Source organism: Haliotis rufescens, unplaced genomic scaffold (assembly GCF_023055435.1).
Source record: "Haliotis rufescens isolate VD_foot unplaced genomic scaffold, xgHalRufe1.0.p SCAF_2, whole genome shotgun sequence".
NCBI lineage: Eukaryota > Metazoa > Mollusca > Gastropoda > Lepetellida > Haliotidae > Haliotis > Haliotis rufescens.
Window position 1 is genome coordinate 33,201,859 of NW_025963890.1, and position 125,267 is coordinate 33,327,125.

Below are 125,267 nucleotides of genomic sequence, written 5' to 3' on the forward strand. Positions count from 1 at the left end.
GGGAAGTGGGCATGGGGAAGTGGGCATGGGGAAGTGGGCATGGGGAAGAGGGCATGGGGAAGTGGGCATGGGGAAGAGGGCATGGGGAAGTGGGCATGGGGAAGAGGGCATGGGGAAGTGGGCAAGGGGAAGAGGGCATGGGGAAGTGGGCATGGGGAAGAGGGCATGGGGAAGTGGGCATGGGGAAGTGGGCATGGGGAAGAGGGCATGGGGAAGAGGGCATGGGGAAGAGGGCATGGGGAAGTGGGCATGGGGAAGTGGGCATGGGGAAGAGGGCATGGGGAAGAGGGCATGGGGAAGAGGGCATGGGGAAGAGGGCATGGGGAAGTGGGCATGGGGAAGTGGGCATGGGGAAGAGGGCATGGGGAAGTGGGCATGGGGAAGTGGGCATGGGGAAGTGGGCATGGGGAAGAGGGCATGGGGAAGTGGGCATGGGGAAGTGGGCATGGGGAAGAGGGCATGGGGAAGAGGGCATGGGGAAGTGGGCATGGGGAAGAGGGCATGGGGAAGACGGGTGGGGGCACTGGTGATGTTCGCTGGGGCTTCTGTCTTGTCACGGGTGATTGATTGTGTGTGTGAGGTGGGCGGCAACTGGAATGAAAAAAGCATCATGGACCGATTGATATTTCTAATACAATTGTAAAAGACTTATTATATGTCGCCAGGACATGGAAACCTGAGTCAACTGAGCAATGTTTTTCACTGTGACAAGTCAGTAAAACAAGCAGGGATCTGATACCTTTGGAAAATAAACAAACTTGAGGAACCTGCACTGACCTAGTGATCGGTAAATACTGGCGGTTGACCTTTGTCTCTCTACACAGATCTACCGTGATCTACAGACATGGACTGCATCGCGTCTGTCTGTCTGTCTGTCTGTCTCTCTCTGTGTATGTGTGTGTGTCTCTCTCTCTCTCTCTCTCTCTCTGTGTGACAATCGATACAATCCATTCTTTAAGCTCATCGATAGTCGTGGTTCGACCTTGATCACTCCATTCTTTTTAGTCGCCTCGCAAATGTTACTGGGGTCCTGTTCTTACCCAGCATCCCTCGAATACCTCTAAACATTCGTCTCTCTACACAGAAACTGCACCACCGTGATCTTAAGACATGGTTTGCATCGCAACCGTCTCTCTCTCTCTCCCCCCTCTCTCTCTCTGTGTGCAATACACAACTATATGACGAGAGCCTGTGACAATCGAGACAATCGAGACGACCGTCCTTGTGCTACGATACCTTTGTGAAACGGGACCTGGTGATGATAAGGAGGCAACATGGATGAGACAGTGAGCGAAGTTCCCGCAAGTCCCTCTGCATGGATTGATCTCTTAGCGGGTTGTGGCCTCGACTATGGCCCTTGTTCAGCACCGTACACTTGCTCGTTTGTATCACACTGATGTGTATTCTATAATGTGAGCACTGGCAAGCGGTGACATCACTGAAATACGTTTAAAGGAGGAAAGCTGTTTCTTTGAAACCTTTGCTGATGTTCCGAGATAAGTTTTCTACTGAGTTACGTTTGATTGCTAAAAACATAGCAATATGCATCTGTTACATGCTCATGAACCTGTCTGGGAAGGGTATTGGTGTTTCTTATACGTGTTTTATATTGAGACGATTGTCACCATACATCATTGTGGACAGATAAACATCAATCATATGCTGCCGATACTATATTAGAGTCACACGCGAAGTGTAAACCACAATGTCTTCAGTTGTCAAATAGAATAAATGACAATCTACTCTCCGTTATGCCTGTCACATTGCCGATAAGCCACAAGCTGTAACCATTGTATGTAGTTGTCCACAAGCTGTAACCATTGTATGTAGTTGTCCACAAGCTGTAACCATTGTATGTAGTTATACACAAGCTATAACCATTGTATGTAGTTGTCCACAAGCTGTAACCATTGTATGCAGTTGTACACAAGCTATAACCATTGTATGTAGTTGTCCACAAGCTGTAACCATTGTATGTAGTTGTACACAAGCTGTAACCATTGTATGTAGTTGTACACAAGCTGTAACCATTGTCTGTTGTTGTACACAAGCTGTAACCATTGTCTGTAGTTGTACACAAGCTGTAACCATTGTATGTAGTTGTACACAAGCTGCAACCATTGTATGTAGTTGTCCACAAGCTGTAACCATTGTATGTAGTTGTACACAAGCTGTAACCATTGTATGTAGTTGTACACAAGCTGTAACCATTGTATGTAGTTGTACACAATCTGTAACCATTGTCTGTAGTTGTAACCACTCTATGTAGTTGTCCACAAGCTGTAACCATTGTATGTAGTTGTCCACAAGCTGTAACCATTGTATGTAGTTGTACACAAGCTGTAACCATTGTATGTAGTTGTCCACAAGCTGTGACCATTGTCTGTAGTTGTAACCACTCTATGTAGTTGTTCACAAGCTGTAACGATTGTATGTAGTTGTCCACAAGCTGTGACCATTGTCTGTAGTTGTAACCACTCTATGCAGTTGTCCACAAGCTGTGACCATTGTCTGTAGTTGTAACCACTCTATGTAGTTGTCCACAAGCTGTAACCACTCTATGTAGTTGTCCACAAGCTGTAACCATTGTATGTAGTTTTACACAAGCTGTAACCATTGTATGTAGTTTTCCACAAGCTGTGACCATTGTCTGTAGTTGTAACCACTCTATGTAGTTGTCCACAAGCTGTAACCACTCTATGTAGTTGTCCACAAGCTGTAACCATTGTATGTAGTTGTCCACAAGCTATAACCATTGTATGTAGTTGTCCACAAGCTGTAACCATTGTATGCAGTTGTACACAAGCTGTAACCATTGTCTGTAGTTGTCCACAAGCTGTAACCATTGTATGTAGTTGTCCACAAGCTGTAACCATTTTTTTGGAGTTGTCCACAAGCTGGAACCATTGTATGTAGTTGTACACAAGCTGTAACCATTGTCTGTAGTTGTCCACAAGCTATAACCATTGTCTGTAGTTGTACACAAGCTGTAACCATTGTCTGTAGTTGTAACCACTCTATGTAGTTGTCCACAAGCTGTAACCATTGTATGTAGTTGTCCACAAGCTGTAACCATTGTATGCAGTTGTACACAAGCTGCAACCATTGTATGTAGTTGTCCACAAGCTGTAACCATTGTATGTAGTTGTACACAAGCTGTGACCATTGTCTGTAGTTGTCTACAAGCTGCAACCATTGTATGTAGTTGTCCACAAGCTGCAACCATTGTATGTATTTGTCCACACGCTGTAACCATCGTATGTAGTTGTACACAAGCTGTAACCATTGTATGTAGTTGTCCACAAGCTGTAACCATTGTCTGTAGTTGTCCACAAGCTGCAACCATTGTCTGTAGTTGTCCTCGGGCTGTAGCCATTGTCTGTAGTTGTCCTCGGGCTGTAGCCATTGTCTGTAGTTGTAACCACTCTATGTAGTTGTCTACAAGCTGCAACCATTGTATGTAGTTGTCCACAAGCTGTGACCATTGTCTGTATTTGTCTACAAGCTGCAACCATTGTATGTAGTTGTCCATAAGCTGCAACCATTGTATGTATTTGTCCACAAGCTGTAACCATTGTCTGTAGTTGTCCACAAGCTGCAACCATTGTCTGTAGTTGTCCTCAGGCTGTAGGCATTGTCTGTAGTTGTAACCATTGTCTGCCGTTGTCCACAAGCTGCAACCATTGTGTGTCGTTGTCCAAAAGCTGCAACCATTGTCTGTAGTTGTCCACAAGCTGTATCCATTGTCTGTCGTTGTCCAAAAGCTGCAACCATTGTCTGTAGTTGTCAACAAGCCGTTCGCTCTTTTTATTGTCAGTGACTAAGCAACATTTGTAACCCACCAGAAGAAAAGGTACCTTATGGGTGCTAGGATACAATTGCGCCTTGACGTCATAAAGACTTTTGACGGCAACTTACTTCAGTGAAGATCGTCATGTGTCATGTCATATATATCTCGGAAAATATATGAATTGAAGCTTGTGAATTGTGTTTTTGCGTTCCGAAGATGGTGTATTTTTCAAATATAATGAAAAGTCAAACTGTGATTTTTCACCCATTATGTTCCTTATCTCGTGGTTGGTCACATGTTACTAAAGGTCACATGATCGTGGCCAAAATAGACCATCATGTAAGGCAGTTGACACCACACCGGCAGCATCGAGCAGATCCCCATCTTATATGTATCCTCACACGAGTTCAGTCATCCACAGCACATAACTCGCTGTAATCCCCCTAAATGTTTTCCCAACATCGTATTCTTCGGTCTTTACAATTGACTACCACGTAAGGAGGTTTATTCAATAATGTATATCTAGCGAGCCGCCCTGCAAGTAGGCCGCACGCGCCCACGTTGTTTCCTGGTCTACTGCCGTATATACATTGGAGGCAATGTCCAGAGAGATAGCAATCCACTCAAGTAACTATTACCTTACTCCCGCAGGCTATTTGCATCATTAGGCGGCAGAGATACTATATATATTGTCACTTAGCACGCAAATCCTTCTGCGAGCTAGGACAAGGCAAAATACTAGCTCTAATGAACATAAAAGCACAGCCTTCTTTAAGAGAAACTCATAAGCGGGCTTCACAAAGTTGCCCCACCAGATAATACGATGCATCACGCTATATGTTGTGCTTCAGTATCATCAATCGCACTGGCAGCTGGGTAGATATAAATCCCATCTCCTACCAGACCTGTAATCTCTCACACCAGTTCAGCGGGAGGAGGTTGACGCTGGCGCATCACAAGAACATGGAAGACACAGCTTCACGGGGCAAATGAATGCTAGGTTGATACCTGGGTCACCTTCAGAACAAACAGTGTCCTGAAATCACAGACTTAAATGGAAAATAACTGAAGCCTGTAAATGAATGAATGCCAGATCACAGACAGATGTTGCTGCTGCTACTGATAATGATGATGTTGGTCATGCAAGTAAACTATCAGATAATGATGTCTTTGTTGGTAAAACAGCTGAAAATGGCGATCTTGATACAGCACCAGGTACTTGTGTGATAAAATACTTGCTGTTTCCCCTGTACATTACACAACTCTAAGGGTGCACCACGTGGGACACGATGTGTCTTGTTGTATTCACGTTTGAGAGGGTAAGCTGTGAATATACAAATAACAGTGTCAGCTGATGCTATCATTTTATTTTTACAATATCAGATTATTATCATTGCAGCTTTGTTATCCTCCATCCCGTCTACTCATCTACTAGTAAAGACTAACCATCGTGAGTTCCATGTGTGATTGGTTAGAATTTCATCCTCCATGTAACAAATATATTTTTAGAAACGAACAGAGACGGTACCTAAGCATGATATGTCTATGTATACAATGAATGTATTCAGTTATCAAGACAGCAGCTTAAATGAGAAAGCTCTTCCCTAACAACAGAGTGTCTTCATCATTTCATGACTCGTGTTGTCGATTCGATAAATCAATTCCATAAACCCCGATAAATATGCAACAGGGGTCACCTAGCAGCAACTTCTTAAGCTCCGTATGGAATGTCTGCTTGCTAAATGGTCTATTAACTAACTTTCCTAATAAGTATATGATGGGCTTGCCCACTGTTTGGGTGTCTCTGTAGATATGGTTGCAACTCATTTCTTTGTCACTCATTTCTCTCATTCTTCTGTATTTCATTTTGTCGTAGAAAAAATGACTTGTCAGTAATATAAATATGAGCTTTAATTTTCCGAACAGTATTTCATTTTTTCCCGAAACATATAAAGTGTTGATATTATGGGGTCAAAACTCGCCCTTACTTATACTTTGTACTTTGTCCTGCCTTGATGTACCGAACCAGACCTTGTGTTTTAATGTATGTGTTGAGCGCGAGTGTCCCGGACCCCGAGTGGGTTAGAGTCCGTGAGCACGAGGTCCATTAAAATGAATTAATCAGCATGTTCGTTGAGGGATGACAGGTTACTGTGACCGGTGTCTGGACAATGTCAAAGCATTCAGTTTTACACAGGCACTGGTTGCAGCATACAAGCGAGTGGCCAACACAGGTAAGTTTGTACAAACTAGCAGTAATTCACCCAGGCCAGTGTGTGTACAAACTAGCAGTAATTCACCCAGGCCAGCGTGTGTACAAACTAGCAGTAATTCACCCAGGCCAGTGTGTGTACAAACTAGCAGTAATTCACCCAGGTCAGTGTGTACAAACTAGCAATAATTCACCCAGGCCAGTGTGTGTGTGTGTGCAAACTAGCAGTAATTCACCCGGGTCAGTGTGTACAAACTAGCAGTAATTCACCCAGGTCAGTGTGTACAAACTAGCAGTAATTCACCCAGGTCAGTGTGTACAAACTAGCAGTAATTCACCCAGGCTAGTGTGTGTACAAACTAGCAGTAATTCACCCAGGTCAGTGTGTACAAACTAGCAGTAATTCATCAAGGTCAGTGTGTGTACAAACTAGCAGTATTTCACCCAGGTCAGTGTGTACAAACTAGCAGTAATTCACCCGGGTCAGTGTGTACAAACTAGCAGTAATTCACCCAGGTCAGTGTGTACAAACTAGCAGTAATTCACCCAGGCCAGCGTGTGTACAAACTAGCAGTAATTCACCCAGGCCAGTGTGTGTACAAACTAGCAGTAATTCACCCAGGTCAGTGTGTACAAACTAGCAATAAAACACCCAGGCCAGTGTGTGTGTGTGTGCAAACTAGCAGTAATTCACCCGGGTCAGTGTGTACAAACTAGCAGTAATTCACCCAGGCTAGTGTGTGTACAAACTAGCAGTAATTCACCCAGGTCAGTGTGTACAAACTAGCAGTAATTCATCAAGGTCAGTGTGTGTACAAACTAGCAGTAATTCACCCAGGTCAGTGTGTACAAACTAGCAGTAATTCACCCGGGTCAGTGTGTACAAACTAGCAGTAATTCACCAAGGCCAGTGTGTGTACAAACTAGCAGTAATTCACCCAGGTCAGTGTGTACAAACTAGCAGTAATTCACCCAGGCCAGTGTGTGTGTGTGTGCAAACTAGCAGTAATTCACCCGGGTCAATGTGTACAAACTAGCAGTAATTCATCCAGGTCAGTGTGTACAAACTAGCAGTAATTCATCAAGGTCAGTGTGTGCAAACTAGCAGTAATTCACCCGGGTCAGTGTGTACAAACTAGCAGTAATTCACCCAGGTCAGTGTGTGCAAACTAGCAGTAATTCATCCAGGTCAGTGTGTGTACAAACTAGCAGTAATTCATCCAGGTCAGTGTGTTTAAACTAGCAGTCATTCATCCAGATCTGTGTGTGTAAACTAGCTGTAATTCATGCAGGTCAGCGTGTTCAAACTAGCAGTAATTCATTCAGATCTGTGTGTGTAAACTAGCAGTCATTCATCCAGATATGTGTGTGTAAACTATCTGTAATTCATGCAGGTCAGCGTGTTCAAACTAGCAGTAATTCATTCAGATCTGTGTGTGTAAACTAGCTGTAATTCATGCAGGTCAGCGTGTTCAAACTAGCAGTAATCTATTCAGATCTGTGTGTGTAAACTAGCTGTAATTCATGCAGGTCAGCGTGTTCAAACTAGCAGTAATTCATTCAGATCTGTGTGTGTAAACTAGCTGTAACTCATGCAGGTCAGCGTGTTCAAACTAGCAGTAATCTATTCAGATCTGTGTGTGTAAACTAGCTGTAATTCGTGCAGGTCAGCGTGTTCAAACTAGCAGTAATCTATTCAGATCTGTGTGTGTAAACTAGCTGTAATTCATGCAGGTCAGCGTGTTCAAACTAGCAGTAATTAATTCAGATCTGTGTGTGTAAACTAGCTGTAACTCATGCAGGTCAGCGTGTTCAAACTAGCAGTAATTCATTCAGATCTGTGTGTGTAAACTAGCTGTAATTCATGCAGGTCAGCGTGTTCAAACTAGCAGTAATCTATTCAGATCTGTGTGTGTAAACTAGCTGTAACTCATGCAGGTCAGCGTGTTCAAACTAGCAGTAATTCATTCAGATCTGTGTGTGTAAACTAGCTGTAATTCATGCAGGTCAGCGTTTTCAAACCAGCAGCGGTTCATCCAGGTCCACATGTACACACTGGTAGCTACAACCTGGATCCGACCTCCATGTACAGTTTTGGGTTAGAACTCGTGCCCAGTAACCGTTCGTAAGAGACGACTACTTGGGACGAGTGGTCGGTGTCTTGGTTGATGGCGAGGTCATCTTACCCCGCCGGCGTTTCTCATATAACATTAGTCACGAGTTGGTCAGACACACTACACCGGCCGCCGTGACAGCTGAGATATTGCGACTGCGGCGTTAAACAACGAAAGTAAACTGGGATCCGAGCATGCCGCATGTGCACACCTCGCGTTATGTGCGCATGCACGGTAGCATACCATAACCATAAACCGTTATAACCCTTATAGGTAAAGCAGTCATCAGCCATGTGGTCATATATATGCTGCCGCTAGATGCCAGTATATAACGCATCCCGGCCCTGTCCAGGTGACCATAGGGAAAACACACAAAGATCGAATTTCCAAAACTTATAAACTTCCGATTAAATCCCCCTTGAAAGAAAATAGAAATTGAAACTGTTAAAATATGACAACGTTTGATGCGCCTGTACGCGCTTTTCTCAGGCTTCCATCTATGCTAGTTAAGCATGCATATACCATGGCCATGTAATAACTCATGGTGCCCCAGGGACGCCACCTGGCATTGCCGACCTCCAGCACCGTTCTCGGCGTTGTTCCACAACGAACATGTCCCTCTTGGCCACAATCAAGTTTATATGGAACTGCTACGTAAGTGCTTTCTCTTGTTCCCTGATTGGCTTATCTCCCTCTGGGATGTTAGATGACCAATGACGACTGATATTTCCATGGAAGGTAATTTTAAATTTCTACAATCTAATTGGTGCAATGTGTTATTGCTTCCCTGGTGATACGTTGACGGGGAAATGACTTACATAGGGATGTATTCCGTTAGGGGTTAGAGGATGAACATTTGCTTGTTATTTATGCTTTTCAATTTTGTGTGTTGAACAGTTAATCCTCCTGAGGCGAGCAGACTATTGCTTACACTATCAGATGAGGTCATTTCAGCGCAGTAGTGAGTGTACAGATAACAAGACTTTGTTGATCTAGTCGTGTGGAGGTGAATGTGGCATAGCTGCTCTTAAAGATTTGGTATTCATCAAGGACTGACAACCAGTTAAATATCGTGGTTCTTAAATGTTGTTCTTAAAAGAACGCCTTTCATCAACACACGTGTCGCTTTGTCTCGCTTACACTTCAACAGAGAACACATGTTGAATGTCCGGATGTGATTAATTTGTATTAGTTTATTGTTTTGTGGCAGTAAGTTTATTTCTGATGATTGTTGCTGGCAGCAGGTTTTAGCACTCTTAAAATGTCAACTATATTTTGTAATTGACGGTATGCGACACGTGAGTATTTGTGAGTTATCTACCTTTGTGTATCGACACTGGGATAGACTACATTGTTCAAGAGGTTTCACGAGGAAACAGTTTCTAGAAAGTTGTCTGAACCTATTTAAGAGAAATACGAGGGCGAGTCGAGGTCATCTACGACCCGACTTGCGGCTTATCTACTTGCCCAGTGTGGATGGAATACTCACCTGAAATAACCGACTTATCTGCTGGTTCCAACACTGTTTCCGGGATTCAAGGACAGGGAATAAGCCCCATTCAAGACATTGTGGCAAATTCTGGACATCCGCGAGTGCACTGACACTTAGAGCCTATCATATATTTTTTTGCTGTTGCCACATATCTGACCCATGTGTTGCCTTTTTCGATTGAAAATCTAATCCTGTTTCGTGTTTCAATATGATTTATTAATGATGCATTGATCGTGTGTGGTCACTTACTGTTCACCATGTAGTTCTGTAGGTACCGATATCTGGGTAAACCTTCGCGTTTCAACTTGGGAATCAACGCATAACATTTCTTCAAGCCAAACCTTGCATGAGATATGGAACATACGTGCAAGGCGACTAGAATGGGGAATGTTGGTATATGCAGTGTTCTTCAATATATGATCTCGGTATCGATCACCGACTAATGGCTGTCCACTGACCATCATGGATAACAACTCTTGACGTTTACAGATTGTGCTAAAATGTTGTCAAATGCTTTCAGTATTTTGTTGCTGCTGCCTCTCTAGCACGTCTCCTAGTCTATGTTAGCGTCACCAGCAGTGTGTAAATGTAGAGTTAACTTGTACACTACTCACGGCGATGGAGTGATAGAGGTGGTCGTCACTGCCACTACATGGCGCCTCGAGTCTGGGCCAGAAAAGCAAGGCTGGCAAAAACGGAAATCAAGAAGACAAAAATGCTAGCCATTACGGTTAGGTGTTGGAGGAAACGTCATGGTGACCTTTCCTGCATGTAATGCAATTATACAGTGAAAACAAGTAAAATAGCAGGGATTATTGTCAGTAGCGTCGGCCGATTTCTCCCAAGTTCCATAATTTTGACTTTCTTTGTCAATAAAGGGCTGTCGGGATCTGTCAACCATTAGTCGTTTGATGGTTGCACATTTCCTTTCTCTTGCTGACACTCTCGCTGTCATTTTGACAGAAAGGCAGTGATTTCCTTTAAATTAGAGAAGTTTTGGAAGCTGTCTTACAAGATGGAATGTCAGCCTGGCTAGAAGGGGTGAAGCAGGGCGCCTAAGGACAGTTTACTGACCACCTGATGGCCGGTCGCTGGACACTGGGGTCAAAACAATACGACCGCTCACTCGTTATGGATGCAGACATTCATGGTGGGATCGATCACGCGATACATAGAACCTCGGTTATCTTGAGATCAATCACAATGTTAGAAACACATCAGCGTAATGATGTACACGTACGTGCGCCGTACATATCAAAATACGGGGCCAGGGCCGAGATGTAGAACATATAGGATAATAGATGCTATGTCCAGATAATGGGGGCACGATAGAATCAGTTGGAAATAAGTCTCATTTAATGGTAACAGTATCCTTAATAGTATTCATTGGTGGAGAATGAAATAAAAGTGAATATGCAGTAAAACATATTTAAAGTGAATTTCACGGAACTGCTGAAATTTGTTTGCTATATTCGTTGTTAGCTATTCGCGAAACGTTTTGGATGACATATTGTTACTTGTGTTCATATGCCTAGACTTGCACTAGACTTGCACAAGAGGAATAATGATTAGTTCAAATAATAGTTTCTAGACTATATAAATAATAAGACAAGGTTGTCCCATATAAGAGACTGGCGTCCTTAGAGTGTACAGTCTACTTATCTAGACTTGCCTATGATATATCAATGGACTTATCTTTCAGTACTGCCTAGTATGCCAATATACCCTTTGTAAATAGTTACAGAATTCCTTCAGCAATATGAAAGGAAAAAAATGAATTTCATACAATAGTCTTTCGACATTGAAAATGGTGACTTCACATTCCGGCCTTCTCAGCAAACATTTCGGGAAGTCTACAGTCGGCAATATGTAGTATAAGTTGAGATATAAAAATAACAAAAAAGTGTATTTGTTGCTTTGTTTCACAGAATACAACTCCCCACAACACTGATGTTCATCTTGATTACACGTATATACTTGTAGGAGGCTATAGTATACCTGCATCCTATCAACGCTATGTCCGAGAGATGGAGTATAGGACATCATGGGGTGTTGTCAATGTTCAACATAGACATCCCCTGGAACGGATTTGCACCTTAGTGCATAACCAGAAGAGATTAGCGTGAATGTGCTTTATTTATGTATGCTAATGCAACATATAATGTAAGTGAAGCAGTCCCATTTATCATAAAACGTCTTATCTGGTAGCTCGTGTATAGAATACACATGCGGGAACGGAACTGATTAATATGAATAGCATTTGCCAGGAGTCGTTATCAGTGCTGTAAATATGAGGGGTAGTGACGTTTTCTGGCCACGCATCGTCTTTATCAACAAATCGAGTTGAATTATGGCAAAATCTCATGGAGGACCTAGGAAACCAGATAGCTGGCAGAAACGATTGGTGCTGTTGGTTTATGGGAACCGACATGTGCAACTGCCTGTGAGTGGATGCAAAAACCATATCGCTTAAGGAAAAAAACATATCGCCTGCAATTAAACATATGTAAGTTTATTTTATGATGCCATAAAATGACCGTGAAACATTTCACATCATTGGAGTTTCAAGCTCCCATAAATCGAAAAGTCTTGTACCGCGGTGACTCTCGCATATCCCAGCACGGTCGACTCCTCGTGCGGCATATATATGCCGAATAGTCGGCATATTTCCGGTGTCATAAAATCACGATGAACCAGTCTTTTAGTTCATATCCGATATCAGCCACTGAATGCTGTATAACCATTAAATATCTGGTCTCATAAACATGATTTTGTTAAAGATATGTGATAGGTATCTTTGCACTGATGTCCGCATGATGTATTAGCCTCCACGAAGACGCAGGCTTTCGTTGGAGTGCTCGGGGACGTTCAACGGACGGTATTAGGTATCGGGTGGGGGAGGGTTTGGAGGGGTGGGTGGTCACGGCATTACCATCCCAGAAGAACTTATTTGAAGTCTATACTCATATACGTCAGTGTTAAACATATAAATATTTTTATTTTGTTTCTAAATCAACTCTGTTTTCATCAAGCGTGCGTGCGCTACATGTTAAAAGGTGAGATAATTTAGAACCTCTATCTTTTTATTGACCATGAGAATCTGTTGAAAGTATATTTAGGACTAACACAGAAATACTACCGGGAACAAAGAAGCGCTGTTCAGTTGGTGATCAGAGCATGCAGGAGCACTGCCAGAACAATACAGCCGTGTTCTGCTGCAGTGCAATTCTCCCTCCCAGACCATCTCCCACGACAGAAAAGGTAAAGTGTAAGACTATCTAATGATATAGCCCTGGTTCTGTCGACATGTTGTTATAATTGGCACAGGGAATGCATGGAAATAGTGATTGTATTGGGGAGTGGGGCCCAAGGGACAACTATCAGAGAAAACAAGACGTCTCAAGAGACAGAGAGACCCGGATGATGGAGGTATCGCAGATCTTTATCCCGTCAGTGTGTGGTGTGAAGAGTTCTCACTAGACTGGGCTCGTGACATGCGCGGATCGCACTTGTGATAAGATTACTAAGTAGCTTACGGAAAACACTGTTGCCTGTCCCTCTGGGATCAACCTTGGCAAGAATCGCGGGGTTGGAGAAATCAGTCTCATTTCAAATCCGTTAACCACAACAGCCTGCCACAAATAGTAATTGTCATGTCCCCCCCCCCCCCCCCCCGTTACACCAATGAAGCAGCTATCTCAACTCTGTAACATCAATGAAGCTATTGTTTCCCATCGTTAACATCAATGCAACGGTTATCTTCACTCTGTTACATCATTGAAACAATTATCTCCCCTTTGTAACATCGATGAAGCAGTTATCCCCCTTCTGTAATATCAATGACACATTTGTTTTTTCTCTGCAACATCCATGAAACAGTTCTTAGTCAATGACCTTGTAGTCTTGCTTCTGCAACATCAATGGAATAGTTATCTCCCCTCTGCAACATCAAGGAAACAATTCTCTGTCAATGACCTTCTAGTCTTGCTTCTGCAACATCAATGAAACGGGTACCATCCCTCTGTAACATCCATAAAACAATTCTCTGTCAATGACACAGTTATTTGGCCTCAGCAACATCAATGATATAATTCTCTCCCCTCTGTAACATCCATGAAACATTTCTCTGTCAATGACACAGTTGTCTGGCCTCAGCAACATCAATGATATAGTTCTCTCCCCTCTGTAACATCCATGAAACATTTCTCTGTCAATGACACAGTTGTCTGGCCTCAGCAACATCAATGATATAGTTCTCTCCCCTCTGTAACATCCATGAAACATTTCTCTGTCAATGACACAGTTGTCTGGCCTCAGCAACATCAATGATATAGTTCTCTCCCATCTGTAACATCCATGAAACATTTCTCTGTCAACGACACAGTTGTCTGGCCTCAGCAACATCAATGATATAGTTCTCTCCCCTCTGTAACATCCATGAAACATTTCTCTGTCAATGACACAGTTGTCTGGCCTCAGCAACATCAATGATATAGTTCTCTCCCCTCTGTAACATCCATGAAACATTTCTCTGTCAACGACACAGTTGTCTGGCCTCAGCAACATCAATGATATAATTCTCTCCCCTCTGTAACATCCATGAAACATTTCTCTGTCAATGACACAGTTGTCTGGCCTCAGCAACATCAATGATATAGTTCTCTCCCCTCTGTAACATCCATGAAACATTTCTCTGTCAACGACACAGTTGTCTGGCCTCAGCAACATCAATGATATAGTTCTCTCCCCTCTGTAACATCCATGAAACATTTCTCTGTCAACGACACAGTTGTCAGTCTTCAGCAACATCAACGAAACAGTTGTCATCCCTCTTTAACATCCATGAAACATTTCTCTGTCAATGACACATCTGTCTGGCCTCAGCGACATCAATGAAACAGTAATCTCCCCTCTGCAACATCCATGAAACATTTCTCTGTCAATGACACATCTGTCTGGCCTCAGCGACATCAATGAAACAGTTATCTCCCATCTGCAACATCAATACACACGTGGGTATTAATGTTGTCTATACTGGTGCAGACAGGGGTCCTGGTGGACACGTGGGTATTGGTGGTGTCTATACTGGTGCAGACAGGGGTGCTGGTGGACATGTGGGTATTGGTGGTGCCTATACTGGTGTAGACAGGGGTGCTGGTGGACACGTGGGTATTGATGGTGTCTCTACTGGTGCAGACAGGGGTGCTGGTTGACAGGTCCAGGCAGAGATGTGCACGGGGGTATTGATGGCATCGATATTGGTGCAGACAGGCAGACAGACAGACAGACAGACAGACAGAAGTATCTGGCTTTAGGTCATGACTGTTTGATGTAAGGTATATGACAGTATACATTCTCCTATAAATACACTGATTAAAACCTTTCCCCTCTGCACTCAACGAATTCAATTAGCTTCTGTGCGTCACTGACAACTTGAAGTTTAGGAGTGTCTGTAGTCTGTCTTACAGACCCTGATACAAATATATATCAAATATAGCCCATGCAAGTCTATAATGTTTGGCAAGTCTAGATTACTGCAGTATCTGAAAATGAAGAGAGTCACTGGGCTCCTTTTTATTATATTTTTATTAAGATAACTGAACAACTGTCTTTTCTGTACGATATGTTCATTTCAGAGACTAGATGTTAGTCTAGAGTGTCTGTTCCAGACAAATATAACGCCGTTTCAAAATAGCTGTGGTGACCTTGTCGCCGTTGTCGTGCCTTGCCCTGTGTGGTATTGATGGTGTCTGTACTGGTGGAGACAGGGGTGCTGGTGGACACTTGGGTATTGATGGTGTCTATACTGGTACAGATAGGAGTGCTAGTGGACACTTGGGCATTGATGGTGTCTATACTTGTGCAGACAATGGTGCTGTTACACAGGTGAGTATTGATAGTGTCTGTACTGGTGCAGACAGGGGTGCTGCTATACACGTGGGTATTGATGGTGTCTATACTTGTGCAGACAGTGGTGCTGCTACACACGTGGGTATTGATGGTGTCTATACTGGTGCAGACAGGGGTACTGGTGATCAGGTGGGTATTGATGGTGTCTATACTGGTGCAGACAGGGGTGCTGGTTTAGAAGTGGGTATTGACCAATACCCAAAAGTGTAGCAGCACCCCTGTCAGCACCAGTATAGACACCATCAATACCCACGTGTGTATCAACATCCCTGTCTGCACCATTATAGACACCATCAATACCCACGTGTCCACCAGCACCCCTATCTACACCAGTATAGACACCACCAATACCCACGTGTCCACCAGCACCCCTATCTGTACCAGTATAGACACAATCAATACCAACGTGTCCACCAGCCAGCATCCTATCTCCACCAGTATAAACACCATCAATACCAACGTGTCCACCAGCATCCTATCTGCACCAGCAGAGACACCATCAATACCCACGTGTGTAGCAGCAACCCTGTCTGCACCAGTATAGATACCATCAATACCAACGTGTCCACCAGTACACTTTCCTACACCAGTATAGACACCAACAATACCCACGTGTGTAGCAGCACCCCTCTATGCACCAGTATAGACACAATCAATACCCACGTGTCCACTAGCATCCCTCTATGCACCAGTATAGACACCATCAATACCCACGTGTCCACCAGCACCCCTGTCTGCACCAGTATAGACACAATCAATACCCACGTGTCCACCAGCACCCCTCTATGCACCAGTATAGACACCACCAATACCAACGTGTCCACCAGCACCCCTATCTGCACCAGTAGAGACACCATCAATACCCACGTGTGTAGCAGCACCCCTGTCTGCACCAGTAAAGACACCATCAATACCCACGTGTCCACCAGTACCCTTGCCTGCACCAGTATAGACACCATCAATACCCACGTGTCCACCAGTACCCTTGCCTGCACAAGTATAGACACCAACAATACCCACGTGTCAACCAGCACCCCTTTGTGCACCAGTACAGACACCATCAAAACCCACGTGTGTATCAACACTCATGTCTGCTCCAGTACAGACACCAGCAATACCCACGTGTGTATCAACACTCCTGTCTGCACCAGTATAGACACCATCAATACCCACGTGTCCATCAGCACCCCTCTATGCACCAGTATAGACACCATCAATACCCACGTGTCCACCAGCACCCCTGTCTGCACCAGTATAGACAAACTCAATACCCACGTATCCACAAGCACCCCTCTATGCACCAGTATAGACACCATGAATACACACATGTCCACCAGTACCCTTGCTACACCAGTATAGACACCAACAATACTCACGTGTCCACTAGCATCCCTCTATGCACCAGTATAGACACATTCATACCCACGTGTCCACTAGCATCCCTCTATGCACCAGTATAGACACATTCATACTCACGTGTCCACCAGCACCCCTCTATGCACCAGTATAGACACCATCAATACCCACGTGCCCACCAGCACCCCTGTCTGCACCAGTATAGACACAATCAATACCCACGTGTCCACCAGCACCCCTCTATGCACCAGTATAGACACTATCAATACCAACGTGTCCACCAGCACCCCTCTATGTACCATTCTAGACACCACCAATACCCACGTGTCCACCAGCACCCCTCTATGCACCAGTATAGACACCATCAATACCCACGTGTCCACCAGCACCCCTGTCTGCACCAGTATAGACACAATCAATACCCACGTGTCCACCAGCACCCCTCTATGCACCAGTATAGACACTATCAATACCAACGTGTCCACCAGCACCCCTCTATATACCATTCTAGACACCACCAATACCCACGTGTCCACCAGCACCCCTATCTGCACCAGTAGAGACACCACCAATACCCACGTTTGTAGCAGCACCCCTGTCTGCACCAGTATAGACACCATCAATACCCACGTGTCCACCAGTACCCTTGCCTGCACCAGTATAGACACCAACAATACCCACGTGTGTTGTGGCACCCCTGTCTGCACTTGTGTAGACACCATCAATACACACATGTGTAGCAGCACCCCTGTTTGCATCAATATAAACACCATCAATACCCACGTGTGTATCAACACTCCTGTCTGCACCAGTATAGACACCATCAATACCAACGTGTCCACCAGCATCCCTCTATGCACCAGTATAGACACACTCAATACCCACGTGTCCACCAGCTACCATCTATGCACCAGTATAGACACCAGCAATACCCACGTGTCCACCAGCACCCCTATCTGCACCAGTATAGACACCATCAATACCCATGTGTGTAGCAGCACCCCTGTCTGCTCCAGTATAAACACAATCAATACCCACGTGTCCACCAGTACCCTTGCCTGCACCAGTATAGACACCATCAATACCCACGTGTCCTCCAGCACCCCTCTATACACCAGTATAGACACCATCAATACTCACGTGTGTAGCAGCACCCCTGTCTGCAACAGTATAGACATCATCTATACCCACGTGTGTAGCAGCACCACTGTCTGCACCAGTAAAGACACAGTCAATACCCACGTGTAAAGAAGCACCCCTCTATGCACCAGTATAGACACCATCAATACCTCCCTGATCACTAACTCCTGTCTGTAACAGTAGAGACACCATCAATACCAACGTGTCCACCAGTCCCCTTGCCTGCACCATTATTGACATCATCAATACCCATGTGTGTTGTGGCACTCATGTCTGCACCACTATAGACACCATCAATACCCTCTTCTCAACCAGGACCCTTGTCTGCACCAGTATAGACACCATCAATACCCACGTATGTAGCAGCACCCATGTCTGCACAAGTATAGACACCATCAATACCCTCTTCTCAACCAGCACCCCTGTCTGCACCAGAACAGACCCCATCAATACCCACGTGTGTAGCAGCACCCTGTCCGCACCAGTATAGACACCATCAATACAAACGTATCCACTAGCACCCCTTTCTGCACCAGTATAGACACCATCAATACCCACGTATGTAGCAGCACCCTGTCCGCACCAGTATAGAGACCATCAATAGAAACGTGCGTAGCAGTACCCTGTCTGCACCAGTATAGACACCATCAATACCCACTTCTCAACCAGCACCTTTGTCTGCACCAGTATAGACACCATCAATACCCACCTGCCTACAGCACCCATGTTTGCACCAGTATAGACACCATCAATACCCGACTTCTCAACCATCACCCTTGTCTGCACCAGTATAGACACCATCAATACCAACGTGTGTTACAGCACCCTGTCCGCATCAGTATACACACCATCACTACCCACGTGTGTAGCAGCACCCCTTTCTGCACCAGTATAGACACCATCAATACCCACGTGTGTAGCAGCACCCCTTTCTGCACCAGTATAGAAACCATCAATGCCCACTGATGAAGCAGCTCTCCGTGACCATTTTTGACACCATCAATACCCACGTGTGTAGCAGCACCCTTGTCTGCACCAGTATACACACCATCGATACCCAAGTGTATAGCAGCACCCCTGTTTGCACCGGTATAGACACCAGCAATACCCACGTGTGTAGCAGCACTCCTCTATGTACCATTCTAGACACCACCAATACCCACGTGTCCACCAGCACCCCTCTATGCACCAGTATAGACACCATCAATACCCACGTGTCCACCAGCACCCCTGTCTGCACCAGTATAGACACAATCAATACCCACGTGTCCACCAGCACCCCTCTATGCACCAGTATAGACACTATCAATACCAACGTGTCCACCAGCACCCCTCTATATACCATTCTAGACACCACCAATACCCACGTGTCCACTAGCATCCCTCTATTCACCAGTATAGACACATGAATACCCACGTGTCCAACAGCACCCCTCTATGCACCAGTATAGACACCATCAATACCCACGTGTCCACCAGCACCCCTGTCTGCACCAGTATAGACACAATCAATACCCACGTGTCCACCAGCACCCCTCTATGCACCAGTATAGACACTATCAATACCAACGTGTCCACCAGCACCCCTCTATGTACCATTCTAGACACCACCAATACCCACGTGTCCACCAGCACCCCTCTATGCACCAGTATAGACACCATCAATACCCACGTGTCCACCAGCACCCCTGTCTGCACCAGTATAGACACAATCAATACCCACGTGTCCACCAGCACCCCTCTATGCACCAGTATAGACACTATCAATACCAACGTGTCCACCAGCACCCCTCTATATACCATTCTAGACACCACCAATACCCACGTGTCCACCAGCACCCCTATCTGCACCAGTAGAGACACCACCAATACCCACGTTTGTAGCAGCACCCCTGTCTGCACCAGTATAGACACCATCAATACCCACGTGTCCACCAGTACCCTTGCCTACACCAGTATAGACACCAACAATACCCACGTGTGTTGTGGCACCCCTGTCTGCACTTGTGTAGACACCATCAATACACACATGTGTAGCAGCACCCCTGTTTGCATCAATATAAACACCATCAATACCCACGTGTGTATCAACACTCCTGTCTGCACCAGTATAGACACAATCAATACCAACGTGTCCACCAGCATCCCTCTATGCACCAGTATAGACACACTCAATACCCACGTGTCCACCAGCTACCATCTATGCACCAGTATAGACACCACCAATACCCACGTGTCCACCAGCACCCCTATCTGCACCAGTATAGACACCATCAATACCCATGTGTGTAGCAGCACCCCTGTCTGCTCCAGTATAAACACAATCAATACCCACGTGTCCACCAGTACCCTTGCCTGCACCAGTATAGACACCATCAATACCCACGTGTCCACCAGCACCCCTCTATACACCAGTATAGACACCATCAATACTCACGTGTCCAACAGTATCCTTGCCTGCACCAGTATAGACACACTCAATACCCACGTGTGTAGCAGCACCCCTGTCTGCAACAGTATAGACATCATCTATACCCACGTGTGTAGCAGCACCACTGTCTGCACCAGTAAAGACACAGTCAATACCCACGTGTAAAGAAGCACCCCTCTATGCACCAGTATAGACACCATCAATACCTCCCTGATCACTAGCACTCCTGTCTGTACCAGTAGAGACACCATCAATACCAACGTGTCCACCAGTCCCCTTGCCTGTACCATTATTGACATCATCAATACCCATTTGTGTTGTGGCACTCATGTCTGCACCACTATAGACACCATCAATACCCTCTTCTCAACCAGGACCCTTGTCTGCACCAGTATAGACACCATCAATACAAACGTATGTAGCAGCACCCATGTCTGCACAAGTATAGACACCATCAATACCCTCTTCTCAACCAGCACCCCTGTCTGCACCAGAACAGACCCCATCAATACCCACGTGTGTAGCAGCACCCTGTCCGCACCAGTATAGACACCATCAATACAAACGTATCCACTAGCACCCCTTTCTGCACCAGTATAAACACAATCAATACCCACGTGTCCACCAGTACCCTTGCCTGCACCAGTATAGACACCATCAATACCCACGTGTCCACCAGCACCCCTCTATACACCAGTATAGACACCATCAATACTCACGTGTCCAACAGTATCCTTGCCTGCACCAGTATAGACACACTCAATACCCACGTGTGTAGCAGCACCCCTGTCTGCAACAGTATAGACATCATCTATACCCACGTGTGTAGCAGCACCACTGTCTGCACCAGTAAAGACACAGTCAATACCCACGTGTAAAGAAGCACCCCTCTATGCACCAGTATAGACACCATCAATACCTCCCTGATCACTAGCACTCCTGTCTGTACCAGTAGAGACACCATCAATACCAACGTGTCCACCAGTCCCCTTGCCTGTACCATTATTGACATCATCAATACCCATGTGTGTTGTGGCACTCATGTCTGCACCACTATAGACACCATCAATACCCTCTTCTCAACCAGGACCCTTGTCTGCACCAGTATAGACACCATCAATACAAACGTATGTAGCAGCACCCATGTCTGCACAAGTATAGACACCATCAATACCCTCTTCTCAACCAGCACCCCTGTCTGCACCAGAACAGACCCCATCAATACCCACGTGTGTAGCAGCACCCTGTCCGCACCAGTATAGACACCATCAATACAAACGTATCCACTAGCACCCCTTTCTGCACCAGTATAGACACCATCAATACCCACGTATGCAGCAGCACCCTGTCCGCACCAGTATAGAGACCATCAATAGAAACGTGTGTAGCAGTACCCTGTCTGCACCAGTATAGACACCATCAATACCCACTTCTCAACCAGCACCTTTGTCTGCACCAGTATAGACACCATCAATACCCACCTGCCTACAGCACCCATGTTTGCACCAGTATAGACACCATCAATACCCGACTTCTCAACCAGCACCCTTGTCTGCACCAGTATAGACACCATCAATACCAACGTGTGTTACAGCACCCTGTCCGCATCAGTATACACACCATCACTACCCACGTGTGTAGCAGCACCCCTTTCTGCACCAGTATAGACACCATCAATACCCACGTGTGTAGCAGCACCCCTTTCTGCACCAGTATAGACACCATCAATACCCACGTGTGTAGCAGCAGCACCCCTGTCTGTACCAGTATAGAAACCATCAATGCCCACTGATGAAGCAGCTCTCCGTGACCATTTTTGACACCATCAATACCCACGTGTGTAGCAGCACCCCTGTTTGCACCGGTATAGACACCAGCAATACCCACGTGTGTAGCAGCACTCCTGTCTGCACCAGTATACACACCATCGATACCCAAGTGTATAGCAGCACCCCTGTTTGCACCGGTATAGACACCAGCAATACCCACGTGTGTAGCAGCACTCCTGTCTGCACCAGTATAAACACCATCAATACCCACGTGTGTAGCAGCACCCCTGTCTGCACCAGTATAGACACCATCAATACCCACTTCTCAACCAGCACCCGTGTCTGCACCAGTATAGACACCATCAATACCCACGTGTGTTGCTGCACTACTTTCTGCACCAGTATAGACACCATCAATACCCACGTGTCTGCACCAGTATAGACACCATCAATACCCACGTGTCTGCACCAGTATAAACACCAGCAATACCCACGTGTGTTGCTGCACTACTTTCTGCACCAGTATAGACACCATCAATACCCATGTGTGTAGCAGCTACCTTGTGTGCACCAGTATAGACACCATCAATACCCACGTGTGTAGCAGCACCCTGTCCGCACCAGTATAGAGACCATCAATAGAAACGTGTGTAGCAGTACCCTGTCTGCACCAGTATAGACACCATCAATACCCACTTCTCAACCAGCACCTTTGTCTGCACCAGTATAGACACCATCAATACCCACCTGCCTACAGCACCCATGTTTGCACCGGTATAGACACCATCAATACCCACGTGTGTTACAGCACCCCTGTCTGCACCAGTATAGACACCATGAATACCCACGTGTGTAGCAGCTACCTTGTCTGCACCAGTATAGACACCATCAATACCCACGTGTGTAGCAGCACCACTGTCTGCACCAGTAGAGACACCATCAATACCCACGTGTTTAGCAGCACCCCTGTCTGCACCAGTATAGACACCATCAATACCCACGTGTGTAGCAGCACCCCTGTCTGCACCAGTATAGACATCACCAATACCCACGTGTGTAGCAGCACCCCTGTCTGCACCAGTATAGACACCATGAATACCCACGTGTGTAGCAGCTACCTTGTCTGCACCAGTATAGACACCATCAATACTCACGTGTGTAGCAGCACGACTCTCTGCACCAGTATAGAAACCATCAATACCCACGTGTTTAGCAGCACCCCTGTCTGCACCAGTATAGACACCATCAATACCCACGTGTGTAGCAGCTACCTTGTCTGCACCAGTATAGACACCATCAATACCCACGTGTGTAGCAGCACGACTCTCTGCACCGGTATAGAAACCATCAATACCCACGTGTCCACCGGCAGCACCCCTGTCTGCACCAGTATAGACACCAAGAATACCCACGTGTGTAGCAGCACCCCTGTCTGCACCAGTATAGACATCACCAATACCCACGAGTGTAGCAGCACCCCTGTCTGCACCAGTATAGACACCATGAATACCCACGTGTTTAGCAGCTACCTTGTCTGCACCAGTATAGACACCATCAATACCCACGTGTGTAGCAGCATGACTGTATGCACCAGTATAGAAACCATCAATACCCACGTGTTTAGCAGCACCCCTGTCTGCACCAGTATTGACACCAAGAATACCCACGTGTGTAGCAGCACCCCTGTCTGCACCAGTATAGACACCATCAATACCCACGTCTCCACCAGTACCCCTGTGTGCACCAGTAAAGACACCATCAATGCCCACCGAAGTAGCAGGACCCCTGTCTGCACCAGTATAGACACCAAGAATACCCACGTGTGTAGCAGCACCACTGTCTGCACCAGTATAGACACCATCAATACCCACGTCTCCACCAGTACCCCTGTGTGCACCAGTAAAGACACCATCAATACCCACCGAAGTAGCAGGACCCCTGTCTGCACCAGTATAGACAGCAGCAATACCCACGTGTGTAGCAGCACCACTGTCTGCACCAGTATAGACACCAAGAATACCCACGTGTGTAGCAGCACCTTTGTCTGCACCAGTATAGACACCATTAATACCCTCGTGTCCGCCGGCAGCACCCCTGTGTGCACCAGTATAGACACCATCAATACCCACGTCTCCACCAGTTCCCCTGTGTGCACCAGTAAAGACACCATCAATGCCCACCGAAGTAGCAGGACCCCTGTCTGCACCAGTATAGACAGCGGCAATACCAACGTGTGTAGCAGCACCACTGTCTGCACCAGTATAGAAACCATCAATACCCACGTGTGTAGCAGCACCCCTGTCTGCACCAGTATAGACACCATCAATACCCACGGATGTAGCAGCACCCCTGTCTGCACCAGTATAGACACCATCATTACCCACGTGTGTAACAGCACCTCTGTGTGCACCAGTATCGACACCATCAATAACCACGTGTGTAGCAGCACCCCTGTCTGCACCAGTATAGACAGCAGCAATACCCACGTGTCTACCAGCACCCCTATCTGCACCAGTATCGACACCACCAATACCCACGTGTCCACCAGCACAACTATCTGCACCAGTACAGGTACCATCAATACCAACGTGTGTAGCAGCTACCTTGTCTGCACCAGTATAGACACCATCAATACCTACGTGTGTAGCAGCACCCCTGTCTGCACCAGTATAGACACCATCAATACCCATATGTTTAGCAGCACCCCTGTCTGCACTAGTATAGACACCATCAATACCCACGTTTGTAGCAGCACCCCTGTCTGCACCAGTATAGACACCATCAATACCCACGTCTCCACCAGTACCCCTGTGTGCACCAGTAAAGACACTATCAATGCCCACCGAAGTAGCAGGACCCCTGTCTGCACCAGTATAGAAACCATCAATACCCACGAGTGTAGCAGCACCCCTGTCTGCACCAGTATAGACACCATCAATACCCACGGATGTAGCAGCAACCCTGTCTGCACCAGTATAGACACCATCAATACCCACGTGTGTAACAGCACCTCTGTGTGCACCAGCATCGACACCATCAATAACCACGTGTGTAGCAGCACCCCTGTCTGCACCAGTATAGACAGCAGCAATACCCACGTGTCTACCAGCACCCCTATCTGCACCAGTATCGACACCACCAACACCCACGTGTCCACCAGCACAACTATCTGCACCAGTATAGGTACCATCAATACCCACGTGTGTAGCAGCTACCTTGTCTGCACCAGTATAGACACCATCAATACCAACGTGTGTAGCAGCACCCCTGTCTGCACCAGGAGAGACACCATCAATACCCATGTGTGTAGCAGCTACCTTGTCTGCACCAGTATAGACACCATCAATACCCACGTGTCCACCGGCAGCACCCCTGTCTGCACCAGTATAGACACCATCAATACCTACGTGTGTAGCAGCACCCCTGTCTGCACCAGTATAGACACCATCAATACCCACGTGTTTAGCAGCACCCCTGTCTGCACGAGTATAGACACCATAAATACCCACGTTTGTAGCAGCACCCCTGTCTGCACCAGTATAGACACCATCAATACCCACGTCTCCACCAGTACCCTTGTGTGCACCAGTAAAGACACCATCAATGCCCACCGAAGTAGGAGGACCCCTGTCTGCACCAGTATAGACACCATCAATACCCACGTGTGTAGCAGCACCCCTGTGTGCACCAGTATCGACACCATCAATAACCACGTGTGTAGCAGCTACCTTGTCTGCACCAGTATAGACACCATCAATACCCACGTGTGTAGCAGCACCACTGTCTGCACCAGTATAGACACCATCAATACCCACGTGTGTAGCAGCACCCCTGTCTGCACCAGTATAGACACCATCAATACCCACGTGTGTAGCAGCATCACTGTCTGCACCAGTATAGACACCATCAATACCCACGTGTGTAGCAGCACCACTGTCTGCACCAGTATAGACACCATCAATACCCACGTGTGTAGCAGCACCCCTGTCTGCACCAGTATAAACACCATCAATACCCACGTTTGAAGCAGCACCACTGTCTGCACCAGTATAGACACCATCAATACCAACGTGTGTAGCAGCACCCCTGTCTGCACCAGTATAGACACCATCAATACCCACGTGTTTAGCAGCACCCCTGTGTGCACCAGTATCGACACCATCGATAACCACGTGTGTAGCAGCTACCTTGTCTGCACCAGTATAGACACCATCAATACCCACGGATGTAGCAGCACCCCTGTCTGCACCAGTATAAACACCATCAATACCCACGTGTCCACCGGCAGCACCTCACGGTCGACGTAATAGCGACCTCGGCTGCTTTGGACTCTATGTCCGCAGAAATCTTTTATTGATTGGAAATATCATTTTCCACTCACAAAGTTTTGGGGCCAATTTATCTCATTTTTTCCCCAGACAAATTGAATCGTCTACCAGCCCAGAGCCATACTAGATTCGATAAATCAGTGTCGAGAGCGCAGTACAATTTTAGATTTGAATTGAAATTGTTCACAAAAAGCACGGCAGCCGCTTGATGTCATAATAGAATATGTGCTTGTATCATGGTAGCAATGGCAGGAGGGCGAGATGCATTGTCTACCATGGCCTTGTGGGATAGGTCAGGAGGTTTCCGGCAACGAACCATATTGGACAACGATTACCGCTGACAGCTTCAAGCTACAACTGGCCTTTGTAACATTGTTTGAATATATTCAGGTGAATGTACTCCGCGTGGTTCTTACATCCAAGTCTTATGTTATTGTACAGTGCCACGGCTGAGGTGGTGAATGCGCATGGGGTAGCGCGAGGTAGAGGCTAATTGGTAAATAGGAAATCGAAAGTTGATATTTTACAAAGACCTGACAGAATACAAAATGCCCTATGCAGGTAGGGTTTGTTTCATAAATTTGAGTACTTACAAGTAATCATGTTCGTACTTTTTCTAAAGGAGGTATTGGTAATTACCAAGTCGCCGACATAACGTCTATTGATGTACGCACTGATCATCCATGCCCTTACTACCTACCGTCCACATGCTCTGGCATCCCGAGAACAAGAATAAGCTGTAGTGATGGAGTGATTAAATAGACAAAAAGGAGTTATTTTATTACATTTGCACTGGCAAAACTGCTTTGATAAAGAAGTAATAGCACGCATATTCTTTCTTAGGTTCTGGCACGCATATTCTGTCTTAAGTTTGTTTGTTTGTTTGTTTGTTGTTTAACGCCGCGTTCAGCAATATTTAAGCTATATGACGGCGGTCTGTAAATAATCGAGTCTGGACCATCCAGTGATCGACACCACGAGCATCGATCCACGCAATTGGGATCGATGACATGCATCAACCAAGTCAGCGAGCCTGACCTCCCGATCCCGTTAGCTGCCTTTTACCACAAGCACAGTCGCCTTTTACGGCAAGCATGGGTTGCTGAAGACCTATTCTACCCCGGATCTTCACGGGTCCTGTCTTAAGTAGTTGGGCGGTCGGGTAGCCTAGTGGTTAACGCGTTCGCTCGTCACGCCGAAGACCCGGGTTCGATTCCCGACGTGGGTACAATGTGTGAAGCCCCTTTCTGGTGTCCCCCGCCGTGATATTGCTTGAATATTGCTAAAAGCGGCGTAAAACTATACTCACTCACTCACTCTTAAGTAGTGGCGCGCATTTTTGTCTTGTCTCTCCTCGGTATTTTCACCCTTTTAGTTTCCTAAAGTAGTGGCACGTGCTCTTCCCTGGGCAGTGGTGTGAATGATGGCAACAGTCTTTATGATGTCAGCAAAGCAATACACGCTGTCCAACGTTTTCCTGCTTTTGTGCAACAAAGCTTCTGAAACAAACATCTTCAAGCCATATAAACCGATAATACAATTCATACATGATTAAATTTTCACGGGAAAGGCACGCCACAGAGATAATCACTACACCATATAACGGAACGAGAGGCACAAAAGGTAGATAGTCTACAAGTCTTTGAAAAACTGTTTCCAAACATCAGGCGTAACCTTTATTCCATGTTCTGCAAGCGACACTTTACTGCCATCTTGCGTGCGGAGAATACTGACATATGTCACAAGTTGCAGCTATCGGCCGATTAACTCAGGATCCCGTTAAGATCTTTTTACGTAACACTTACGGCATTAAACAGTTGTGTCTCTGACAAAAAGTCTCTTTGAGATTGCTAAGAGGTCCCTTCTTTACCGTTCTTGATGGATCAATTTCCTAAACAATTTGGCCATGTCTGGTAAGTGCCTGGCGGAGAAATAACAGCATGGGCCAATCTCGTGCCGCCTACTGCTGCGACTGCAGGTTCTACTACGGCGACGGATGCGTGTTACTGGTGTGATGGCTACACAACGGATGAAAGAAAATGCAAACATGCTTTGCGTGCATGCCATCTTCTGTCCTAAGACCATGCAACCATTTAACATATTTTGAGACCATTTAAGTTATATGACATTTCTGACCGATCATAATCATAATTGATATCATCATGCAAATTGTCACGCTTATGTCATACAGCGCTTACTACAATGAATGTCGCATCTATTGCTAAGTAAGTGCTCTCGTCTTCCCAACGGAATGTGAGACTTGTGTCTCGAGGTTGTTTGCCTTGCACGCGCGAATTCCATACAGCAACTGCACACTGTTATGTATTGCTGATAAAAAATGCTGCCATTAGAAAACCCACATAAAGGGCAATTTATGGGAATATTTGCGTAATAATACATTCTTAAGAAACATGGTTTAACAATTCCATTAATACTGAATGTATTGACCGGAGGCATGGATAGGTACTGGCTGATTGAGAGGAACGTAATGGTATGTACACGACATACCACGGGGAAAAGTAAGTACTTGAGTTAACTGGGGAACCTATCTGCTGGCAGTTTTTGGTCTACTAAATCCCATCTCCTCCATACCAAGTTAATAAGTAGATAAAGTTTCTCACTGTTGTATGACAAACATATTAAAGATTAATAAATAGTTGCTTTTTTAACACATTGCGTGGATAGTATTGAAAAGAGACGAAATATAAAACTCTCGTCTGTTGCGCCATTATCGCTTTTTTGATCCTAAAACGGTGCTACACTAATGTCAAACATAACTTGACAACATCAGACGACATGCGTTTGTTCACGCAATATTGTTTATTGCCCTTCCTCCATCCACATCCCCATCCTCTTCAGCTGCATCTCTTGGCACCAATTTCTCCAGGAAGTCCCGAGTTCAGCTTCAAGCCAGCACATTATATATACTTCTCCTTGGTAGCTTCCTTTGCTAGTTCCTTCCTTGTTGTCCGAGAGTTATCCATCACTATTTGGTCATTACATCATGTCTATGTTGGGAACATAATTGAAAAGAAATCTAAATTTTCTCGAATAATAATTGTGCAAAAACGGAAGCAATTTTGTCTTGTTTTGTTTCTGGGCATTAGAAATGTGCCTGATACCGTAGAAGGTTATAAATGAGGATTGATCTTGTCTAGCTGGAGGAATGGATGAGGCCAGATTGCGTCTTGACACTGGGAGACCGAGCCCTGGGTCGGGACACATCACTCGTATATTGCCTCCTGGAACATCTACAGGCTGTAATTGAAACTCGTAAAGTGAATGACATTTCATTTGTTCTGTATTTATTTTTCCTGAAGTAATACAGTTGTTATTAACGACTGGGGATTGGAAGAACACTTGGACATTGACGACTGTGTAGGGGACGTACTACAGAGTAGATTTATAATAAATGAGAGAAGGAGCCAGATTTCGTTCATCAAAGATTTCTCAAAGGGTTCATTCTTTGTTTCTCACATGAGACAATCTGTAAGCTAACACTGCCAACTTACAGATCATTCGATCACATCCAAATTCAGCACTGACAACACTCCTATCATCTAGCATTATATCGATATTGTGTGCAAGCAAAATTTGCTACATGCATATGTAGTGAATTATTGAACTTTAACATTAAGATATGTTGTACTGCTATTTGCATATCAAATACGCGATTATCCGCAGAAAGGAGAAACAAGCACAATATTCTCCCATATCAGTGCTAAGGGTTCAGAGACACTGGGAGTGTTTGAATCACTAGCGTTTATATGTTGGCTTTCATCTTGTCACATATAGAGTCAATGATGATTTGGAGTGCGCCACGCTGTGACCCAAGCATTCACTCACGTCGACTGAACCCGAACAAGGCATGCACAACAGGAAACTGGATTTCTAAAATCGAGTTTGATTATCAGATGGTTTATTCAACATGTAGTCGTTGTATTACTTATAAAGATGAAACACCATCCGCAGGGGGAGACCTATCTAATGTTGGCGTTTGTGAAGGGACGGTTCACTAGACGACTTTACAAGAAAACAAAATAAATGTGATTTCATTATGATCGTAACTTTATCCAGTTCGTCGATCAAAGGATGCATTACATATCGCCTCGAGACAAGCTGACATGTCCTGCTGCTGACAAACTTGGGTGTGCTCATTGATACGTCTGACAGTATGTTCAAGTTCAGCTTTGCACTGATACGTATATTTGTAAATTTCCCGTGGGGACATTAAATAGGTGAAATTATTGGCAGTTAGTCACATGTGGAAAATCACGTAGGGAGTGAGTGTTACACATCAAACACTGATAACTGTGTATTTGACAATGTTACTGGTTCCAAATGAAATTTCAGGGCCTCGAATTAGGAGATATGAACCTGGCGTGGGCTTTTTCAATGTAGAGGTTTCGAAGTAGATTCGATACTTGAATCGAAACCCAGCGCGATATTTAAAAACAAAAATACAGATTGGTTTATCTTCATTCTACCATGACACAATGACAAACTCAAACTAATATTTTCAGTAGGTTGAAAGGGCGAAGTCAGGTATGAGTGAAGATCTACATATAGGCTCTATTAGAAAACCCTAAGGAATATTAGACAGGGTTTTCTTCCCGGGCAACTCTCCCGTCATGCTCCTTCCCAGCACGTGACATCTTCGTTACACTCTCGGTAACAGTGTGGCAGTCGCCATTACAAGAATCTTGAAATTTGCCCTCTAACCCCTAACTAAGTCACGTTTCTATTTTTCTTTCTTTCTTTAGTAATGCCATCATAGTGAATTTTGAAAAGGTTTACAACTGACCAGATTTTCCAGATGAATTTAACTTGTCGTTTGTTTAATCAGATTGGTTCGAGATTGCAGTCTAACGGAAAATCACGCTACTTCCCGCTTACATTCTTACTATACAAGTTACATGATATATGAAATGAAATATTAATTCAAATTGACAAACAAAGAAAATAATGAAGCTGGGTTAAGAGTATTAGGCGTCACGGCAGTCATAACTTGTTTGCAAACATGACGGTCAGTCGGTTGCGAGTTCAACTCCATGCATGGTTTTGGCCACCCATCACAGTGGGGAGTTTTTGCTGGAGGCAGCGATAGTATAGGGAGCTCCGCGAACGGGCTATCGCCGTGTGGAGCTTGCTCTCCACTCCCGGCGCGTATATTCGAAACTTAAAATGACAGATGATGAAGACGTGACACTTGTTTATGAATAACAAACACTTTGTTCTTTTTATCGACGACACAGGGTCCCTTCATTTGATGACCCATATTGAGTTTATATATACATGCTTATATGTTTACAAAAGGTTGGATTAATGTACAAAAATATATATTAATATTATGACCATCCTGACCACGATTTTTCCTGGCGACTAGCCAAAATTACCCATAGCAACATCGCCCCAGTCACAGGACAAAGAGGAAACTGCAATAAACATTTTGGGGTTCTCAGATACATGACACAGTTACTCCAACAAAAGTTGATTCTCTGGAGTTCACATAAGTCCAGTTAGTGGGTTTATTCACAACACCATATAAGTGTACAGTTAGTGTATATACTAGTATTCACAACACTTTTACTATATAAATGTACAGTTAGTGGCTATATTCACAACACTTTTACAATATAAGTGTACAGTTAGCGGGTATATTCACAACACTTTAACCATATATGTGTACAGTAAGTGGATATATTCACACCACTTTTACCATATAAGCGTACAGTTAGTGGCTATATTCACAACGCTTTTACCATATATGTGTACAGTTAGTGGCTATATTCACAACGCTTTTACCATATATGTGTACAGTTAGTGGCTATATTCACAACGCTTTTACCATATATGTGTACAGTAAGTGGCTAAATTCACAACGCTTTTACCATATATGTGTACAGTAAGTGGCTAAATTCACAACGCTTTTACCATATATGTGTACAGTTAGTGGATATATTCTCACCACTTTTACCATATATGTGTACAGTTAGTGGGTATATTCACAACACTTTTACCATATAAGTGTACAGTTAGTGGGTATATTCACAACATTTTTACCATATAAGTGTTCAGTTAGTGTGTATATTCACAACACTTTTACCATATAAGCGTACAGTTAGCGTGTATATTCACACCACTTTTACCAGATAAGTGTACAGTAAGGGGGTATATTCACACCACTTTTACCATATAAGTGTACAGTTAGTGTGTATATTCAAAACTCTTTTACCATATAAGTGTACAGTTAGTGTGTATATTCACAACATTTTTACCATATAAGTGTTCAGTTAGTGTGTATATTCACAACACTTTTACCATATAAGCGTACAGTTAGCGTGTATATTCACAACACTTTTACCAAATAAGTGTACAGTTAGTGTGTATATTCACACCACTTTTACCATATAAGTGTTCAGTTAGTGTGTATATTCACAACACTTTTACCATATATGTGTACAGTTAGTGGATATATTCACAACATTTTTACCATATAAGTGTACAGTTAGTGTGTATATTCACAACACTTTTACCAGATAAGTGTACAGTTAGTGTGTATATTCACAACACTTTTACCAGATAAGTGTACAGTTAGTGTGTATATTCACAACACTTTTACCAGATAAGTGTACAGTTAGTGTGTATATTCACAACATTTTTACCAGATAAGTGTACAGTTAGTGTGTATATTCACAACACTTTTACCAGATAAGTGTACAGTTAGTGGATATATTCACAACACTTTTACCATATAAGTGTTCAGTTAGTGGGTATATTCACAACACTTTTACCATATAAGTGTACAATTAGTGGGTATATTCACAACACTTTTACCAGATAAGTGTACAGTTAGTGTGTATATTCACAACACTTTTACCAGATAAGTGTACAGTTAGTGTGTATATTCACAACACTTTTACCAGATAAGTGTACAATTAGTGTGTATATTCACAACACTTTTACCAGATAAGTGTACAGTTAGTGTGTATATTCGCAACACTTTTACCAGATAAGTGTACAGTTAGTGTGTATATTCACAACACTTTTACCAGATAAGTGTACAGTTAGTGGATATATTTACAACACTTTTACCATATAAGTGTACAGTTAGTGGGTATATTCACAACACTTTTACCATGTTAGCAGTTAGTGTATATATTCACAACATTTTTACCATTTAAGTGTACAGCTAGTGTATATATTCACACCACTTTCATACTAGTGAAGATAACTTGTAGATAATGCTATATTTAAAGCGCGTTCCTCGACTTCTTCATCGGTATGTGGGTTGTTATATTTTCCGTACGTACCGTACGACCATATCCAACAGGCAGCCCGGCTCTTACTCAATGCCGAGCAAACAATCACTGACAATAAAGTTGCTTTTCAAATGTAAATTCTGTCTACGTTGGCAATCATGAGTGAATTATACACTGTATGTCTCTTACTGATTCCTCCCGGATCGATGTCAAATGATCTCCGAAACATCAATTTCGTCCTTATTTCATTCTGTTTTGAGAAATATTTTTATTCTGCATTTGAATTCCAGGAATGGAACAACAGTGCCACGCAGTCTGGTTTGCAGTCTTATTTTTGAAGAATGTTAGACATAAAATGCTGATTACCACCACTAGTGGAACAGTAGAGGAATACGGCACAGGATGAATCATAATAAGTTAACCGATCACGACTGACTAACCTGCGTGACCGTGATTGTTCTTATACGTTGATCTCAGTGAAGTTCGGTGACTGCGAACTCTGGTCAGTTTTGATGCACTGTGAAAGACGTGTTGCGTCTAGTGTTGAACGCGTATGCACTTCATATGTTAATGAACCCATGTATATCCCTGGAACAGATTCAACACACATATTAGTTCAGGGCATTCTACTGCAAATAATTCATGGCCCCGGAATTAAACATTTAGTTACGCATGGGGCAAAATGAAATGTAATCCGAATTCTGATATACGTAGATACAAGTCTAGGTACTGTAGTGTCATGTGCTGATTCCTACAGTGCTGCACTGGTAGTTGGTAAATGCCCTGCTTTCTTAAGGTCGGTGTTTAGTGTTTCAGGCTATACATGTCTGAAGTAGCAGAGTCGAATATTATGCGCGTGACAGTGGCAATGCGGTCCAAACCCTCGTTAACTGTTGTTAGCGCGATTGTTTATTAGCATACCGTCTAAGTGGGATTGTCCACTGTCCAGGGTTTCACTTTACCGTCTTAGTAGGATAGTCTACTGTCCCGTTTTTATTCCATACTGTCTTAGTAGGATAGTCTACCGCCCAGGGTTCATTCCATACATTATTAGTAGGATAGTCTACTGCCAAGAGTTTATTCCACACAGTCTTAGTAGGATAGTCTTCTGCCAAGGGTGTATTCCACACAGTCTTAGTAGGATAGTCTTCGAATATTATGCGCGTGACAGTGGCAATGCGGTCCAAACCCTCGTTAACTGTTGTTAGCGCGATTGTTTATTAGCATATCGTCTAACTGGGATTGTCTACTGTCCAGGGTTTCACTTTACCGTCTTAGTAGGATAGTCTACTGTCCCGTTTTTATTCCATACTGTCTTAGTAGGATAGTCTACTGTCCCGTTTTTATTCCATACTGTCTTAGTAGGATAGTCTACCGCGCAGGGTTCATTCCATACATTATTAGTAGGATAGTCTACTGCCAAGAGTTTATTCCATATTGTCTTTGTAGGATAGATAATACTGCACAGGGTGTATTCCACACAGTCATAGTAGGATAGTCTTCTGCCGAGGGTGTATTCCACACAGTCTAAGTTGGATAGTCTTCTGCCAAGGGTGTATTCCACACAGTCTTAGTAAGATAGTCTTCTGCCAAGGGTGTATTCCCGGAGTCTTAGTAGGATAGTCTTCTGCCAAGGGTTTATTCCACACAGTCTTAGTAGCATAGTCTTCTGCCAAGGGTGTATTCCATACAGTCTTAGTAGGATAGTCTTCTGCCAAGGGTGTATTCCACACAGTCTTAGTAGGATAGTCTTCTGCCAAGGGTGTATTCCACACAGTTTTAGTAGGATAGTCTTCTGCCAAGGGTTTATTCCACACAGTCTTAGTAGGATAGTCTTCTGCCAAGGGTTTATTCCACACAGTCTTAGTAGGATAGTCTTCTGCCAAGGGTGTATTCCACACAGTCTAAGTAGGATAGTCTTCTGCCAAGGGTGTATTCCACACAGTCTTAGTAGGATAGTCTTCTGCCAAGGGTTTATTCCACACAGTCTTAGTAGGATAGTCTTCTGCCAAGGGTTTATTCCACACAGTCTTAGTAGGATAGTCTTCTGCCAAGGGTATATTCCACACAGTCTTAGTAGGATAGTCTTCTGCCAAGGGTGTATTCCACACAGTCTTAGTAGGATAGTCTTCTGCCAAGGGTGTATTCCACACAGTCTTAGTAGGATAGTCTTCTGCAAAGGGTTTATTCCATACAGCCTAATCAGAATAGATTGCTGTCCAGGGTCTATCAGGGAAACTTTCTGAAAATATTATTTTGAAACAAATGATCTGTAGAAACATAGATTACACAATGATCAGTACAACTATAGATTACACAATGATCTGTACAACTATAGGTTACACAATGACCTGTACAACTATATGTTACACAATGATCTGTACAACTAAAGGTTACACAATGACCTGTACAACTATAGGTTACACAATGATCTGTACAACTATAGGTTACACAATGACCTGTACAACTATAGGTTACACAATGATCTGTACAACTATAGGTTACACAATGACCTGTACAACTATAGGTTACACAATGACCTGTACAACTATAGGTTACACAATGATCAGTACAACTATAGGTTACACAATGATCTGTACAACTATAGGTTACACAATGACCTGTACAACTATAGGTTACACAATGATCAGTACAACTATAGGTTACACAATGATCTGTACAACTATAGGTTACACAATGATCTGTACAACTATAGGTTACACAATGACCTGTACAACTATAGGTTACACAATGATCTGTACAACTATAGGTTACACAATGACCTGTACAACTATAGGTTACACAATGATCAGTACAACTATAGGTTACACAATGATCTGTACAACTATAGGTTACACAATGATCTGTACAACTATAGGTTACACAATGACCTGTACAACTATAGGTTACACAATGATCAGTACAACTATAGGTTACACAATGATCTGTACAACTATAGGTTACACAATGACCTGTACAACTATATGTTACACAATGATCTGTACAACTATAGGTTACACAATGACCTGTACAACTATAGGTTACACAATGATTAGTACAACTATAGGTCACACAATGACCTGTACAACTATAGGTTACACAATGATCTGTACAACTATAGGTTACACAATGACCTGTACAACTATAGGTTACACAATGATCAGTACAACTATAGGTTACACAATGATCTGTACAACTATAGGTTACACAAATGATCAGTACAACTATAGGTTACACAATGACCTGTACAACTATAGGTTACACAATGATTAGTACAACTATAGGTTACACAATTGATCTGTACAACTATAGGTTACACAATGATTAGTACAACTATAGGTTACACAATGATTAGTACAACTATAGGTTACACAATGATCAGTACAACTATATGTTACACGATGACCTGTACAACTATAGGTTACAAAATTGATCTGTACAACTATAGGTTACACAATGATCTGTACAACTATAGGTTACACAATGACCTGTACAACTATAGGTTACACAATGACCTGTAAAACTATAGGTTACACAATGATCAGTACAACTATAGGTTACACAATGATCAGTACAACTATAGGTTACACAATGACCTGTACAACTATAGATTACACAATGATCAGTAGAGCTATAGGTTACACGATGACCTGTACAACTATAGGTTACACAATGACCTGTACAACTATAGGTTACACAATGACCTGTACAACTATATGTTACACAATGATCTGTACAACTATAGGTTACACAATGACCTGTACAACTATAGGTTACACAATGATCAGTACAACTATAGGTTACACAATGACCTGTACAACTATAGGTTACACAATGATCTGTACAACTATAGGTTACACAATGACCTGTACAACTATAGGTTACACAATGATCAGTACAACTATAGGTTACACAAGGATCTGTACAACTATAGGTTACACAAATGATCAGTACAACTATAGGTTACACAATGACCTGTACAACTATAGGTTACACAATGATTAGTACAACTATAGGTTACACAATTGATCTGTACAACTATAGGTTACACAATGATTAGTACAACTATAGGTTACACAATGATTAGTACAACTATAGGTTACACAATGATCAGTACAACTATATGTTACACGATGACCTGTACAACTATAGGTTACACAATTGATCTGTACAACTATAGGTTACACAATGATCTGTACAACTATAGGTTACACAATGACCTGTACAACTATAGGTTACACAATGACCTGTAAAACTATAGGTTACACAATGATCAGTACAACTATAGGTTACACAATGATCAGTACAACTATAGGTTACACAATGACCTGTACAACTATAGATTACACAATGATCAGTAGAGCTATAGGTTACACGATGACCTGTACAACTATAGGTTACACAATGACCTGTACAACTATAGGTTACACAATGATCAGTACCACTATAGGTTACACGATGACCTGTACAACTATAGGTTACACAATGACATGTACAACTATATGTTACACAAATGATCAGTACAACTATAGATTACACAATGATCAGTACAACTATAGGTTACACAATGACCTGTACAACTATAGGTTACACAATGACCTGTACAACTATAGGTTACACAATGACCTGTACAACTATAGGTTACACAATGACCTGTACAACTATAGGTTACACAATGATCTGTACAACTATAGGTTACACAATGACCTGTACAACTATAGGTTACACAATGATCTGTACAACTATAGGTTACACAATGACCTGTACAACTATAGGTTACACGATGACCTGTACAACTATAGGTTACACAATGATCAGTACAACTATAGGTTACACAATGATCTGTACAACGTTAAAGTAACAATATGAGTTATTGAAATATTCCAAGAACGTGTGGCAGGATGGCGGATGCTTCAATGAAAGATCAAAGGCACCGACAGTACTTGAACATGCGATAAAGTACACATTTTTAGAGACGTCATATTGAACTGACGCCATGATATGACGCTGTTTAAATTACCTCCCCTAATTACTATCCTTGGTAACGTAAGTCAGTCCTGTCAATGAAGATGGCGCATCCACATCACTTTCGGACGCTTGAATATTATTATTCCCTGGAGAGAAATAAGGCAACGTGATGTCAACCATCTCAGGCTTATCCCAAACAAACCACGGTGTCTGCCACAGCAGCCGCACAGTTGTCCAGGCGGATGTTGGTGTCCTTAGAATTATGGCTGTCTCTGGACAAAGAAATGAGCAATCCTTGACACGTTTCCCAACCCCATAACACCTGTTGCTCAGTTCAGGCCATTTAGCAGCATCCTGCAGTTGAACAAGACGACCGCTGTTGGTGTTCCCAGCCATGTTTGTCCCACGGCGACGTCATTTCACGCCTCACACCGTCGATTCACGTCAGTTGCCAGCCAACTCTGTAAGCACTCCATTTCATGGCTTCCAGTTGCTACAGTCTGCTAACATTAGTTGTGGAAACGCAAGTGGCTACTTTTACGACAGAGATCACCTCAACTCCAAATAACCATCGACACAGAACTTCGGCTTTGTTTACACGTGTTAGCTCGGCTCTACAATGTACTTGAATGTTTCGAGTCACGTGATTAAACTGAACCAAATTCATAAATGAACTTACTTTAAAATCCTACCTGTTGCTGTATGGGATTTTGGATAATAACACACTGGGCGGATAATGAAATGTGACTAGTTTAACCATAAACCGTTTAATGGACGTTTTATTATATTCAGAAGATGGGGCGGTCAGCGAAGCCCGTCAGTTAGGCCTGTTCGCGGATTTTAGACTGATCTCCAATACAACACAAGGTTAGAAATAAATTCGGCATCTTAGAAGTGCCTACGGTAATGAAATGTGTACCTCAATGTGTAATAAAGTACATTTTAGGCCTAAACGTTTATGATGTCAAAGCATTCGGACGCAGGAGCCCTCATGCATAAACTATAATAGTTCAGAGAAAAACTTCCTAAACAGAACGCTCGAAATTTGGCGCTTTTCTATACCCTACTGTTACATCATATTCTTTGAGTCACAATGAGTGGTGTGACGTCATAATAGTGACGCGAGGTAAGAACTAAAACGTGCTAGACTTGCTTAACTTTCCTTCAGAGTTTTAATTTTACGTTGGTTATTAAGTATCTAAGTAACATGTTCGTATATACCAGTAAAGTGAAGTAAAAAGCATTGGACAAGTTTTATGCAGTTTCACTCAATATGTTCGCTAATGCCAAAGAGAGCGCGTGTAATATTGTCAGAGTCAAATGTAGGTAAACGTACTGTGTTTTCAATGTAGAGCTGGACTACCTGATTAAAATGTTTTGGTGCAATGGGCTCTCTTGTGTCGCCACTATGGACTTTCTTGTGGCGGTACTTCGGACTCTCTTGTGTTGGTACTGTGGACTCTCTTGTTTTGTTATTGACTCTCTTGTGTCGGTACTGTGGACTCTCTTGTGTCGGTACTGTGGACTCTCTTGTGTCGGTACTGTGGACTCTCTTGTGTCGGTACTGTGGACTCTCTTGTGTTGGTACTGTGGACTCTCTCGTGTCGGTACTGTGGACTCTCTTGTGTTGGCACTGTGGACTCTCTTGTGTTGGTACTATTGACTCTCTTGTGTTGGTACTGTGGACTCTCTTGTGGCGATACTGTGGACGCTCTTGTGGCGATACTGTGGACTCTCTTGTGTTGCTACTGTGGACTCTCTTGTGTCGGTACTGTGGACTCTCTCGTGTCGGTGCTATGGACTCTCTTGTGTCGGTACCGTGGACTCTCTCGTGTCGGTGCTATGGACTCCCTTGTGTCGGTACTGTGGACTCTCTTGTGTTGGTACTGTGGACTCTCTTGTGTTGGTACTGTGGACTCTCTTGTGTTGGTACTGTGGACTCTCTTGTGTTGCTACTGTGGACTCTCTTGTGTTGGTACTGTGGACTCTCTTGTGGCGATACTGTGGACTCTCTTGTGTTGCTACTGTGGACTACCTTTTTGTTGGTACTGTGGACTCTCTTGTGTTGGTACTGTGGACTCTCTTGTGGCGATACTGTGGACTCTCTTGTGTTGCTACTGTGGACTACCTTTTTGTTGGTACTGTGGACTCTTTTGTGTTGGTACTGTGGACTCTTTCGTGTTGGTACTCTCTTGAACTATTATGATCTACATCTAGCTACTACAATGAACTACACCAGACTAATAATATGGACTACATCAGACTACTACTAGGAACTACATAAGGCTACTACCAGGAACTACACCAGACTAATACTATGGACTACATCAGGCTACTACTATGAACTACATCAGGCTACTACTATGAACAACATCAGGCTACTACCAGGAACTACATCAGGCTACTACTAGGAACTACATCAGGCTACTACCAGGAACTACATCAGGCTACTATTTGAACTACATCAGACTACTACTAGGAACTACATCAGGCTACAACTAGGAACTACATCAGACTACTACTAGGAACTACATGTTTCGTGTTGGTACTCTCTTGAACTATTATGATCTACATCTAGCTACTACAATGAACTACACCAGACTAATAATATGGACTACATCAGACTACTACTAGGAACTACATAAGGCTACTACCAGGAACTACACCAGACTAATACTATGGACTACATCAGGCTACTACTATGAACTACATCAGGCTACTACCATGAACAACATCAGGCTACTACCAGGAACTACATCAGGCTACTACTAGGAACTACATCAGGCTACTACCAGGAACTACATCAGGCTACTATTGGAACTACATCAGACTACTACTAGGAACTACATCAGGCTACTACTAGGAACTACATCAGGCTACTACTAGGAACTACATCAGACTACTACCAGGAACTACATCAGGCTACCACTACGAACTACATCAGGCTACTACCAGGAACTACATCAGGCTACTACTAGGAACTACATCAGACTACTACTAGGAACTACATCAGACTACTACTAGGAACTACATCAGACTACTACTAGGAACTACATCAGGCTACTACCAGGAACTACATCAGGCTACTACTAGGAACTACATCAGACTACTACTAGGAACTACATCAGGCTACTACTAGGAACTACATCAGGCTACTACTAGGAACTACATCAGGCTACTATTATGTACCGCACTAGGTTTTCTTGGATGCGGAGTTAATGTGTCTGATAAACGTTGTAGATCTGTCAGACCAGACAGGAGCATTCGCCAATTGTGATGTAATAGCTTTGAAATATGACTGTTTAGCTGAAATTGGAGTTGCGCACATACCTCGTCAAGCAGGAAATGCATCATTGAAATTGACATGCACGTGCACACCACGTGTCAGCATAAGGTCACGTACGTTATTAATTTGATAACATCTAATCAATGACAATTAATCGTGTGCTGCTCGGTATTAATTGCCTCACCTAGTCAGGTAAACACGGCGAGATGGTGTAGCGGGCTGCTGCAGCTGAGACAAAGGCATCAATCAATAACAAGCTCATCTCTCACACACACTCCCTGCTGCCAGAATAAACTGCAAATCTTTTCTCTGGCGTCCGCGAAAGCTGCCTCCTGGTGACTGGACACCATCTACTGTTACACAACACGCAGGCAATTTATAAAAGTAGCCTCTATATTGATATACCATTCAGTATTAATGGCTACGTTTTATTATACAATTTTACTAAAGTACATTCGAGATTGTGATATTTGTGAATCCGATGGGTGGTCCTAGTTCTGGCCCAGGTGGTCGCCCTGACTCAGGTCCGCGGTGTAATCCCCTAGACGTCATTGTACACATCAACCAATCATTCAAATACTCCACACACATTTAACGAGCACTTACATTGGCGTTAAAGTAAGCTGTGTGGAGTGCATGATTGACGGGCACAAACACACAGGTGTTGTAATCAACCCGGATACTCTACTTCAAATGTTGACAAATTGGGTATTGTTTGTGTTTTCCATGCCTACTTGGTGAGACTGTTTGTTCAATACTTAATCTCCCTCTACCCTAGATCAACGACACGACTGGTGTCGCAGTGTGTCACCTGCCATTAATGTAGTCTCGAGGGAGGTTTTAAGATTCGTGAATCATATATTTGTAACAATACAATGACAGAACATATTTAGCACGAGATTTCAAACGTCAAGGTAATGTTGGACCTGCATCTATAAGGAATCTTGGTGGTCCTTATACCTGTTGGTTTCTTTTGCTGCGTAATGTGGGTAGAAGCGATCGCCAGGCAAGTACAACTGCGATTACAGCGTTCGTTCGTCGCGCCGAAGATTCATGTTGGATAACAACTTGACCACAATGTGCCGACCCTTGGTGGTCCAGTGGTATTACTGGATCAAAGCTTAGGGTGACGGTATATCCCCTCACACAGATCGGTGTGCCTGGTCACACTCGATTATTTACCGGCCGTCTTGATATACACTGTAGTTAAAAAAGCGCTGACTGCGAAGTAAAACAATACTCACTCACTATGATGTATTTGTGTAACTATGACTAGGGATCGCTACTTCAGTTTTCTTAGGGACCGACCATTTGATATTCTGTGAGCCTGGGGTTTTATCTAAAACAATAAATTATGACCGAAAATAGCTGAAAAATATAATCATTCTTCCGAAAAAAATTAGAAATTACCAGCGACAAAATTATATTGTCGCAAGGTGTATATTTCTTATAAGAATTTCAGGCTCTTTCTTCCGCCTCACACCTTCGGTCCCTTATGCATGGCATGGTCGGTAAAAATGACACAATGTCAGTCATCTGCTTTTGAAACCTTTACATTTGAAGAAAACTGATATTCACAACTTATAAACCATTTCCGTACTATTCGTTTGCATGTGCCCAAATCTCACTGGAAAAGGATAAGGAAACATGTTACTACTGTGCCCGGCAGCCGTCTAGCAGCACAGATCAGCACGAGTATACCCTGCAAGTAATGTTGGTCGGCACCAGGTTCCAGGAAGCTCTGGGATTGACAGAAGCCAACAGGAAATAGTCCTCTCAGTGAGACATCCCACACGGCATGTGTTGTGACATGTAAATGAAACTTAAAATAACGTTACAAGGAGAAGGGCAAGGTCAACTGACAGGAGCAGACGAGGGTATTCATCCTGGTTTTAATAAACCTAACGTGGTCAAACGATTTGATCACACTACAGAATGTTCCTGTTGTTGTCCATCCAAACTCTAAGGGACTGCCGTATCTATTTCAAGAAGCGGAAACCTGGAATCTTTTGCAACCAAACTATTGATTCGACCCGACCAGTTATCGTGACATAAGTGATAACTGCATGGTCAGCATTAACGAGCACACTTACCGTTAATCATTGATATAAAGGTGGTTTTCCCCAGGAAACGCGGCATTTATAATCAAGGAAATAGTTTGTCCAAGGTATGGATTTATGCTAAACACCGAGCCGGGAACACTGGCTTGTATATCATATTGCGCCATGAGCATTCCGGGACATACGACTAAGCTGTAGGTGACTCTCGGGTCAGTCGGTAAGTTGGACACATGGAGCTATAGGTGACTCTCGGGTCAGTCGGTAAGTTGGACACATGGAGCTATAGGTGACTCTAGGATCAGTCGGTGAGTTGGACACATGGAGCTATAGCTGACCCTCGGGTCAGTCGGTGAGTCCGACACATGGAGCTGTAGGTGATTCTCGGGTCAGTCGGTGAGTTGGACACATGGAGCTACATGTGACTCTAGGGTCAGTCGGTGAGTCGAGCAGACAAGACACATGGAGCTATAGGTGACTCTCAGGTCAGTCGGTGAGTTGGACACATGGAGCTATAGCTGACCCTCGGGTCAGTCGGTGAGTTGGACACATGGAGCTGTAGGTGACTCTCGGGTCAGTCGGTGAGTTGGACATATAGAGCTACAGGTGACTCTCGGGTCAGTCGGTGAGTTGGACACATGGAGCTACTTGTGACTCTAGGGTCAGTCGGTGAGTCGAGCAGACAAGACACATGGAGCTATAGGTGACTCTCAGGTCAGTCGGTGAGTTGGACACATGGAGCTATAGGTGACTCTAGGGTCAGTCGGTGAGTTGGACATATGGAGCTACAGGTGACTCTCGGGTCAGTCGGTGAGTTGGACACATGGAGCTACATGTGACTCTAGGGTCAGTCGGTGAGTCGAGCAGACAAGACATATGGAGCTATAGGTGACTCTCAGGTCAGTCGGTGAGTTGGACACATGGAGCTATAGCTGACCCTCGGGTCAGTCGGTGAGTCCGACACATGGAGCTGTAGGTGACTCTCGGGTCAGTCGGTGAGTTGGACATATGGAGCTACAAGTGACTCTCGGGTCAGTCGGTGAGTTGGACACATGGAGCTACATGTGACTCTAGGGTCAGTCGGTGAGTCGAGCAGACAAGACACATGGAGCTATAGGTGACTCTCAGGTCAGTCGGTGAGTTGGACACATGGAGCTATAGGTGACTCTAGGATCAGTCGGTGAGTTGGACACATGGAGCTATAGCTGACCCTCGGGTCAGTCGGTGAGTCCGACACATGGAGCTATAGGTGACTCTCGGGTCAGTCGGTCAGATGGACACATGCAGCTATAGGTGACCCTCGGGTCAGTCGGTGAGTTGGACACATAGAGCTATAGGTGACTCTCGGGTTAGTCGGTGAGTTGGACACATGGAGATACAGGTGACCCTCGGGTCAGTCGGTGAGTTGGACACATAGAGCTATAGGTGACTCTCGGGTTAGTCGGTCAGATGGACACATGGAGCTGTAGGTGACTCTCAGGTCAATGGGTGAATTGGACACATGGAGCTATAGATGACTCTCGGGTCAGTCGGTGAGTTGGACACATAGAGCTATAGGTGACTCTCGGGTTAGTCGGTGAGTTGGACACATAGAGCTATAGGTGACTCTCGGGTTAGTCGGTGAGTTGGACACATGGAGATAGAGGTGACTCTCAGGTCAATGGGTGAATTGGACACATGGAGCTATAGGTGACTCTCGGGTCAGTCGGTCAGATGGACACATGGAGCTATAGGTGACCCTCGGGTCAGTCGGTGAGTTGGACACATAGAGCTATAGGTGACTCTCGGGTTAGTCGGTGAGTTGGACACATGGAGGTACATGTGACTCTAGGGTCAGTCGGTGAGTCGAGCAGACAAGACACATGGAGCTATAGGTGACTCTCAGGTCAGTCGGTGAGTTGGACACATGGAGCTATAGCTGACCCTCGGGTCAGTCGGTGAGTTGGACACATGGAGCTGTAGGTGACTCTCGGGTCAGTCGGTGAGTTGGACATATAGAGCTACAGGTGACTCTCGGGTCAGTCGGTGAGTTGGACACATGGAGCTACTTGTGACTCTAGGGTCAGTCGGTGAGTCGAGCAGACAAGACACATGGAGCTATAGGTGACTCTCAGGTCAGTCGGTGAGTTGGACACATGGAGCTATAGGTGACTCTAGGGTCAGTCGGTGAGTTGGACATATGGAGCTACAGGTGACTCTCGGGTCAGTCGGTGAGTTGGACACATGGAGCTACATGTGACTCTAGGGTCAGTCGGTGAGTCGAGCAGACAAGACATATGGAGCTATAGGTGACTCTCAGGTCAGTCGGTGAGTTGGACACATGGAGCTATAGCTGACCCTCGGGTCAGTCGGTGAGTCCGACACATAGAGCTGTAGGTGACTCTCGGGTCAGTCGGTGAGTTGGACATATGGAGCTACAAGTGACTCTCGGGTCAGTCGGTGAGTTGGACACATGGAGCTACATGTGACTCTAGGGTCAGTCGGTGAGTCGAGCAGACAAGACACATGGAGCTACAAGTGACTCTCGGGTCAGTCGGTGAGTTGGACACATGGAGCTACATGTGACTCTAGGGTCAGTCGGTGAGTCGAGCAGACAAGACACATGGAGCTATAGGTGACTCTCAGGTCAGTCGGTGAGTTGGACACATGGAGCTATAGGTGACTCTAGGATCAGTCGGTGAGTTGGACACATGGAGCTATAGCTGACCCTCGGGTCAGTCGGTGAGTTGGACACATGGAGCTATAGGTGACTCTCGGGTCAGTCGGTCAGATGGACACATGCAGCTATAGGTGACCCTCGGGTCAGTCGGTGAGTTGGACACATAGAGCTATAGGTGACTCTCGGGTTAGTCGGTGAGTTGGACACATGGAGATACAGGTGACCCTCGGGTCAGTCGGTGAGTTGGACACATAGAGCTATAGGTGACTCTCGGGTTAGTCGGTCAGATGGACACATGGAGCTGTAGGTGACTCTCAGGTCAATGGGTGAATTGGACACATGGAGCTATAGGTGACTCTCAGGTCAGTCGGTGAGTTGGACACATGGAGGTACATGTGACCCTCGGGTCAGTCGGTGAGTTGGACACATAGAGCTATAGGTGACTCTCGGGTCAGTCGGTGAGTTGGACACATAGAGCTATAGGTGACTCTCGCGTTAGTCGGTGAGTTGGACACATGGAGATACAGGTGACTCTCAGGTCAATGGGTGAGTTGGACACATGGAGCTATAGGTGACTCTCGGGTCAGTCGGTCAGATGGACACATGGAGCTATAGGTGACTCTCGGGTCAGTCGGTGAGTTGGACACATGGAGCTACATGTGACTCTAGGGTCAGTCGGTGAGTCGAGCAGACAAGACACATGGAGCTATAGGTGACTCTCGGGTTAGTCGGTGAGTTGGACACATGGAGATACAGGTGACTCTCAGGTCAATGGGTGAATTGGACACATGGAGCTATAGGTGACTCTCGGGTCAGTCGGTCAGATGGACACATGGAGCTATAGGTGACCCTCGGGTCAGTCGGTGAGTTGGACACATAGAGCTATAGGTGACTCTCGGGTTAGTCGGTGAGTTGGACACATGGAGATACAGGTGACTCTCAGGTCAATGGGTGAATTGGACACATGGAGCTATAGGTGACTCTCGGGTCAGTCGGTCAGATGGACACATGGAGCTATAGGTGACTCTCGGGTTAGTCGGTGAGTTGGACACATGGAGCTATAGGTGACTCTCGGGTCAGTCGGTGAGTTGGACACATGGAGCTACATGTGACCCTCGGGTCAGTCGGTGAGTTGGACACATGGAGCTATAGGTGACTCTCGGGTCAGTCCTTCAGATGGACACATGGAGCTATAGGTGACCCTCGGGTCAGTCGGTGAGTTGGACACATAGAGCTATAGGGGACTCTCGGGTTAGTCGGTGAGTTGGACACATGGAGCTATAGGTGACTCTCAGGTCAGTCGGTGAATTGGACACATGGAGCTATAGCTGACCCTCGGGTCAGTCGATGAGTTGGACACATGGAGCTATAGGTACAAGGATCAGTCGGTGAGTTGGACACATGGAGCTATATGTGATTCTAGGGTCAGTCGGTGAGTTGATACATGGAGCTATAGGTGACCCTCGGGTCAGTCGGTGAGTTGGACACATGGAGCTATAGGTGACTCTCGGGTCAGTCGGTTAGTTGGACACATGGTGCAATATGTGAGTCTAGGATCAGCCGGTGAGTCGAGCAGACAAGACACATGAAGCTATAGGTGACTCTCGGGTTAGCCGGTGAGTTGGACACATACAGCTCCTTGTGACCTAGGGTCAGTCGGTGAGTTGAGCAGACAGAACACATTTGATATTTGTTGACAACAAGTTGAGGGAGCCCCCCCCCCCCCCCCCCCCCCCCCACACACACACACACGAATACATGAAAACATGAGAGTAGGCTGCACAAGTTTTATTTTGAAATCATTTTCAGACAGTGCATATATATCACATGATCCTGGACATGTCTTCAGTCGCTGTACTCTAATATTCATACATAACTCCACAAACAGTGTCGCTGATTTCTATTTTCAATGTGAAATGCGAGTCACCAAGTTTTCATTTCTACCAGTTTCATCGGTACAACACTACAACTACAACGGTATTAGTTTTAGCAGCCGAAGTATCAGGATAAAAGAATAAAAACTGGAAGTCACATATAAAACAATAGCATATCAAAATGCGACAATTCAAATATATACATAACACAAATGTTTTGTCAAAACGTCATTCAGAGGATCAGTGGAATTGAGGAGGACACGGCCAGCTCGGAGTATCTGAGTTCGGCATATACCAGAATATTTTAAACAGCATGCATCATGTCAGTGGCCGCAGTATTTGTGCATTTATTACCACAAACGTATATTCCACGTTATTGATTTATACAGTATGAAGTTACTTAAATCGTTACACAGAGAATGCTAGATTATGTCTTCCCTACCAGATCAACTATTTAATGTTTGGAGGGGTGTCATTAAAATGTGCCCTGTGTATGTAGGCGTATGTTAACTGAGAGGCAAAAGAAAGTATACCGAGTTTGTGTTTTATGTAACTGAAAACTGAAAGAACTGTTGTTAGTTTTGAGCATGTCTATTTAATCACCACTCATTCCTGCAACTGTTGATAAAAATTAATCTCTGGCTGTGTAATGTTGTGTAAAAGTATTAAATTGATTCATAGAAGACGGGGGTCAGAAATGAATTTGTAACAACATGACCATTGCCATGTTTGACATGTAAATATGAGCCGAATATTTATTAATTTTCAAAGATAAGATGTCTAAGATACCCATCAACAGTTGTGTATTATGCGATTTATTTTTCAATTTATAAAAGTTTTAAATCAAATTATGTTTTAAAACAAAAAAAAACCATGTGGAAGTATTCTTTCAGTGCTGACTAAGCACCACTACAGGTCATCGCTAACTTAAGATATTTTCTATTGCAACTCAAACATACGATAAAGCTGAGAGGTATAGTTTATGTTGCTGCTCAGTTGATAGTTTGGTAAGTTAACACTCCCTGCAGCTCTAGGGTTGCCCCATGAATAGTCGCCTACTACTTGACGGGAAACAGACATGCATAGAAGTACAATACACACAGACGTTTACTCTTCGTAGAAAAACAGAAACAGCTTGGAAACATTTTTAAAACACATAACTCTATAATTAGGAAACTCATTTCGAGGTAAATTAGTTTCCAAATTCTGGGAATATTGTCAAAATCTGAAATTTGGAAACACAAGATGTTTCTCCGTTTGTTGCCATATTGAAAATTACTGGAAAAGGCTGTGGAAAACCAAAGACATATGTTACTGGCCACACTATCGCGAGTTGACGGCCTATTATTTGTCCATTTTCGTCACAGTAGTGAGCAGTTACCTCACAAACCTTGCCACATTTGTCAAGGTGAGCCGACCATCGACACATTGAAATATACACAGAAGAGCTCACTCAACTCATGTTCCAGCATGACGTGAACCAGAAAGCTATGTGTTCATAACTGCACTCATTGGATGTACGCCCATACATCGGTTCTCAGTCTTTAGAATGTTACACAAACAATATCCGCGTTCCATTTCTATAGTTATTCAGTTCTTCTTACCTATCTCAAATAGACAGAATGTACATGTGTACTACAGTAACAAAGAAGTGTTATCCAAGGGTGTTATATTGTTAAATATAAAATTGAACATTAACCACTAGTTTGTAAATAATCCACCCGCAGCAATCAATGTACAGGTCTACTTTACTGTGTGATGGCCAAATATTTTATGCATAAAAATGAGAACGAATTCAAATATATCAAACATGTAACTACATTTAGAAACTCCATGTTAATCTACAACATGTAAATTACATTCAAATGTAACTCATATTTTATAACAATTCAACCTCGTGGAGACAAATTGATAAAACATATATTGTCATTATAAGACGAGACACACATATCGAGCAAAAAGTGAATTTTGAGAGAATTTTATAGCAGAGATCTAAACAATGTCACAATTATAATATCGCAAAACCCGTAACATATGTGATGAACGCCACATATACCAAATTTATAACAGATAGGATTTTACTTGGAACTGAGTGTCGTGGTTTCTGGAGACATATTTACAGAGCAATGCATTTTGAGAGATTTAAATGCAAAAATATATTGCACAAATAGAACGTGTTGAGCGCCGCTGCCGACTACACGTGTAGAAAATGTTCATTATCTTTTGAATAAAAACAACTGAATTATGGCCTTAAATAGGTTTATCAATATGATTGTTGTTGTGGCCATGTTGGAAATCGGATCAGAATCTTTAGAAGAAATTGGGGCGTCATCAAGCATGTGGTGACATTGGTGGGGACAATAACGAGAAGTTTCAGCGTCATCGGCGTAGTGGTCTGAAGAAATTGTTGTTTTACGGCGGACGACGCATATATGCTCACTTAGTTTCAGCCAGGTGAGCAAATAAAAATAACGGATTAACCCACTGAAAAGCAATATTGAAAGCATATAGCTCAACGCAAATTATAATTTAAAAAATGTCACATATGTAAACATTACAAAAAGTCTAATTTCATTAAGAATAAGAACATATGGACATGCAGTCGTCATCTGTCTTTCCTTCCAGTAACATCCCCACCAGACACACAATGGTTCATAGGCTATTCAACATTGCTTACAATGCTATTGTCCGTCAAATCACACATATTCCTCGATGGTTTTCAAAAGTGCATTCAAAGTGACAAACTCGAGAGACATTGAACATTACTTGTGTACTGCACATACATATGCCCAGCTTGGCAAGTCACGACCTGTGTTCAGGGCAAACAATATCACACACCCTGCCCCGGAGTACACTGTCAGAAGAAACATAGCAATCCGTTATCGGGAATACAATCTCATGAACTCGTCATCTCTCAATGGCCTCCACAAATGACCCATCACTTTGGCTACTTCTATTTTGGAATCCCCATACGACCTTGCTGTCTTCTTCAGGTGTCTATGAAATTCTGTTGACCAGTCTGGAGACTTGGGCCAGTCGCATTTCTTGAGGAGGGCATTCTGACGAACAACCAGCGACTTAAGATTCTTGCTTCTGTTTGCCAGTAAAATGAGTGAGGCATTAGACAGCCTTTCCCGAATCACAAGTGAATGCAGACGATGGCAGTGCTGCACAATAAACAGAAAGTGGGAGTCACCTCGGTCGTGGAAAGACCTACGGCCTTGAATTCTAGGAAGGTGCTTCTGTACCAACAATTCCAGAGTCTTACTGTAGTGCTCCACGACAGTACTAGCGATGTCGGCTGTCATCTTCGAATAAGGCGTAGAAAACCGTACTTCCACAACAGGAGCTCTTGGTTGGAACAAGAGATCTTTCTTTGTGAGGCCTTGTATCTCCAAAATGACTCTCAGTTGTGGAGCAATCTCCTTCAAGAGCTTCCATGCTTCGAACGACACTGCCTCACAGTCGCACGTATAGGGGTCCTGCAGTATGTGTAGATACACCAGCCCCATCCCGCCCAGCAGCAGCAGCATCTCCTCGTCCAGGTGCTGGGGGCTGACAGTCAGGCGGAACAGGTTGGAGAACCTGGCTAGTTCTGGCAGTGGAACTGGGACCTTGGACAGGTTGAGGAGTTCAAGTGTCCGCATGGTCTCCTGGCAGCTGCCTATCATGGACTCAATGAGGCCTGGAACCTCGCACTCGTCCAGGAGGAGTTGGTTCAGCCTCAGTGACTTCAGAGTGCGGATGTTTCTCAGCGTCAGCTTGAGGATATCTAGGATTTTACCACCAGTTCCGTGGATCCTCACACCGGCAATGCCGCGGCTCTCGCACGAGAACGTGAACAAGAAAGTATGCAGTTTGGGCATTGGAAACTCTTCATAAAACTCAAAGAAGCAGTTCAGTACTCTGAGAAACTCATACAAACTGAAGAAGTTGTCAATCGGCGTTATGATGATCTTCTTGAAGTGTGCACCCACCTTTAACAGGCACACCTGGGTTTTCCTACAACAGAGGTCTCGCTGGTAGCCCTTGTAGAGGTTGAAGATACGGCGGGTCAAGGTTCTCTCTAACAAAGTGAAAGTCTCCCACACACGGGGGGAGTAGAACGTGGAGCGCCAGGTGTAGCACACTTGGGAGGCCACGTGACGGTACTTGGGAGTCAGCAGGGTGAAGATGTCCTCCAGCAGCATTTGAGGGACGCCGGTCCAGTCTCTTTTCAAAGGTGTCAGGAACCTCGGACACTCTCCGTCATCCTCCTCCTCCTCCTCATGGTCGTCGTGGTCGTCGTAGTCCGAGTCCGACAGTCGGTACTTCCTCACATAGCGGCGCTGTACGACGTGCATCTGCAATATAAACTTAGAGCATAATCATCGAGCTACGAGGAATTACAAAGTAGCTGGCCCTCGTGAAGAAATGGTTTAAGTTCCGAGCCTTCGGACAGATACTCCGTAATTCCGAGTTTCCAATAGGTTATTCTACATAAACTGCCGGGCAAAAGACCAATCAACATTGAGAATCGCTAAATGGACCAATAAGCATTGAGAATTTACAAACATGTGCACACATAGAAAAGTTATGAAACACTATCATCCTAATCTTAAGGGTAATAAACTGACCGCCAAAAGAAACTTTACCACTTTAAAAATGAAATTGAAAAACACAAGTTCAAACTAAATCAATGCATAACAAGTCGTACAAACATAACAATCATGCAGAAAGTGATGCACGTCCACGGCACATTTTACTGTAGATAAATGCGAAAAAGTAAAAAACACGTGCCGCTTTCAGACTTCTTCTGGGATAATTCTTTCATATCTTGGAGAATCCATTTACTGTTACAATCATTGCTGTTAACTGCTGTCATTGCAGAAGTATTTATGTAATACTGGAGAAGCATATTCTCCCAACAATACCCACTTGGGCAACTCTCCCAGCTAATAGGCGTAACGTTGCGTAATAAGCTAATACGCCTGACCAAAAGCTGTTTCCTGGGAGGGATGAGAACATCAAAAGAGGATGGTGACCTGGAGGTCGGGATTAACGTCTCCCCGGTGACCCGTTCTGCAGCTACATGGAACACGGGGAATATTTCCTCTGTTTATGGGGTCCTATCATGTAGACATTAATAACTGATGCTTCAATTCAAACTTGTTGTCGGTCTTTAAATACTATTACACGGCTCTATCAAAGGAGAAAATATTGCAAATTAGTTTTATTGTCTGCTACATTGCGTAAGAATTATCAGTGGGATTAAGGTTGCACGCCAACACAACACTCGATGAAACATTATCACGTTAAAAAAGCTAGCATTTGCTGTTCTTTGATATCGATAGTATAAAAAAGTCGCATATATTTAGCAGTTGAATTGCATACCGATTGAATCCCTCTTGCCTGGAGCGATGGCACTATTACACTCAGCCGACAATGTGATTGTTTTCCACGCCTTTGATCGGGCAGCATTTTTCGTGATTTCAGAGTAATATAATATGATAGTTCATAGAGGCACTTGGCGTGGAGTTTCAGGATTTTGTGCTGTTATGATGAAAACGCTCTCCTCTATATGATTATGCAATAGGCAGTTGAGATCGATCGATTAAAGCGGTCTTTGACATGCTTGGCAGTGTAAATGACTCATTGTCTGCCATTACCTGCGATACTCGTTGCGTTTTATTACCATGTTTCCTTTCAAGAGTTTTTCATGGAATCTATAGCTTTTGCATTATTCTTGGTGTTACAATACATTGGGGAAATATCTCTCCCTTGTTAAAACTACGTTCGCCATGTTCACTATCACCGCTAGCCCGTATGGCCTGCACTGGACTAAGCTAAGGCTTTGATGATGAAACAAATACCAAATTAAAAATTAAATTTTATAGCGTTAGGAATGAATTGATTCCTGGTACATTACGCAGTGTTTGTGTAAAACACATCAATAATGTAGCACCTTGAGAAAAAATCTATCAAATAAATAATACAACTTGTAAATATTCATCTGATGGATTACTAATCTGGCACGGATCATTTAACCCAGTGAAAGGGATAGTGGAATTACAGCGATTACTGGATTGATCGAGAGATGGGTTGTTGAGACACAGCTACTGCTGCCTAGCTGCCGGGTTGGGCGCACGTTCACAAAGCCTGCGGATGTCTTTAGAGCGTGTGTACACGACTTGAATGAAGTAAAAACACGAACACACACCTTAGAATTACGATCACCTTTGTCTCTTATGGAAATTAATGTACTTTGCTCGGAATAGTCCCTTATTTGTTCCGAATGTTGTCCGACTGTGATGTACGACGGCTGGTAAAAAGTTCCAAGCCTGACTAACTTGCAACTATGGGCCATAGCAAAGTGAACTAGTCAATGTAGTACATTGTTTGAGTAGTTCATTGCGAGTGTATTTGGTCTGTTGAGGCCGTGTGTATATTAGTGAGAGACAGTTGAACGTGATAGGCGTCCAAATGGACACAGAAATGGAAAAGAACGGGACCGACCAGTCATCAAGTTTTTATACTTTAGAAAAAAGTACTCCCCAAGAAATTCATGACCGCATGTCACAAGTGTATGGGGATAAGTGCCCTATCTATTCCACTGTTAAACGTTGGCCAGCTTTGTTTAAGCCTGGTAGATCAAGCATTGATGAGCCCTGGACGTCCCTCAATCAAGGAGATAGAAAAACTTACACTGTCAAATAGACGTGTTACCATTGCTGAACTTGAGGAAGACACAGGTCTAAGCCATTGATCCATTGAAACTATCATTCGTGAACATTTATAGGTGAATAAGTTATCTGCTCTTTGGGTGCAAACGTTACTTAATTCTGATCTTGAGGAAAAAAGATCTGACATTGCCAGAGAAAGTTTAGAGCTAATTGAGGAGGATTTCGTCCAATTCAAAAGAGATTAGTAACAGGTGATGAAACATGGGTCTACTACTATGATCCCGAATCGAAACGTCAATCCATGGAATGGCACAATTCCACTTCTCCGGCACCAAAAATAAATCAAGTCTTCAAGATCAGTGAAGAAAGTTATGGCCATCTGTATTCTGGGATGCAAAGGGTGTGATCCTTGTTGATTACTTAGAAAGTCAAAAGACGATTACCGGTGCCTACTATGCTGATTTGCTTCATCGCATGAGAGATTCCCTCAAAGAATAGAAATGATCTAATAACATTTGGACAAATTGGCGAGTACCTTATATGACATACAAACTATGATCTACTACTGATATGTAACAGATGTTTGAGAGTGTGACCTTGAGTGTAAATTTGACCTTTGATATAAACAAAAGGAAGATGAGCTGCATTTACAAGCACTATAGGGAAGCAGAACAACCCGCATCTACATGTAACAGGTACCGCGTTACTGTTGACAAGTTCTGTATGTACAGCCGAGTGGACAAATGGTTGCTGTCTCACACTCGGGCTCAGGCCAGGCGTCCCCGCCGCAGCTGAAGTAGTGGTAAATGGGGCGTAAACCCACATTCACTATACCAACCAATGAATGAGTTAACCACTACATGCAACACACGTTACACATGTATGCAGGAAAATCGAAGTACTCGAAACACATACATATACTTTACCAGCGACCCTTCACATTGATATTGACCTTTCAGCCTAACAATGTTACGGATGACATGTGCCAAGTTTCATGGAACTACAGTAAATCCATCTTGAGAAGATCCTTCTCGCATAATATAGATAATGACCTAAATACACGACATAAGGAATAAGTATGAAAAATATACACTGTAAAGACACACGAAAACTACATTAGCTCGATATATCGCGACTTCCTTTATATCATTGTTTGAACTTGCTTAAGTCGAAGTATGAAGAGAGGAAATATCGGTCCCTACTCCTGCAACATACAATGGAGGCTGGTCGTTTTTATCAAACGGTGTGGTTTGTCAGCAAGCTAGTACTGCCGGCAGTGTATGTCATTGCTCACGGACATGTCTGCCACTAAACCCGTAATCTATCATCCGCTGAGAGTAATATTTTAGCAACTTGATAAAAATATCTACAGTTTTAAGACCAATGCAATCATTATCCATAAGCAGATCCTCAGTAATTGAGCCCTGCAGTCAAGCCACATAGTAAATGAGAACAGTCACACGACCAAGGGGTAGGATGACATACTCGCACATTAGCACTACCACCCAACAGATTATATTAATAAGTCCAACGCAAGTCTGGGATGATTGGGCAAGTCTAGATTGCCGCAGCTCTCGCTCCTGAAATTAAGCATTGTTCTAGGCTCCATTTGGATTATAGTTTTCAAATATATTTTTCAGATATATAATATATTTTTCAAAGATAACTATATTTCAGGGACGAAATGTCAGTCTCATGATGTTACACCCAAACATGAACTCCAGGACGAAATGTTAACGTCTTAACTTGCAGCGATTCAACTTTTTTTTCTGAAACCCCCCATATCGCTTTTATACGGCTCCTTCCATTGCTGTAATAACTAAACGGCAGTTGCATATATAAACGATACTGCAGACTACAGTCAGGCTCTAAGTGAGTAGTAGACCAAGACGTTTTCCTTTGAAAAGAAGAAATTGTGATTACATTTTATATGTGATTCCCTTTATGAGACTATATTGCGGCGTGGTTACGTTCACACAGCCACGGATGACTCGCCTGGAAGTCATTAACTTGAACAAAATGTACTAAATGTCCTTGTTCCAGGAAATGATCTCTAAACGAAAAACAATACCGGCAAATTTTCCATCATAACACTCTTAAATCTGAAATAATTCCCCAAGAATCGCAGAAAACACAAAGACATTTGCGTGACGCACATCCGTAAAATGGTCGCATCTTGCATGGACATGATCCCCACGTTGAAAGGAGTCTCTGCATGACCTGTCTCGCAAAATTAGATCGCAGTGTCTGCGAGTCATTCAGCCCGTGTCTTCCAACAGGCGCCATGATGGGCATACTTGCACTCACAGCGCCACAGAAGGATGATGCTTTAAACAGGATAGAAATTTTATTTCCAAATCTCATGCTGAAGTCGACAAACAAAGAAGCAATGCTCACTCAGCGTGGTGTCGCCATGCCGACGATCAATCAAGATGGCGGCGGCTATGCCCACGCTGAGATCTCGTGTGCACGTGACTTCTGATTTTAAAGATTATTAGAAGGAAACGGCTTTTTTCTGTGGCAAATAGAATGAATCATACCTTTGTATCTTTAGTGGATGTCTAAACATATTTCTAGGGAGCCAACGTGATGTTAGGCGGAAATCTTCCTCGACAGAAACTTGAGCAAATACATAAATTGGGCATCGAATATGTATGCACCATTGACAAAGCTATAAGTACATCTGGGACTGACGTACTGCAGACGTAGTTTAGCATGTAACTACTGAGGCGGCTACTTTGTTGGTGATCTGCCTCAATCGAGAACCGAGCAATGCTTAATGTCTCCTGACAGAAGGGGCAAGGCGTCACGGTAACCGCCCTTGAAGATTCTGTACCAGATGGCCTTACAATACGTCAACCCTTCCATATTCTGTACTAGGTGGCCTTACTATCAGTCAACCCTTCCATATTCTGTACTAGGTGGCCTTACTATACGTCAACCCTTCATTATTCTGTACCAGGTGGCCCAACTATACGTCAACCCTTCCATATCCTGTACCAGGTGGCCTTACTATACGTCAAGCTTTCATTATCCTGTACCAGGTGGTCTTACTATACGTCAACCCTTCCTTTTTCTGTACCAGGTGGCCTTACGATACGCCAACCCTTCCATATTCTGTACCAGGTGGCCTTACTATACGTCAACCCTTCCATATTCTGTACTAGGTGGCCTTACTATACGCCAACCCTTCCTTATTCTGTACCCGGTGGCCTTTCTATACGTCAAGCCTTCATTATTCTGTACTAGGTGGCCTTACTATCAGTCAACCCTTCCATATTCTGTACTAGGTGGCCTTACTATACGTCAACCCTTCATTATTCTGTACCAGGTGGCCCAACTATACGTCAACCCTTCCATATCCTGTACCAGGTGGCCTTACTATACGTCAAGCTTTCATTATCCTGTACCAGGTGGTCTTACTATACGTCAACCCTTCCTTTTTCTGTACCAGGTGGCCTTACGATACGCCAACCCTTCCATATTCTGTACCAGGTGGCCTTACTATACGTCAACCCTTCCATATTCTGTACTAGGTGGCCTTACTATACGCCAACCCTTCCTTATTCTGTACCCGGTGGCCTTTCTATACGTCAAGCCTTCATTATTCTGTACTAGGTGGCCTTACTATCAGTCAACCCTTCCATATTCTGTACTAGGTGGCCTTACTATACGTCAACCCTTCATTATTCTGTACCAGGTGGCCCAACTATACGTCAACCCTTCCATATCCTGTACCAGGTGGCCTTACTATACGTCAAGCCTTCATTATTCTGTACCAGATGGCCTTACTATTCGTCAAGCCTTCGTTATCCTGTACCAGGTGGCCTAACTATACGTCAAGCCTTCATTCTTCTGTACCAGGTGGCCTTACTATACGTCAAGCCTTCATTATCCTGTACCAGGTGGCCTTACTATACGTCAAGCCTTCATTATTCTGTACCAGGTGGCCTTACTATACGTCAAGCCTTCATTATCCTGTACCAGGTGGCCTTACTTTACGTCAAGCCTTCATTATCCTGTACCAGGTGGCCTTACTATACGCCAACCCTTCCTTATTCTGTACCAGGTGGCCTTACTATACGTCAAGCCTTCCTTATTCTGCACCAGGTGGCCTTACTATACGCCAAGTACCCTTCCTTATTCTGTACCAGGTGGCCTTACTATACGTCAAGCCTTCCTTAATCTGTACCAGGTGGCCCAACAATACGTCAACCATTCCATACCCTGTACTAGGTGGCCTTACTATCAGTCAACCCTTCCATATTCTGTACTAGGTGGCCTTACTATACGTCAAGCCTTCATTATCCTGTACCAGGTGGCCTAACTATACGTCAAGCCTTCATTATTCTGTACCAGGTGGCCTTACTATACGTCAAGCCTTCATTATCCTGTACCAGGTGGCCTTACTATACGTCAAGCCTTCATTATTCTGTACCAGGTGGCCTTACTATACGTCAAGCCTTCATTATTCTGTACCAGGTGGCCTTACTATACGTCAAGCCTTCATTATCCTGTACCAGGTGGCCTTACTTTACGTCAAGCCTTCCTTATTCTGTACCAGGTGGCCTTACTATACGTCAAGCCTTCATTATTCTGTACCAGGTGGCCTTACTATACGTCAAGCCTTCCTTATTCTGCACCAGGTGGCCTTACTATACGCCAAGTACCCTTCCTTATTCTGTACCAGGTGGCCTTACTATACGCCAACCCTTCCTTATGTTGTACCAGGTGGCCTTACTATACGCCAACCCTTCCATATTCTGTACCAGATGGCCTTACTATACGTCAAGCCTTCATTATTCTGTACCAGGTGGCCTTACTATACGCCAACCCTTCCTTATTCTGTACCAGTGGCCTTACTACACGTCAACCCTTCCTTATTCTGTACCAGATGGCCTTACTACACGTCAACCCTTCCTTATTCTGTACCAGTTGTCTTTATCATACATAAACCATTGCAGATTCTATAGTAGGTGTCCTTAACATACATCAACCCTTGCAGATTCTGCACCATGTGTCCTTACTATGCGCTAGATAGTGTGGCACCAGGTGGCCTTATTGTGCGCTAGACAGTGTGGCACCATGTGTCCTTACTAAGCGCTAGATAGTGGGGCACCAGGTGGCCTTACTATGCGCTAGATAGTGGGGCACCAGGTGGCCTTACTATGCGCTAGATAGTGGGGCACCAGGTGGCCTTACTATGCGCTAGATAGTGGGGCACCAGGTGTCCTTACTATGCGCTAGATAGTTTGGCACCATGTGTCCTTACTATGCGCTAGATAGTGGGGCACCAGGTGGCCTTACTATGCGCTAGATAGTGTGGCACCAGGTGACCTTACAATACGTCAACGCTTGGAGATTTTGAACTGGTGTCCTTTATAATTTACATTTTATGGAATATGTTTAATCATGTATTACTGCTCACTGTTTCAGGCAATGTATAATTCCTCATATGAATCAGGCATTACACATTACATACATTGAAAGCTCGTGTTCGTTTGGCCCACGGATATGCATTATTCTAAAATAATCAGGAAACATTTCCAAATAATAATGAAATTATTAGATGTGATCATTTGAATGAGAGGTTTTTATTTGGAGTTTTTCTCATATTGGTATTTGAACACGAGTAAGATTTTGGTCTGTTCTTATGAAACACAGACAAATTAAAACAGCACAAACACATTATTTGGAAAGTAATATGGGATCACGGATTGCACAATGTCAAATTGCATCTTGAAGTGAGAAAGATCTGCATGTTTCACTCATGTTAGTTACACTTATGTATTGCATCATGTGATGAAGGTGTGGGAGACGGACAAGATCGGTGATGAAGGTGTGGGAGACGGACAAGATCTGTGATGAAGGTGTGGGGGACGGACAAGATCTGTGAATAAAGTGTGGGAGATGGACAATGTACGTGATGAAGGTGTGGGAGACGTACAAGATCTGTGATGAAGCTGTGGGAGACGGACAAGATCGGTGATGAAGGTGTGGGAGACGGACAAGATCTGTGATGAAGGTGTGGGGGAAGGACAAGATCGTTGATGAAGGTGTGGGAGACGGACAAGATCTGTGATGAAGGTGTGGGAGACGTAGAAGGTATGTGATGAAGGTGTGGGAGACGTACAAGGTATGTGATGAAGGTGTGGGGGACGTACAAGATCTGTGACCTAGATGTGGGGGATGGACAAGGTCTGTGATGAAAGTGTGGGAGACGGACAAGATCCGTGATGAAGGTGTGGGGGAAGGACAAGATCGGTGATGAAGGTGTAGGAGACGGACAAGATCTATGATGAAGGTGTGGGAGACGTAGAAGGTATGTGATGAAGGTGTGGGAGACGTACAAGGAATGTGATGAAAGTGTGGGGGACGTACAAGATCTGTGATGTAGATGTGGGGGATGGACAAGGTCTGTGATGAAAGTGTGGGAGACGGACAAGATCCGTGATGAAGGTGTGAGAGACGGACAAGATCTGTGATGAAGGTGTGGGGGACGGACAAGATCTGTGAATAAAGTGTGGGAGACGGACAATGTATGTGATGAAGAGGTGAAAGACGGACAAGATCTGTGATGAAGGTGTGGGAGACGTACAAGGTATGTGATGAAGGTGTGAGAGACGGACAAGGTCTTTGATGAAGGTGTGGGAGACGGACAAGATCTGTGATGAAGGTGTGGGAGACGGACAAGGTCTGTGATGAAAGTGTGGGAGTTCGACAAGGTCTGTGAATAAAGTGTGGGAGACGGACAATGTATGTGATGAAGGTGTTACAGACGGACAAGATCTGTGATGAAGGTGTGGGGGACGGACAAGATCTGTGAATAAAGTGTGGGAGGCGGACAATGTATGTGATGAAGGTGTGAGAGACGGACAAGATCTGTGATGAAGGTGTGGGAGAAGGACAAGATCTGTGATGAAAGTGTGGGATACGGACAAGATCTGTGATGAAGGTGTGAGAGAAGGACAAGATCTGTGATGAAGGTGTGGGAGACGTACAAGATCTGTTATGAAGGTGTGGGGGACGGACAAGGTCTGTGATGAAAATGTGGGATACGGACAAGATCTGTGATGAAGTTGTGGGGGACGGACAAGATCTGTGAATAAAGTGTGGGAGACGGACAATGTATGTGATGAAGTTGTGGGGGACGGACAAGATCTGTGAATAAAGTGTGGGAGACGGACAATGTATGTGATGAAGGTGTGAGAGACGGACAAGATCTGTGATGAAGGTGTGGGAGACATACAAGGCATGTGATGAAGGTGTGAGAGACGGACAAGATCTGTGATGAAGGTGTGGGAGACGTAGAAGGTATGTGATGAAGGTGTGGGAGACGTACAAGGTATGTGATGAAGGTGTGAGAGACGGACAAGGTCTGTGATGAAGGTGTGGGAGACGGACAAGATCTGTGATGAAGGTGTGGGAGACGGACAAGGTCTGTGATGAAAGTGTGGGAGTTCGACAAGGTCTGTGAATAAAGTGTGGGAGACGGACAATGTATGTGATGAAGGTGTTAGAGACGGACAAGATCTGTGATGAAGGTGTGGGAGACGGACAAGATCTGTGATGAAGGTGTTGGAGACGGACAAGATCTGTGATGAAGGTGTGGGAGACGGACAAGATCTGTGATGAAGGTGTGGGAGACGGGCAAGATCTGTGATGAAGGTGTGGGAGACGGTCAAGGTATGTGATGAGGATATCACGAAGCAGCTTTCTGGCAAGAGCGCCACTACCAGTTCACATCTACCTGTTTCCCTATTAGCCGTCATTTACCGCGAGAGACCCCCTCCTTTAATGTAGAAGAACGGTTGAGTCCATGGACGGTTTAGTTTTCTGCCCCAACAGTCAAACAAACGTCTATGTAAATTAATCAAGTCCTAACAGCTGAATGAGTAACCATTTGGAGTTTCACGGCGATAAAAAAAAATTCTTCAGGAAATCGATTACTTGATCATATTTTAAGCAGAAAAACATCTATTAAGGAGATAAGTTGCATGACATCAGGGAGTATACATTATTACAAACTACGGGTGATATAGACGGGCAATTAGCTCAGAAACCATGTGAGCCTGCATTGAAGCATAACCCGGCTTTGATCTTCGAAAGCACCGAGCCATGGGAGGCGGTCCGAGTCCCCTTGACGTCACCATGGGGCTTGCTGGGTAATCTTTATGAACGTGTTACATAATTACAGAGCAGATTATTTTTATCAATTAATATCGTCGCCAGAGTGGCGTAATGATTATGAAATATTAAACACAGGGGCGGCATAGAATTTATGACCGTCAAATATCGCTTCCCTTTAGGCATATATCATACAGGTCATTAAACCAGCGGCCCTCGTCTCTCGGCCGTCTCACACCATGGCGCTGTCTAAACAGATTACAATACATCAAATGAATTAAGGTTCCTGGAAAATGTACTAATGTATTTGTATGATGAAGCCACCAGGAGACGTCGAAAACATCCGTGGAACAATGAATAGCTCCTGTGATGCCTTCTCCCACAGGATCCATTACATGGTTGTAATTTCATAAGGCTTCGTTTTATCAGGAGGCGGTTACTGCAACAACTTTGAAAATGGAAATTGAGCGCCACGTGACACTTGTATATTTTGTTGGAATGACGAATAAATGGAAACTAAATGAAGCTAGGTTAGGAAGTTTTATGTCTTTGTTCTGCGCCTGGAAAAGTTGTAGTGTCCGATTATAAAGCTTTGGACAATGTGGGCAACAACCGCCAGCAACATAGGGAAAGGGTAGTTACGTCAATACCCATAACTTCTTATATGTTACCCGACCGCCTCCGTGGTCTTGTGGTAGAGCGTCCGCCCGGAGAGCGGAAGGTCCAGGGTTCGATCCCGGGCCGCGTCATACAAAAAGACGTTAAAAGATTGTACTTGTTGTTACCCTGTCTGGCGCTCGGCATTAAGGGGCTAAAACAAGGACTGGTCGGCTCGGAGTCAGTATACTGTGTCTGAGTGGGGTATTCATGTTAAACTGCGGCATGGTATCTCAGTGAGCTAGCACTATAAATCGGCATCAGTCCGGACTAGTACAAGCAGCCACACACACACATACACGTGCATGCACGTCGCTATATAAGTGCAATAATCTTGGACGCGACGTTAAACCCAATTTCACCTCACCTCACCTTATATGTTACCCAGCTGGTACATAATGGTTTGAGTAACTGAGCACCGATCAGAGACGTTATTACATCTTCGCACTGACCCACACTGCGCATGACCGAAGTATGCGCATGAGCACAAGCAGCTGTCATGTGGTCTGTCTATAAAAGAAGCAATAAAAAGCCTAATTTGTATTCAAGGCGGGAAATGAGTAATGATTGAACTTCGTACAAGAGTCACTCGTCTGATGTAAAAAGTACGATGAACAGTTTACAGGTAATTTAAAGACGCTCAAGCGACGAGCTACTAAATACTTGTTCACGGGTGAGATAGAAGCCCATGTGATAGATATTTGATATCATCTAAGCCGGTCCGAACACACGCAGCGCTTTTCTACTCTGTCGCCATCCTAGGGGAAGCACGTGATAAGGCAATTTCTTTCATCCGGGCTTTTGCGATAATACCGCCCTCTGGCGAATCACCTCGTCAACATTTGCAAACAGCATGGAACGAAATTGGCAAATGTAATTTTTTTTCAATGCTAAGCTAAATTCAATATGTTTTCTAAGTGAAAATTTGTCGGCTTTATTTCAAAACGCAAAACTAAATGTGCGTTATCTATTTGCCAAGACTGTTCGTCTTCTCTTACATTTCGAGCTTAACTGTCAGCATAATTGTAGACACTTCGGCAATGAAATTATCTGAAAAGAGACGGTTTTCTCAATTAGTGCATATGCGTTCAACATGCTCCGTCACCTCGCACAGACGTTCATGGTGTCCTCGACAAACAACCTTCACGACAGAACGCCATGTCTGTAGAACGTCATCGGTGTAGAGTTGTGTAGTGTGGTACATCTCCTCGCTATAGAGTACTGTAGTGAAGGACAACCCCTCGCTATAGAGTACTGTAGTGAAGGACAACCCCTCGCTATAGAGTACTGTAGTGAAGGACAACCCCTCGCTATAGAGTACTGTAGTGCAGGACATCCCCTCGCTATAGAGTACTGTAGTGCAGTACATCCCCTCGCTATAGAGTACTGTAGTGCAATACATCCTCTCACTATAGAGTAGTGAAGGACACCCCCTCGCTTTAGAGTACTGTAGTGAAGGACACCCCCTCGCTATACAGTACTATAGTGATGGACAACCCCTCGCTATAGGGTACTGTAGTGCAGTACATTCCCTCGCTATAGAGTACTGTAGTACAATACATCCCCTCGCTATAGAGTACTATAGTGAAGGACACCACCTCCCCAAAGGGTACCGTAGAGTACTGTAGTGAAGGACACCCCCTCGCTATACAGTACTATAGTGAAGGACAACCCCTCGCTATAGAGTACCGTAGTGCAGTACATCCCCTCGCTATACAGTACTATAGTGAAGGACAACCCCTCGCTGTAGAGTAGTGAAGGACACCCCCTCGCTATAGAGTACTGTAGTGCAGTACATCCCCTCGCTATACAGTACCATAGTGAAGGACAACCCCTCGCTAAAGAGTAGTGAAGGACACCCCCTCGCTATAGAGTACCGTAGTGCAGTGTATCCCCTCGCTATACAGTACTATAGTGAAAGACAACCCCTCGCTAAAGAGTAGTGAAGGACACCCCCTCGCTATAGAGTACCGTAGTGCAGTACATCCCCTCGCTATACAGTACTATAGTGAAGGACAACCCCTCGCTAAAGAGTAGTGAAGGACACCCCCTCGCTATAGAGTACCGTAGTGCAGTGCATCCCCTCGCTATAGAGTACTATAGTGAAGGACAACCCCTCGCTGTAGAGTAGTGAAGGACACCCCCTCGCTATAGAGTACTGTAGTGCAGTACATCCCCTCGCTATACAGTACTATAGTGAAGGACAACCCCTCGCTAAAGAGTAGTGAAGGACACCCCCTCGCTATAGAGTACCGTAGTGCAGTGCATCCCCTCGCTATACAGTACTATAGTGAAGGACAACCCCTCGCTAAAGAGTAGTGAAGGACACCCCCTCGCTATAGAGTACTGTAGTGCAGTGCATCCCCTCGCTATAGAGTACTATAGTGAAGGACAACCCCTCGCTGTAGAGTAGTGAAGGACACCCCCTCGCTATAGAGTACTGTAGTGCAGTACATCCCCTTGCTATAGAATACTGTAGTGAAGGACAACCCCTCGCTATAGAGTACTTTAGTGAAGGACAACCCCTCGCTTTAGAGTAGCATAGTGAAGGACAACCCCCTCGCTTTAGAGTACTGTAGTGAACGACAACCCCTCGCTATAGAGTACTGTAGTGAAGGACAAACCCCTCGCTATAGCATTGTGTAGTGAAGGACAACACCCTTGCTATAGAGTACTGTAGTGAAGGACAACCCCCTCGCTATAGAGCAGCGTAGTGAAGGACAACCCCTCGCTATAGAGAACTGTAGTGAAGGACAACGCCCTCGCTATAGAGTAGTGTTGTGAAGGACAACCCCTCGCTATAGAGTAGTGTAGTGAAGGACAACCCTCTCGCTATAGAGTAGTTTTGTGAAGGACAATCCCCTCGCTATAGAGTACTATAGTGGAGGACAACCCCTTCGCCATATATAGTGTAGTGGAGGACAACCCCCTCGCTATAGAGTAGTGTAGTGGAGGACAACCCCCTCGCTATAGAGTACTCTAGTGCAGTATATCCCCTCGCTATAGAGTACTGTAGTACAGTACATCCCCTTGCTTTAGATTACTGTAGTGAAGGACAACCCCTCGCTATAAAGTACTGTAGTACAGTACATTCCCTTGCTTTAGATTACTGTAGTGAAAAACAACCCCTCGCTATAGAGTACTGTAGTGAAGGACACCCCCTCGCTATAGAGTACTGTAGTGAAGGACAACCCCTCGCAATAGAGTACTGTAGTAGAGTATATCCCGTCGCTTTAGATTATTGTAGTGAAGGACAAACCCTCGCTATAGAGTACTGTAGTATAGTACATCCCCTCTCTATAGAGTACTGTAGTGAAGAACAACCCCTCGCTATAGAGTACTCTAGTGAAGGACAATCCCTCGCTATAGAGCACTGGAGTGAAGGACACCCCCTCGCTATAGAGTAGCGTAGTGAAGGACAATCCAGTCGCTAAAGAGTAGTGCAGTGAAGGACAACCCCTCGCTATAGAGTAGCGTAGTAAAGGACAACCCCTCGCTATAGAGTAGAGTAGTGAAGAACAACCCCCTCGCTATAGAGTAGAGTAGTGAAGGACAACCCTCTCGCTATAGAGTAGTTTTGTGAAGGACAATCCCCTCGCTATAGAGTACTGTAGTGGAGGACAACCCCCTCGCTATAGAGTAGAGTAGTGAAGGACAACCCTCTCGCTATAGAGTAGAGTAGTGAAGGACAACCCCCTCGCTATAGAGTAGTGTAGTGCAGTACATCCCCAGAGAAAATTTAGAGCTAATTGAGGAGGATTTCGTCAAATTCAAAAAGAGATAAGTAACGGGTGATGAAACATGGGTCTACCACTATGTTCCAGAGTCAAAACGTCAATTCCATGGAATGGCACTATTCCCCATAAAAATTCAAGTCTTCAAGATCAGTGAAGATAGTTAGGGCCACTGTATTCTGGGATGCAAAGGGTGTGATCCTTGTAGATTACTTCATTTGCTTCATCGCATGACAGTTTCTATCAAAGAAAAGCGGCGAGGAATGTTGTTGTACTAGTTCATGACAATGCCTCTTCTCACACCTCTCGACTTGCAAAGGCTGCTATGCGACAAGGTGGGTTCGAAGAGCCTCCTTACCCTCCTTACTCGCCAGACCTGGCAACAAGTGATTTCCACCTGTTTCCTAAACTTAAAGAACACCTTCGTGGATAGCGCTATGACGACAACGATGCCATGAATGGGGTTTTCAGGGTGGCTTCAGAAAACCTCTTCCAGACTGGAATTGAAAAGCTTCGCTATCAATATGAGACGTGTATTGAAAAGCAGGGAGATTATGTTGAAAAATAATATGAAATACACTTTCGCAATTGTTGGTTTTGTTTGTTAGACTTAGGACTTTTTTACGAGCCCTCGTATCCTCTATAAAGTGTACTCCGAAAAGACTACTCTCCCCCCCAATGGACTACGCTTTCCATTGAGCAGCCATGCTCTTCTGTCTATTACTAACACATGTCGCACACACATGGGTTGGTTTTGGTATGGGAAATGTCTTTGAACCCCATTGGAATTGTGATGCCATGGATTGTACGTTTTTAATACACTATGGAATATCTCTTGTTTTAAAGAACATACTATTTGGCTAATTGGCTTAAGGCGATTTGACATAACCTGAGAAAATATTCCAAATACCAAAAAAGTCTTGTAAGCGAGCACGTTCTAAAAACCGACCTGGCATCCGCTAGATGTGAGGCTGACACTTTCGACCCGATGCGTCTGCTACCAGAAAATCGTCTACATCACCTAAATGTCCTCACAATCTCCACAAACAACCGTGAACCAAGTGCTATATGCATATCCTCAAACAGTAGTATCTTCCATCACTTCCAGATAGGATCATTGCAAGAACATCACGTTATGCATAGCCTAGCGTCGTGTTTAATTGTCCGGTTTACCACCCACATCTACACAACTTCACAACAACCACATCTACACCACAACCAAAACAACCACATCCACACCACCGTCACAACCTCCACATCCACATCACCGTCACTCCACATCCACACCACAGCCACAACAACCACATCCACACCACAACAACAACCACATCCACACAACCGTCAAAACAACTACATCCACACCACCGTCACAACGTCCACATCCACACCACCATCACAACAACCACATCTACACTATTTCACAGCAACCACATCTACACCACAACCAAAACAACCACATCTACACCACCGCCAAAACAACTACATCTACACCAAAGCCACAACAATCACATCTACACCAAAGCCACAACAATCACATCCACATCACCGTCACAACCTCCACATCCACACCACCATCACAACAACCACATCTACACTATTTCACAGCAACCACATCTACACCACAACAAAAACAACCACATCTACATCATCGCCGCAACAACCACATCTACACCGCCGTCACAACCACATCTAAACCACCATTACAACATTCACATCTACACAACTATCAAAACAACCACATTCACACCACCATCACAACAACTACATCCACACCACCGTCACAACTACCACATCTACACCATAAACCACAACAACCACATCTACACCACCATCACAACAACCACATCCACACCACCGTCACAACCTCCAAATCCACACCACCATCACAACAACCACATCTACACTATTTCACAGCAACCACATCTACACCACAACCACAACAACCACATCTACACCATCGCCACAACAACCACATCTAAACCGCCGTCACAACCTCATCTACACCGCCGTCACAACCATCACATCTACACAACTATCAAAACAACCACATTCACACCACCATCACAACAACTACATCCACACCACCGTCACAGCAACCACATCTACACCACAGCTACAACTACCACATCTACACCATAAACAACAACAACCACATCTACACCACAGCCACAACAACCACATCCACACCACCATCACAACAACCACATCCACACATCCGTCACAACAACCACATCCACACCACTGTCAAAACAACCACATCTACACCACCGTCAAAACAACCACATCTACTCCACCATCACAACAGCAACATCCACTCCACCATCACAACCCCCACATCAACACCACCATTACAACAACAACATCCACACCGTCACAACAACCACATTTACTCCACCATCACAACAACCACATCCACACCACCATCACAACAACCACATCCACACCACCGTCACAACAACCACATCCACACCACCGTCACAACAACTACATCCACACCTCCATCACAAAAACCACATCTACTCCACCGTCACAACAACTACATCCATACCACCGTCACAACCGCCACATCCACACCACCATCACAACAACCACATCTACTCCACCATCACAACAACCACATCCACACAACCGTCACAACAACCACATCCACACAACCATTACAACAACTACATCCACATCACCGTCACAACAACCACATCCACACCACCGTCACAACAACAACATCCACACCACCGTCACAACAACGACATCCACATCACCGTCACAACAACCACATCCACACCACCGTCACACCAACTACATGCACACTAACGTCACAACAACTCCATCCACACCACAATCACAACAACCACATCTACTCCAACGTCACAACAACTACATCCACACCACCGTCACAACAACCACATCCACACCACCATCACAACAACCACATCTACTCCACCATCACAACCGCCACATCTACTCCACCATCACAACCGCCACATCAACACCACCATTACAACAACCACATCTACTCCAACGTCACAACAACTACATCCACACCACCGTCACAACAACCACATCCACACCACCATCACAACAACCACATCTACTCCACCATCACAACCGCCACATCTACTCCACCATCACAACCGCCACATCAACACCACCATTACAACAACAACATCCACACCACCGTCACAACAACCACATTTACTCCACCATCACAACAACCACATCCACACCACCATTACAACAACCACATCTACTCCACCATCACAACCGCCACATCTACTCCACCATCACAACCGCCACATCAACACCACCATTACAACAACAACATCCACACCACCGTCACAACAACCACATTTACTCCACCATCACAACAACCACATCCACACCACCATCACAACAACCACATCAGCACCACCGTCACAACAACCACATCCACACCACCGTCACAACAACCACATCAGCACCACCGTCACAACAACCACATCCACACCACCATCACAACAACCACATCAGCACCACCGTCACAACAACCACATCTACTCCACCATCACAACAACCACATCTACTCCACCGTCACAACAACTACATCCACACCACCGTCACAACCGCCACATCCACACCACCATCACAACAACCACATCTACACTATTTCACAGCAACCAATATACACCACAACCAAAACAACCACATCTACACCACCGCCACAACAATCACATCTACACCAAAGCCACAACAATCACATCCACATCACCGTCACGACCTCCACATCCACACCACCATCACAACAACCACATCTACACTATTTCACAGCAACCACATCTACACCACAAACAAAACAACCACATCTACATCATCGCCGCAACAACCACATCTACACCGCCGTCACAACCACATCTAAACCACCATTACAACATTCACATCTACACAACTATCAAAACAACCACATTCACACCACCATCACAACAACTACATCCACACCACCGTCACAACTACCACATCTACACCATAAACCACAACAACCACATCTACACCACCATCACAACAACCACATCCACACCACCGTCACAACCTCCAAATCCACACCACCATCACAACAACCACATCTACACTATTTCACAGCAACCACATCTACACCACAACCACAACAACCACATCTACACCATCGCCACAACAACCACATCTACACCGCCGTCACAACCTCATCTACACCGCCGTCACAACCATCACATCTACACAACTATCAAAACAACCATATTCACACCACCATCACAACAACTACATCCACACCACCGTCACAGCAACCACATCTACACCACAGCTACAACTACCACATCTACACCATAAACAACAACAACCACATCTACACCACAGTCACAACAACCACATCCACACCACCTTCACAACAACCACATCCACACATCCGTCACAACAACCACATCCACAACACCATTACAACAACTACATTCACACCACCGTCAAAACAACCACATCTACACCACCGTCACAACAACCACATCTACTCCACCATCACAACAGCCACATCTACTCCACCATCACAACCGCCACATCAACACCACCATTACAACAACAACATTCACACCACCGTCACAACAACCACATTTACTCCACCATCACAACAACTACATCCACACCACCGTCACAACAACCACATCCACACCACCGTCACACCAACCACATGCACACTACCGTCACAACAACTACATCCACACCACAATCACAACAACCACATCTACTCCAACGTCACAACAACTACATCCACACCACCGTCACAACAACCACATCCACACCACAGTCACAACAACCACATCCACACCACAGTCACAACAACCACATCTACTCCAACGTCATAACAACTTCATCCACACCACCGTCACAACAACCACATCCCCACCCCTATTACAACAACTACATCCACACCACCGTCACAACAACCACATTTACTCCACCATCACAACAACCACATCCACACCACCATCACAACAACCACATCCACACCACCGTCACAACAACTCCATCCACACCACCGTCACAACAACTACATCCACACCATCATCACAACAACCACATCTACTCCACCGTGACAACAACCACATCCACACCACCGTCACAACAACCACATCCACACCACAGTCACAACAACCACATCTACTCCACCGTCACAACAACCACATCCACACCACAGTCACAACAACTACATCCACACCATCATCACAACAACCACATCTCCTCCACCGTCACAACAACCACATCCACACCACCGTCACAACAACTACATCCACACCACCGTCACAACAACTACATCCACACCATCATCACAACAACCACATCTACACCACCGTCACAACAACTTCATCCACACCTCCGTCACAACAACTACATTTACTCCACCATCACAACAACCACATCCACACCACCATTACAACAACCACATCCACACCACCATAACAACAACTACATTCACACCACCGTCAAAACAACCACATCTACACCACCGTCACAACAACCACATCTACTCCACCATCACAACAGCCACATCTACTCCACCGTCACAACCGCCACATCAACACCACCATTACAACAACAACATCCACACCACCGTCACAACAACCACATTTACTCCACCGTCACAACAACCACATCCAAACCACCGTCACAACAACCACATCCACACCACTGTCACAACAACCACATGCACACCACCGTCACAAGAACTACATCCACACCACAATCACAACAACCACATCTACTACAACGTCACAACAACTACATCCACACCACCGTCACAACAACCACATCCACACCACAGTTACAACAACCACATCTACTCCACCGTCTTAACAACCACATCCACACCACAGTCACAACAACCACATCTACTCCACCGTCACAACAACCACATTCACACAATAGTCACAACAACCACATCTAATCCACCGTCACAACAACCACATCCACACCACAGTCACAACAACCACATCTACTCCACCGTCACAACATCAACATCCACACCACCGTCACAACAACCACATCTACTCCACCGTCACAACAACCACATCCACACCATAGTCACAACAACCACATCTACTCCACCGTCACAACAACCACATCCACACCACAGTCACAACAACCACATCTACTCCACCGTCACAACAACCACAACCACACCACAGTCACAACAACCACATCTACTCCACCGTCACAACATCAACATCCACACCACCGTCACAACAACCACCTCCACACCACCGTCACAACAACCACATGCACACCACCGTAACAACAACTACATCCACACCACAATCACAACAACCATATTTACTCCAACGTCACAACAACTACATCCACACCACCGTCACAACAACTTCATCCACACCACAGTCACAACAACCACATCTACTCCACCGTCACAACAACCACATCCACACCACAGTCACAACAACCACATCTACTCCACCATCACAACAACCACAACCACACCACAGTCACAACAACCACATCTACTCCACCGTCACAACATCAACATCTACACCACCGTCACAACAACCACCTCCACACCACCGTCACAACAACCACATGCACACCACCGTCACAACAACTACATCCACACCACAATCACAACAACCATATCTACTCCAACGTCACAACAACTACATCCACACAACCGTCACAACAACCACATCCACACCACAGTAACAACAACCACATCTACTCCACCGTCACAACAACCACATCCACACCACAGTCACAACAACCACATCTACTCCAACGTCACAACAACTTCATCCACACCACCGTCACAACAACCACATCCACACCCCTATTACAACTACATCCACACCACCGTCACAACAACCACTTTTACTCCACCATCACAACAACCACATCCACACCACAATCACAACAACCACATCCACACCCCTATTACAACAACTACATCCACACCACCGTCACAAGAACCACATTTACTCCACCATCACAACAACCACATCCACACCACCATCACAACAACAACATCCACACCACCGTCACAACAACTACATCCACACCACCGTCACAACAACTTCATCCACACCATCATCACAACAACCACACCTACTCCAACGTCACAACAACTACATCCACACCACCGTCACAACAACCACATCCACACCACAGTCACAACAACCACATCTACTCCACCGTCACAACAACCACATCCACACCACAGTCACAACAACCACATCTACTCCACCGTCACAACAACCACATCCACACCACAGTCACAACAACCACATCTACTCCACCGTCACAACAACCACATCCACACCACAGTCACAACAACCACATCTACTCCACCATCACAACAACCACAACCACACCACAGTCACAACAACCACATCTACTCCACCGTCACAACATCAACATCTACACCACCGTCACAACAACCACCTCCACACCACCGTCACAACAACCACATGCACACCACCGTCACAACAACTACATCCACACCACAATTACAACAACCATATCTACTCCAACGTCACAACAACTACATCCACACAACCGTCACAACAACCACATCCACACCACAGTAACAACAACCACATCTACTCCACCGTCACAACAACCACATCCACACCACAGTCACAACAACCACATCTACTCCAACGTCACAACAACTTCATCCACACCACCGTCACAACAACCACATCCACACCCCTATTACAACTACATCCACACCACCGTCACAACAACCACTTTTACTCCACCATCACAACAACCACATCCACACCACAATCACAACAACCACATCTACTCCAACGCCACAACAACTACATCCACACCACCGTCACAACAACCACATCCACACCCCTATTACAACAACTACATCCACACCACCGTCACAACAACCACATTTACTCCACCATCACAACAACCACATCCACACCACCATCACAACAACAACATCCACACCACCGTCACAACAACTACATCCACACCACCGTCACAACAACTTCATCCACACCATCATCACAACAACCACACCTACTCCAACGCCACAACAACCACATCCACACCACCATCACAACAACCACATCCACACCACAGTCACAACAACCACATCTACTCCACCGTCACAACAACCACATCCACACCACAGTCACAACAACCACATCTACTCCACCGTCACAACAACCACATCCACACCACAGTCACAACAACCACATCTACTCCACCGTCACAACAACTACATCCACACCACGGTCACAACAACCACATCTACTCCACCGTCACAACATCAACATCCACACCACCGTCACAACAACCACCTCCACACCACCGTCACAACAACCACATGCACACCACCGTCACAACAACTACATCCACACCACAATCACAACAACCATATCTACTCCAACGTCACAACAACTACATCCACACCACCGTCACAACAACCACATCCACACCACAGTCACAACAACCACATCTACTCCACCGTCACAACATCCACCTCCACACCACCATCACAACAACCACATGCACACCACCGTCACAACAACTACATCCACACCACAATCACAACAACCATATCTACTCCAACGTCACAACAACTACATCCACACAACCGTCACAACAGCCACATCCACACCACCACCACAACAACTACATCCACACCATCATCACAACAACCACATCTACTCCATCATCACAACAACCACATCCATACCACCATCACAACAACCGCATCCACACCACCGTCACAACAACCACATCTAGTCCACCATGACAAGAACCACATCCACACCACCATCACAACAACCACATCCACACCACCGTCACAACAACTACATCCACACCACCGTCACAACAACCACATCCACACCACCGTCACAACAACTACATTTACTCCACCATCACAACAACCACATCCACACCACCATCACAACAACCACATCCACACCACCATCACAACAACTACATCCACACCAGCGTCACAACAACTACATCCACACCATCATCACAACAACCACATCTACTCCACCGTCACAACAACCACATCCACACCACCGTCAGAACATCAACATCCACACCACCGTTACAACAACCACATCCACACCACCATTACAACAACTACATCCACACCACCATCACAACCACATCCACACCACCGTCACAACAACCACATCCACACCACCATTACAACAACCACATCCACACCATCATTACAACAACTACATTCACACCACCGTCAAAACAACCACATCTACACCACCGTCACAACAACCACATCTACTCCACCATCACAACAGCCACATCTACTCCACCGTCACAACCGCCACATCAACACCACCGTCACAACAACAACATCCACACCACTGTCACAACAACCACATCCACACCACCATCACAACAACCACATCCACACCACCGTCACAAGAACTACATCCACAACACAATCACAACAACCACATCTACTCCAACAATACAACAACTACATCCACACCATCGTCACAACAACCACACCCACACCACAGTCACAACAACCACATCTACTCCACCGTCACAACAACCACAGCCACACCACAGTCACAACAACCACATCTACTCTAACGTCACAACAACTTCATCCACACCACCATCACAACAACCACATCCACACCCCTATTACAACAACTACATCCACAGCACCGTGACAACCGTCACATCTACACCACCACCACAACAACCACATCTACTCCACCATCACAACAACCACATCCACACCACCGTCACAACCTCCACATCTACAGCACCACCACAACAACCACATCTACTCCACCATCACAACAACCACATCCACCCCACCGTCACAACCGCCACATCCACATCACCACCACAACAACTACATCCACACCACAGTCACAACAACCACATCTACTCCACCGTCACAACAACCACATCCACACCACCATCACAACAACCACATCCACACCACCGTCACAACCAATACATCCACACCATCATCACAACAACCACATCTACTCCACCGTCACAATAACCACTTCCACACCACCGTCACAACAACTACATCCACACCACCGTCACAACAACCACATCCACACCACCGTCACAACAACTTCATCCACACCACCGTCACAACAACTACATCCACACCACCGTCACAACAACCACATCCACACCACTGTCACAACAACCACATCCACACCACCGTCACAACAACTTCATCCACACCACCGTCACAACAACTACATTTACTCCACCATCACAACAACCACATCCACACCACCATCACAACAACCACATCCACACCACCATCACAACAACTACATCCACACCAGCGTCACAACAACTACATCCACACCATAATCACAACAACCACATCTACTCCACCGTCACAACAACCACATCCACACCACCGTCAGAACATCCACATCCACACCACCGTCACAACAACCACATCCACACCACCATTACAACAACCACATCCACACCATCATTACAACAACTACATTCACACCACCGTCAAAACAACCACATCTACACCACCGTCGCAACAACCACATCTACTCCACCATCACAACAGCCACATCTACTCCACCGTCACAACCGCCACATCAACACCACCATTACAACAACAACATCCACACCATCGTCACAACAACCATATTTACTCCACCGTCACGACAACAACATCCACACCACCGTCACAACAACCACATCCACACCACCATCACAACAACCACATCCACACCACCGTCACAAGAACTACATCCACAACACAATCACAACAACCACATCTACTCCAACGTCACAACAATTACATCCACACCATCGTCACAACAACCACACCCACACCACAGTCACAACAACCACATCTACTCCACCGTCACAACAACCACAGCCACACCACAGTCACAACAACCACATCTACTCCAACGTCACAACAACTTCATCCACACCACCATCACAACAACCACATCCACACCCCTATTACAACAACTACATCCACAGCACCGTGACAACCGTCACATCTACACCACCACCACAACAACCACATCTACTCCACCATCACAACAACCACATCCACACCACCGTCACAACCTCCACATCTACAGCACCACCACAACAACCACATCTACTCCACCATCACAACAACCACATCCACCCCACCGTCACAACCGCCACATCCACATCACCACCACAACAACTACATCCACACCACTGTCACAACAACCACATCTACTCCATCATCACAACAACCACATCCACACCACCATCACAACCACATCCACACCACCGTCACAACAACCACATCTACTCCACCATCACAAGAACCACATCCACACCACCATCACAACAACCACATCCACACCACCGTCACAACAACTCCATCCACACCACCGTCACAACAACTACATCCACACCACCATCACAACAACCACATCTACACCACCGTCACAACCGCCACATCCACACCACCATCACAACAACCACATCTACTCCACCATCAGAACAACCACATCTACACCACCGTCACAACAACTACATCCACACCATCGTCACAACAACTACATCCACACCATCATCACAACAACCACATCTACTCCACCGTCACAACAACCACATCCACACCACCGTCACAACAACCACATCCACACCACAGTCACAACAACCACATGTACTCCACCGTCACAACAACCACATCCACACCACCATCACAACGACCACATCCACACCACCGTCACAACCAATACATCCACACCATCATCACAACAACCACATCTACTCCACCGTCACAATAACCACTTCCACACCACCGTCACAACAACTACATCCACACCACCGTCACAACAACCACATCCACACCACCGTCACAACAACTTCATCCACACCACCGTCACAACAACTACATCCACACCACCGTCACAACAACCACATCCACACCACCGTCACAACAACCACATCCACACCACCGTCACAACAACTTCATCCACACCACCGTCACAACAACTACATTTACTCCACCATCACAACAACCACATCCACACCACCATCACAACAACCACATCCACACCACCATCACAACAACTACATCCACACCAGCGTCACAACAACTACATCCACACCATCATCACAACAACCACATCTACTCCACCGTCACAACAACCACATCCACACCACCGTCAGAACATCCACATCCACACCACCGTCACAACAACCACATCCACACCACCATTACAACAACTACATCCACACCACCATCACAACCACATCCACACCACCGTCACAACAACCACATCCACACCACCATTACAACAACCACATCCACACCATCATTACAACAACTACATTCACACCACCGTCAAAACAACCACATCTACACCACCGTCACAACAACCACATCTACTCCACCATCACAACAGCCACATCTACTCCACCGTCACAACCGCCACATCAACACCACCATTACAACAACAACATCCACACCACCGTCACAACAACCATATTTACTCCACCGTCACAACAACAACATCCACACCACCGTCACAACAACCACATCCACACCACCATCACAACAACCACATCCACACCACCGTCACAAGAACTACATCCACATCACAATCACAACAACCACATCTACTCCAACGTCACAACAACTACATCCACACCATCGTCACAACAACCACATCCACACCACAGTCACAACAACCACATCTACTCCACCGTCACAACAACCACAGCCACACCACAGTCACAACAACCACATCTACTCCAACGTCACATCAACTTCATCCACACCACCATCACAACAACCACATCCACACCCCTATTACAACAACTACATCCACAGCACCGTGACAACCGTCACATCTACACCACCACCACAACAACCACATCTACTCCACCATCACAACAACCACATCCACACCACCGTCACAACAACCACATCCACACCACCATCACAACAACCACATCTACACCACCGTCACAACAACCACATCCACACCACCGTCACAACAACCACATCCACACCACCATTACAACAACTATATCCACACCACCGTCCCAACAACCACATCCACACCACCATCACAACAACAAGAACATCTACTCCACCATCACAACAACCACATCTACACCACCGTCAAAACCTCCACAACCACACCAACATTACAACAACTACATCCACATCACCGTCACAACCTCCACATCTACACAGACACCACAACAACCACATCTACTTCACCATCACAACAACCACATCCACCCCACCGTCACAACCGCCACATCCACACCACCACCACAACAACTACATCCACACCACCGTCACAACAACCACATCTACTCCATCATCACAACAACAACATCCACACCACCACCACAACAACCACATCCACACCACCATCACAACAACCACATCTACTCCACCATCACAACAACCACATCCACACCACCATCACAAAAACCTCATCCACACCACCGTCACAACAACTACATCCACACCACCACCACAACAACTACATCCACACCACCATCACAACAACCACATCTACACCACCGTCACAACCGGCACATCCACACCACCATCACAACAACCACATCTACTCCACCATCACAACAACCACATCTACACCACCGTCAAAACCTCCACAACCACAGCACCATTACAACAACTACATCCACACCACCGTCAAGACCGCCACATCTACACCACCACCACCACAACTACATCCACACCACCGTCACAACAACCACATCTACTCCACCATCACAACAACTACATCCACACCACCGTCAAAACCGCCACAACCACACCACCATTACAACAACCACATCCACACCACCGTCACTCGACATCCACACCACCGTCACAACAACAAGAACATCTACTCCACCGTCACAACAACCACATCCACACCACAACAACAACCTCATCCACACCACCACAACAACGACCACATCCACAACACCGTCACAACCACCACATCTACTTCAGCATCACAACAGCCACATCTACTCCACCATCACAACAACAACATCTACTCCACCATCACAACAACCACATCCACACCACCGTCACAACCGCTTTATCTACACCACAGCCACAACAACCACAAGGCAGGGTTGCCGAGTGGTTGAGGTGGTTGCACGCTGAAGACTCAGGTTTGATCCCACTGGGGTACCGAGTGTTAAGTCCATTCTTCTCCTGCTTTTGCTAAAACAGCAGCATGACCCCCCCTACTCCACATCCAGTACAATTAAACTCCTTTGCGTTTTTCAGGATCTATATTTAAAACCGCACGATATTTGTACAGCCAAAACAGCGGTGCAGCTCATGTCCCGACAGGAATAGATCCCTAACAACCGAGACCGCAGGATAACATTGTGTACCTGACTCTCCCAACACATGCACTCAACAAACTCTTCACGTACTTTTTAAAACATTTCCTTATTATTTTGTAAAACTATTGCCCCACTTTTTTCCGATCCACCTGATCTCTACCAAACGCTGAAGATAAGTAAAATAGGATATACATGTAGGTCTTTTCCTTTGTAAGCGTGTATATATTACCGTCAATTTGTAAAATGTGATTCTCTCAGGCAATTTATAAAATGTGTAAATATTTCAGTCATTTTGACTAAAAAATCTGTCCAGATTGATCAAGACGATCAGAAGGGCCTACAAACATCACAACAGATTATCATGTAGGATTAAAAGCCAAACAACTTAGAAATGTACTTTTCAACGTAACATTTTCAGTCTCTTGGTGATGACATTAAACATCAAAATGTTTGGAATTCGTTGTCATAATAATACAGATGGAAATGTTTTTCAGTCACTTTGTAAAATAACTGAATATTTAGACGTTTAATAAATGTGTTACACATTTGACAGTAAAAAAATATACACACTATAAAAAAAGCATATGCTCAGGTGAAATATATACTTTGTGTTGCAAGTCAAAATAGTGTAAACGAAAATCGCAAAATTACCAAGCAAGTGACTTATCAAAACTTCGTCACCATTACCGATGCTACTCACAAAGATACCTACATTTCCTTATTATCACGAAAACTGTATTTCATTTTGTTGATCAATGTGACCATACGCCCTTATTACTACCCATAAAAGTGACTAATGCGCTTACGAAAGGCGCAGCAGAGGTCGCGAACTAGTCTAGATTTCTGCTATACATCCGGGTACTCACTGGGAAAAAACAATAACAAAGGCAACAACCAGTCCCGGGGGATTGCGTTAGATCAGTGCCCCTTTAAGTCCCCCTGACAGCGACGCCCGTCATGCCTGGTCGGAGATGCGCCGGGTTTCAGAAAGAAGGAAAGTAGCATCACCCAGAGAGAAAAAAAAGAGCTTAACATCTTGACATAAAAAAGAAAAGAAGCCAATGTTTGCTTTCATCAGACAAAAAGTTTGATTTGAGAAAGTATTTCGCGGTAGTGATGTGTACGTAGGATTCAAGAATACTTGCTTGAAGCGGGACTAAGCGGGTACTGGACTTTGTCACGCGTCACTAGTCGTGAGGCAAACAGGGTGCGTTGGACTTCAGCCACATCGGAAGGGATCGATTCAACTTTTTTTCTTAGTAAATTCACTCATACATCAGCGTCAAGTGGTCTCGGGCAAAAGCAGATATGTATTTTCTAACATAGATGGGAACTTCTTAAAGAAATTGCTTTAATTGTCGAGTGTAGTACAGAAGGCAAACTGGATCCAGCGTCTGTTCAATACATTCACGTTTCAATAATTCAAACCAATTCGCGACAAAGAAATTGTTTAGTGAATAAAAATCGTATGGATATGACGAAAACCAAATTGTCTCCCTTGTACAATATGGTACGCCCCTGTAAATAGTTAAACTTGGGTAAATACACTCCCGTACGTGACCGAAATGAAATGACTTTGCGCCTCCAAGTCTGTTGACTGGACAATTACGTTGAGTGTGCTTCGATGTTTCACACACCTAGAAAATGAGTAGTCGGTATCTGTGTAACATAAGGGCTCTACTGTCGGCTTGCGCTGAGTGTATTGTCACGGTCAACAGCCACCTTTAATGCTCTCTCTTAGATTCCGTGGATTGTTATCTGGTTCGAGTCCAGGGTACCATCCATTATTCCCCAGTTACCTAGCGTCCTGTAAGCACGAGCAGCACCGGTTGTTAGGTTGGGGTATGGGGTAGGGTCGTGTTGTTTAGTAACAATTAAAATGTCATTGACAAAACATATTTACCCAAGAGAAAACGGACTGTAAAAGATGCGTTCAAGTATAACCCCTGACTATTTTAATGCTATACGTATAAGGTTGTGATCAGCTGATCGCCAACAATAATTTGTATTTGCTTCAGGCTAAAATATGGTTTCCTTCTCCAGATTCACCACTACAATTAAACCAGGTTGATTTAATGTATAGTTCAGTCCCTTCTATTGTACATTGTGTGGCTTTGAATCAACTTTCTGTGTTCTCTCTCCAGGGGTGTTCGATGTACCCCTGATTATCTTGATAACCCTCCATCCTTCCGGACTCCATTTGTCGACGTCACGTGACTCTCGTCTTGCTACTTCCAGTTCTTTATTTCACCATAGACCAGTGACACACAGTACATATAATACTATGATAACGATAATAGTGTCAGGCAATTATACTGTAAAGGTGTAAACGATGGAAACATTATGACCTACATAATAATTCGACCTTTCGTAAAAACATTTTAACTTATCAAATATGTATTTGATAAATGTGTTCAAGTGACATAATACCTTAGTGTCACTGGTTACTATGAAGCTTATAAAAGTTGGGGCGACTACAACAATGACTAGTAGAGAATAAACTTATTTTAGCTGATAAATAACTACACTCAAAAATATGATGCACCTCGTCACCCACAGTACTACTTTTCTCCTCCGCTAAGCCTGGCTGGAAGGATGGAACACCGATGAAACATTCTCGTATACTACATGACATATACACGACCACGCCAACACTCATGTCAAAACGCATTACATCTTGTCTTCATGACTTCCTTTAAAAAATCACATGTTAATTTCAGGCAATTGATTTCCCCCTGTTCTTATCAGAGATTATATTCAAATATATTAGTTGCCGGAATAGCTGATAATCGGGAAACAAAAATGTTAGAAACCCAATAAGGTACAGCAACAATACTATCACTATGAGTCGAATAACAAAAACGATCCCTTAGATCCAAAATAATAAAGCTTTGATTGCCTCAGTAACTATTACAAGAGACGTATGACTTACACCAGAACTTGGCGTCAGTCTCTCGACAATGCAATTGTAGGGCTTATAATGTTCAAGATGGATAGCCCGAGCGCGTATCTCATCAGGACGTCATTTGGTTTTTCCTGCAGTGCCGCGCGGCAGCAAACAAGCGCCATTGTCTGTCGGTTCCGGCGAGGCGTAGAGATGACACATTGCCTCACTATCATTTGGGATTACGTGGCAGTTTTTTTAGTCAGCGGTGAAGAAATGACAGTGAAATAGATAAATGGTACACCTAGGGAAGTGTCGAAACCATGTTTTTTCTAGGTAATTTTTCGCATCGTTACATCATCGGCGTTGAGTTCTCTCAATGGCCCCGCATCCCTCGCGAGGCGCGCCGACCGCTGAGTGTACTGACACGCAATGACACAGACAGAAACAGTCCCACGACTTAACTATTTCTTGTCCCTTCTCGCTCCATATACTTCATTAACGAAACAGTCTGTAAAATTTCTCCAATCTCCCTGTGGGTTCTTCAACAACGTCTGCCCTTGTAAGTAGCGTTGTAAGTTTCCAGCCGAGTAGTCCCCCCTTGTCGTTTATTCAAAACAAACGTGCCAGATCTGAAGGTCAAGTCGCTATGCCACAGATCTATAATGGAAACCTAAAGACGACCCCTGTGGTGATTAAAAGTGTTTCCGAATTGCAACGGATAATTGTAGTCGCTAAAACTTTATTAAAGATTCGAGGTGATCATGGAACGAGCATCATCCACCTCAGACTTACCCCGTGACGGTGGTGTCCCTTTGTCCACATGGCTTAAGGCTGTACACACTGGGATGTTGATTAATTGTATCAGCTGAAGCTCCTGTTTACAATATACCTGCCCTCACAAATCACAGAAACAAGGGACAGGCGATGGCGAGATAGTCTGAGTCTACGCGGCTAAGTATTTGAAACATGATGCCCGCTTTATTATGCAATCGTATTGTCGGATTTACACAAGCTTCTTTAAACTTTACAGAAGATATGTTCTGTACAACACAAGTATAGGTTCTATGTCATGTATAGTTGCCATCGATCAGGACGTTGTGTTCTGTACAACACACGTATAGGTTCTATGTCATGTATAGTTGCCATCGATCAGGACGTTGTGTTCTGTACAACACAAGTATAGGTTCTATGTCATGTATAGTTGCCATCGATCAGGACGTTGTGTTCTGTACAACACATGTATAGGTTATATGTCATGTATAGTTGCCATCGATCAGGACGTTGTGTTCTGTACAACACACGTATAGGTTATATGCCCTGTGTAGTTGCCATCGACGTTGTGCAAATTACTGGATTCAAGACATTTGTAATCTTAAAAAAATATCATTTCCTGAGTAGGAGACGCATGTTCTCTTTTCCGATTCCAAACCCAGGGGCCACGATTGATTGCGGTCTCACTTCATTGACAATGAACAGCACAGCAGAGATAGCAAAACTCACTATGCTACCTCCATTTAACATACACTTGAAACAGACATCCAAACAAAACATGGGGAAATCCCACATATTCTATTGTAACTTGGAAAAAGTGAAAACACTTCAAATGAACTCTTTAACTTGTCAGCCAGGGAAGCGAGATGGCGTCTGTGTTACCTAACATTGTTACCGGCGGAGAGACATGCAGTTGTTTAGCACATGGTTAGCCCATACCTCCGCCCGCTCACCACACCGGGGTAGCAATCTGTACGTATGTAATACGTCGGGGGAATGTCGTGTAGACCTGTGAGGTCTCATCCCCCACACGCACGCACATCTGCCAGAGCAGACCCACGCTTCTCACAGGCGAGTGTTGTGCACTCTGATAAGGTTGTCATTACTTGTACACTTTGTTAGCTTTAAACACTTTATGCCAAATACACGAACAGGGAAACAATGCATGTCTGAATGCTTGTACTTCAAACATAAACATCGTGGGTTAAAGGCATCTCCACTTCCCTGTTCAGTAAATAAGATGGTTGATCTTTAATTTCCTGTAGTGAAGCAATGCTGTTAACATCATGTAAAACATCGTATTATAATGTTTGGAATCCTGAGCGTCTTATTTCATAAAAAAATACATGGAAGTGTTTCGCGTGTGTTTCAGGGGACACGTGCTGTGGTAAAAAAAGTGCCGTAGAGTTACGTCCCTTAGCCGTGCCAGGATTTGAACTATAGATTCGCATTGATCACGATCCATGGGTTGTCTGCACCATCCCGTGATCGTGGAGTCCCATTGGTAGGCGGCTATGACCTGGCATTTTGGGGCTTTCCTAACTACCCGTTCAAGCAGTGAAAAAGTTGAAATACTATTGAATGCGGCGGGAGCACCTTCGTACCAAATAACAACCATCAATGGTATGATGTGGATTCACCTCAGTGGGGAATGGGCGATGACACAAAGTAACATTGTCTCGAAAATCGTTCAACAGCATCCAATGAATGACCATTTTGCCAAGTTAAAGTTCTTGTACCCTTACGGATCACCCACACACCGCTATCAGACCAGACTGCCGCGTCTTCATTCATATCTGATGGTGCCTACGGAAGACCAGCCATCAGCGTAGACTAGTTCCCGTGTTATAATGGCTACTACATCGACTCTAAGCAGGTCTTAGAGAGGATCAGCTTAGAATAACGATAAATATAATAAACAGAATTCCAAGCGGTTCCTTGAAAGTTGTCAGTCCCTGTGTGTGCAGTACCGGGTGATTCCTATCTACTATCTATCATCTACTATATACTGGCTAATGCTTCAGATAACACGTGTTCTCAAGAATAAATTGATATTTACAACTTCAGTCGGTCCATTTATGATAACAGCATCTAATGGCGCGTACCTGCGAACTTGCATTATAATAGCCCCATCTAACAGATGGTTCGGCTCGCGGATGTATATCATGCGTTGTCAAACTGTTTCCTGTGATTTGCCGATACGAAGGATATGTGCTAACATCACACAAGATAGTTCCCCAGTGTATATTCATCCTGCGTAGTCCCTCTTTCGTGTTTATAGAAAACACGTGTGCTCGCAAGAATATCATCAGCTACTCTTCTCCCTTTGTGTATTTTTAGAAAGGTCACATCAAACGGAAGGTCAGTTCGTCTCAAGTTCCTCTGCAGTGCAACAGAATCACGTGCCGTATGGCGGAGGAACACAATGACTGCTTTTACATTGGGTAACATTCGTGCGATGGCATTCGGCCGTATGTGAATCTACGTCTCAAATATTGTCTATATCATATACGAATTGTCATATTTATTTTAAGGATTCCTTGTTTTCCTTGTAGATGGAAAGTAAATTTGGTGTAACCTAGTGAAGAACGGCGTGCTGTGTTTAAATCAGCAGACATCTGCGTCTGTACTTAACCCTGGTTCAACATTCTCATTCAGTACTTGATGGGACATTTGGAATCGCTATGGGCGGCCATTGGAGCTAGCAGTTGCAGACTTTACAAACTTCTTCCTCAGTTTTGTTTGTAAACAAAGAAGTCTCATTGGGTCACAGTTCGGGTGTTACATATTTATTTGTCAAACAAAAGCCCAATCTAAGAATTGCTTGATGGGGGGAAGTTGGACTGGGATGTGGTGGGAAGATCCAGACAGTCACACTTACCTTAGACAGTATCACAAGCAATCTTCATCCGTCTTGTCTTAGAACTTCAAGACGCCATTTTCTCGGCCAAAATCCGTCGCAGAAACCAGGAATAGATAGAAGGGAGGTAACTCTAGTTTACATAACACCATCTGGCCCAGCTGGTATGAGGTGTGGGTTACACATGCTTGTTTCCAACAATACCCCTGCTGCTGCCACACAGGTCGTGTGTGGGGGATGTACGATGATGATTACAGGAAGTGGTAACCAGATCTGTATGTCTGTGTTGATGAGTCTGAACTTCAAATTTACTTACATTCTATGGAATAACATGACAGTTCACACTCACTACCAAAGTCATGCTCGCTCTCTATCCGCCAAGTACCCCCATACAGTACCCGCTCACGAACCACCTAATACCTGCTCAGAACCCACTTATATTTGCAGTACCCGCTCAGGGCCCTCATAATACCCGATCAGAACCCACTTGCAGTACCCGCTCACAACCCACCAAATACCTGCTCAGAACCCACTTGCAGTTACCGTTCAGAGACCACCTGATATCCGTCCACTACCCACCTACAGTACCTGCTCACTACCAACTCACAGTATCCACTCACTGCCCACCTAATACCCACTCACTTCCAACCTAATACCCACTCACTGCCCACCTAATACCCACTCACTGCCAACCTAATACCCACTCACTGCCAACCTAATACCCACTCACTACTCACTTACAGTACCCGCTCACTGCCCACCTAATACCCACTCACTGCCAACCTAATACCCACTCACTACTCACTTACAGTACCCGCTCACTGCCCACCTAATACCCACTCAGTGCCCACCTAATACCCACTCACTGCCCGCCAAATACCCGCTCACTGCCCACCTAATACCAACTCACTGCCATCCTAATACCCACTTACTGCCTACCTAATACCCACTCAGTGCCCACCTAATACCCACTCATTGCCCACCTAATACCCACTCAGTGCCCACCTAATACCCACTCACTGACCACATAATACCCTCTCACTGCCCGCCAAATACCTGCTCACTGCCCACCTAATACCCACTCACAGCCCACCTAATACCCACTCACTGCCAACCTAATACCCACTCACTGCCCGCCAAATACCCACTCACTACTCATTTACAGTACCCACTCACTGCCCACCTAATACCCACTCACAGCCCACCTAATACCCGCTCACTACCCGCCAAATACCCACTCACTGCCAACCTAATACCCACTCACTGCCCGCCAAATACCCACTCACTACTCACTTACAGGACCCACTCACTGCCCACCTAATACCCACTCACTGCCAACCTAATACCCACTCACTTCCCGCCAAATACCCACTCACTACTCACTTACAGTACCCACTCACTGCCCACCTAATACCCACTCACAGCCCACCTAATACCCACTCACTGCCCACCTAATACCCACTCACTGCCATCCTAATACCCACTCACTGCCCGCAAATACCCACTCACTACTCACTTACAGTACCCACTCCCTACCCACCTAATACCCACTCACAGCCCACCTAATACCCACTCACTGCCATCCTAATACCCACTCACTGCCCACCTAATACCCACTCACTGCCCACCTTATACGCGCTCACTACCCACCTAATACCCACTCACTGCCATCCTAATACCCACTCACTGCCCACCTAATACCCAGTCACTCCCCGCCTAAAACGTGCTTACTGACCATATAATACCCGCTCACTACCCACCTAATACCCGCTCACTACTCACTTACAGTACCCGCTCACTGCCCGCCTAATACGCGCTTACTGACCACCTAATACCCGCTCACTACCCACCTAATACCCACTCACTACCCACCTAATACCCAGTCACTGCCCATCTATTACCCGCTCACTGCCCACCTAATACCCGCTCACTACCCACCTAATACCCGCTCACTACCCACCTAATACCCGCTCACTACCCACCTAATACCCGCTCACTACCCACCTAATGCCCAGTCACTACCCACCTAATACCCGCTCACTACTCACTTACAGTACCCGCTCACTGCCCGCCTAATACGCGCTTACTGACCACCTAATACCCGCTCACTGCCCACCTAATAACCACTCACTACCCACCTAATACCCAGTCACTGCCCATCTAATACCCGCTCACTACCCACCTAATACCCACTCACTACCAACCTAATACCCGCTCACTGCCCACCTAATACCCGCTCACTGCCCACCTAATACCCACTCACTGCACACATAATACCCACTCACTACCCACCTAATACCCACTCACTGCCCACCTAATACCCACTCACTGCCTACCTAATACCCACTCACTGCCCACCTAATACCCGCTCACGGCCAACCTAATACCCACTCACTGCCCACCTAATACCCACTCACTGCCTACCTAATACCCACTCACTGCCAACCTAATACCCACTCAATGCCCACCTAATACCCACTCAGTGCCCACCTAATACCCGCTCACTGACCACATAATACCCGCTCACTGCCCGCCAAATACCTGCTCACTGCCCACCTAATACCCACTCACAGCCCACCTAATACCCACTCACTGCCAACCTAATACCCACTCACTGCCTGCCAAATACCCACTCACCATGCTCACTACTCACTTACAGTACCCACTCACTGCCCACCTAATACCCACTCACTACCAACTTATACCCACTCGCTGCCCACATAATACCTCCTTACTAGCATCTTAATATCCACTAACATCTGCACAGTAGCCGCATGGTTCCCACTCAGTACCTCCACATTGCCCACTCAGAATACATTCAGCACCTGCACATTGCCCACACAGATTACATTCGGTGCCTGCACATTGCTCACTCAGATTACATTCAGTACCTGCACATTGCCCACACAGATTACATTCAGTACCTGCACATTGCCCACTCAGATTACATTCAGTACCTGCACATTGCCCACTCAGATTACATTCAGTACCTGCACATTGACCACTCAGATTACATTCAGCACCTGCACATTGCCCACTCAGATTACATTCAGCACCTGCACATTGCCCATTCAGATTACATTCAGTACCTGCACATTGCCCACTCAGATTACATTCAGCACCTGCACATTGCCTACTCAGATAACATTCAGTACCTGCACATTGCCTACTCAGATAACATTCAGTACCTGCACATTGCCCACTGAGAACTCATACACTCAGCACCTGCCCAATGCCCACTCAATTTACATTCAGCTACTGCACATTGCCCACTCAGATGACAGTCAGTACCTGCACATTGCCCAATAAGAACTCATTCAGTACCTGCACATTGCCCTCTGAGATTACATTCGGCAACCGCACATTGCCCACTGACATTACATTCAGTATCTGCACATTATCCACAGAGGACTCATTCAGCACCTGCACATTATCCACAGAGGACTCATTCAGCTCCTGCACATTGCCCACTCAGATTACATTGAGCATGTGCACATTGCCATTTCAGATGACATTCAATACCTGCACATTGCCCACTGAGAACTAATTCAGCAGCTGCACATTGCCCACTCAGAATACATTCAGCACCTGCACATTGCTCACTGAGATAACATTCAGCACCTGCACATTGCTCACTGAGATAACATTCAGCACCTGCACATTGCTCACTGAGATAACATTAAGTACCTGTACATTGCCCACTGAGAACTCATTTAGCACCTGCACATTGCTCACTCAGATAACATTCAGTACCTGCACATTGCCCACTGAGATTACATTCAGTACCTGTACATTGCCCTCTCAGATAACATTCGGTACCTGCACATTGGCCACTCAAATAACATTCAGCACCTGCACATTGCCCACAGAGAACTCATTCAGCACCTGCACATTGCCCACTCAGATTACATTCAGCACATGCACATTGCACAATAAGAACTCATTCAGCTCCTGCACATTGCCCTCTGAGATAATATTCGGCAACTGCACATTGCCCACAGAGATTACATTCAGTATCTGCACATTGCCCACTGAGAACTCATTCAGCACCTGCACATTGTCCACTGAGATTACATTCAGCAACTGCACATTGCCCACTGAGAACTCATTCAGTACCTGTACATTGCCCTCTCAGATAACATTCGGAACCTGCACATTGGCCACTCAAAAAAAATTCAGCACCTGCACATGGCCCACAGAGAACTCATTCAGCTCCTGCACATTGCCCACTCAGATTACATTCAACACCTGCACATTGTCATTTGAGATGACATTCAATACCAGCACATTGCCCACTGAGAACTAATTCAGCACCTGCACATTGCCCACTGAGAATACACTCAGCACCTGCACATTGCCCACTGAGACCTCATTCAGCACATGTACATTGCCCACTCAGATTACATTCAGCACCTGCACATTGCCCACTGAGAATACACTCAGCACCTGCACATTGCCCACTGAGACCTCATTCAGCACATGTACATTGCCCACTCAGATTACATTCAGCACCTGAACATTGCCCACAGAGAACTCATTCAGCACCTGCACATTGCCCACTCATATTACATTCAGCAACTGCACATTGCCCACTCAGATTACATTCAGTACCTGCACATTTCCCACTCAGATTACATTCAGCACCTGAACATTGCCCACTGAGAACTCATTCAGCACCTGCACATTGCCCACTCATATAACATTCAGGAACTGCACATTGCCATTTCTGATGACATTCAATACCTGCACATTGCCCATTGAGAACTAATTCAGCACCTGCACATTGCCCACTCAGGACTCATTCAGCACCTGCACATTGCCCACTAAATTTACATTCAGCACCTGCACATTGCCCACTCAGATTACGTTAAGCACCTGCACATTGCACACTGAAAACTAATTCAGCACCTGCACATTGCCCACTCAGATTACATTCAGCACCTGTACATTGCCCACTCAGGACTCATTTAGTACCTGCACTTTTCCAACTTAGATTACATTCAGAACCTGCACATTGCCCACTCAGAATACATTCAGCACCTGCACATTGCTCACTGAGATTACATTCAGTACCTGCACATTGCTCACTCAGATTACATTCAGTACCTGCACATTGCCCACTCAGATTACATTCAGCACCTGTACATTGGCCACTCAGATTACATTCAGAACCTGCACATTGCCCACTCAGATTACATTCAGCACCTGTACATTGGCCACTCAGATTACATTCAGAACCTGCACATCGCCCACTCAGATTACATTCAGCACCTGTACATTGGCCACTCAGATTACATTCAGAACCTGCACATTACCCACTCAGATTACATTCAGCACCTGTACATTGGCCACTCAGATGACATTCAGTACTTGCACATTGCCCACTCAGATTACATTCAGAACCTGTACATTGGCCACTCAGATTACATTCAGAACCTGCACATTACCCACTCAGATAACATTCAGTACCTGTACATTGCCCACTCAGATTACATTCAGTACCTGCACATTGCTCACTCAGATTACATTCAGTACCTGCACATTGCCCACTGAGAACTCATTCAGTACCTACACATTGCCCACTGAGAACACATTCAGTATCTGCACATTGCCCACTCAGATTACATTCAGCACCTGTACATTGGCCACTCAGATTACATTCAGAACCTGCACATTGCCCACTCAGATTACATTCAGCACCTGTACATTGGCCACTCAGATTACATTCAGAACCTGCACATTGCCCACTCAGATTACATTCAGAACCTGTACATTGGCCACTCAGATGACATTCAGTACTTGCACATTGCCCACTCAGATTACATTCAGAACCTGTACATTGGCCACTCAGATTACATTCAGAACCTGCACATTACCCACTCAGATAACATTCAGTACCTGTACATTGCCCACTCAGATTACATTCAGTACCTGCACATTGACAATTCAGATTACTTTAAGCAACTGCACATTGCTCACTCAGATTACATTCAGTACCTGCACATTGACAATTCAGATTACTTTAAGCAACTGCACATTGCTCACTCAGATTACATTCAGCACCTGCAAATTGCCCACTTAGAACTCATTCAGCACCTGCACATTGCCCACTCAGATGACATTCAGTACCTGCACATTGCACAATAAGAACTCATTCAGCTCCTGCACATTGCCCTCTGAGATAATATTCGGCAACTGCACATTGCCCACAGAAATTACATTCAGTATCTGCACATTGCCCACTGAGAACTCATTCAGCACCTGCACATTGTCCACTGAGATTACATTCAGCAACTGCACATTGCCCACTGAGAACTCATTCAGTACCTGTACATTGCCCTCTCAGATAACATTCGGAACCTGCACATTGGCCACTCAAAAAAAATTCGGCACCTGCACATGGCCCACAGAGAACTCATTCAGCTCCTGCACATTGCCCACTCAGATTACATTCAACACCTGCACATTGTCATTTGAGATGACATTCAATACCAGCACATTGCCCACTGAGAACTAATTCAGCACCTGCACATTGTCACTGAGAATACACTCAGCACCTGCACATTGCCCACTGAGACCTCATTCAGCACATGTACATTGCCCACTCAGATTACATTCAGCACCTGCACATTGCCCACTCATATTACATTCAGCAACTGCACATTGCCCACTCAGATTACATTCAGTACCTGCACATTTCCCACTCAGATTACATTCAGCACCTGAACATTGCCCACAGAGAACTCATTCAGCACCTGCACATTGCCCACTCATATTACATTCAGCAACTGCACATTGCCCACTCAGATTACATTCAGTACCTGCACATTTCCCACTCAGATTACATTCAGCACCTGAACATTGCCCACTGAGAACTCATTCAGCACCTGCACATTGCCCACTCATATAACATTCAGGAACTGCACATTGCCATTTCTGATGACATTCAATACCTGCACATTGCCCATTGAGAACTAATTCAGCACCTGCACATTGCCCACTCAGGACTCATTCAGCACCTGCACATTGCCCACTAAATTTACATTCAGCACCTGCACATTGCCCACTCAGATTACGTTAAGCACCTGCACATTGCACACTGAAAACTAATTCAGCACCTGCACATTGCCCACTCAGATTACATTCAGCACCTGTACATTGCCCACTCAGGACTCATTTAGTACCTGCACTTTTCCAACTTAGATTACATTCAGAACCTGCACATTGCCCACTCAGAATACATTCAGCACCTGCACATTGCTCACTGAGATTACATTCAGTACCTGCACATTGCTCACTCAGATTACATTCAGTACCTGCACATTGCCCACTCAGATTACATTCAGCACCTGTACATTGGCCACTCAGATTACATTCAGAACCTGCACATTGCCCACTCAGATTACATTCAGCACCTGTACATTGGCCACTCAGATTACATTCAGAACCTGCACATCGCCCACTCAGATTACATTCAGCACCTGTACATTGGCCACTCAGATGACATTCAGTACTTGCACATTGCCCACTCAGATTACATTCAGAACCTGTACATTGGCCACTCAGATTACATTCAGAACCTGCACATTACCCACTCAGATAACATTCAGTACCTGTACATTGCCCACTCAGATTACATTCAGTACCTGCACATTGCTCACTCAGATTACATTCAGTACCTGCACATTGCCCACTGAGAACTCATTCAGTACCTACACATTGCCCACTGAGAACACATTCAGTATCTGCACATTGCCCACTCAGATTACATTCAGCACCTGTACATTGGCCATTCAGATTACATTCAGAACCTGCACATTACCCACTGAGATTACATTCAGCACCTGTACATTGGCCACTCAGATTACATTCAGAACCTGCACATTGCCCACTCAGATTACATTCAGAACCTGTACATTGGCCAGTCACATGACATTCAGTACTTGCACATTGCCCACTCAGATTACATTCAGAACCTGTACATTGGCCACTCAGATTACATTCAGAACCTGCACATTACCCACTCAGATAACATTCAGTACCTGTACATTGCCCACTCAGATTACATTCAGTACCTGCACATTGACAATTCAGATTACTTTAAGCAACTGCACATTGCTCACTCAGATTACATTCAGTACCTGCACATTGACAATTCAGATTACTTTAAGCAACTGCACATTGCTCACTCAGATTACATTCAGCACCTGCAAATTGCCCACTTAGAACTCATTCAGCACCTGCACATTGCCCACTCAGGTGACATTCAGCACCTGCACATTGCCCACTCAGATTACATTCAGCACCTGCACATTGCCCACTCAGATAACATTCAGTACCTGTACATTGCCCATTGAGAACTCATTAAGCACCTGCACATTGCCCACTCAATTTACATTCAGCAACTGCACATTGCACAATAAGAACTCATTCAGCACCTGCACATTGCCCACTCAGGTGACATTCAGTACCTGCACATTGCACAATAAGAACTCATTCAGCTCCTGCACATTGCCCTCTGAGATAATATTCGGCAACTGCACATTGCCCACAGAGATTACATTCAGTATCTGCACATTGCCCACTGAGAACTCATTCAGCACCTGCACATTGTCCACTGAGATTACATTCAGCAACTGCACATTGCCCACTGAGAACTCATTCAGTACCTGTACATTGCCCTCTCAGATAACATTCGGAACCTGCACATTGGCCACTCAAAAAAAATTCAGCACCTGCACATGGCCCACAGAGAACTCATTCAGCTCCTGCACATTGCCCACTCAGATTACATTCAACACCTGCACATTGTCATTTGAGATGACATTCAACACCAGCACATTGCCCACAGAGAATTAATTCAGCACCTGCACATTGCCCACTGAGAATACACTCAGCACCTGCACATTGCCCACTGAGACCTCATTCAGCACATGTACATTGCCCACTCAGATTACATTCAGCACCTGCACATTGCCCACTGAGAATACACTCAGCACCTGCACATTGCCCACTGAGACCTCATTCAGCACATGTACATTGCCCACTCAGATTACATTCAGCACCTGCACATTGCCCACTCATATTACATTCAGCAACTGCACATTGCCCGCTCAGATTACATTCAGTACCTGCACATTTCCCACTCAGATTACATTCAGCACCTGAACATTGCCCACAGAGAACTCATTCAGCACCTGCACATTGCCCACTCATATTACATTCAGCAACTGCACATTGCCCACTCAGATTACATTCAGTACCTGCACATTTCCCACTCAGATTACATTCAGCACCTGAACATTGCCCACTGAGAACTCATTCAGCACCTGCACATTGCCCACTCATATAACATTCAGGAACTGCACATTGCCATTTCTGATGACATTCAATACCTGCACATTGCCCATTGAGAACTAATTCAGCACCTGCACATTGCCCACTCAGGACTCATTCAGCACCTGCACATTGCCCACTAAATTTACATTCAGCACCTGCACATTGCCCACTCAGATTACGTTAAGCACCTGCACATTGCACACTGAAAACTAATTCAGCACCTGCACATTGCCCACTCAGATTACATTCAGTACTTGCACATTGCCCACTCAGATTACATTCAGAACCTGTACATTGGCCACTCAGATTACATTCAGAACCTCGAATTACCAACTCAGATAACATTCAGTACCTGTACATTGCTAACTCAGATAACATTCAGTACCTGCACATTGCTCACTCAGATTACATTCAGTACCTGCACATTGCCCACTGAGAACTCATTCAGTACCTACACATTGCCCACTCAGATTACATTCAGCACCTGTACATTGGCCACTCAGATTACATTCAGAACCTGCACATTGCCCACTCAGATTACATTCAGCACCTGTACATTGGCCACTCAGATTACATTCAGAACCTGCACATTGCCCACTCAGATTACATTCAGCACCTGTACATTGGCCACTCAGATGACATTCAGTACTTGCACATTGCCCACTCAGATTACATTCAGAACCTGTACATTGGCCACTCAGATTACATTCAGAACCTGCACATTACCCACTCAGATAACATTCAGTACCTGTACATTGCCCACTCAGATTACATTCAGTACCTGCACATTGACAATTCAGATTACTTTAAGCAACTGCACATTGCTCACTCAGATTACATTCAGTACCTGCACATTGCCCACTGAGAACTCATTAAGTACCTACACATTGCCCACTGAGACCACATTCAGTACCTACACATTGCCCACTGAGAACTCATTAAGTACCTACACATTGCCCACTGAGAACACATTCAGCACCTGTACATTGGCCACTCAGATTACATTCAGCACCTGTACATTGGCCACTCAGATTACATTCAGAACCTGCACATTGCCCACTCAGATTACATTCAGCACCTGTACATTGGCCACTCAGATTACATTCAGAACCTGCACATTGCCAACTCAGATTACATTCAGCACCTGTACATTGGCCACTCAGATGACATTCAGTACTTACACATTGCCCACTCAGATTACATTCAGAACCTGTACATTGGCCACTCAGATTACATTCAGAACCTGCACATTACCCACTCAGATAACATTCAGTACCTGTACATTGCCCACTCAGATTACATTCAGTACCTGCACATTGACAATTCAGATTACTTTAAGCAACTGCACATTGCTCACTCAGATTACATTCAGTACCTGCACATTGCCCACTGAGAACTCATTAAGTACCTACACATTGCCCACTGAGACCACATTCAGTACCTGCACATTGCCCACTCAGATTACTTTCATTACCTGCACATTGCCCACTCAGAACTCATTTAGCACCTGCACATTGCCCACTCAAATTACATTTAGTACCTGCACATTGCCCACTGAGAACTCATTCAGTACCTACACATTGCCCACTGAGAACACATTCAGAACCTGCACATTGCCCACTCAGCTTACTTTCAGTACCTGCACATGGCCCACTGAGAACTCATTCAGCACCTGCACATTGCCCACTCAGATTACATTCAGTACCTGCACATTGCTCACTCAGCTTACATTCAGTACCTGCACATTGGCCACTCAAAGTATATTCAGTACCTGCACATTGCTCACTCAGATTACATTCAGTACCTGCACATTGGCCTCTCAAAATACATTCAGTACCTGCACATTGCCCAATAAGAAGTCATTCAGTACCTGAACATTGCCCACTCAGATAACATTCAGTACCTGCACATTGCCCACTCAGATTACATTCAGTATCTGCACATTGCCCACTCAGATTACATTCAGTACCTGTACATTGCCCATTCAGATTACATTCAGTACCTGCACATTGCCCACTCAGATTACATTCAGCACCTGCACATTGCCCACTCAGATTACATTCAGTACCTGCACATTGCCCACTCATATTACATTCAGCACCTGCACAATGCCCACTCAGATTACATTCAGTACCTGTACATTGACCACTCAGATTACATTCAGCACCTGCACATTGCCCACTCAGATTACTTTAAGCAGGTGCACATTGCTCACTCAAATTACGTTCAGTACCCGCACATTGCCCACTCAGCTTACATTCGGTACCTGCACATTGCCCACTCAGCTTACATTCCGCACCTGCACATTGCCCACTCAGATTACATTCAGTACCTGCACATTGCCCACTCAGATTACATTCAGCACCTGCACATTGGCCACTCAGATTACTTTAAGCAGGTGCACATTGCCCACTCAAATTACATTCAGTACCTGCACATTGCCCACTCAGATTACATTCAGTACCTGTACATTGCCCATTCAGATTTCATTCAGTACCTGCACATTGCCAACTCAGATTACATTCAGCACCTGCACATTGCCCATTCAGATAACATTCAGTACCTGCACATTGCCCACTCAGATTACATTCAGTACCTGCACATTGCCCACTGAGATAACATTCGGTACCTGCACATTGTCCACTGAGATTACATTCAGTACCTGTATATTGCCCACTCAGATTACATTCAGCACCTGCACATTGCCAACTCAGATTACATTCAGCACCTGCACATTGCCCACTGAGAACTCATTTAGTACCTACAAATTGCCCACTCAGATTACATTCAGTACCTGCACATTTCCCCCTGACAACTCATTTTGCACCTGCACATTGCCCACTCAGATTACATTCAGCACCTGCACACTGCCCACTCAGATTACATTTAGCACCTGCACATTGCCCACTGAGAACTCATTCAGTACCTGCACATTGCCCACTCAGATTACATTCAGTACCTGCACATTCCCCACTCAGCTTACATTCAGTACCCGCCATTGGCTACTAAAAGTACATTCAGTACCTGCACATTGCTCACTCAGATTACATTCAGTACCTGCACATTGGCCTCTCAAAATACATTCAGTACCTGCACATTGCCAACTCAGATTACATTCAGCACCTGCACATTGCCCACTCTGAATACTTTTAACACCTGCACATTGTTCACTCAGATTACATTCAGTACCTGCACATTGCTCACTCAGATTACATTCAGCACCTGCACATTGCCCACTGAGAACTCATTCGGTACCTACACATTGCTCACTCAGATTACATTCAGTACCTGCACATTGCCCCCTGAGAACTCATTTTGCACCTGCACATTGCCCACTCAAATTACATTCAGTACCTGCACATTGCCCACTCAGCTTACATTCAGCACCTGCACATTGCCTACTAAGCAGTCATTCAGTACCTGCACATTGCCCACTCAGCTTACATTCAGTACCTGCACATTGGCCACTCAAAGTATATTCAGTACCTGCACATTGCTCACTCAGATTACATTCAGTACCTGCACATTGGCCTCTCAAAATACATTCAGTACCTGCTCATTGTCCACTAAGAAGTCATTCAGTACCTGAACATTGCCCACTCAGATAACATTCAGTACCTGCACATTGCCCACTCAGATTACATTCAGTACCTGCACATTGCCCACTCAGATTACATTCAGTACCTGCACATTGCCATCTCAGATTACATTCAGCACCTGCACATTGCCCACTCAGATAACATTCAGTACCTGTACATTGCCCGCTGAGATAATATTCAGTACCTGCACATTGTCCACTGAGATTACATTCAGTACCTGCACATTGCCCGCTGAGATAATATTCAGTACCTGCACATTGTCCACTGAGATTACATTCAGTACCTGTACATTTCCCACTCAGATTACATTCAGTACCTGCACATTTTGCCAACTTAGATTACATTCAGTACCTGCACATTGCCACCTCAGATTACATTTAGCACCTGCACATTGCCCACTGATAACTCATTCAGTACCTACACTTTGCCCACTCAAATTACATTCAGTACCTGCACATTGCCCACTCAGATTACATTCAGCACCTGGACATTGTCCACTCAGATTACATTCAGTACTTGCAGATTTCCCACTCAGATTACATTCAGTACCTGCACATTGCCCACTCAAATTACATTCAGTACCCTCACATTGCCCACTCAGATTACATTCAGTACCTGCACATTGCCCAGTCAGAAGTCATTCAGTACCTGCACATCGCCCACTCAGATAACATTCAATACCTGCACATTGCCCACTGAGATAAAATTCAGTACCTGCGCATTGTCCCTGAGTTTACATTCAGTACCTGCACATTGCCCACTGAGATAACATTCATTACCTGCACATTGTCCACTGAGATTACATTCAGGACCTGCACATTGCCCACTCAGATTACATTCAGCACCTGCACATTGCCCACTCAGATAACATTCAGTACCTGCACATTGCCCACTGAGATAACATTCAGTACCTGCACATTGTCCAGTGAGTTTACATTCAGTATCTGCACATTGCCCACTCAAATTCAATTCAGCACCTGCACATTGCCCACTCAGATTATATTCAGTACCTGTAGGTTTTCCACTCATATTACATTCAGTACCTGCACATTTTGCCAACTTAGATTACATTCAGTACCTGCACATTGCCACCTCAGATTACATTTAGCACCTGCACATTGCCCACTGATAACTCATTCAGTACCTACACTTTGCCCACTCAAATTACATTCAGTACCTGCACATTGCCCACTCAGATTACATTCAGCACCTGGACATTGTCCACTCAGATTACATTCAGTACTTGCAGATTTCCCACTCAGATTACATTCAGTACCTGCACATTGCCCACTCAAATTACATTCAGTACCCTCACATTGCCCACTCAGATTACATTCAGTACCTGCACATTGCCCAGTCAGAAGTCATTCAGTACCTGCACATCGCCCACTCAGATAACATTCAATACCTGCACATTGCCCACTGAGATAAAATTCAGTACCTGCGCATTGTCCCTGAGTTTACATTCAGTACCTGCACATTGCCCACTGAGATAACATTCATTACCTGCACATTGTCCACTGAGATTACATTCAGGACCTGCACATTGCCCACTCAGATTACATTCAGCACCTGCACATTGCCCACTCAGATAACATTCAGTACCTGCACATTGCCCACTGAGATAACATTCAGTACCTGCACATTGTCCAGTGAGTTTACATTCAGTATCTGCACATTGCCCACTCAAATTCAATTCAGCACCTGCACATTGCCCACTCAGATTATATTCAGTACCTGTAGGTTTTCCACTCATATTACATTCAGTACCTGCACAAAACCCATCCAATATATGTACAGTAACGTTAAGTTACCACACCCTGTTTGCGCAGTATAATCGGGGCAACATATGCAACATGTCTGTATTAAAGATTGCATATTTCCGTTTAACGTCTAAATATGTGTCCACACAACAGTAACTCATGTGGTACTCGCCACTCTACGAGGAGGAGGAGGAGAACACGGTGATACTGGGGTTCTTGAAGAGTCTCGCTCGGTGGCATCGCTTTCACCCTTGTAATATTTACTGGCTGCAGAATGAGGAGTTGTAAGGAGAATTGATCTGTGATCCCCACGCATACATCACGGTAGTCTTGAGAACATGAGAAATGTTTATCAATACAAACTGCGAAAAGATATTAAAAAAACAACACTTTTTTCATTTCCCGATGTGTTGTTTTATCTGTTGTCAGTATTTATATAAGTCTTAATCTAGCGGGTATAGCCACATGTGTGGACGAAAGCGCCATTACTCTGCTGGATGGGCTAATGTGTTTATTCAGCATGTAAACATTTTGTCCTAATGACGGAGACTTTTGGTCGTTATATCTCCAGCTTTCCCATGCAATACTAGGCATGCACTTAACTCACCTAGACACGACACGCTATCAACATAGGAAAAGCTGCGACGTTTTTCTTGCACAGGGAAAAAAAGTGACGCGAGGAGTGTGAGAGCGGCGGATATTTATGCACGACTATGGCGGACGACATGTTCTTATCTTCAGCATATCACTTTCGCCTATCTACCCCCACACAATACACTTCAGTCACTATCTACAGTAACGAGCAGCACATGTGTGCTATCACTGAAGACAGACAGACAGTCGACATAGGAATGTCCAGGCCCATTTCCAAACCTTCAAAACCTACTTCATCTGTTAAACAGGATATTATCCATGAGTTTTTTTAGTATTTAGGAACGTACAAGAATTTTGAAGGGGATTTGGCATAGATATCGACCTAATGTATTCACAGAGACGGTGCCTGCAATGACTTTAGGCAGCGTCAGTTGATACATTCCGCTCATGTTGATCGGGCAGTGCACCCAGATCAAGGTAGATAAAGACAGGTAATGTGTAGCGCGAGGTTCTGGGCCATTCCGCTGTCGTAAATCCATATAGTTCTTACTTTTCCACAACCAGGTTATGTTGTCCTGGAAGGAATCCAAATTTTGAAATGGTGGATGAGTTGACTGCGAAGGTATGGAAACTGAACCTGTACAACTGTATTCCTGACTGGGACTGCCCTGTGGCATATAAGCATGGAAACGCATGTTGATTCACCTGGAGAGTCGCCTAGTCCTAGATGTAGCTGATACCAAGGACAGTGGCTTGAGCTGATTCACCTGGAGTCGCCTAGTCCTAGATGTGGCTGAGACCAAGGACAGTTCCTTGAGCAGATTCACCTGGAGAGTCGCCTAGTCCTAGTTGTGGCTGATACCAAGGATAGTGCCTTGAGCTGATTCACCTGGAGAGTCGCCTAGTCCTAGATGTGGCTGAGACAGTTTACTCGTCAATCCCCACTTTTACTCCATATTGTGTTGTACTGAGTGCTGTGTCACTGCATGTTTCTTGATTGTCGGTGTGCATGGAACCATAAACAACTAGTGCATGTAGCAAGAAGTGGAGGATTCGAATTATCACGTTGTGATTATCACGACTGTTGTTTAGAATCGTGGCATATCTCAGAATGCATCAGGGACAAAGAGTGCAAACGTTATTTAAGGTCACGTGCACTCAGTTTTGATTATCAGACACAACATTGAGGTAGCTTCCACCTTCACATACATCTATACACGTCTCTCGTCAACCTGGGACAGCAGATCACTACTAGTGACAGACTTGTTTTGTGTACAGCCAAGTCAACATATGACGGTTAACTCACGTTAATCCTTAACAACCGTAGATACGAACTCTAGAGCTGATAAGGGGTGAGAATGGTATTGTTTTATGTCGTATCTTTTGGGGTCTGCGAGAAGGACTATATTTGTGAGACAGATCACGGATATATCGCACTTTTGTTTGTTTGTTTGTTGTTTAACGTCGCACTCAACAATACTCCAGTTCTATGACGGCAGTCTGTAAATATATGATATGACATCATGAGCATCGATCCACCCATTTGGGATACGATGACATGCGGCAACCAAGTCAGCGAACCTGACCACCCGATCCCGTTAGTCGCCGCTTACGACAAGCATGGGTTGCTGCAGACCTATACCGCACGTGTGACGCGATGCAGCAGCAGCAGCAGCACAGCAGCAGCAGCAGGACACCATTGTGTTAGTTTTTCATCACGGCACGCCCACAGCTTGAACAGCACTGCGTTAATAATGTAGATGTTCTCCGATTAGCAGCATGCATGATTTACACCCTTGTGTGCCATTAAAACAAAGGCTGGTGGATGCACTTTAATCTGAATATATTACGACTATGAGTTCAAATTCATTCGCGTTTTCTAATAGTTCATTTTCATACAGGGTTTGATAAATGTCCACGTCTGGGGACCGAGCCGGGATGCAAAACACTCCCAACCTTGTCACATGTTTGACATTTGCCGGTACAACAAACAAACAGTCGGACAAACACAGACACGTTTTCACAACCATAGTGTTTGCATGATGTATAGTTTTTAACCATGATCGTAGTGTTATCAACATGTGATAGAAATGTATAAAAATGGAATGACAAGATATCAAACTAGCGTTCTAGCGTACTTGGATGTAACGAACTCCAGGGGACCACAACCATCAGTTCGTTATATCCGAAGTTCGTTACTCGCGACCATGGTCTACGGTGTTATAATCCTGGGCTCATACACAATGGGTGAAAACAATCAACCTTGCCTAACACCGGAATTACATAAAAAGATTTCTTAGAACATTCCAGTCACCACTTCAAAGGCATTTCATTACTTTTCGCTTAGGACAGATGCTCAAGGCACAATGAACGTAAAGCATATATAGCTGTACAACATACCTTAATTAATTGTTTCCTACAAACATAGAACATCCATCAAACAATACGAAGTAAGTTATTTCCCATTACTGATCAGCGAACCTCTGCTGGGATGTTTTACACAAAATGCAGTCTACTCGGAGCTATGTCGACTGTCTGGGTCACTTTTACCCCTCGATGCCTTTAAAAACTAATTCTCTCTCCAAACATCCATCGGGGAAATGTCAGTTTCAGAAGTATGGAATACTCAGAGTATAGAATACACAGATCATGGAATTCGCTGTCCTTAGTTGCGTCCCTTTGGTCACGCATGGATACGCTGATCATCGGTTCGAAGCCCAGATTTGTGCTGGTTATGATCCCAGTACTCTTATGTGTTTCATGGATGTTCCTGGGTCAATGAAGGATTTATTTATACATTAAGCTGACATGCTAGTATAGAACGTAAATACTGTTCAACTCGGCATCAGACCCAACTCATTCATTACTGCTGCTGGTGTTACTGTCCTTCTAAATACTTATCCAGTGTTCATGATTTCATTACGGAATCCCCACACGCTTCAAATGAAACTATTGCTACAGTTCACGTGCTGTGAACATTCGAGGGTAAAGGAGATCACCATTTCTTCATGATTTTCCAGTGACACGACTAATATATGGATTCGGTGGGTAGAAGGTCATTTTACAAAACTATGTTTAGATCTAGTTATGAACTATAGGGCGGAATCTCTTCCACAACCTCAATGAAACTAGTTGTGAAGTCCACAATTGTCCCCCTGCATTTCTGTAATAATCCTGTAATTTAATGCAGGTGCTCACTGAGGGATTCTTTTTGCAATCATACTGTCACTGGGAAACCAAATCAATCTTCACCCTTATCAGCGGCAATGGTCGTAGGTCATTGAATTTACGAATGGATGAAAACGCTTTTTGGATTGATCTTTAAAGAGACGAGCGTAAGTTTCCAGAGTCCTGATGGAACGTTTCTCAAACTACTAACACATGGACTGACACTCAGTGTTGTTGAATACCTAACACATGGACTGACACTCAGTGTTGTTGAATACCTAACACATGGACTGACACTCAGTGTTGTTGAATACCTAACACATGGACTGACACTCAGTGTTGTTGAATACCTAACACATGGACTGACACTCAGTGTTGTTGAATACCTAACTAACAACGTCATGTACACTAAAACAACACGAATAAACACTACAGAGTATGGTTTGGCGTAATCTTCGACAGTGTATCAAAACAACTTTGGGTTTGCGTTAACACACCCTACTACAGGTATATAGATTATGTTTCGCGCAACAAAGTAAAAAAAATCGGGTGAGTGAGTTGGGAATAACGCCGCTTTGATCAGTACAGTATTTCAGTTATATCCGGGCGTACCAAAGTATCAGTGAGCAATACACAGAACCATTACAATACGACTGTGTAGTGATGTCACAGGCTCACTTAATAGCACTCTGTTTGGACAACGTATTATCTTTTTAAGAATTGTAGCTTCTTAACTACTTCCCTTTTGTACAGTGTTGAGTACATATCGCTGATGAAGTCTGGACTAGTTAACTTCATGTAATCCATGCGTAACAACGGTCTATTGTGCCATTGTCTAACACAGCATTTCACATTATGACATTTATAGCCTTAATCCATTTTCCCCTCGGCCGTGTCGGTAATCACATCCTAAAGTCCCATGTCCAGGGCAACGTCATTGTCTCTTCGTCTGTCCAAGGTTGTCCAATAGTGTATACACTCTTCAAAAAAAGAAGAAACGCACATGTAGTATGTAGTTCATTGAACCTGACTATACACAAAATCCGGTATATAGATTGGATATATCTTATTGTAAAATGTTGGTGGCCTGATATTCGACAAACGGTGCGTCAAAACGCAGCCATTGTCGATTTTCAATGTCTTAAACGGCATTGTTTTCACACTTGTTCAAAAATGTTATGGAGGAAAACAGTAAAGCAAAATTCTTGTGCAAGTTATGGCATGCGTAACTCGTGGTAGTGGCTATAAAAAGGCAAGCATAAGCCAATAGTTTTTCATTCAATTGTCAACATTTTTCAAGTTCGAAAATGCCGAGACTCAGCGCTGCCGATCGGAACATCGTCATAGGACGTATCCAAAGAGGGAATCGCAGGCTTCTGTTGCACGCCACTTCAACGTCCACCACAGCACCATTTGCCCCCTTTGTGACCGATACACACAGTTCAATTCCACTGCAGACCGTCCGAGAACCGGACGACCAAGAGTTACCACCCCTACACAGGATCGCTACATTCGACTGTTCCACCTACGTCATCGCAATGCCACAGCTACGGATACTGCAGGACGCATCCCTGGTTTGAGGAGGATATCGGACCAGACTGGCAGGAATCATCTTGGCGAGGCTGGAATCCGAAACAAAAGACCAGTTATCGTCCCTGTTTGCAACAGATCCATTGACAGCGACGCTTGCGTTGGCGCCATACCTTACAGTCTTGGAATTTGAGAAACTGGAGACGAGTGTGGTTTAGCGATGGATCACGATTTCTTCTTCACCGGCGAGATGGAAGACAACGTGTTTATCGTCGTCGAAATGAGCGTTTTGCCCCACATTGTGTAATGAATTCGACAAATTCGGTGGCGGTAGTGTCATTGTGTAGGGGGCCAAATCCTACACCACGAGATCTGACTTGGTTGTGGTTCAGGGAAATTCGACAGCAAATCGCAACATGAATCAAATTCTTCAACCTCACCCTTTTCCAAGCATTGACCGCCAGAGGGAGCTGTGTCTCAACAGGACAGCGCTCCACCGCTCACAACTCATATCACGGTAGACTACCAATTTTCATAATGCCAACATCAACGTCTTGCCCTGGCCGTCGAGATATCCAGATCTCAACCCAATCGAACACCTCTGGGATGAACTCGATCAACGTGTACGTCGACGTCAGAACACGCCGCAGATACTCCCACAACTGGCCAACGCGTTACGAGCAGAATGGCGCAGAATTCCGCAGGACAGAATTTGTACACTTATCCAGGTCAGTGCCGAGGAGATGCAGAGCCGTGATTGCTGCCCGGGGCGGTCAATGCAACCTTGTGGCCTTATGTGACTTGACAATGAACAGTTTTCAATACCTTTGTACAACGGCAATATAAAATACATGAAATTAAATATATCGACTTTTTTAGGTACAATAAATTTACTAAAATATACTTGTGCGTTTCTTTTTTGGAAGAGTGTATATATGTTTATATCTTAACTGTTAGTCTGATGTTCCGACTGCACCTCTATGCTCAGCCGCTAGTAGGATATTTCTTCTTGCTGGACTTGACTTGTTTCAGTAGAGTTTGAATCACCGCTCGACTTCTTTCTGTTGGTAATTATTTGGGTTTTTTATTACCGACTAAAGGAGTTGGACTCAACTTATTCTTCGTCTGCAATTTGAGCTAATTCTCCCGTCAACATACGCGTTGACAGTGCCTGGATAGATATCCGATGGCGGTTTGATACACGAGTTCTGGTTTGAAGTTACATTATCCTTATATAACTGTAAAATACGCGGACCTGGGGGAGGATGAGGCGCGAGAATTTGGAACGGATTTGATTACTGTTAAAACTTTAGTGAGTCGGTGAAGGGTAACGATTAAAAAAAGTAAATGACACATTATTTAAAGTGCACATAGAGATTGCTTTCTGCCTGGGCTACGCCCGAGACGTCTGGTATAGCGGCCATGTTTCACCTCACTTTAACAGTCTCATTCATTTTCCAATTTTGTGAAAACGACACCAACACGTTTTCAAATATAAACAATTTTGACATTAATTTTATCTGTCCACCGTAATCTTTAACAAAAATAGGAATAAAGAGGCATGTTGATCGAATGTCCTTGTATGGAAGCTTCTTTGGGTCGTTAGCATTCGGGAGTTGGAGAGCCTATGTGTTGGTTTCCTTGTTTTGATCTGGTGGTGGTGGTCAGAGCATTTGGCCGGGGACACCTTGGATCATCTGAGGTTAGATGAACACTGAAATGGGGGTGTACATCGGCATGGGCATTGGACAAAAGTAACAACATACTTTGACGTGGTAATGACATTTTATATCATTGATAACGGTTTTGAGTGAGTGAGGGAATGGTTGGGTGGGTGGTTGGGTTTGGTGACGTGTTGGTTGTGTGTTGGTGGTGACGTGTTAGTGGTGGTGTGTTGGTGGTGACGTGTGGCATGTTGGTGGTGACGTGTTAGTAGTGGTGTGTTGGTGGTGACGTGTAAGTGGTGGCATGTTGGTGGTGACGTGTGGCATGTAGGTGGTGACTTGTTGGTGATGACGTGTTGGTGGGGGCGTGTTGGTGGTGGTGTGTTGGTGGAGACGTGTTAGTGTTGGTGTGTTGGTGGTGACGTGTTAGTGGTGGTGTGTTGTGGTGACGTGTGGCATGTTGGTGTTGTGTTGGTGGAGACGTGTTAGTGGTGGTGTGTTGGTGGTGACGTGTTAGTGGTGGTGTGTTGGGGGTGACGTGTGGCATGTTGGTGGTGACGTGTTAGTGGTGGTGTGTTGGGGGTGACGTGTAAGTGGTGGCATGTTGGTGGTGACGTGTGTCATGTTGGTGGAGACTTGTTGGTGATGACGTGTTGGTGGGGGCGTGTTGGTGGTGGTGTGTTGGTGGAGACGTGTTAGTGTTGGTGTGTTGGTGGTGACGTGTTAGTGTTGGTGTGTTGGTGGTGACGTGTTAGTGTTGGTGTGTTGGTGGTGACGTGTTAGTGTTGGTGTGTTGGTGGTGACGTGTTAGTGGTGGTGTGTTGTGGTGACGTGTGGCATGTTGGTGGTGTGTTGGTGGTGACGTGTTAGTGGTGGTGTGTTGGTGGTGACGTTTGGCATGTTGTTGGTGGCGTGTTGGTGGTGACGTGTTGGTGGTGACGTTTGGCATGTTGGTAGTGGTGTGTTGGTGGTGACGTGTTGGTGGAGACGTGTTAGTGTTGGTGGAGACGTGTTAGTTGTGGCATGTTGGTGGTGACGTGTCAGTGGTGGTATGTTGGTGGTGGCATGTTAGTGGTGACGTGTTAGTGGTGGTGTGTTGGTGGTGATGTGTTAGTGGTGGTGTGTCAGTGGTGACGTGTGGCATGTTGGTGGTGGTGTGTTGGTGGTGACGTGTTGGTGGTGGCGTGTGGCATGTTGGTGGTGACGTGTTGTTGGTGACGTGTGGCATGTTGGTGGTGGTGTGTTGGTGGTGACGTGTTGGTGGTGACGTGTTAGTGATGGTGTGCTGGTGGTGACGTGTGGCATGTTGTTGGTGGCGTGTTGGTGGTGACGTGTTGGTGGTGACGTTTGGCATGTTGGTGGTGGTGTGTTGGTGGTGACGTGTTGGTGGTGACGTGTTAGTGGTGGTGCGCTGGGGGTGACGTGTGGCATGTTAAGCTGCCCCGACTTGACACCCTCACTTTAAAGCCTTCAATCTTAAGCTTCTTATCTAATTTTGTTGTACCCACGCCACAATTAATTTTGCAACAATGTATGGCAACTTGCTATCTTGCACCAGTAATGTCTGGATTTTTGATATATCCTTACATGGGGATTTGGCCAAAGCTCCGAGCAATCTGTTTAGAGATTTTAAACACTTAACATAGCATTTCGCACAAGATTTATGTTCAGTACACGTTTCCATACATTGTAACACTGAAACCAGAGCCTTTTCCTGATAAAACAGGATATGAAGCCAACTCTCTGTGAGATAATGACAATTACATAAATCCTGCATGCTGGCGAGCGTCTGACAGCTATCCTAAACACGCGACACAACGCTCCTTATCAGTACTGAATCCCACTCCGTCGAGGAACTGTATATTTTGTTCTAAATGTCCCCGTTGTTTTGGCTGTTGGTAGCTGAGGCAGCAGTGTGTGATGATCACCTGGTGACGGGCTATAGGGAATATTTAACGTCCGCTTCTATGAATATTGGTGCTTTTCCCTTTGTATTGTATGTCAGTTGACTTAATAAAACATAATCACATGCGCGGTATATTGTGGGACCGACCGTTTGATATACTCTGTGTATGTGCGCGCGAGTGTGCGTGCGTGCCTATGTGTGTGTGTGAAAGAGGTGGTCACTGTCTATATGTTGTATAAAGGTACAGTGGTGTGTGTGACAGAGGTGGTCACTGTCTATATGTTGTATAAAGGTACAATGGTGTGTGACAGGGATGGTCACTGTCTATATGTTGTATAAAGGTACAGTGGTGTGTGACAGGTGGTCACTGTCTATATGTTGTATAAAGGTACAGTTGTGTGTGTGTGTGTGTGTGTGACAGGGATGGTCACTGTCTATATGTTGAATAAAGAAAGAGTGGTGTGTGTGTGTGACAGACGTGGTCACTGTCTATATGTTGTATAAAGGTACAGTGGTGTGTGACAGAGGTGGTCACTGTCTATATGTTGTATAAAGGTACAGTGGTGTGTTTGTGAAAGAGGTGGTCACTGTCTATATGTTGTATAAAGGTACAGTTGTGTGTGTGTGTGTGTGTGTGTGACAGGGATGGTCACTGTCTATATGTTGAATAAAGAAAGAGTGGTGTGTGTGTGTGACAGACGTGGTCACTGTCTATATGTTGTATAAAGGTACAGTGGTGTGTGACAGAGGTGGTCACTGTCTATATGTTGTATAAAGGTACAATGGTGTGTGTGACAGGGATGGTCACTGTCTATATGATGTATAAAGGTACAGTGGTGTGTGTATGTGTGTGTGTGTGACAGAGGTGGTCACTGTCTATGACATGCATAAAGGTACAGTGGTGTGTGTGTGTGTGTGTGTGACAGACGTGGTCACTGTCTATATGTTGTATAAAGGTACAGTGGTGTGTGACAGAGGTGGTCACTGTCTATATGTTGGATAAAGGTACAGTGGTGTGTGTGACAGGGATGGTCACTGTCTATATGATGTATAAAGGTACAGTGGTATGTGTATGTGTGTGTTACAGAGGTGGTCACTGTCTATATGATGAATAAGGGTACAGTGGTGTGTGTGTGTGTGTGACAGAGGTGGTCACTGTCTATATGTTGTATAAAGGTACAGTGGTGTGTCGCAGAGGTGGTCACTGTCTATATGTTGTATAAAGGTACAGTGGTGTGTGTGGCAGAGGTGGTCACTGTCTATATGTTGTATAAAGGTACAATGGTGTGTGACAGAGGTGGTCACTGTCTATATGTTGTATAAAGGTACGGTGGTGTGTGAGTGTGTGTGTGTGTGTGCGTGCGTGCGTGCGTGCGTGTCTGCGTGCGTGCGTGCGTGCGTGCGTGCGTGTGTGTGTGTGTGTGACAGGGATGGTCACTGTCTATTTGTTGTATAAAGGTACAGTGGTGTGTGTGACAGAGGTGGTCACTGTCTATATGTTGTATAAAGGTACAATGGTGTGTGACAGGGATAGTCACTGTGTATATGTTGTATGAAGGTACAGTGGTGTGTGTGACAGGGATGTTCACTGTCTATATGATGTATAAAGGTACAGAGGTGTGTGTATGTGTGTGTGACAGAGGTGGTCACTGTCTATGTGATGTATAAAGGTACAGTGGTGTGTGTGTGTGTGTGACAGAGGTGGTCATTGTCTATATGATGTATAAAGGTACAGTGGTGTGTGTGGAAGAGGTGGTCACTGTCTATATGTTGTATAAAGGTACAGTGGTGTGTGTGACAGATGTTGTCACTGTCTATATGATGTATAAAGGTACAGTGGTGTGTGTATGTGTGTGTGTGTGACAGAGGTGGTCACTGTCTATGACATGCATAAAGGTACAGTGGTGTGTGTGTGTGTGTGTGTGACAGACGTGGTCACTGTCTATATGTTGTATAAAGGTACAGTGGTGTGTGACAGAGGTGGTCACTGTCTATATGTTGGATAAAGGTACAGTGGTGTGTGTGACAGGGATGGTCACTGTCTATATGATGTATAAAGGTACAGTGGTATGTGTATGTGTGTGTTACAGAGGTGGTCACTGTCTATATGATGAATAAGGGTACAGTGGTGTGTGTGTGTGTGTGACAGAGGTGGTCACTGTCTATATGTTGTATAAAGGTACAGTGGTGTGTCGCAGAGGTGGTCACTGTCTATATGTTGTATAAAGGTACAGTGGTGTGTGTGGCAGAGGTGGTCACTGTCTATATGTTGTATAAAGGTACAATGGTGTGTGACAGAGGTGGTCACTGTCTATATGTTGTATAAAGGTACGGTGGTGTGTGAGTGTGTGTGTGTGTGTGCGTGCGTGCGTGCGTGCCTGCGTGCGTGTCTGCGTGCGTGCGTGCGTGCGTGCGTGCGTGTGTGTGTGTGTGTGTGTGACAGGGATGGTCACTGTCTATTTGTTGTATAAAGGTACAGTGGTGTGTGTGACAGAGGTGGTCACTGTCTATATGTTGTATAAAGGTACAATGGTGTGTGACAGGGATAGTCACTGTGTATATGTTGTATGAAGGTACAGTGGTGTGTGTGACAGGGATGTTCACTGTCTATATGATGTATAAAGGTACAGAGGTGTGTGTATGTGTGTGTGACAGAGGTGGTCACTGTCTATGTGATGTATAAAGGTACAGTGGTGTGTGTGTGTGTGTGACAGAGGTGGTCATTGTCTATATGATGTATAAAGGTACAGTGGTGTGTGTGGAAGAGGTGGTCACTGTCTATATGTTGTATAAAGGTACAGTGGTGTGTGTGACAGATGTTGTCACTGTCTATATGTTGTATAAAGGTACAATGGTGTGTGAGAGGGATGGTCACTGTCTATATGTTGTATAAAGGTACAATGGTGTGTGTGACAGGGATGGTCACTGTCTATGTGATGTATAAAGGTACAGTGGTGTGTGTGTGCGTGACAGAGGTAGTCACTGTCTATATGTTGTATAAAGGTACAGTGGTGTGTGTGTGAGTGTGAGAGAGATGGTCACTGTCTATATGATGTATAAAGGTATAGTGGTGTGTGTGACAGAGATGGTCACTGTCTATGGGTTGTATAAAGGTACAATGGTGTGTGACAGAGGGGGTCACAGTCTATATGATGTATAAAGGTACAGTGGTGTGTGTATGTGTGTGTGACAGAGGGGGTCACTGTCTATGTGATGTATAAAGGTACAGTGGTGTGTGTGTGTGTGTGTGACAGAGGTGGTCATTGTCTATATGATGTATAAAGGTACAGTGGTGTGTGTGGAAGAGGTGGTCACTGTCTATATGTTGTATAAAGGTACAGTGGTGTGTGTGAAAGGTGGTCACTGTCTATATGTTGTATAAAGGTAAAGTGGTGTGTTTTTGAAAGAGGTGGTCACTGTCTATATGTTGTATAAAGGTACAGTGGTGTGTGTGACAGATGTTGTCACTGTCTATATGTTGTATAAAGGTACAATGGTGTGTGACAGGGATGGTCACTGTCTATATGTTGTATAAAGGTACAATGGTGTGTGTGACAGGGATGGTCACTGTCTATGTGATGTATAAAGGTACAGTGGTGTGTGTGTGCGTGACAGAGGTAGTCACTGTCTATATGTTGTATAAAGGTACAATGGTGTGTGACAGGGATGGTCACTGTCTATATGTTGTATAAAGGTACAATGGTGTGTGACAGGGATGGTCACTGTCTATATGTTGTATAAAGGTACAATGGTGTGTGTGACAGGGATGGTCACTGTCTATATGATTTATAAAGGTACAGTGGTGTGTGTATGTGTGTGATATAGAGGTGGTCACTGTCTATGTGATGTATAAAGGTACAGTGGTGTGTGTGTGTGATAGGGATTGTCACTGTCTATATGTTGTATAAAGGTACAGTGGTGTGTGTGTGTGTGTGTGTGTGACTGAGGTGGTCACTGTCTATATGATGTATAAAGGTACAGTGGTATTTGTATGTGTGTGTGACATAGGTGGTCATTGTCTATATGATGAATAAAGGTACAGTGGTGTGTGTGACAGAGGTGGTCACTGTCTATATGTTGTATAAAGGTACAATGGTGTGTGAGAGGGATGGTCACTGTCTATATGATGTATAAAGGTACAGTGGTGTGTGTGTGTGTGTGTGTGTGACTGAGGTGGTCACTGTCTATATGATGTATAAAGGTACAGTGGTATTTGTATGTGTGTGTGACATAGGTGGTCATTGTCTATATGATGAATAAAGGTACAGTGGTGTGTGTGTGTGTGTGTGACTGAGGTGGTCACTGTCTATATGATGTATAAAGGTACAGTGGTATTTGTATGTGTGTGTGACATAGGTGGTCATTGTCTATATGATGAATAAAGGTACAGTGGTGTGTGTGACAGAGGTGGTCACTGTCTATATGTTGTATAAAGGTACAGTGGTGTGTGAGAGGGATGGTCACTGTCTATATGATGTATAAAGGTACAGTGGTGTGTGTGTGTGTGTGTGTGTGACTGAGGTGGTCACTGTCTATATGATGTATAAAGGTACAGTGGTATTTGTATGTGTGTGTGACATAGGTGGTCATTGTCTATATGATGAATAAAGGTACAGTGGTGTGTGTGACAGAGGTGGTCACTGTCTATATGTTGTATAAAGGTACAATGGTGTGTGAGAGGGATGGTCACTGTCTATATGATGTATAAAGGTACAGTGGTGTGTGTGTGTGTGTGTGTGACAGAGGTGGTCACTGTCTATAGGATGTATAAAGGTACAATGGTGTGTGACAGGGATGGTCACTGTCAATATGTTGTATAAAGGTACAATGGTGTGTGTGACAGGGATGGTCACTGTCTATATTATTTATAAAGGTACAGTGGTGTGTGTATGTGTGTGTGATAGAGGTGGTCACTGTCTATGTGATGTATAAAGGCACAGTGATGTGTGTGTGCGTGACAGAGGTAGTCACTGTCTATATGTTGTATAAAGGTACAGTGGTGTGTGACAGAGGTGGTCACTGTCTATATGCTGTATAAAGGAACAATGATGTGTCGCAGAGGTGGTCACTGTCTATATGTTGTATAAAGGTACAGTGGTGTGTGTGACAGGGATGGTCACTGTCTATATGATGAATAAAGGTACAGTGGTGTGTGTGTGTGTGTGTGTGTGTGTGTGTGTGTGTGTGTGTGTGTGTGTGTGTGTGTGTGTGTGTGTGTGTGTGTGTGTGTGTGTGTGTGTGTGTGTGTGTGTGTGTGTGTGACTGAGGTGGTCACTGTCTATATGATGAATAAAGGTACAGTGGTGTGTGGCAGAGGTGGTCACTGTCCATATGATGTATGAAGGTACAGTGGTATTTGTATGTGTGTGTGACATAGGTGGTCACTGTCTATATGATGTATAAAGGTACAGTGGTGTGTGAGAGGGATGGTCACTGTCTATATGATGTATAAAGGTACAGTGGTGTGTGTGTGTGTGTGTGTGTGACTGAGGTGGTCACTGTCTATATGATGTATAAAGGTACAGTGGTATTTGTATGTGTGTGTGACATAGGTGGTCATTGTCTATATGATGAATAAAGGTACAGTGGTGTGTGTGACAGAGGTGGTCACTGTCTATATGTTGTATAAAGGTACAATGGTGTGTGAGAGGGATGGTCACTGTCTATATGATGTATAAAGGTACAGTGGTGTGTGTGTGTGTGTGTGTGACAGAGGTGGTCACTGTCTATAGGATGTATAAAGGTACAATGGTGTGTGACAGGGATGGTCACTGTCAATATGTTGTATAAAGGTACAATGGTGTGTGTGACAGGGATGGTCACTGTCTATATTATTTATAAAGGTACAGTGGTGTGTGTATGTGTGTGTGATAGAGGTGGTCACTGTCTATGTGATGTATAAAGGCACAGTGATGTGTGTGTGCGTGACAGAGGTAGTCACTGTCTATATGTTGTATAAAGGTACAGTGGTGTGTGACAGAGGTGGTCACTGTCTATATGCTGTATAAAGGAACAATGATGTGTCGCAGAGGTGGTCACTGTCTATATGTTGTATAAAGGTACAGTGGTGTGTGTGACAGGGATGGTCACTGTCTATATGATGAATAAAGGTACAGTGGTGTGTGTGTGTGTGTGTGTGTGTGTGTGTGTGTGTGTGTGTGTGTGTGTGTGTGTGTGACTGAGGTGGTCACTGTCTATATGATGAATAAAGGTACAGTGGTGTGTGGCAGAGGTGGTCACTGTCCATATGATGTATAAAGGTACAGTGGTATTTGTATGTGTGTGTGACATAGGTGGTCACTGTCTATATGATGTATAAAGGTACAGTGGTGTGTGTGTGTGTGTGTGTGACAGAGGTGGTCACTGTCTATGTGATGTATAAAGGTACAGCGGTGTGTGTGTGTGTGTGTGTGACAGAGGTGGTCACTGTCTATATGTTGTATAAAGGTACAGTGGTGTGTGGCAGAGGTGGTCACTGTCTATATGTTGTATAAAGGTACAATGGTGTGTGTGTTCTCCTCCTTCTCCCCCCTAACACAACAAAATACACAACAACAACATATTGGGATACTGTACGGTGCACTGACTGACCGCAGTTTATTCTTCAACAAGTATTCACATTATCATGAACATCGTCCGCATCAGGAACATCACCAGCATCATGACCATCAACCAACCGTAATTTACATGAATATTATAGATTCGATGCTTCATATTTTCAACGTGTACATATACACAGGCATCGACGCCTTATTACGTATTCTAATGGCTCGTCAGCGCATACTCATCAGAGTATATCCCAAATCCATACTCTCACAACTGGAGTGTTCGAGATTTCAACTATGGATACCGATCCATCTAGCGATCTCACGACGTATTATCATGGCTCGCCAGCACAACTTGCAAGCAACGCATAAAATTCTGATCATCATATGGACAGCCGCAGGTACTACACACATAAATAATAAAAAATATAGATTCAACCGACGTGTACTCCAATCGGCATCATACATAACTGAACATGTTTAATATAGCCAGCCCGACTGCACCGCACCTGAGAATGAAGTTTCAACTTCCCGCCTTTACTTATATACCCATTACGAAACCAGGTTACCTCCCGTTGTTGTGCTTTCCGACGTTAGGAGAAAATAATTTCATTCTAATTCGTCCCTCAAACGAAAGAAATTATATTTCTCCTCCTTCTCCCCCCTAACACAACAAAATACACAACTACAACATATTGGGATACTGTACGGTGCACTGACTGAGGAAACTAAGAACGGGCAATTCAAAGCCCCAAAGGAAGAGACACTTTTAATCTATTTTCGATGCTGTCCTTAACATAGCCATCTTTGGCACTCTCACTCCTCCAGCGACCATGTCGTTTAAACATTCTATCAGGGATGCCTCCATTGGCTGCCACTGTTGCTCCACCTGACCTCAAACTATGCATACCGTAGCATTTTATGTCAGGTACGTAAGGCTTAAAGGCTTCAATAAATAATTCCCTCAACCGAGTATAAGACATCGGTTTGTTTTCGGCTCTAAATATATAGCCATCACTGGTCTTGGACAGATTTCTGAAAAGATAAGTTTCTGAATTAGTTTCTTCCTTTAATCCAGATTTTTCCAAGAAACATTCCATACACTTCACAGGACACATCTTTGTCCCTGTTCTACCAATAACCAACCAAGCTCCATCTCTGTATACATCGGTCTTGGACCTTTCTATAAACACAGTCATATGAGAATCAAAAAACAACAAATCGCCATGCTTAATATTAAGCAACTCAGCAGACCGCATAAAAAACCAAGGCCACCGTACCAACAATCACCTGGAAGGGTGGCACAACAAGATAAAGAGACTTGTCAAGAAGTGCCACCCGAACATCTACGAGGTAGTGAAGCTATTTCAGCGAGAGCAGTCACTCAAAGAGGTTGCAGTCCTGAGACTCTCTCACCAGTGGTCAGAACCTTCACGAAGAAAGAAGTACAAGGCAATCGATGCACGTAAAACAAGACTTGTTTTGTTATATACGGTAACCTGTTAGAATCACAAAGCATGTTTTGACAGCATAGCCGCGAGAGCCACATTATACAATCACGCAACCATAACCATTGCCGCGAGAGCCACATCAATTTGGGCTATCTATTTTCGAAATGTGGCTTTGCCGGCCTGTAACCAAACCAACAATCACATGAAAGTGTCGAATACTATAAAACGCTGACTGCACGGGCGAAAAAGAACCCGACCGCTGTATCACTGACAGCAAATAAAGCGCACAATGTAAGGGAGATAACGGTAACCCTACAGGCATACCGTTAGAAACAGCCCACTTTCTCCAAGCACGGAAACCATACTTGTACTTTCTGCACGTGGAAGTCGCTCTGGCATGATTAAGCAGTCCCGGTATTGCTTTTGCTAATTCCTTCACACTCGGCGGTAGCTCTGCTATCTCGTCACCAAACACGTGATCAAAAACACCTGTAACAGGAAATTCAAAACTGAACCCGAATCGCCATCATGTTAAAATTTAAATCATAAACACCAAACAGACCATTGCTTTGTCTGCTTGGGACATATGCATCTTTGTAAGTAGGCAGATAAACCACTTCCTTCACCTGTGAAACAAACTCTCCCCTAGGACATAACAATGGCCAAAAAGTAGCTGAATACCAAACAGGAACTATCAACGTAGCCCTGCCTTGACACATTCTCAATTGCCGTAATGACCTAGATATCAAATATACAGGTGGCACTATCCAATTGTTGCCTTCAGACCAACTCATGGTAAATGCATCCACTCCACATGATCCAGGATTCCAATATCTGGAATAAAACCTAGCAACCTTGTTGTTATAATACGAGGCAAATACATCTATATCATATGGACCCCACATACTCTGTATGTGCTGATATACAAAATCACTGATTCCCCAATCGTCCGTGTCCACAAGCTTGCTAAGATAATCTGATCTCTCATTTTCTGACCGGGGTGTCCACTGCATTTCCAACTGAATCTGACCTTGGAGACAAAGATTAAAAATGTCCATAGCAATGCTTTGCAGCCCAGATTTCATAGATCCTTTAGCTACAATCGATTCAACATTTTTATTATCAGAAAACCATTTGATCCTGTGTGACTTCAGCAAAGGGAGAAAACTCTGCAGAACCATATACACTGCCTTTAATTCCCTGTGTGTAGAACTCAACGCAGCTTCTTCCACCGACCACTGCCCATGAGACTGTTCCTCACCAAACTGTACACAATACCCTCCGTAGCCGACACTACTGGCATCCCTGTATACCACTCTCGTTACTATGGACTGATCACACCATATTCTCTCTGTATATTTATTTATCTCATGTAACCAAAACTCGAGTTGATGTTTGCTGTACTGTGTCAAAACAACAAACTCATTCCATGATGTTATACTTACCGTCTGCATAGACAAAGCCCTAGTCATGAGCTGAGCGACAGATCCTACAACCAAACTCATGCTTATCACCTGCCCCACGACTGAAGCCACTTTTCTAACCGGGACAATCCCGCTACCTTTCAATAACGGGATGATACTCTGATGTAACTGATCAACCTTCCGACGAGGGATTGATAGTTTCATACACTTCGTGTCAATTATTAAGCCTAGCCATTCCATAACCTGACATGGAGCCCACAAAGATTTTTCACTTTTTGGTACAAAACCGGACTTTATGAGATCTTGCTTGACAGCATTTCCAAACATCGTAGTATTAGCCATAGAGTCACTGGACAAAATACCATCATCAAGAAAAGTAACAATTCTATAGCCTTTGTAACGCCAATACTTTACCAACTGACGGGTCACCTTGGTGAAAACAAAAGGCGCCGATGTAAGCCCGAATGGCAAAACAAGAAACTTGTAATATGTCATTTTTTGACCAGTCCCCCATGAGAAACCTAAATATTGGGTATGAAGAGGAAATATGTCAATATGGTGATAAGCCGAGTGAATATCAAACTTTACAAGCCAGTCATTTTTGTTTATGTACATCATGGCTGTCCTCCAATCTTCATATTTCACCCATTGTTTCCATACATGCTTGTTGACCCATGACAAGTCTAAGATCAGTCTCTTCTTACCTGAAGATTGGATTGACACTGACAAAGGATTAACAAATGTAGGCTTTATATCACACTGCACCACTAAGCTCTTTTTGAGTAATTGAGACACAGCCTCTGATACAAACTCTTCGTGCAATCTAGCAGACTTGTTGTTGCCTAAAACCGTATTGGGTGGTGTTGAATAAAACGGAATTTGTATCCATTTTCTATGATATCAGTGACGTAGTCTGAACTTCCGATTCGACGCCAAAAAGCAATGTTTTGTTTTAGCCTATCCTTCACAATGATTTCTGCATGGCCCTGTTCATATTCAAAATAATCATCAGTCAGTAACACATGATTATCACTATGACCTACGTCATACTTAACTTGTGAGTCAGTTTCTTTATTAATGGGCAGATCCTCCTCCTCGTCCTGTAATCTGAGCGGGTTGTTGTTCTCCGGACATCAGACATTGACGTCTGAAATGGCCAAATCCCCCACATGAGAAGCACGCTCCACTTGATGAGTTCCTCCGAAAGGGCTGATTGAACATGGAGAAGCTGTTGACTGCCGCTGGCTCTGCAGAAGAGACAGTAGCACTAGGAGCACGACAACCACGTGGTCTATAGTACGGACTGCGTGCAGAACGCCCCATCTTGGACTTGATTTTCTTGACAGCTTTATTTTCTGCTCTTGTAATTTTCTTGTCGTCTTCGGAGTCGGACGCCACATCTCGTGCAACATAATTTTTTACAGTCTCCCATCCACCTTCCGACGTATCGGCAATCTTAATAAGTTTGTTTCTCTGCTCGATCCGAGTTTTTTCCGTCTCAACAAGCTCCGCCGCGTAGTCGAATTTCTTAAATTCTAAGGCAAACTTTAACTGATTTAAATTGTCCAAAGTTTCAGTATTGAATGAGTGTTGTATTCTACAACCTTCTCGTTTCCACACAAATTCCTTATCAGCTTTCAACTTGGATATCTCTTTTGTCGTTTTCTCAAATTCTTCACGAAAACCAAGTAAACGATCTTCAACTGATTGCGCTATTTCGGCTTTTGATCTTTCCAATTGGCGAAGAATCTCATCTAACTTCTCCGATATGGGCTTGTCAGCGTCCATGTTTAATATAGCCAGCCCGACTGCACCGCACCTGAGAATGAAGTTTCAACTTCCCGCCTTTACTTATATACCCATTACGAAACCAGGTTACCTCCCTTTGTTGTGCTTTCCGACGTTAGGAGAAAATAATTTCATTCTAATTCGTCCCTCAAACGAAAGAAATTATATTGTGTGTGACAGAGGTGGTCACTGTCTATAGGATGTATAAAGGTACAATGGTGTGTGACGGGGATGGTCACTGTCTATATGTTGTATAAAGGTACAATGGTGTGTGTGACAGGGATGGTCACTGTCTATATGATTTATAAAGGTACAGTGGTGTGTGTATGTGTGTGTGATAGAGGTGGTCACTGTCTATGTGATGTATAAAGGTACAGTGGTGTGTGTGTGCGTGACAGAGGTAGTCACTGTCTATATGTTGTATAAAGGTACAGTGGTGTGTGACAGAGGTGGTCACTGTCTATATGCTGTATAAAGGTACAGTGGAATGTCGCAGAGGTGGTCACTGTCTATATGTTGTATAAAGGTACAGTGGTGTGTGTGACAGGGATGGTCACTGTGTGGTGTGTGTATATGTGTATGTGTGTGTGACAGGGATGGTCACTGTCTATATGATGAATAAAGGTACAGTGGTGTGTGTGTGTGTGTGTGACTGAGGTGGTCACTGTCTATATGATGTATAAAGGTACAGTGGTGTGTGTGACAGGGATGGTCACTGTCTATATGTTGTATAAAGGTACAGTGGTGTGTGACAGTGGTGGTCACTGTCTATATGCTGTATAAAGGTACAGTGGAATGTCGCAGAGGTGGTCACTGTCTATATGTTGTATAAAGGTACAGTGGTGTGTGTGACAGGGATGGTCACTGTGTGGTGTGTGTATGTGTGTATGTGTGTGTGACAGAGGTGGGCACTGTCTATATGATGTATAAACGTACAGTGGTGTATGTGTGTGTGTGAGAGAGATGGTCACTGTCTATATGATGTATAAAGGTATAGTTGTGTGTGTGACAGAGATGGTCACTGTCTATGGGTTGTATAAAGGTACAGTGGTGTGTGACAGAGGGGGTCACAGTCTATATGATGTATAAAGGTACAGTGGTGTATGTGTGTGTGTGAGAGAGATGGTCACTGTCTATATGATGTATAAAGGTATAGTGGTGTGTGTGACAGAGATGGTCACTGTCTATGGGTTGTATAAAGGTACAGTGGTGTGTGTCACAGAGGTGGTCACTGTCTATATGTTGTATAAAGGTACAGTGGTGTGTGGCAGAGGTGGTCACTGTCCATATGATGTATAAAGGTACAGTGGTGTGTGTGACAGAGGTGGTCACTGTCTATATGTTGTATAAAGGTACAGTGGTGTGTCGCAGAGGTGGTCACTGTGTTTATGTTCTATAAAGGTGCACTTGTGTGTGTGAGAGAGGTGGTCTCTCTCTATGGGTTGTATAAAGGTACAGTGGTGTGTGACAGAGGTGGTCACGGTCTATATGTTGTATAAAGGTACAGTGGTATGTGTGTGTGTGTGACAGAGGTGTCACTGTCTATGTGTTGTATAAAGGTACAATGGTGTGTGTGACAGGGATGGTCACTGTCTATATGATGTATAAAGGTACAGTTGTGTGTGTATGTGTGTGTGACAGAGGTGGGCACTGTCTATATGTTGTATAAAGGTACAGTGGTGTGTGACAGAGGTGGTCACTGTCTATATGTTGTATAAAGGTGCACTTGTGTGTGTGACAGAGGTGGTCACTGTCTATATGTTGTATAAAGGTACAATGGTGTGTGTGACAGAGGTGGGCACTCTCTATG

General features: G+C 44.6%; 2 protein-coding genes and 1 long non-coding RNA gene across 4 annotated transcripts in view; 1 reads left to right on the plus strand and 2 right to left on the minus strand.

Moving 5' to 3' along the window:
- Nucleotides 1–567, plus strand: part of LOC124117946 (glycine-rich cell wall structural protein 2-like) — a 570-nt gene extending 3 nt beyond the window's left edge. Inside the window, exon 1 of the mRNA XM_046479967.2 lies at nt 1–567. This exon is cut by the window's left edge and continues 3 nt beyond it. Within this exon, the coding sequence (XP_046335923.2) occupies nt 1–567 (567 nt within the window).
- Nucleotides 568–48,547: 47,980 nt separating this feature from the next.
- Nucleotides 48,548–104,952, minus strand: LOC124117950. Of its 2 annotated transcripts, none has more exons than XM_046479976.2 (2): nt 104,687–104,952; nt 48,548–52,991 (listed from the first exon to the last, which is right to left on the minus strand). In XM_046479976.2, exon 2 carries the CDS (start codon nt 52,989–52,991, stop codon nt 51,528–51,530), a length of 1,464 nt encoding a protein of 487 aa, XP_046335932.1. In that variant the 5' UTR covers nt 104,687–104,952; the 3' UTR covers nt 48,548–51,527. The 2 variants fall into 2 exon arrangements, with proteins under 2 accessions (XP_046335932.1, XP_048255780.1); XM_048399823.1 differs by lacking the exon at nt 104,687–104,952 and adding an exon at nt 88,708–91,676.
- A 13,857-nt stretch (nt 104,953–118,809) lies between these two features.
- Nucleotides 118,810–121,541, minus strand: LOC125382055. Its single transcript, XR_007222229.1, has 2 exons — nt 120,570–121,541; nt 118,810–119,829 (listed from the first exon to the last, which is right to left on the minus strand). It is a non-coding gene; the product is annotated as an uncharacterized LOC125382055 (long non-coding RNA).
- Nucleotides 121,542–125,267: the final 3,726 nt, after the last annotated feature.

Excerpts from the sequence above, each read along its gene's own strand:
- LOC124117950 (XM_046479976.2), bottom strand. The coding sequence starts at position 52,991 with ATGCACGTCGTACAGCGCCGCTATGTGAGGAAGTACCGACTGTCGGAC.